We start from the raw sequence: 144,179 nt of genomic DNA on the forward strand, positions 1-144,179 counted from the left end.
TCAAACATTTCAATATTGACATCTCACTAATTTATAACCCTGCAGATTAAACATAAATTACGGATAACTGATGGTATTGGTACAATTATACCACAAACAATCTACCTATCATGGCTTCGCTTTGAGTACTTAAGAAATCGGCAAAAAATAGCATAATTATAACACTTAGTCACTTATAGACTCCAAAATGATGTACATAAAGTATAAAACAGAATTACAGGGGGTTAAATACTGAGTATAAATGTATTATGGATATTTTACATATTTATATCCATATTAATATTTAAATTTGAACCAAACCATATTTCACGAAATTCGGACAAAAATGGAGCAAATTTGACGGACTAAAGTTTCCGACATATTCTCCCGGGGGTTAGTACACAGTTTTTTTCTTAAATATTAAGTGTTGAGCAAGATTGAAATTGTATATATAACTCAACAATACTGGTTTGGATAACTTAAAATAGAACAAAGGACTTAAAAATACTTTATATTCCACTAGAATCAGTATTAAATGTTTATTGGGTATATATGATGAACTTGGTAGCTGCAGTGAAGAAGACGTCAACAGAGATCCGTATGAAGTTCATTAATATGTTCATGCAACGGAGGAATAAGGAGTCATTTCAAGCAGTTATTAGGATTGGTGTGAAGACCTAAAGTATTCCATGTAAATTTGATTGTATTTGGTAGAAGACTTGACAATAGTTTGTAATGATTATGGTACGAAGGCCTGCGAGCGGAACTAGTCGCCTGTGAATCAGACCATTACACTAAGCGTCAGTGATTCACGAAAAAAAACTAAGTAATATCATTAGGAAGATTGTTAAGTGAGAATTTGTATCTGAATATGCAGGTTATATGGTTTATACGAGGACTCGGAGAGAAGACTTGAAGACAGGATGACTTAAGGATTATAGTGATAGAAACTAAGTCAAAGTGATCACTACCTTGTAGTAGGAATCACCATGGCCACTCTAATACTTATTAGAAGCAAGAACCTTGAAGTATAGCTTAAATTCTAAGTACCATAGTTGGTCATGACCTTGTAGGAGCAACTAGGACTAAGTCAAAATTGCATGTTGTTACACCCTAGTCGCCAGTGAAGATTCAGGGACCCTACGAGGAGTAAATCGGGATTTATTGTAAGGCAACAACCTCCTCTAGTGCCTTGAGGTCGCAAGTGAAGCCCCTATAGCACTTGTAGTCGCCACTTAGCATAAAATCAGCATAAAATCTAAGTCAAAAAGGTCCCAGAATGCTTGTTGGAGCAAGTAAAGCTTCAGGAGCCTTTGTAGGCGTAACTTGTGAAGAAACTGAAAGGAATATGTCCTAAGTCCAATCATGTATTAGGATTTAGGAATAACTTTTATGTAATCTGTTTTGATTTCATTGATATTAATAAAAGACTTATTTTGTTTTTATTACGGGCTTTATCTATTTAAGTGTTTAAATAAGATATACCATAGTTTAGAGTAAAGCTTTTTATGGATTATGATGAGATCATAATAGTGAGACCTAAAAAGATGATAACTCTAAACTTAAATAGTTCCTGGTCATAGGATTACTAACTGGTAATTAATAATCCGCAAAGATCGGTACATACTATGCTTGCTTCATTATGAAGGATGTCTGTTCTCATAGACATTTGTGTGGTGACACTATAGCTAGTATGTAGGTGCTTATTATAGAATAAGTTCACTGAACATGACTCGCACAGCTGAACAACTGATGGAGTTCACTCACGTGTCAGCAGTTGTTCACATAGTGATAGTTGTACAAGTATCCTTAGACTTGAGGTCATCATAGTCATCTTGTGTACACTGAACTATGCTTTGGTTTAGTTCTTAGTCCTCCAGGGACAATTATTAGGGCTCTTCTGGGTATAGGAATTTGTACACGAAGATAGTGTATGATCAATAAAGGATCTACCCCTTCCAGTGAAGGAAGCGAATGTTCAAGGCTGATCCACTTATGCTAGTTCAGGAATCTCTGGCCAGAGTGAATGAATTAGAAAGGAGTTTCTAATTTGCATAGAACTACGCATAGTAAATGGTAAGCAAGTGATTAAATTAGATAGGCTTGACACGAGATCCATGCCTTGTATTTAATCGGGACATTGTAGGGTAGAAGGAGTTTATTGTACGGTAACTATTCACTGAATAGGTTTTTGATATTCTAAGCAGTGAATTCATATTATCCGGATAGTCGCGATATGCTGAGAAGTATCCCTCACGATGTAGAATAAATGTGATTAATTAATTAATCATATTTAATAAATTAGAGAATTTATATAAATAATGATAAAATAGTTTTATTATTATTTATTTCTACTACCGGCTTAATATTGAACCTACAGGGTCACACCATAAAAAGAGAATGATTTAATGGTGGAGGAATTAATTTATAATGGCTAATAATTATTTATTTATGAAATAAATAATTAATTGGAAAAATTAATAATTCATTAAATGAGATTTAATTGATTATAAATTAATTAAGAAAAGTTCTTAATATTATTAATTAAGGATTTAATTTTTGGAAATTAAATCAAGAGAGAATTATTTCTAAAGTGTTTAGAAAAAGGATTAATAATTAAAAGGTGTTTTAATTATTAATGAGAATAATAAATGGGATAATAATAATATTATTTATGGGAAAATTTCAGCTGAAAATTTTGCCTATAAATACACTATTATAGACCCTATTTTATTCTAACCCACATCGAACCCGAAAACCCAAAAAGTTTGGAAAACCCAATTCTCTCCACCTCCTTCCTCCTCCTTAACATCGTTTTCTTGGTGGATACCGATGGAGTGTTTCACACTTGAGGAGCAACTGCTAAGGATCTCTGATCGTTGTCTCCGAATTATTTTAAAAGGTTAGATTCGATCCCTCGAATTTTTATTCATGATCTGTATGCTTTTATTTGGATTTTGTATGTGTAAAAGTGTTTTGCCATGCCCCACTGCGTTAAAAATCCAACAATGATATCAGAGCATAGGTTGTATGCATATAGATCTGTGGTAAAAATTTCAGAATTTTATGTGCTTGTATGAATTAATTATGATTTTTACAAGTTATATCATGGATTAATTTTGCCTGATGAGAAATCGTTTCTCAGAATAATTTTGAATGTTGATCTGGGTTCTACAAGTGTTGTAGATCGTCTGGGTATTTTTCTTATAATTTTAGGATGTATAGATTTTTTATTATGAATTTTTGAAGTTCTTGTAATTAAAATTCGTAATTAAATAAATATATATATATATGAATTGTATGTATGTATATATCTGTATATGCTGTCATCTGCTGTGTTTGTACTGTCTGTTGAAGAAAGATAAGCAGCACAGAGAATGACAGATCAGGCGGCACAAAATCCGAGGAAAAGGTACGGCGGTTGCTGCAGAAAAAACAAAAAAAAAATAGGGGTGTAACGCATTCCGGGAATGCGTTACACACCTGTGGCGCATTCACGGAATGCGTTACACCCTTTAATGGCTTAAAAGGGGTGTAACGCATCACCGGAATGCGTTACATGGTTTGTAACGCGTTCCTGTAATGCGTTACAACCCGTCTGTTGATTTTAAAATTGATTTTCTGGGAGTTTCGTAACTCCGTTTTGGGCGTGCAATATACCGTTGGATTCGTTTTTCCGAGACGGATCTAATGGAGTGATCAATTTTCGTTTATATAAAATTTTTGAACTGTTTATATTCCATGAAGTGTTTTAAAGCAGTTTTTGATCGTTTGAATTGATTTTAAATGCTTCTTGTGTTACATAGAGATGTATATTGCTTGTTCTAATTTGCTAGATGATGTAACATGCCTACCTTGATGTTTATTCATATTGATATATGTGATATATGCTTAGTTTATCATGCGATGATAGATTTAGGTGAACTTAAATAAACATAAGGCGTTTGTTAGACAACCTAGTATAGTGAAATTGTTTCATAACCTTAAGAACAATATTATGAATACAATCATGAGATTCTTGTGTTTTTGAAACACGTAATTGAATATGAATTTTCGATATGAGAGAAAGGATGATTCTGTCAACAACAGATTTCTATCTATAAGAAAGGGTTATTAAGTGACGCCTCTTGACAATGCTCCACCCGATTTGGGAATCATCTGATTATTGATTATTGATTTGAAATATTTAATTTAAAAGGAAGAATCTCTTTATAATATGATTATGATTGTAACGTAATATAATCCCTCTAAAATTAAATAATATCAAGTAGTAATTGGCCAATGACACAACGGGCTTGTGTCGGTCATAGCCTTCCAACATGATAGAAAAGTAGTTCTTATTTTTGAATCATTGTCGGTTCGTGCTACAGCCGAGGGCTTTGATTTCGAAATAAGAAATACTTGTCTATTACATAGAGATGTGTACATTGAATAAGAATCTAAAGGTCGGTACGTGCTACAGCCGTGGGCCTTTGGGGACTGATTCAACTGTACGGAATGTTGGGTTAGACTTGACTTAGAATATTGAGTTTGTCGTGCTACAGCCGAGACTCAATTATTCAAGAGGCTAAAGTTTGATTAGGGAATAACATGAGATGTAATTGACAAGAGTTGTCTGCCTATTGAACATTACATGGCGGTTCGTGCTACAGCCAGGGTCGTGTAATGGAATGTAGGATCCCTATTCCCACTAGCATTATGAATGCTTAATTTTTCACGTAGGGGGTTGAATAAATTAGGAAAACTAGTGGGAGCCACTTATGAATAAAGACCCAATTCATATAGTGTTTTAAAATGAAATCGAATATTTGCTAAGTGTTGGTATGTGTTTATCATTTACAGATTTACTTTGTACGTTATGTCTTCTGCACTATCACTCAGGAGCATACTAGATGCTCACAAATTGACTGGTCCTAATTATGCTGACTGGCTTCGAAACTTGAGAATTGTTCTCAGGATTGAAAAGCTGGAATACGTGATTGACTCACCTAAGCCTACTGAACCTGCTAGTGATATACATAATGATGAACATGTTGTGTATCGTAAGTGGATAGATGATGCAAATGTTGCTCAATGTATCATGCTAGCTTCCATGAACATTGAGCTACAGAAGCAACATGAGCATATGGATGCTCACACTATCCTCATGCATCTATAAGAGTTGTATGATATGGCGGGGAGGACAGCTCGATATGAGATGTCGAAGGAGTTGTTCGGTTGTAGGATGTCTGAGGGATCATCTGTGAATGACCATGTACTTAAGATGATCAATTTGATTGAACGTCTTGGACAACTTGGTTTTGCCATGGATGGGGAGCTGAGCCAAGACTTGGTCTTGCAATCGCTTCCGAGTTCGTTCTCGCAGTTTGTTGTGAACTTTCACATGAATAAGTTGGATGTCAGCCTGCCTGAACTCCACAACATGTTCAAGACTACGGAATCGAATTTTTCCCCTAAGAAGAGTTCTGTTCTTCTAATTGGTGAAGGTTCCCATCCTAAGAATAGGAAGAGGAACTCTTCCAAGAAGAAGAAAGTAGGTGAGAAAATGCCGGTTCCACCAAAAGCTGAAGACCCCGAGAGCAAAATTGTTTGCTTTCACTGTAACAAGGTGGGGCACTGGAAGAGTAACTGCAAAGTTTACCTTGCAGAATTGAAGAAGAAGAAGAAGGGTAGTGAGACTACCGCTTCTGATTCAGGTATGTTCATGATAGAAGTGAATATGTCATCAAATCAAATTTCTACTTGGGTATTCGATACCGCCTGTGGTTCTCATATCTGCAATTATTGCAGGGACCAAGGAGAAGTAGGACTCTTGAGGAAGAGGAGGTGGTTTTACTGATGGGAAATGGAGCAAGAGTTGCTGCTGTAGATGTAGAATCATTTCATTTACATAGGCCTACGGGCAAGACTATTGTTTGAAATAATTATTATTTTGTTCCCTCGATTGTGAGGAATATTATTCCCATGTTAGACTTGGCAGGATTTTCATTTATTATTGAGAATAATGAATGTCCTATTCTTAGAGATAATATTCTTTATGGACGTGGTGCTTTAAATAATGGTCTGTATAAATGTGACATAATTTACTTCAGATTGAACAAACTAATAAAAGAAAAGGGATGATGAAAATCTCACTTTATAGTGGCACTGCAGTCTCCATTTAGTAGACATGGAGAGAGGGCTGCAAATTTGCTAGGAATGGTACACACAGATGTATGTGGACCAATGTCTACGCAAGCCATGGGTGGATTTTCATACTTCATTACTTTCATAGATGATAGATCTGGATTCGGATATGTGTTTGATGAAACACAAGTCTGAGGCCTTTGAAAAGTTCAAAGAATATAAGTATGAAGTGGATAAATAACCAAACATAGTATTATAACTCTTCGATTAGATTGAGGTGGTGAATACTTGAACGGAGAGTTTCTGGATTATCTCAAAGTAAATGGTATAGTCTCCCAGTGGACTCCTCCAGATTAGTATCTGAAAGAAGAAATCGAACTTTGTTAGATATAATTCGGTCCATGATGAGCTATGCAAATCTTCCAGTATTCCTATGGGGTTATGCATTGGAAACCTCAGCATATTTACTGAATAAGGTGCCTTCCAAATCTGTTCCTCAAACTTCATATGAGATATGGAAAGTAAGGAAACCGAGTCTTAAACACGTTAAGATTTGGGGATGTCCAGCTTATGTCAAGTAAGTTGACCCAGATAAGTTGGAATATCGATCCGTAAAATGTAGTTTTGTGGGATATCCTAAAGAGACTTTAGGGTATTACTTTTACACCGATCATCGGGTGTTTGTCTCCAGACATGCTACCTTCTTGAAAAAGGAGTTTATCCTTGAAGGAAACAGTGGGAGCAAAATTGAACTTGATGAAGTTCAAGAAGCACAAACTACTACAGATCGAGTGGAAACACCTGTTCTGACTGAACAACCTTTTGTGGAACGGCCCATTCATAGGTCAGGGAGAGTGTCTCGCCAACCTGAGAGGTATTATGGCCTTGTCATTGAGAATGACAATGAGTTATTGATCATTGATGATGACGACTCTGTGACCTATAATGAGGCTATGAGTAGTGTTGACTCAGAGAAATGGCATAGTGCCATGAAATCCAGAATAGAATCTATGTATACGGTATACAAAAGATAGATTATAGCAGATGGCCAGGTGGAGACCTTTAAGGCCAAGCTTGTGGCAAAAGGATTCAAACAAAGGCAATGGATTGACTTTGATGAAACCTTTTACCTGTAGCCCTGTTAAAATCAGTTCAGATTTTGCTTACGATTGTTGCTTACTACGACTATGAGATCTGGCAATTAGCCAGATGGTTTTCTTTCCAAGAGAAATGAAAACCTAGTGTGTAAGCTACTGCAAACCATATGTGGTTTAAAGCAAGCTTCTCGAAAGATGGAACATTCGTTTTGATGAGACAATCAAAGAGTTTGATTTTATCAAAAACGCAGATGAACCATGTGTCTACAAAAGGGTTAGTGGGAGCGCGGTAACATTTCTTGTATTGTATTGAATTAGAGTTGACACACATAACAACATAGCAGACCCACTCACAAAGCTACTTTATGAAAGTCACTTTGATCGTCATGAAGACAAGATGGGTATTAGATACCAGAGTGATTGGCTTTAGTACAAGTGGGAGATTGAAAGAAATATGTCCTAAGTCCAATCATGTATTAGGATTTAGGAATAACTTTTATGTAATATGTTTTGATTTCATTGATATTAATAAAAGACTTGTTTTGTTTTTATTACGGGCTTTATCTATTTAAGTGTTTAAATAAGATATACCATAGTTTAGAGTAAAGCTTTTTATGGATTATGATGAGATCATAATAGTGAGACCTAAAAAGATGATAACTCTAAACTTAAATAGTTCCTGGTCATAGGATTACTAACTGGTAATTAATAATCCGCAAAGATCGGTACATACTATGTTTGCTTCATTATGAAGGATGTCTGTTCTCATAGACATTTGTGTGGTGACACTATAGCTAGTATGTAGGTGCTTATTATAGAATAAGTTCACTGAACATGACTCGCACAGCTGAACAACTGATGGAGTTCACTCACGTGTCAGCAGTTGTTCACATAGTGATAGTTGTACAAGTATCCTTAGACTTGAGGTCATCATAGTCATCTTGTGTACACTGAACTATGCTTTGGTTTAGTTCTTAGTCTCCAGGGACAATTATTAGGGCTCTTCTGGGTATAGGAATTTGTACACGAAGATAGTGTATGATCAATAAAGAATCTACCCTTCCAGTGAAGGAAGCGAATGTTCAAGGCTGATCCACTTATGCTAGTTCAGGAATCTCTGGCCAGAGTGAATGAAATTAGAAAGGAGTTTCTAATTTGCATAGAACTACGCATAGTAAATGGTAAGCAAGTGATTAAATTAGATAGGCTTGATACGAGATTCATGCCTTGTATTTAATCGGGACATTGTAGGGTAGAAGGAGTTTATTGTACGGTAACTATTCACTGAATAGGTTTTTGGTATTCTAAGCAGTGAATTCATATTATCCGGATAGTCGCGATATGCTGAGAAGTATCCCTCACGATGTAGAATAAATGTGATTAATTAATTAATCATATTTAATAAATTAGAGAATTTATATAAATAATGATAAAATAGTTTTATTATTATTTATTTCTACTACCGGCTTAATATTGAACCTACAGGGTCACACCATAAAAAGAGAATGATTTAATGGTGGAGGAATTAATTAATAATGGCTAATAATTATTTATTTATGAAATAAATAATTAATTGGCAAATTTAATAATTGATTAAATGAGATTTAATTGATTATAAATTAATTAAGAAAAGTTCTTAATATTATTAATTAAGGATTTAATTTTTGGAAATTAAATCAAGAGAGAGAATTATTTCTAAAGTATTTAGAAAAAGGATTAATAATTAAAAGGTGTTTTAATTATTAATGAGAATAATAAATGGGATAATAATAATATTATTTATGGGAAAATTTCAGCTGAAAATTTTGCTTATAAATACACTATTATAGACCCTATTTTATTCTAACCCACATCGAACCCGAAAACCCAAAAAGTTTGGAAAACCCAATTCTCTCCACCTCCTTCCTCCTCCTTAACATCGTTTTCTTGGTGGATACCGGTGGAGTGCTTCACACTTGAGGAGCAACTGCTAAGGATCTCTGATCGTTGTCTCCGAATTATTTTAAAAGGTTAGATTCGATCCCTCGAATTTTTATTCATGATCTGTATGCTTTTATTTGGATTTTGTATGTGTAAAAGTGTTTTGTCATGCCCCGCTGCGTTAAAAATCCAACAGAAACTATGTAAAAACTTGTGAAGAAACTAAGTAAAAACTACTTCTTTTGATACTAGTATGCGCAAGTGAGAAGATAATTGTAGCATCACACATCGATAAGAATAAGAGTGTTTGGGTCCTTTATAGATACAAGTCAACAACTAATGTGTACCAAATCGCTAGCTTTTTCAGACTGACCTGTGGTGGGTTGTTGGGTCCCAGTACGCATTTGGTTGTGGGCTTGGATATTATAAATGGTATTAGAGCTCTACCCGATCAGAAGTGTAGAGACCATGCCCGGGTTCCGTATTTATGTTTGTGAGATCGACGAGGACGTAGATCCTATAAGAGGGGGTATTTGTAACATCCCACATCGATATGAATAAGAGTGTTTGGGACCTTTATGGATACAAATCAATAACTAATGTGTACCAAATCGTTAGCTTTTTCGGACTGACTTGTGGTGGGTTGTTAGGTCCCGGTACGCATTTGGTTGTGGGCTTGGATGTTATAAATTTATTATTTTATTATAAATTGTAAAATATTCATTTTTGATTTTCTGTTTTATAAATTATATGTGACAACCCGGGTCAAATCCCGAATCTTTTTCGAAAATCGGGTCAAGTTTCGATTCTGAGTTCGAAAAAAGTCGAAGCATATTATCCCAAATGCAGCCAAATTGGGTGAACAACAACAAGCCCACCACAGGCCCCCAAAAGATCATGATTTGTTGGTGCAAGTAGTAGTAGTGGTACTTTGCCTTATAAACTGAACAGAAGTCCCAAATCTCCTTGATGTGGGACTGGGGTGTTACAAACTCCCCGCTTAAACTCCTGACGTCCTCGTCAGGCCCGAACAGACAGCCCATAAGACCAAGATCATACCTCTCTAGCCATTATGGGATAATATCGGATGGCTTCGTGTCCCCACCTCCGGACCTCTTGCCATTGTGGGATAATACCACCAGCCTTCGTGTCCCCACATCCGGCAACTTTACGCATCAAGCTTTCGAGAGTCGGCTCTGATTCCATATGTGACAACTCGGGTCAAATCTCGAGTCTTTTCCTTATAAACTCAACAGAAGTCCCAAATCTCCTTGATGTGGGACTGGGGTGTTATAATAATCAAAGGAAAAACTCCATTAGAACCATCCTTGGCGCATGTGACGTACTCAAAATATTCTTGGAGGCGCAAGTCACTTAGTTCATGATGTTTCTAAGTACTTTAATACACTATAGGTGCAACTTGGCATGAAGGAAGATACAAGGACGCAAGTGGGTGTTTTGCAAGCTGTCAAGGTTGATTTACATGGTAATTATTATGCCACGTGTCCATTTTCTCTCTCACCTACCTACCAGTCTATATAATCAATCAGATGTAGATTGGAATTGTATATCGCTCTTTCATTGAATATTACGAAGCTCTTGAAAAATATTCTCAGCACCTAAAAAGCTTGATTTGACAAGCAGAGGTCATGCCCAATTGTTTACTCACCATTTAAAGACTTAGACATTAAATACACTCATCATTTATAGTTTCTTTGATTATATTGTTAATCATTTGTATTGGCTTATAGCTTATAATTTGTATTGGCTTTATCCTTTTATAATTTTGAATATTTGTTCAAAGATGTAGGCAACCCATTGCGGTTTAATTTCTTAATATAAAAATTATTTCGTGAAATCTCTTGTGTTTGTTTATTTTATTTTAAAGTTTCAATATTCGCTCCATTTTAGAGTAAAAATGAAGAACATACATTCACCCCATCTGTATATACCTTTTCAACCTAACATTAATTATGAATGTACTATGGATATTTTCATATATTTACATCCATGTTGATATTTAAATTTGAATTGAACCAAATTTCTTGAAATTCGGATACGAAATGGAGCAAATTTTACAGAAAATGAGTTTTCGATGAATGTACACAGATTTCTCTCAAATATTGAGTACAGATATATTATGGATTTTTTTTACATATCTGAAATTGAACCGAACCATAATTCGCGAAATTTGGACAGAAACGGAGCAAATTTGACTAGAAAAAAAATCCCGACATATTCTCACAGGGGTTAGTACACAGTTTTTTTCTCAAATATTGAGTATGGATGCATTATGGATAGTTTCATATATTTGCATTCATGTTGATATTTAAATTTGAATTGAACCAATTTGACGAAATTTGGAGAAAAAATAGAGCAAATTTAACGGAATAGAAGTTTTCGACGAATTCTTCTAGGGAATAGTACACAGATTTTTCTCAAATATTGAGTAGAGATGTATCATGAATATTTTCACATATTTGTATTCATATTGATATTTGAATTTGAATCGAACCATATTTTACGAAATTCGGACAAAAAACGGAGCAAATTTGAGGGAAAGGGAGTTTTCGACAAATTCTCCTAGGGGTTATACAGATCTTTCTCAAATATTGAGTACGTATGTATTATGGCTATTTTCACATATTTGTATCCATATTAATATTTGAATTTGAACTGAACCATATTTCACGAAATTCGGACAAAACACAAAGCAAATTTGACGGAAGAGAAGTTTTCGACAAATTCTCCTACGGGTTACTACACAGATTTTTCTCAAATATTGAGTACGAATGTATTATGGATATTTTCACATTTTTATATTCATATTAATATTTGAATTTGAACCAAACCATTTTTTGAGAAAATCGGACAGAAAACGGAACAAATTTTACGAAAAAAGAGTTTTCGACAAATTCTCTTAGGGGTTTGTACACATATTTTTCTAAAATATTAGGTACGGATGTATTATGGATATTTTTATCATATTTTTATTCATATTGATATTTAAATTTGAACCGAACCATATTTCACGAAATTTGGACGAAAAAGTAACAAATTTAAGGGGAAAAAAGTTTTCGACAAATTCTTCTAGGGGGTTAGTACACAAATTTTTCTCAAATATTGAGTACATGTATATTATGGATATTTTCACATATTTGTATCCATATAGATATTTGAATTTTTACTGAACCATATCTCGCGAAATTCGATCAAAAAAGAAGTAAATTTGACGGAAAAGGAGTTTTCGACAAATTCTCCTAGTGGTCAATTAGTACACAGATTTTTATCATATATTGAGTACAGATGTATTATGGATATTTTACATATTTGTATCCTTATTGATATTTTAATTTGAACTGAACCATATTTCGCGAAAATTCAGACAAAAAATAAAGCAAATTTGACGAAAAATGTGTTTCCGACAAATTCTCCTAAGGGTTAGTACACATTTTTTTCTCAAATATTGAGTACGGATGTATTATACATATTTTCATATATTTTATCCATATTGATATTTGAATTTGAACTGAACCATATTTCACGAAATTAGGAAAGGAACTGAGCAAATTTTATTGTAAATGAGTTCTCGATGAAATCTCTTCGGGGTTAGTTCACAAATTTTCTCAAATATTGAGTACGGATATTTTCACATATTTGTATCCCTTTTGATATTTTAATTATAACCGAACCATATTTCGCGAAATTTAAACAAGACACGGAGCAAATTTGACGTAAAAGGAGTTTTCGACTGGATCTCCTATGGGTACACAGTTTTTTCTCAAATATTGAGTATGGATGTATTATGGATATTTTCACATATTGGTATCCATATTAATATTTGAATTTGAGCTGAATCATATTTCGTGAAATTTAGACACGAAACGGAGCTAGTTTTACGAAAACTGAGTTTTCGACAAATTCTCGTAAAGGGTCAGTACATAGTTTATGTCAAATATTTTGTAGGGATGTATTGTGGATATTTTTTGTTAATACTTGTATCCTTATTGATATTTGAATTTGAACCGAACTTTATTTCGCGAAATTTGGACAAAAACCAGAGCAGATTTGACGGAAATAGAGTTTTTGACAATTTTTCCTCGAGATTAGTAAAAGATTTTTCTCAAATATTGAGTAGGGATGTCTTATGGATATTTTCACATATTTATATCCATGTTGATATTTTAATTTGAATCAAAACATATTTCGCGAAATTCGTACATGAAACAGAACAAATTTGACGGAAATGGAGTTGTCGACTAATTCTCCTATAGGATGGTGCACAGTTTTTTTTCAAATATTGAGAGATGTATTATGGATATTTTTATATATTTGTATTGATATTGATATTTTAATTTGAACCGAATCATATTTCTTGAAATTCGGACAAGAAACGGAACACTTTTGACAGAAACGGAGCTTTCGACTAATTCTCCTCATTAGTACACAGTTTTTTCTCAAATATTGAGTACGGATATTTTCACATATCTGTATCCATTTTGATATTTGAATCCAACCATATTTCACAAAATTCGGACAGAAAACTAAACAAATTTGACATAAAAGGAGTTTTCGACTGATTCTACTAGAGGTTAGTACACGGTTTTTTTTTGAATATGAGTACAGATGTGTTATCAATTCTTAGTAAAAAATATTTGCTTCATTTGAAATTTTAAATATGAGTACACATTTTTTAAAATTCAGGGTTTAGGTTTATGGGTGTTTAAGATTTCTACTAATTAAAAAATATTTTTTTTCTAATTAGAAAAGGTAACCCAATAGTTACCATCATTTCTAATTTTTATTATTTTCTAATTAAAATAATGCATCGAAACTAAAACTAATACTTTTAATATTTCGGCTTTATAGAATTATATAAAATAATTCGATCAGAGTAATTAAAGCTTATAGGTTCTCGAGGAAGAAGAAAATATAAAGCAGGCCCCAATGTTTTGGGGAAAAATCTAGTTTTTAATTTTTGCTCAGTTGTTTCATTATCATATCTCAACTATATGATTTTTTATATTAAACGTCTGAAAATTTAAAATATAATACTAAAACTTTTTTTCATTGCAGTATTAAACAATAACTCCAAATGGAAGCATAATATACTTTAGCGGTTGAAGTAACAGACTCACAACAATCCTAACGGACTTACCAGAAGCATACACTAACTGGAATTAAAGTTTAATATATAGAAACAAATATTTTTCTATAAACACATATATTTACTCTTTACCCTGGTCACTTCTGCTGTGCTAACAAAAGTTTACAACATAAAAGAACATTCTAGAATAAGAACAGGTACCTTTATCAAATTACAGGTAAAAAATACTTTAAAATAGGAAAAATAAAATGAAATCCCTATTCAGAATGACTACTCCCTTATAACTAGAAAAGTAATAGGCCAAAGCTCACAGACTAGAACGGATATGTTTGTTTTGTGTGTGGGTTACTTTTGTTGGCTCTATTTCTCCTTTTTGCTCTTTGGTTGAAAGGTAAAAAGTAAAATGAGGATCAGAAGATAGTATCAACCCTAAGTTTCCTTCTTTGCGGAGTTCTTTCTGTCATCTGTTTCTCCAGGTCCATAAAAGTGGCACCACTATTGGCAAATAATCGCCTGAGATTGATCACTGAAAGCTCATTAAAGCTAGAAACTGCAAGGTCCGCCTGCACCAGATCATACCTGCATGTTTCAACTCAAACACACTTAGAGACCCAGCAGAGATTCTATTGTTTCTTACACTTTCGATTTCTAAGCAACACATCCTTACATACTATGAAGGGAAAGTTAGATTTTGAATTATTTGTACAATTTCATGAAGTGAAACCTAAGACATACGCTGGATGAACACCAATTAATGCTGTGGCCTTCATCGTGCAGTTGTGAGCAGCAGCAATGCCTCTAGGATCATCTTCAAACACGACACACATGGAGGGCTTTCGATCCAACTGCCAAAGTTCAAGTTTTAATATTTTATATATGTATATAATTATATATAATTTACAATTTACTATGCTAACTTTATATTGTGTAATATATTTATGCAAATTTAATATAACTAGAAAAATATTAGACATATATAATATATCATTCGAGTTTAATATTTTAAAGAAAAAATTATATTGAAAATATAAATAAAAATTAATTTTTGATAAAATTAAAATTGACACATATCACTTTAACTCTTAACTAAATTTTTAAAAATTAGTTTTATTTTTACAATTTTTTGAATTTTTAATATAAAAAAATCTGATTGACATCAGATCAGGATATTATCTGTATCCGAACAATATCCGTCGGATTCGGATAACAAACCGACCCGTATCTGAATCTTCAGTTTGACGGCCATAATTATGGGAATCTAGGGATGACAAATTAATCCGATCATCCGTTTGATACCCGGTCCAAAACCAAAATATTTGCTTAAGCATTACCTGATTTTTTGGATTTGGATTATGATATGGATTTAATTTTTAGACCCAAAATTTTTGGATTTTATGAAACCCGTGTATTTCAAAATTTATTTCGTGTAGTGGTGGTTATGGTGGCAAAGGTAGATACGGTAACAGTAGGGGTGGAAGATGTATAGTGATGATGGTTAGGCCTGATATAGAAATTTGCTCAAAAAGAATAAATGATTTGTATAGAAATTCAGTGATTTATGTTGAAATTTGGTGATCTGGGAATGAATTTGATGATGTGTGATACTAATAAAGGCAGTGTGGCAATTTTTATATGTGGTTTCCCCGAACATTAGTCTAGCATTCTCATACTCACATGTATATCAATTACTAGTCTAGCATTCTCATACTTACACGTATATCAATTACAAACAAATATTTTCAATACGAACATATCATTTTTCCCTTTTCCATATAGACACATGTATACAGTGACTATACATATATATTCACAGTTGTATATTCAATTTTAATCAATTTATACATACATAAATACAAACACCAGAAGATATATAAGATGAGATTAGCATGTTGAATGTTTCTATGTTGAATAGGTTTCGAGTATTTTTATTTTTTTCACATTAAATTTGGACTGGATTTTGCACTAATCGACCAAGTCGAATGACTAGGTCGACCTCTCTAGTCGACTCTCTCAAACTGACTAGTCGTTGATAGTCGAGCGCCATGACAGCCATGACAAAAATGATAAACATGTATTGTTAATAAATCATGCATTAATAGCTCGCATAAATATTAGATTATTAGTTGTACATAGGGAGGCATTTCTTGTGTTTTTCCCTAACAATCTAGCATGTATTCATGGCAAAGACAAGAGAACATTACTAAGGCAACCTACTACATATTAATATATAGACTAAATTAGCAGCAATAGAATAATAAATTAGCAACAATAGAATAATTCTGTGACTACCGCACTACACAAGTACACATAACTCAACAATTTCTTCCATCTAATATTTATAACCGGAATGTAATAAGAGGGGGGAATTTATAAATTTTAATTTACTAACTATATTTTGTTACTTGAAGATTAATTATAGTTATCAGCTACTTCAAGTAAGTATATTGTATGGTAGACTTAATCCCTCCCACCTAATACCTTTTGGCACTACTCAATTTCTTTCTACACTTTACTCGTTAAGTGCCATAAAAATTGTGAACATCAGTGGGGATTTTTCCTAGAAAACTAATTCCTCTGTCTGTCCCCACTTTGTGTGAATCTTGTATTGTGACAAGCAGATTGAGTCATGCCTATAAGACTTTGCACAACAGCAAATCGCTTGTCAGCAAATTGCATCTTATGTTAGAAAACACAACACATAGATCTGCAAGTATTTTACTCGGTGTTTGACTCGGGAATTATTAAGTATCTTATCATTCAATAGTATTTAAATATTTTTAGTAAAGGTCAATCATAGAAATTTTATAAACACATGAACCCAGTCCGACACTTCCGTTTGAACCCTCGACCACTTATTACCGAGAGGGGAGAATTATCTACTAGGCTAAGCGCTGCAAATAATCAAGATGCTTAATTGAGATTGTTAATCGATATTCAGATATTCTCCTTTTATAGTATCGAGATAATTAGCAAATAGATATTTAAGAAATCTTCAAATTTTGACTTGTATTTTTTAAGCCAGAGAATATATAAGTAGTATAACCATTTATTGTGGTAAATCTCAATTACGTGTCTTTGCATTCGGAAAGATCAAGTTGGTCACCGCAAAAACAAGGTCTTGAGATGCTCACAGACTTGCTAAAAATGTACATGACGTTCTAGTAAACTCATTTGTTGGTCAAACAACATGCATTCCCTATACAACTCCGTTACCATCTGCTCTAGCAAAGACATGGTGGCGAGTGGATGTTGACTGGTCGGATCAGCTGACAAGGTTGACTAAGATAAAAAAAAAACAAATCACAAAAAGAATTCATTTCATTTCATCAACTTCAGACATTCAGAGACAAAGGGAAAAAAAACTAATTTATCTCCAACCCCATTTTTTTGATAGTGGTAATTGATTTCTGAATTATTGGAGAAAACAAAGTGAAGTAGGGAGAAAAAATAGACTCTCTGAGCCTTACAAAGGAGAAGCAAGGCCAAAGGAGGTTGAGGAGAAGAGAAGAATGGGAGGGAGGGAGGGAATCGAAGTAGGATTCAAGCACATACCAGGAATAAAATGTCTTAACTACAGTGATTTAATAGCGGGAAGAAGATGCATTGTAGAATTCGTAAGGTGGCCAAACACAAGAGGCCGGATCATAATTTGGGTCCCAGAAATTCATGGTGAATCCATGCAATCATCCAGTAACCCGTGATCTAAGAACAGGTTTGAAGCCATCATCTAGCAAGAGTATGACAACATGGAAGAGTATCTTTATTCTGACCACTTGAATAATTCAATAGTTATAAAAAGATAGTTAAAATTTATCATAAAAAGAGATACCTTCGAGCTTATATAGGTTGCTTCATTCACAGTGTCGCTCTTAACTGCTCTTCTATGGGGGCATTGAACTTCGTACAAATATTGTGCGCGTGGCCGGGTTGAAGTTTTTTTCAATGTAGTTAAGAGCATCTCCAATAGGCATTGCCAAGAGGTTGCCAAAGTTGATGTGGCAAAGCACTATTGGTTGCCTACCTACTGAAGTTGGTTGGGTTGCCAGGGAGTCGTCAACCAATGTTGCCAACTTTTGGCAACTTCTCGAAATGGTTAAAATAAATATACAAGTGCATAAAGTATATATCACCAATAATTTTTTTAGTTTAAGAGTCATTGCAATATTATTTATGGGACCACATAGGCAACTTTCAAAGGTTGCTAACTATTGGAGTAGATTGTTGCTCAGTTAACATGGAATTGAGTTTATATATATATAAATATTAGAGATGCTCAAATAAGAAATGCTCTCGGGCACACCAAAGTTTTGACAAGTCTAAAGCATAAGTTGTAAAGGCGAACCGAGGGGATAACGAATCTCGTATTAGGCACTCACCTATATATAGGCAAATATATAATAAATTATGCAAAATATTTTTTTGATTGGTTTTAATAATATTTTACATTAACATAAATATTAGTTTATACAATCGTATCAAACATAATTATTATGTTTGTTTTTTGGAGACTGTTATGAATATAATGGTTCAAAGGTACAAGTTTATACAATTTACCCGTCGAAGACCAAAAAGAAAAATAAAAGCAAAAACAAATCATAACTAGAATAATATTTCATGCACGTATATAAGTTGAACACGTAATTCACCTAATGTAGGTTTAGGAATCACCAAACTTGAGGTAACACCAAATTCCCCTAATATGAAGGCAGTTTGAACGCCTATTTATTTTTAGCACCTTTCCGCATAGGCGATAACTAGGCTACGCCTCTACAACGGTGGCGTGAAGTATAGATTACAAGTACCCAAAGTGAGAATTTACTCTTTTATGCCCAAAGGTTATTAACTGGATTTTAGACTAAAGTTCTGCAAATGATTTAGTTTCGAGTATTTCAACATCTTTCACGTGTAAATAGGTTTTAATCAATCAATTTGCTAGTCTTTTTTAGTTACTGTACCTTCACTGCAGCAGAAAGGAATCTGTGGGCCATGGACTCCATGCCATCTTCCTCGGTCACAATAGCCTGCAACACCAACAAGAGTTCAACTTGGTGCATAATCCTCTGTATGTAGACAGCCAAGAGGCTGAGCCAATACCCAAATTTGGGAATTCTAGCTAACCTATTACTTTATAAATTACATCCAATTAATTGTATTCCAACCGTGTATATAATGTAAAAATGATGTAGCCAAATACAATCTAAGCATATGGAATATGTATAATGAGATATATAATTGCAAGCAACTTAAAAAGCACCGTCTGATGTATTTCAAAGCAAGCATGAATGAATGCACCAAAATGGGTTGAGCAATTCCAAGATACTGGGTATATATTTAGTACAAATTGTGTTCCAACAATCTCCTAGTGGTTCATTTATAGGTTAGGAGCCTAATTTCACTACTTATTTTAAGCAACTTAAAGAGACTCCAAAAATTTATTTATTTTCACTCTATATATAAAAAAAATTCACTCTTTAACTATTTAAGAGCTAAACCTACATTGTTTCTCCAACAATCTTCCTTAATATCACTCTCTATCTATTATTTATTACTTAATTACATACATGCATGTTAAACAAGGTGAAGGCCCTATATACCCACATTCAAAATGCATTGCCCAGAATACCCACCGGCGGCAAGTGTGGTCCTTTTTTACCACTTTACCAATAAGTACAGAATACGTGTGTGATGTCATTACTTGACACGCATATTTAGCATGTGTACTTGCTTCTTTCCCAGTACACTTGAAGAGAATGGTGGACACCTGCTGGAAGAGAAATACATGTGTGTATCCTATACGCTGTGGTTCTTTTATTCATTCTACCTTTTATTTCTTCTTTAAATATTTTTAAAATTCAAATGGGGAATGTTAAACTCTTAAAAATGTTAAATTAACGATCCTCATTTGTTTAAGCTCTAGCCCCGAACCTTCAACCGTACCCTAATGTAAAATTACATCCAATTAATTGTATTTCAACCGTGTATATAATGTAAAAATGATGTAGCCAAATACAATCTAAGCATATGGAATATGTATAATGAGATATATAATTGCAAGCAACTTAAAAAGCACCGTCTGATGTATTTCAAAGCAAGCATGAATGAATGCACCAAAATGGGTTGAGCAATTCCAAGATACTGGGTATATATTTAGTACAAATTGTGTTCCAACAATCTCCTAGTGGTTCATTTATAGGTTAGGAGCCTAATTTCACTACTTATTTTAAGCAACTTAAAGAGACTCCAAAAATTTATTTATTTTCACTCTATATATAATAAAAATTCACTCTTTAACTATTTAAGAGCTAAACCTACATTGTTTCTCCAACAATCTTCCTTAATATCACTCTCTATCTATTATTTATTACTTAATTACATACATGCATGTTAAACAAGGTGAAGGCCCTATATACCCACATTCAAAATGCATTGCCCAGAATACCCACTGGCGGCAAGTGTGGTCCTTTTTTACCACTTTACAGATAAGTACAGAATACGTGTATGATGTCATTACTTGACACGCATATTTAGCATGTGTACTTGCTTCTTTCCCAGTACACTTGAAGAGAATGGTGGACACCTGCTGGAAGAGAAATACATGCGTGTATCCTATACGCTATGGTTCTTTTATTCATTCTACCTTTAATTTCTTCTTTAAATATTTTTAAAATTCAAATGGGGAATGTTAAACCCTTAAAAATGTTAAATTAACGATCCTCATTTGTTTAAGCTCTAGCCCCGAACCTTCAACCGTGTGTCTTTTGTTCATTTTTTTCTATTTACTTCTAAAACCTAATGAGTAATGGATGAACCAAATATTAAAGTCTTGAATTATGGTCCACTCTTAAATTAGGGTTCAGGCTCTAGGGTTTAGAGCCACATCCTAGACCCTAAATTGTTGTAACTTTTATTCATTTAAAGAAACATTAACCCAAATGCAGAATTATTGAATACTAACATATTAAAAACTATTGAATTAGTGTTCATGCTTAATTTAGGGATTAGGATTTAACATATATAAAAATAATTAAATATTAAACATGCATGTACACGCATTCATGCAATACAAGGGGTGCTACACGCATGCTACAAGTACATGTATGAACAATACACGCATATGGGAGAGACTCAATCAAATACCAACCACACTTGCATAAAACACAATAAATGATTATATGATATGTGTGTTCGCTAGGTAAGAAAGGCCAATCACATCGTCACATCAGTAGTTGGGGCCTTGACAGCTTAGCGGTAGGTATTTCGAACATTTTCTCTATAAAGCAAACATCATAAATCTTGACTATATCATGTATGATGAGTACATCACGTATGGTGAGTACATGGAAAAGATGGAAAATAATAATAAAAAGTGTTAAGATAAAATATCTATTACCTATTACTTAAGGTCAGTTTAGGGTTTCTTAGAGCATCTCCAACGGGAGTAGCTATATGAGTAAAATATAGATATTATCTAAAATTTATTGAACCTGTAAGCAATTGTGCTTCAGCAGTATTAGCTATAATGATTAGCTAAATTTAAAAAACTGTTATTTTTAAATCTCAACGGCTATTTTTAGTGAAAAAAGTTACTAAAGACATAGTAAAGTTAATTACTTTTTTATTTAATTTAAGTAAAAATAAAAAATATATTTAATTAAAACATATTTGATGATATTATTGTAATATTTTAAACATGATAAAAATTGGTTAACAAACATTAATTTTATATTTTATAAAACATTTAACTAAATTTAATTTATCATATTATTTTATTAGTATTTTATAAAATGTTATATTAAAATATTTATATAAGTAATTAATAAATTTGATTAACAATGAATTTTTTTTTGTTGATAAATATTTTTACAGTCAATATTACGTAAAATTAAATAAAAAATTAATATATATTAATTATTAAAAAATAATAAATACATATACACATACACATGTTATAGTTCAATTCATTTTCAGGTATAAAACAACACAAGAATGGCGGGAGTCGACGTGGAATTGATATAGCTAATGGGGAGATGATCAACAAATTTGGAAAACCAAACCCTGATAGCAATAATTTTAGCTAATAGAAAGAGCCCGTTGGAGTGATTAAAATTTTAGATAATAAGTATATTGGTTGACACCCGACAATTTTAGCTAACAGGTGACTAGGGTTGGAGTTGCTCTTAAAAAATTAACTTATAACTTAAAGTTAAAAAGTATCATATAAGTTAAAAGTAAATTATTACTTATAAGTAATTTAGGCGTTTGGATAGTTTTACATATAAGTTGTCATAAGTTGTCATAAGTTGGTGAGGTGTTTGGTAAATTATAACTTATAAGTTAAGAAAAAATTAAAAAATTAGAACACTGTATATAATAAAATATTATAAAAAAAATTAATATTTAAAAAAAAATATTACTTGTTATTACTTATAAGTTATTATAAAAAATAGAATACTATAAAATAAAATAAAATAAATAGTTGAAACATGTTTTTGATCGTATCTGAATCTTTATGCAAATTATATAAATAAAATAATGGATACTAAAATAAACTTTTAAATATATAAGAATTATAATCAAAATGTTATTATATATCCTTTTAATTAATGTTGCATTGTGAACTAAAGGTTGCACTACGAACTAAATTATTTACATGTTATTATATTTATTTTGTAGTAAATTAATCGAACTAAAATTAGCTAAGACGCTGTCTGAATAAGTAAAAATGAAAGAGAAAAGTACAGTTCGACTATTTTCTACTTTTCATCATTTAAGTAACAATTTTATCCATTAAGCAGAACATCTGGATGGTCCATGAACTTATCACTCCGTAATGGTTCAAAATGAATTGCCAAACAGACACATAATCAGCGTCATTTATAATCTTTACATTAGAGAGAGAAAATTAAAAATAAAAAAGAATTAATTGGAAAATATTTAGGAAACAAACAGAGCCCCTAAATTTATGAAGAGTGGCTTGGAGCTTGTTGGAGGCCATTGTAGTTTCAAACTCTTTAAAACTTAGTTTTAGGAGCCTATTTAAGAGTTTGATTGTGATGCTCTTAGAGCCACTCCTAATTTCAATTTTATTAATTTATTAATTAAAAGTTTATTTTCCTTCTTTTCTCAACTAGAGCCTCCTGGTTGAAGTTCGAATACATTATTACAACAATAATGAGCAAATATACGGAGTGTAGTTGGAGACTTGGAGTTGATATACAACATAAAATTCTAATTAACACTAAGAGGCTCTTGAGTTTTTTAGTTCTAATGTTGGTAACAATCAGGACAGTAGCCCAGTAGTTACTATAGAGGCTATTAGTAGTAGAATGCTTGTGATATTGATGCGGAACGAAAGATTAGAATATTGATTTGTGTTTATTTTATATTATTAGTTAAAAATAAATTTAATTGTAATTTAATATATAATATGATATATATAAGTAGTAGTAGGAGGAATAGTTTATATTATGGTAGAGAATAAGAAAAGGATTTGTTTCCTTTATTAGAAGATTGTTACTTGATCACTAAGTTTAGGGATTTACTATGTGCCTATATAAGTTGATGTAATCTTTTATTATAAGAATAGAATTGATTGATTATTATTGAATTGAGATTGTTCTCTCTCTTGTTATGGGTTGCGATCCTAACAAACTTCTCTTCTACGGTTGAGAAATCCTAAGGGTATTGATTCTTCTTCGGTTGGATCACCTTAGGTGTGGGTTTTCTGCGCAAATATCTATCCCTTTACTTGTTTTTAATACATGTCCATATACCTATTGGCTATTACTATAATGCATTAGTAGCTTTACTAAGGGTAAACTGGTACTTTAACAAGTACTTGGAGGTCAAGTAGCCTATAAATACTAAATAGACTGCGGTTAATCCACAAATATCTATCTCTTTACTTGTTTTTAATACATGTCCATATGCCTATTAGTATAATGCATTAGTAGTTTTACTAAGGGTAAACTGGTACTTTAACAAGTACTTAGAGGTCAAGTAGCCTATAAATAGACTTAACAGTTTTAATATTCAGTTTATGCATTTTATGAAAAAGGAATACTATTCCACCAAACTGCTTTTCTCTCTAGTTCTTCTCTCTATTACTGAATTCTCCTTCTCACTCTACAATTCTCTCAAACTATCCTAATTCTATTGTTAGTCTGCAATTCTTAGTTGTAAATCTATGTTTCTTTCATTAGATTACTTTTCTCAAATATCAGAAAACAACAAAAAACATACAAACATTCAGAAAACCACACCGAAAAAACCGAAACCAATGAAAACCAAAAAAATTGTAAATGGAACGGTTTGGTAATGGCTACGGTTTTATCCCCTATACCCGAACCATTTATATAATATTATACATCTACATATTATATAATAATATAATATGCTTATATAAAATACATTATTTATTATATAGAACCTAGTACAGTTAGTAAAACATAATGAACAGAAGCTGTGATGCTCCTTTAGCCTTCTGTGATGGCCGTGTCTACACTACTCAATCCATAAACTCGTATACACCACTACACCAGTTACTGCTACTATTATACTCTTTAATTTCACTTGTAATTTTTGGATATCAGAAACTGTGTCATTGTAAATTTTAAGTTTAGAAGTATCTTTTTTATGTTATAATATTTTAAAATTTATTATTAGTATATTTGTATAATATTTTTTAATTAGGTAAAAAAACCGAAACCGACAACGGTTAACCGAACCGAAAAAACCGTTCTGGGCGGTTCGGTTACGTTAATAGGTAGATATGTTAATAGGTAGAAACCGAACCGGCATATACGGTATTGTAACAGTTTCCAATAAGAACTGAGCCAAACCGACCCGTTATGATGCTTAAAGAACTGCATATGGATACACTGATGTGCATACTATATTTGCATATGCTTCTGAGTCAACTGCATTGACAAGTAATGGGTTTGAAGGAGAAACTGAAATTCAAAGACCTGGAAATACTTGTATAGTCCCATTCGTATGAGTACTTCAACCAAATCAGTCCGATCAAGACTTGAAACCACAGCACAAGGGATTCGAGCTGTTGATACGGCAGTCAGCCATTCCTTGAGCCCTTCCATGGGTTCTGAAAGCTGAAGAAAAGAACAATGTAAAGTTACGACATTTGTGTCACATACATAGCAGCCAAATAATTCCTGATCAAGAGCTGACATTAAGAATATTGCCAAGATACAACTGCGAAAGTCTAAGCTTCAGTCTATCCAACTCAATTCCTGGTTTCTCCCATAGCAATACCTACAAATTATTTGAGATATTTAGGAAACTCAGGCATCACAAAATAGGTTAAAACCATAAAAGAACGAATTAAGAGGCCTCAAACTTCTATTCCACTGAGATTTTTGGAGATATTATATGCTAATTGAATCTTATATATACTGAATATGTAACTCAAAGTAAATCAACAATCTCCGACGACATTGCCTATCAAACTACATGGTAACTTGGGACTTGGAAACACAAAAATGCATCCAGTACTGACTACTTTTGAAAATCATTAGTCACCTAATACTGGATCATAAGTAATCTAATAAATAGTTGCAACCTTGTGCAGTACATGATCAGCACTTCCGTAGAGCAAGTTTCTTTGCAAAGTTCGATCCTTAGGAATATCCCTTCCTGCATTATAGAAAATGTGTGACTTCTAAATGATAGATAAACTGTACGGATAGCCCTCTATCAAAATATGTACTTCAAAAAAGATCTGCAACAAAACTTATGATATATACGTTATTTTTCTAGACAGATGTGCTGCATCAGGTTATTTAGATTGTTCAGTAGAGATACTGAATACTAAGTCAGAAAAGCTCCATCTCAAACCTTTTTAATTAGCCAGAAACATCACTAATTTAGAACGGCCACCAATAGCTTAACATTGTGCTAGCTTCCTTGATATAGATCTATGCTACCTCACGCTTGAGTCCTTGATATAGATTGTGACTATTTAAATACAAAAAGATTAAAATTACAGATGGAGCTGTGGCCATTTAAATAAGGCACAGGGAGATACAAGGTACATTACATTCTACAAACAACATGATAAGTGACGGATGTTATTCTATCAGAGTCATCAAACATTTCAATGTTGACATCTGACCACTTTATCACTCTGCAGATTAAACATAAAATTACGGATAACTGATGGTATTGGTACAATTATACCACAAACAATCTACCTATCATGGCTCGGCTTTGAGTACTTAAGCAATCAGCAAAAACTGGCACAATTATAACACTTAGTCACTTGCAGACTCCAAAATTGTGTACATCTAGTACAAAACGTAATTACAGGGATTAAAGATACAGACCCTCTTCTGATGCCAGTTGTTTCCATGCTTTCAACTTCATAGAACTTGTGTCCGCCTGTGGAATAGTAAACACACACACAAATGACAAGTTCAAGGAGACAACATCCCAAGTAACAACAAAAAGGTAAACATAAGGCATAAATCCTATGAAAATTATGTAGTACAGCCTAGCTGATAAGCCTATAACTTATTGATTAGAGGTGTATTTCTAAGTTCACATAAACCTAGGAGGAACCAATGATTATTCATAGCCAAAATAGCTAGCAGCAAGGCACATGGACTATATTTACTAGAAAATTAAACAATCATGAGAAGGGACTAACTATGTTGTCAAGATAATGCATTTGGAAAGCTTAATTAACATATCACAGAGACTGAAGCTCATTTAAGAGTCATTCTACCTTAGCCTAAATCAGTACGGAAAAAATAATGCAAATTCTTCCGTGGACAGATATTTCAAACAAGAGTTAAACTGCAGAACACTTAATTCTGTAATGCTTGATACTGGTATGCTGTAACATATATAGACGCACATAGCTTTGAGATCGTGTGACAAATACAATGCATGTGCTTATAGAATTACATGATTCAAGATAACCAAGAAAACCTCTATACTCCAGACGTGCAAACATGAATCCAGTAACATTTCAAAAGGCTTATGAAGCCAGCGTCTCATTAGTAAATTTTAGAACATCTCTCTCTTTTTTCGTGTAGAAATAATGTATTTAATAGTGCAATATTATATATCATTTGTCACGAATGTTTGTTGTGAAATCATAATTATATTACAAAAGTAGTATAGGTTCCTTCCGATAATTGGTGGTAGCACATTATTTTGAATAAATAGATTATGTATGATATAAGGGGAAAAGAGGGACGAAAAGAAAAGGGTTACCAGTACATTCTCCCAAGAGAAAATAAGACCGTAAGCTTCATCAGGCTTCATAGCATATCTGATTCGTTGAAGAAGGCTAGTTTGTAGTCTATCATTGAGAAAATCCTTGATGATCAAAAAAACAAACAGGAGAATTAGATGCAATTAATAGTTGAAAAAATAAAGCCCAAAAAAAAGAGAAGGAGGTTACCACATCAACTTTGAGGGGGCCATCTGGTCTGAAAGTCTCGAAACCTTCACCATATTCAGCTCCAATCACCTAAAATATCCAAAAATGAACCCCTAAAAATCCATAAATTAAAAAAAACAGTAGCAGTAGCACGTACCTCTTCTTGAAACAACTTGTCAGGTGTGACCGGATGATATCCCTTATTATTACTGTTTTCCTCTGATATAAAACCCTTCCGTATAAATGGATTCGGATTTTGGGACTCAAAACAACGCTTAACTCTCTGAAATTTGGAAATTTATTCAAACTAATTAATTATATAAATTATATATACATACATACATACATAATAAACGACACGAACCAACAATTTGAAGTTAGCTGGAAAAGCAGGAGAAGAAGGCGACGTCAGCCGGAGTAACGATGATGAATAACTACAAGCGCATTCCATTATCGTTTCAGAAAAGGTATGGGCACAAAACAAACAAAGAGGCCGTTCTAAAATTACCCATCAAATCGTGTCGCGATTTTTTTTAGTGTCGCCATTTTTTTTAGCCCGCCTAATCGAGTCGAGTCGAATCGAAAAATAATAGGGCTCAATTTAAAATTTTAAAAACTTGAGTTTGGCTCAAAATATTTTACAACACGGGTTCGATTAGCTTACGAACAATTTGAGTAGTTTTTATAGTCCACGCAGTTAGAGACTTTTTACTCATTTAAATTTGTAAGTACTTATTTTTATTGGGTAAACCCCTATAAATTCGGTTGAATTATATCATCTCAAAGTATCCCATCTAAATAATTTATCATAACGGACTAAGTCTTGTTTGTCAAAAAAAAAATAAATTAATATAATTAGGGATCACATAATTGTAAAATTTTATTAATTTATAGAGATATCAATTAATCGATAAATTAATAATTATTAATTTATATAGAAATTTCAGTAATTAAAAAAATTAAATTTTAATTATATAAATATAAAAGAAATAAACTATCCTCATTTTATGTATGTATCTAATTCGATGTATACTAGTTTTTCTCTTCTCTTTTGATTAAGTCTAAGGATTTACCAAATTCCGATTGTTCAGAAAATTAATTTTTTTAGTATTTATTATAAATATTCTACCTATATAATAATTCATGATCCCCAAAAAAATAAGCTATTTTACACCCCATCACACTTCCAACTAAATTACTGAATATGCCATCTACCGAACATTTTGCCTTCCAAACACACGTGCGTCCAGTACCACAAAAATCATACTTTGTTAACTCGGACAATCAACCATGCACAGCTTCTCACATTCTCCTTTTTTATTCTTAGCATGCCTACTTCTGATGAATCTACCTATTCTTCTTTACATTCTTTCTACTTCAGGATATAGCCATTTCAAATTTAAAAGGAGATCTAAGATCCAGCACTTTCACCTTTAACATTTCTTATCTTCTATTTCTTTCGTTTACTTCAATACAAATTCAACATGAAACAGGTACATGTTCTTAACCTGTCTTATTAGGTTTTGTATTCTTTAAAACTAATTATTTATTTTGTATTTGTTTTTTGTATTTGTTGTGTTCAATTATATGATCTTCATTAGTTGTGTGTTTCGTGTATAATTTGAATTTTGTTGTTTCAATAATGTTGTGTTGTACAGGGCAGGGCAGTTATGAGCATTTGAAATTGGATAATTTCACCTCCTTACGTAAAGATAAATGTATCATTTCATACTTTGTAAATTGCATTTTTACTTAAATTATGAACTGTGTATTTAAGCATTGATTTCTAATTGTTAACTTTCTTTTAGGTTTCCAACCTAGGAAATTTAGGAGAGTTGATATTTTTTGTCAGGCAAACTGTGAGAACGTTAACAATCATGATGATACTGATAAGAGTAATGGAGGTTTGTGTTTCGTTACACTTCCAAGACTGTTGAGTACAACCACTTAATTTTTAAAGATATATTATTTTTCACGCAGTTTTAGAAGTTTAGCTTTTTAATTTCATGTGTGCGGTTGTTTTAGAACGCACTCCTGTTGGCCGAACAACCAGCCCAGTTAAGAATTGTCAGAGTATATGTTCTCCTCATACAGGAGTTACTCATTCATCTACTGTGAACTACAGTGTTTCATATCCTAAAACCCCTATTACACCTGTTGCATTTAGAGTTCCATTTGCTGATATCACAAACCAAGACAGAGGTTTTACCGAAATACTGTTTCATAATTTTTTAGATTCAAATACCACTCTTTATTATTGATACTTTGTTTTATCACTTAGAATCCAATCAGTTTGCTAACAAGATAGGAGGAAGGCAGAAATCCAAAATTCAAGGATTAGTTAATATCAGAAATCAGGACAGTTGTGATACATAAATACAAGGTAGCGTTTAACATCACAAATCAGAGAAGTTGTGATACAGAAATCATTTCACGCTCACTTAATTCTCTATTGCATGTACTATGAAAATTAGTATACTGACACAGGAATGCATTTTTTCTAGATTCAAATCAGATTTCTACATTCAAACCCCAAAAAGTTGCAGGAGTTAACCTTTCAGAAATAACTCATAGGGTTGACTGTACAAAGTCTTCTTAGAGCACGAGGCGTTTGTTTGACAAAAATGTAGGTGACACTGACTGTGATTTAGCAGGTTGTGTAACTTCTCTTCACTCTTTTTTCATTTTGGTGCTATTAATTTATGCTTCATTATCTGACACTAGAAGTTATTATCTTTGTAGAGCATTCTACAATTGCAGAGCTACAAGCAGACGAGGGTGAATTATTTTGGGATTATGGTAATTGCCAACTATACAATGTCATGAATTTTCTGTACTCTTTTGATGGTAAATATTTTTTACAAATTGAAAACTTTAATTTTTGTAGACCACGACATCCACGAAGCAGAGGATATGAACATTGAAAATAATCATGAAACTTTTCATACATGTTCTTAGATTAATATAATTTACATTGACCTTATAAATATTTTTTTAAAGGCAATTATGAGTGAAAGTTTTAACTGGTTTGTTGCAGTACCAAAGGGTTATGCCAATCTAGGCCCCCCAACTGCTTCTTGTCAAAAATGTGGTGTTGTTATGTGGAAGGAAAAGAGGATAAATAAAAATGTTAAGAAGGGCATTCCGAAGTCCAGTTTATGTTGTGCACAAGGTCAGATTAAACTTCCCCCCACCCCACCAACACCTGCATATTTGATGGGGTTATATAATGATCCTGTAAAATGCAACTATTTTAAGAGAAATATTTGTTTGTATAATAATGTTTGCTTTTACTTCGACGGGGGGTAAAGTTGATCGCACCATTAATTGTGGTAGAGCTCCTTACGTGTATCGTCTAAATGGTCAGAACCAGCATACTCTGTTGGAGCTAACTACTGATAAGATTATATGGTATGTTCGTGTTAGAGCATGAGCTGTTTGGAAAGGTATCAATCAGAGAACCAATGAGTTTCGTGGATTCAATATAATATTTAATGATGCACAGGTATGACAACAATGTAGTCTTTATTTCAAACTTATATTTGCTCAACCACTTCTATAGCTTGATTAATATTTCTCTCACATAGGGTTGCAGGATCCATGTATTTATTAGTGAAAAGATTGTTAATGGGTTTGAGGCTGATCTTAAAGAAGGACAATTGTACCGATTATCGAATTTCAAAGTTTGTCGATATAATGGTGATGAGAAAAATAGATGCGTGCGAAATGACCAACATACATTCTTCGACAACCAAACTGAGATGAAGTTGTCTGCCATTGTAGTATTACATTTTCTGCAAGAATATAAAGTAAATAATCCATTTATTATCCATATAAAATTCAATGTCTCCAGACGTAGTTGGAATGTTAAACACCTCCTCCTTCAGGTCTTACTGTACTAAAAATGAATCTAGCAAATTACATGTGAAATTTAGTATGGCTGATGGGAGGTAACCACCAATTATCCTTTATAGTAGTTCCATGTTGATATATGTCTCAATAAGTATGAAGGTAAAATTTTAGTACTTAAACTTTAACAGTTTTGTCGATCATGAATATGACTTTAACATTTGTAATCTACCACATTTTGTAGCTACCAAAGAAGGATTATTTCTCTTATTTCAATGAAGGATTATTTGTAATCTCAATAAAGGATTATTTCTCTTATTGATTTCAAGTCCGATAAAATGAAGGTAAGAGTCTTATCGTGACATTCTTGCAAATAACTAACCTTACGCTACTTGAAATGACAAATTTAATTTAATTTTGTTGTCCAGCAATGGCACCTCAGTTGGGCGGAAGGCTCTTCCAATAGGTGATGGTGGATGCTTTCTCGGCAATAGAACAAACTAGAATTATGATGGTTTCGAACACATCAGTCTATTCTTGGAAACGAATTATATAGTCATATATGTGATCCTGTTAGTAGAGGTGATTCCGACACTTCTAATTTTGGCATAGGTGTAATTTTGCCTGCTAGATTTATTGGTTCAAAACGTTACTTGCAGCGGAATTTTCAAGACGCTCTAGCTGTCTGTTGTCATGTGGGTCATCTCGATATATTCCTCACCATGACCACCAACCCAGTTTGGGATGTAAGCCTGAAAATTGTCCTGATATTATTTCTAGAGTTTTAAAATTGAAACTTGAGCAACATATGACATATGTGAAGAAGAAATTCTATTTTGGAACCTGTATTGGAGGTAAATAATCTCTTATTTCAGAAAATGTCATAATAACCATTCAAACTGTACAGTCTAAATTTACAAACCTATTTTCATGCAGTGATGTATGTCATTGAGTTTCAAAAGCGTGGATTTCCTCGTGTCCATATGTTGATATGGCTTGACAGTAAATCAAAGATTCATCTAAACAAATATTGAGAAATATGTATCGGGAGAAATTCCTTACGCACTCAAAGATCCACTTGAATATGCTGTCGTGAAAGCCTTCATGATCCATGGTCCGTGTGGACTACAAAATCCCAAATCTCCGTGCATGAAATGTTTGAAGTGTATAAGACATTTTCCCAAAAAGTGTGATTCATGCATGATATTAAGTGGCAATTTGGAAAATCTTAAAATAAGTAATTTATGACTTAAAATGAATAAGGGACTTATAAGTGATAAATAGATGGATACTTATAAGTTAAATAAGTATTTGGTTAAATGTCAGAATTTTTTTACTTAATTGAGCTAAAATAAATAAATTTTAAATATAATTATCTTAATTCGTAAATTTTAAATTAGAAAGACATATAAAAATAAAAATTTTAAAACAAAAATTAATAAAAAAGCGAAAAATCAAAATAAGTTGAAAAAAAAATACTGCTAACATTCAACTTATCAGCTTATAAGTTGTAAATTCAACTTATAAGTTGGGTTAACAAACATTCGTCAATAAGTACTTACGGGCTTATACCAAACATGCCCTAAAACTAACTATATTTCCGTGCATGATCCATGATTTGGTTGTTTTTATAAGAACTATATAAAAATGACTATATGTTGTTATTGACTTTAAATACTAAAATAACACATAATACTCAAATTTTTAGTTTTGAATTCCGCAAATACCAAATATTTAAATTATTATTTATATATTACTCAAACTTCCAGGTTCGAACCCGCCAATAACAAATATTTTATATTATTATTTATGCACTACCAAAGTTCTTAGGTTCGAATTCCCTTCCAAGATTTACAAACATACTAATAAGATTAATGGTTCAAATCTTATCGATCATTTGCTATTTACTCTCAACTAAAATAAAATTTTATTATGATTATAAATAATACAAAATTTAGATTTATAAAATATTGATGAACACGCACTAGGGGTTGAGATTATGAGAAGAGTCTGGTGAAAAAGTTTCCACCGGACTTGGACTTGTCATCTAAGCAGGCTGTATGAACATATCTTCCAAAATTGTCCACCTGCCTTGATTCCCCCCTTGTATCTTTTTTGCATATTTTACAAGTTTTGTCCACCCAACCTTCCTCGACATATTCCCCGTCAACTGCAGATAAACAAGTACAGTATCATACATAACTAATAATAACTAAGGTGCCATTTAAATATTGAGATTACAATCTGGTTAAGCAACGTACCATCAACGTAGGATTTGAAAAAATCTTTGTATGTTCCTCCAATTTTCCTTCTGAGAGCACCATACTAATGGTAAAAGGGAGTGTTATTCTAGCTAACATAATAAACTAGGAAAAAGGAGCCAGCTAGCTAGCTGCAGCCAAGAAAGATTGAATGAAAAAATGGGTACCTGCTCCCGGGTCATTTTAGATCCTGATTTAGTAGCTTGTCGGGCATCGTCAAGTAGCTGGGCATCTTCTTCTGATCGAACTTGGGCAAAATCCAAAGCTTCTGTTACACTCTCGAATAGATTCTGTTTCCTCTTGGTCTCATTATTTGTTTCAGCTTCTTCCTCATTCTTCTTCTTGGCCGAGACAACAAATATTAGTGTTCCTGCTGATCTGCTGTGCATTGCTTGTTTTGGTGTTGCCAACCCACTCTGACGACGACTAACTTCTTGCAGGAAGAAGAAGTTGTTGCTGTTGTTGTTGTTGTTTCGTAAAGGCGTGGAGGGAGCCACCACGAGTACACCGCCACCTCTCACCATTACCGAGTCCCAATGTTCACCCAACAATCCCTTCACCTTGCTTTTTTGTATAGGAAAAATTTGGAAAGGAGGTAGCGTTTCAGCAGTACTGAACACAAAACATTAAGCAAATACCCCCCCCCCCCCTTGTTTCTAATGGAATTTAAATTGATACGATAACTGAATAAATCTTTCAACACAAAAATAAATATTGCAATTCTTAACTACATTTATTTGGCATGGGATTGGCTAAAACTGCAGTGGGATATTGCAATAGAATGAGAGCCACGCCTTGTGTGTGGTAAATATAAACCCAACGTGGACATTTAGCTGACGAAAATAAGAGTATCTTGGTGCTTTATCACCACAAAATAATTACATAAAAAGGGGGTTTAATTTAATAGATAAACCTAACTTTTCTTGCCTAGGAGCTACTATTTTTTTTGTAATATTTATAATGAGCAAGTTGAGAGTTTATCGAAGATGCCCTTTAAATATAAATACTTATTATATGCAAGGGTTAAAAAGAGCAGCAGATCATGGGTTCAAATAGTTGGATCATTACACTTCACTAAACTCTGCACAACTGCTCTTATATATCTATTTCTTCTTCTTGGATAAAAGGATAGAAGCTCTTTAGTTCCTTAGAAGCTAAACAACATACACCATCCCAACCTTGAGTAAAGAAGCTGGAGGAACCTTGAGAACTACATCTGGCCCTCGACAGTTCCTTCTCATAAAGTTGTACCCGTAATTAATTGCCAACTTCTTAAACAGAGATGACCCTTGTTTCGCTTTCACATGGGAGTGCCCTAGCATGAACGCGATCCCTGCTTGTTGAGCTGCAAACAAATCTTCTAATTCTTCACGCAACTGTGTATCAGATTCAAATTCATTCCCAACGGCAAACCTCACTCTCCTTTCAGCTGCACCAACTGCTTCCAGCTCAGTTATATCTGTCACACTCTCAATTGTTGGGAACCCAATAGATACACTTATTGGTTGCACATATTCATCAACTTCAAATGCTGAGCTACCAGAGAAAGCCACAGTCCCGATCACTGTTAGTCTAGATGATATATCTGAAGGAGATCCGCCATCTTCATAACATATATCATTTCTTCTATTAACACGACACAACTCGTATCGTATAAAATCAGCCAACTTCCTAACAAGTTCAGATTCAAAAGAATCAACATCCTGATGAACGTCTCGGTACCCGTAACGAATAATGCACCTGTAGGAACGATGAGCTGCAGGACCTACGCGACCTACAAGATAACGTTCTTCTGGAGGCACAAAAGGAACAGGAACCGATTTTATGCACACAAATACAAGGACACGGTGAAAGGCAGGGAGGTTGGTGACAAAGCGTGAGAAATTTGCAGGAATTCCAGAGGTTAAATCAGTAAAAACAAGGCCAATGCCAGGCACACGAGAAATACCTAGGCTTGGACCCAAAGCTAATAGCCATTCCAAGGAAACCTTATTGTGTAGATCATATTCGTATTTCTTGATAGTGGCATAATGCCAAACAAACATGATTGTCACAAGGAAGAGGGAGAGGAGGATTGGGAGCCAAGCACCTTCTAGGAACTTTATTAGGGAAGCAGAAAAGTAGAGCAATTCAATGGAGCCAAAAAAGAGTAAAAACAAAAGAGCTATCATGGGAGATTTCTGCCAACACAGTATAATGACCAAAGATGTTAGGCATGTGGTCACTAGCATTACTGCCATCACTGCTAATCCTGCAACCGAAAAATACAATGATTATGTATAACTACAATGGTTGCCTTAAATTATATCAACTAGTAGAAAAACATAGATTCTTAGCATCGATAATTTTACATTACAAGAAGTGAAGAACGAGTAAAACTTTTTTTGGTAGTTGTTTCAGAAGGCAATTACCAAAAATGCTCATTTTAAATAGGATGCTTTTACCATCCATGCAATAGTCCAAAAAAAAAATCGAAGGTTGTGATGCTATGCAACATTAGAGTAAAGACTTCTGCACGATCCAAACATTTGTTCACTAGATCATGATTAATCGTAAGTTGCATATTTGGATTATTAACCTGAAATATACCTGATGCATTCCCCATGTGTTTTGTGTCTCTAAAACCAATCGTTACAGCAATGCAGAGAATCATGAGTATCCAGTTAATCTCGGGGATATAGATCTGGCCGTGTATCTTGTCAGAGGTGTGTACAACCTTAACTCTTGGAAAACAACCAAGTGATTGACTCTGGTTGATGATAGAAAATGTTCCACTGATGATTGCTTGACTTCCGGCAACAGAAGCAAGGATGGCTAGTATCAGCACAGGCCACCTGACACTTTCTGTATGGATAATTGCAGTGCAAATAAAACATTATATTTAGTATTCTTATCAGTTGATTATAACCAAATTTATACACGAGTAATCATAGTTTTAAAAGATGTGCGTTCAAATTCAAACAGTTTAACGTGAGGATACAAAAGAAAAATTTACCAACATCTTTTATACATTAGTTATCAATTTTCACCTACTTAATATATGTTGAAGAGTATAAGATCATGTTGGGGCCTTCCTCTACCTTAAGATTTATGGCGATTGGTTTTGAGAGTGGTCTCAGGTTCGAGTCCTCCCACCCCGGGCATTCAAATATATTTACGATTGACGGGGAGTTTGATCCTGTTGGGGCCTTCCTCTACCACCTTAAGGTTTAAGGCTTTAAATTTTTTTATCTAAAAACCAACAAATTGATTCATCTTAGTGCATAAAAATCTATGGGCAGATCCAGGTTTGGTGTTATAGCCTTGGTCTGGTGGTTTTTCTGTTCACATTAACACCCATAATAATTGATTGTAAGCACCTTTAACAGATCCAAACTCGACAGATAAACATATTTACAATTGCCTAAACAAATGCGTGGACATTGGAAGCTGGGTATAAGAGGTGCACTTGAGAGAGCTTGTGTACACGGTTTGTAACTGAGACTCTGTGTGTATCTTTCAAACTAAAATTACCGTCTTTTGAAGTAAATATGAGTACCGATTGTCAAATCTGCTATCCAATTAGCTTTTGAACATTTCGAAAAAGTAACATGAAAAAGGAAGAGTCTGGTCAGCTGATTTTCTCATTGCAGCGCTATGTAACCACACAATAAATATGTTTACATTTAACATCATCCATCATGATAACTAATAGATGGTACCTGGAACAGAGACATAATAACTGATCTGGTAGCTACTGACGTGGTTCTTCGATAAGTAAGCTGCTTGTCCCATATACGCCAGTATTAATGCAGGATAAACCATCAAAGTAAAAGCAATCTGCAAGAGAATACATATTATGACCTAAACCTAAATTCACAAATCGCATAATTAAAAGGATAACAAAATCCTCTTTTGATGTAACAGTTCTATATTACTGGCAGTTAATATCACATAACCATTAATCTCTTTGATAATCATATCCAAACAAGCCCAAATACCAGACTCAAATAGTTTTTAAATAAATGATTAATAATAATTTATGCTTGCAGTACCTGAATTGCAGCATATGAGAAGTGGCCAAGATCAGCAAACATTGCTTCTGAACCTGCAGATAGAGGTCAGAACTTGTTTAGGCAACCCACACGTCCCCACAGAACTACATTCCAGGACAAACTTTTGGAATCAAACAAGATTAGACAGGTATCAGTATCGACGACTGGCAAGCAGAGAATATTAATTAGCCAACTCATTTTTAAAGGCTAGAAGTGCTTAGCCACGATAATATAGTTCTTTCTCAAGGGTTGATGATAAAAGATACCTATGCCTATCAATTTAATTATCCTATGTCTTGTACTACAAAATTTAAGTATGTATTTCTAATAAGTAATAAGGAAAAAGGGACTTCGGCGTCCCAAAAATAAATACTACTACTGGTTCATTCATCAAGACTTAGGCAACAGTCATAAAAAATTGTCTCTCATGACTTGACATGCCAACTGCAAGGCAGATGACTGTGCGAAGTATCCTAATAACATCTCTGGTTTCCAATTCCAACTATTAAGCTTCCATAGTAATAGCAATTTCCTATATGCCAGAGAGTTGTAGTGAAGTAAGACATGCATTGTCAATTTGTAACAAATCTTAAAGCACTCGAGCTTCCTTAAACCAGTAATGCAAAAGACAATCTCTTATACCAGGGTTAGTTTTTTAATGCTGAGACACGTTATCATCTGTGGTATATATAGATATGGCTTCATGTTATAAACTTATTATATAACTCTGGCTATTTGTTACCTATAAATAATTGTGAACAGTGATGGTGCGGCATACTCAAGTTGTAAGTGTAAATCAGAATTAGTAGACAGGGGTTTGATGTGGTGTCAGTTCTTAGTACTTATTTCTCGGAATTTGATACAGGTAAGCATGCCACTGGTATGTTGAGAGTTAGACTTGCTTAACACTTATTTCTGGAACTGATGAGTTGTTGAGTATAAGAACTTTTGGCAATAAATTCTTTTGGAGTATGGCCTGACTTTGCTGATGCAGCTGTAAGCTTATGTATTCATAGCGATAGTTGCCAAACTCTGAAATTTTTGAAAAATAGGTTTAGAATAATAGTCATATATTTTTCTAATTCTAATAATTAAGTGTATTGTTTTGTAAATATATAATTTGCACATATGTAATAAGATACTAGTTCCGTCATTGGATGGTTTTATTGTTGAGATACTATGAATTGAATATATCAAGTAATCTTGTTTATAATCATCTCTCTTCTAATTTTAATTCTTTTACTTAACGATCAGTATTACAAACATATATCTGGTGAGAATAAAGATGAATTAATTTCAGATTAACCAAATAGTCTGAGGGATTCCGAAAACCCTGAAGCAATTGACTTCGATACTACTAAAAGATGTCAAACTATAATGGATCTATTTTCATTACTGCATCTATCTAGTTATAATTATCTGACATTACATGAAAAGAGGCATATATACTATGATCTAAAATGATTATTAGTAGAAAAATTATTAGAGTTATCAAAACACATGGCTGCTAGATTTAAAATGCAGAAACATGTGAAGATAAGCACCAGGTCCGAGTTAAATTCATCAGCTATTGAAGACGTAAAAAATGTTTAACTGAACCACAAATGTAGCATGATGAGTTTGTTTGCGAACAAGAAATTTATGATAAAATGGAGGTGGTGGATCATATTGATTTTTCATATGGGGTTGCTAATTCTTTAAGCATGGTGACTAACAATAGCGTTGATATTCCTCCTCTCTCATGGTATTGGATCCTCTAACTTATTCAAAACTTGTAGATTAGTTTTTTTTCAATGGCAGAGGAAAATGATATGGTCTGTGGAGCATGAAATTTAGTTATTAATTGTTAATTATTATATAAAATTGTAGATAATTTAGGTGTTTAAATATTCTAAGATATGCTATATTTTACTTTTATATATTATGGTAGTAGATATCTACTAGTTCATAATTATCACTTAAAATTATATTTTGGAATTTACTTGTTTATTAAAGTTATAGAATATTTGTTTATATGATTGCAATCTCCATTATTATTCTGAGTTGAATTATATGAATTAAATATGAGGAATTATTATGTTTCCTGCTGATTTTATGGGTCTGTCGTGCATCAGTGCTTATTATGTTAAGTCACCTCAAATCTGTCGGGTCAAAAAAAATCTATGAGTGCTACCGGAAATATGTGTAAGGAAGGGAGGTTAACTGATTTGGGCATGAGAACTGAGAACATGGCGACAGGATGCCTTACCTTTTTCCAAAGGCAAGATGCCATGTCCCGTTGGCAATGCCAAGATGACGCCATTAACAAGTTAACCGAGACTCTGGCCTATATTTTTACTCTGGCATAAGCCTAAATCCTCGGTATGCCTATTTATCTTAAGCTTTTGTTTCTTGATTATATTTAAGTTATCTGATAAGCGTAAAGATATTATTGTTTGAGCTTCGGCTCTAAGAACGAGTTCACAACCTAATGTAAGTGGTCTAAGTTGAACCAAGCCTAACATGGATGCAACAAGGCCAATTTGTTTCTATGGAGAAAATAATTTCAATTGTTATGGTAATACAAAAAAAGATCCTTATATCGCCGCTCATGAAGGTTAATAACAAAATCTGCATCATTAAGTATAATAACCAAATTTTTTGCTTGAAAATATTACATATGTGAAGAGAGCGTGTTGAAAACGTATTCACACACATGACGCACTAAGTCTTCAAACTCTTCAATCCACTACATAATTCTCATAAAATTATCAACTTGGCAAAACAATTATCTAAAACAACTGACTTTATAACAAATATAAATAAAATGCAACGTAAATAACGTGCTTCTTGACCATTTGTACCTGTTATGCACAACAATATTCCACCAAGAGACATCCATCCTCCCCTTTTTGTCTTTTTCAAGAACTTGAGCATGTAGTAAGGAGAAAGTGCCTTGTAGATATGCCGGTTCCAGCGGAATATATTGTACAAGCCAAGACCACTAAGGCATAGTAGCCAGACCAAGATAATTGGTGCAAAAAAGAAACCTACACGATGTGTGCCATAGTGTTGTAGTGCAAAAAGGCAGACCAGTATAAAACAGGTAATTGGAATAACCGCATCTGCAAATAGGAAACAAACTGTCAAATACATATGGAAGAAATAAGAGAGAGGTCATAATCCATCTTATCAAAAGTAAATATATCTGTTAGGATTTTTAACAATGAATTGTTTCTTACAAACTTTACATAGTACTGAAATATACAGATTAAACTGCATAATTTAATAATTTATCCATGGCACCACAACCATTTAATAACACTTGATATTGAGAACTTGTCATTTATGTTAATATTCGAGAACATTTCAAGTCATAATGAGCAGACAGTAAAAACACTTAATTTTAAGAACTCATCATTTATGTAAAATACGAGAACATTCCCAAGGAAGGTTTCTACTTTCTCTCAATTATGTGGCAATAGTTAGAAGGCAATAGCAGAAACAAAAAAAGCCAAAAAATAATTTTTTTTCTAGCCAACAGTAGTATTGAGGACTCATAACCCGACTCTCAAGTAGCATTGGTGGATAGCCGATGCATAACTTATCTACCTACTGCTTATCCAATCAAAATGATGTTGCGAAATTAGTGGTGCTAGCAACGTTTTCAGAAGCTAAGCAGATGAAGAACCTGCTAACTAGAGCCACTGACAAATATATGCCACCAGAGTAATTGTGTCTTTGTACATTCTTAAAGCTAATCAATCTATCATGTACAATCAATTAAGATAGCATGTTTGGTACTGAAAATGCACGGGGTTAAGTGCTTTTGTGAAATCGCGTACCATTTCCTTGGGCGTACAGTGTTCACAATAGATTCGGATTGGCGAAAACTTTAGTTTCTATATGTAAACCTCTAATCCAGAGGCAAGACACAAATTACACTCCAGTTTGGTTGGCTTATTTCACTACCAAACAAGGGAGAGCTCTCAAATCACAAAAAAGAAAAAGAAAAAAAAAGGTTTCTAACCACTGAAAGCATGTGACATCTGTGTAACTGGAGCTGCGCCAAAATGTGGCCTAGTGGATACCCCTCTTCTTTTGTTACTAAGAGGTCTAGGGTTTAAGCCTCAATGAAGGCATGCATGTGTGCTTATTTTCAACTTTCTGATCAACAATAAGAAGAAAAGAAAACCTTCTGTTTTAGAATTTTACATAGTTTGCTGGTAGTCCTGGAGAATGGAGTACTTACATTCCTATTCAACAAGTTCACTGCAAACTGAAAAGGAATTACCATTTCACGCCACAATTTGATTAAAACAATATGATCTTCAGTCTTCACATCCCGGGCCAAAAAGATTAATGTTCATAACTTGATCAATTTGGGTAACTTGAATTACGGGCTATTTGAGAGGCAGTGTGCCCAAATACATATCACCAACCAATCTACTTAGGATGGTAAGAAAAGAGTACAGTAGATTATAACACATTACTTATTAGAGCGTGGTAATGGGTTTGGAACACATTGATTCGATGCAAATGTACAGTTTAAAGATTTTTTGGTTATAACATAATTTGAGACAGCTAGGCCATAAGATCAGAATGAGCAGCTTGAGGAACAAATGAAACACAATCAAGATTAGTATGTAACTTAATTCAGAAAAACTTACATTGGTGGTGTTCCATTGACAACTCAAGCCCAGAAACTGCAGAGAAAACTGAAGGCGAAATTGGTCGCATGTCAGCAAATGACAGAAAAGATAATGAGGCGCGGTTAAGGAAAACAAAGAACTTGCCTGATATGGTTGGAGTGAGAAGTCCATCCCCAATTACCATACAAGTACCAAGTAGAACCAAGATAAGCAAAGCAGTATGCAAGGACTTGTGGCTCTCAAGAAACACTCTTATTCTCAAGCTACTTTTCCTCTCGGTAGGTTGCTCCATAACATAGGTTGATAATGCTTCATCAGCAAGTTGGCGGTTTGGAAGAAGGCCAACGTTGGCGTGTCGGCAGATTAAGGAATATAGTGCAAAAGTGCCACCTGGAGTAAGTGGATGTTATGCAAAAACACGGAAACTTATTGTTTGATGAGAATGCATATGGTACTAGTAGTACTAGTGTGTGCTTACCCTCTCCATTGTCATCGGCTCTTAGAACAACAAAGACATACTTGAATAGGGGAACTAGCGTTAGAGTCCAAAAAACAAAGGAAAGAACACCAAAAATCTCTTCATTAGTGTCGGAGTGATGAATATCATCGGCAAAGGTGCTCTTGTAAACATAAAGAGGGGAAATGCTGAGATCCCCATAAACTACACCAAGACTTTGATAGGCTAATAGCAGGGTGGTCTTCCAAGAATCCTTCTGAATATATCACATTAATAGAAGTTTAAATAACAGTTGATGAGTTTATATATGTTGAGTTGATAGATAGCAAATTCCATCCTCAAAACTAAACTACATAACATAAATGTGTGTGAGAACAGCCCCGGCATATGTAATACAGATATATATGCTAAACTATCAGGTATGAAGCATACATATTATTTAGTGAAATATATAAAGGAGTTAGAAGAATAATGAACAGGAAAACAAACCCTTGATGACCTCCAAGATTTGGCATTTTCAAGATCCATAGTCCTTCCCACATATCAGATGAGTTTTGAGATATTTCAATCTTATTGCAGAACAAGATAAACTAAATAGACCCACCAAGTTTCAGTAGCATTTGCCTACCTTAGCTAGTTGGTAAGAAAAACAAACAGACACAAAATAAAAAACAGAGCGAGCATATTTACAGTCCAGACTCCAGAGGTTGAAATTTACTGTAATGTAAATACATAATAATTTAAATGATTGAATAACGGTTAGAATCAAAAGGTCTTTTCTTTTTTTTTTTTATGTATAAATTTAATTGTTAAGTAGTACAAGATTTTATAACACTAAATCTCGCTTTTTTGAAATATGTGTGAAAAAGCTTGTTTTTTTATTATCTAACTGTTTTCTCGGTTTGATTCATCATTTTAATATATATTATTAGAAGTTGTTATATGTCTCATTTAATGTAATACTTTTACATTTGTTAATTTGAAGTCCTCTCATATATCATATGTCAGTAATAATTAAAAACTAGCTTTATAAAACTAGTTTTTACGAGTTTGAAATTTAAGATTCGGTTGAATTCGAGTTTGTACTCGGACCCTATCATTTTTAATCGAGTTTGAACTTGATAGTTTTCGACTCGATTCGGATTGATTATACCCTTAGTTGTTACATGAATATAAAGTTAGTATCTCGATGTGAGTTAATTATCCGTGTTTCAATAATTAATAAATTATTATTATATAGTAAGATATTATCAACAAGTTAATATGATAATATATTATCAACAAGAAATTATTTATTTAATGTATGGATTAAAAAAAAATTCTAATCTCATTGTTGCACATGAGTATAAAGTTATTATATTGTAATCAGCTAATTATCCAAGTCTTAAAATAATTTTATTCTATATAAATATTAAATTATATAGGTTTAATCAACCAAAATAAAGTAAGAAGTATGTAACTCAATATTTGATTTTATCAAAATATAATCAAAGGAGCTCCTACCTCAAGTAGTTGAAGTTATGTGTTTGTTGTAAGTGTAAAGTTAACATATCGAAATGAGTTATTAAATCAATTCTCAAATTATTATGTTTTATATAAATATTAAAATAAATATAAAATTTAATATGAGGCGAGACACCTCGTGTAAATGTGTAAATAAATAAGTTCTAACTCAATACTTAATGTTATAAAAATTTAATCAAATGTGTCTCTAACTTAAGTGGTTGATGTGTTTAATTTACAAATAGGGGGCATAGGTTTAATTCTCATCAACAACTGTTTTTTATATTTATTAAAATACATGGGCAAAAGAGTAATTTCGAATAAAATGTTTCCCCAAAAATAAATAAATAAATTTTAACTCAATACTTAATGTTATAAAATTTTAAATAAATGTGTATCTAGTTCAAGTGATTGATGTGTTTAATTTGCAAATAGGTAGCATAAGTTTGATTCTCATTAACAACTGTTTTTGATATTTATTAAAATACATGGGTAAATTTCGAATAAAATATTTTCACAAAAACTTGATATTGCGATATTATAAAGATAATAGAGCCACAGACCACATAACAAGCTAATAAAAACAATTATGGCAGGTTTGAAACCTCAACTTGGAGAGTTAATATAAAACAATTTATTTGCATCCAAGTGCAGTGCAAAATTTTATACGAATCAGTGAAAACTCAAACACCCAGTCATGATGTTAAATTTTCCAAAAATGACATGTAAACAAAATGGTACAGTAATACAGCAATACGTAAGCAGCAGCGGGCAGCCTAATCCTGACGACAAAAGGGGAGGGAATAATACACCCCGTTTTCTAGTACGGTGAGAGTATATTCGATAGATTAATTGGCAAGTCAGAGATTAATCGGACGATTAATCGGAAAAATATAAATATTATTTTTAATTTTTGTAATTATATAATGATCAATATGTCAAATATTTGTTTGACAAAGGAAATTAGAATGATATTGAACAATGTCTACACATTTGACATTCGTTATGTAATAATTATTAAGTTTACGATATTAACTATATTTTAATTCACACTTCTAAATTAATTACAATATATCATATTTTTTTTATTTTAAATGAGAAAATAAATATATTAGATTACTTGTTATTTCTTACCAATACTTTATATTAGAAATTTGCACGATATTGGGTGAAATTATAAAATTAATGAATTAAAATCATAAAAATAAAAAAAGAAAAAAATAATTATTTTCTGCCTAGGACCGATTTTTTATCATCTAATTCCAATTTTGACCCGATTTTTTAAAAAACATCTAAATCACCATATAAATCCGAGTCGAGTCATTTTATCACCGCCTTGACCCATTTTCAGAATACTGAAAATACATGCTCATGCTTATTATGTCTGTCCCCCTGGCCTATTTTCCATTTTAATTTTTAGAAGTTGGGCAGGCAGAAGCACATGCTTTTGATTTATGGAGAACATGACATAGTCCCCCATTCTATTTCCTCTCCTCCGACATGGACCCCCCAACATTTTTGATAATTCGATACATCTCCAATTTCATGGAGCTTTGCTTCACGTCTCTAACAATATTCTACCTCAAACAAACGGAACCACGATATTCTCTTCTTTTTTTTTTCACTAGAGTAAACCCGAGTCATCATTTACGGCATCCAAATCATCAAAAACAAAAATGCGAGGTACAAACCTTACAGGCACTATGGGGAAAAAACTACTTAGGCCTGATTGATACTTCCTTTAGAATTTTTATAAATGAAATTTAGATAAACTTTAGGATGTACATACAAGAAACAAGAACTAGCAAAAATGACGCCCTCAACATCCTTTATTCACTATATATCTTCACAGAACAGCTACACTCCCTCCAACAGCTCCTCAAAGATGCTGTTTGTACTTTGTATCAAGTTGAAGGGCACTTTTTCTTATAAACTGCACCCGCATATTTCCAGTCCATGACTATCCATATATTCTTCAGGTAATCTGGTTTAACATTTTTGTACTGCAGTGTTTAACAAGAAATATATATCAATCACTGATGTAGCAGGGAAAAAAGGGTCAAAACTGAAAATCCAATTAAAAATATTTACTGATCACTCAAGCTAACATGCAAAGAAGTATTGACAAGTTTCAAGAGACCAATACTTTAAAGAAGTTTGATTCAATTCTAAGCACTACACTCTAGATAGATCAAAATCTGTACAAGTCAGCAATCAACTGAAAACTCCTGCATACCAGCACTCCTATTTGTATCACATTCATAATAGATATATATGGATTTAAGTTTAGATATTGGGTGATAAAAAATGTACAGAACTATAAAGCCAAACTCAAGAGTACTTCGGAACTCAAAGGGGTCACTTTAATAATTTTGAAGATCGTTTACTGATACTATTATGTGAGAAGAGCACAACAAGACCTGACTTCAGGCTTACAACAAGTGCCATAAAAACTAGTCATCCAATAAATAAACCATATACACTACATTGGATCCACACGAGAAAGATATCAGCACTGCTTGATCTCTTCAATATAAGTATATCATACTACGTTAAACCATTTACCAAGTAGGAGCAGCAGCAAGTCAAACAACAAAAAGGGCAACTGCACAACACCTCTTACAGAAGACAATAAAATTAGACCAGAAAAATAAAATGTTGCTATAAATTCCCTTTGTATTAATTACCTACATGATATCATATTCATTCATATATAAAGGAATTTGCAGATTAACCATGGCGGACACATCAATGAGAATAAAACACCTCAATGCCCTTTATAGGCAGCTTCATAGAGACATAGACTCGTATAAAAATTGCAGAAAAATCAAGAGCTTCTGAAGATCTAATACCTACAAGTAATATGCATGTTCCCATACATCAATACCAAGCAGCGGGGTCAAATTAGCTCCAATGCTAACCAGCGGGTCCTGTATTACAATATCACAAGTTCAATTCTAAAACTTAACCAACCAAAAGTAACATCATATGCAACATTTTAAAAAACTGTCACTTTTCAGTATAGTATAGGGTGTGACTCGTTGAACCGAGTCGTGTCCCTAGACTATTAGGATCCATGAGACCTTATATGTCTTGTAACCACTGTTCTAAAACTCGGAACTCGGTTCGGCTCGGCAAAGGGATGGAGTACGGAGTACTCGGAAAGAGTACTCGGTTGAAAAATCGGAGTAAAAAATATATATTAAATTTTAATAATATTATTTATTAAGTTTTTAACTTTTCATAAAAATTATATAATTAAATTTTTATGCAGTTTACCAATTTTAGAGCTATCTCAATGCACCCAAATATACTAATACAGTAGATTTGCAGAGCTAGCATAAAAAACCAACAAGTGATAGCCTAATAGAATTATGTCACAAGGAGTTGTTTTGGCAGCAGCCTAATAGCAAATCAGATAAATAATCCTGCTATGGTGATAAGCTTAATAAACACGATTCCAATGTTTAACCTCCAAAAAAAGCAAAACAAAATACTGCTTCCAGTCCAAAAACTTCTGCAAAATAGTTATATGTACATTCATCTGAAATTTTACCATCTCTCTTGATCAAATTCATCAAATATGATATCATCATCCACTTCAACTTCGGACTCGAAATCATCTTCGTCAAGCTCTCTAACAGCTCTTCTAGGAACGACAAAGGGTAATCCAATAAATTCGCCTTCGTTGTAATCCACACCAGTGGTAGAATCTGGTGGAACTTCTTCATCATTGTCACCGCCTTCAACAATCCAACCTTGTGCCATAATTGCGTCATTAGCCAGCAATACATCACGATTACAATTATCCTTCTTCTTATTCTTTTTATTTAATAGCTTTGCATTAAATTGCACATAAATAAGATTGTGCAGCCTCTCCACATCTAATCTATTTCTCTTCTTGGTATGAATCTACAAAATATATACTATAGTTAGTAAATAAATAAACAAGTTACAGAGGGAACATATGAAGAAAACATCCAAGTAAATTACCCCCTCAAAAGTGCTCCAATTCCTTTCACATCCAGAAGAACTAGAAGTTAAACTAACTATTTTCAATGCCATTTTCTGCAAATTTGGAAGTCAACCCGAGTTTGACCCGATTTCAACACAAAATCGGAGGAAAACTTTTCAAAATAAAATTTTTAACATAAAACTAAATAGATAAGATAAGTCTGGGTGGATGAACGGCAGAACACCCACTACCCCAAGGGTACATAGATTGCACCCATGAAATAGACCCAACTCAATATCAATAATATTCCAACAATCAAGTCCGCGGTAATATGCGAAGGTTACATGACTTAAACACGGAATAGAAACCCTAAAACATAAAATAATGGGCTAAGGCCCGTAATTAATTAGGCATATAATAATAAAAAAAACTCTTTTAATAATCTACTAGTCTCACATATTACTAGTCCCACATAAACATATAGGTAAATGTATAATTTGAGTTGCCTAGTTGGAGACCTTTAAGACCTCTCTAAAACCACTGGATTATATAAGAAATGAACTTCGTTGATACTTCCACCTTGTAAAGCTATTTCAATGCTATTGTGTAACAAATATTTGTTAAAGAGACATGCAATAAAAGAAAACACATACATTAAATACACATTTCCAAATTACGTCACATTAGTGTCACATCAATAAGTTAGTTACAGGCTTAGTGCCTGTTTTGGATTCCAATATTCTCACCATAAATGGGCTAAAGCCCATTCCAACAGAACTTGGATCATTTGGCAAATATTGGAAATGATCATATATTGGGCTAAAATGACATAAAATACAAAGTTAATAATTATGTACCATCTCGATACCATTCTTCAGTTTAGCTGTAGTTAGGTAATTCAGGGGTGATTAGATTTGTTTAGTACTCTTTAGACAATAATATAGAGTGTTTGACTAAATGTTTTTTGCGCACAACTTGATGTGATTTGAATGTATAGCTAAAAAATAAAAATTCCAATTTAAAATACATATGTTATATTTCATATTCATGTATTAAAAATATTAATTAATGATTTTAGGCCGGATCAAAAGTATAATTTTATTATCGTCGAGATAACTAGTGTATATTATTAAATTTTATCCCGAAGTCATTATTCTTATTTATTAATTTTCTCTTTTTTATTTATATTCTTTAAAGATATTTAACACATTATCAACTTATAACATATACGTAAATTTATCCCAACACCTAAATAACTTATAAGTTACGATGTTTATATCACTTATATAACACCTTTCAACTTTAAGTCATAAGTTACATTTTTAAGAAAACCCAGATGGGTCCTTATACTTCTCATTTTCAAAATAACAAATATCTATCCTTATTTAATTCAATTCGTCCTAACAACCCTGAAAAAAATTCCAGAATAGTACTCTGAACATTCACATAATTTTTTTTACATTGTCCTATCTTAGAAACATATTGTTTAGCTTGCAAAACACAGTATCGAACAAGTATATATAGTGCAGGAACAATCTACAAAATACAAAACTATCTATGAACATGTTCACAAACATTTTGTTCAACTTGCTGAACATAGTGCATACAGTGTTTATCCTTATAGAACATAGTGCAAAACCGTGTTATACTTGCAAATATAGTGTTGAACAAGTGTATATAGTGCAGAATAAGCATACACAGCGTGAATAAAATATTTATAAATTGTGCTACATAATTGTGAATAAGTTTGTAAACTACAAAATAAATTAACATAACGTCTCGCAAAAGAATTGTACATTCAATTCCACTTAAATGTCCTAAACATTACGTCATTATTTGACCAACTTTTGTAATTTTTGATACATATATAGTACTACTAAACTATAATTAATCAAAATATAATAAAATAATAAATATCAAGTGTTCGTAAATTGTAATTGTTCATGCTAGATCATGTTCCCTATACTTAATTTTCGATGTTGTATTTACATCTTGTATTTTCAATAAATATTAAATGCTATCTTACTCGGACTCTTCATGTTACCTTAAAATACCTGTGTGAGACACTTGACCCTCGAACGTGAACACTCGGTCCAAACTTGCACGTACCATATTGGACACTTCTGATTGAGTCCGGGTAACATATACTAAGAGTATCATCATCGTTTCATTTATTTTGAAAGACAAAACAAAATGGACATTATATCCTATTGTATATATTGTATTGAATTTTCTACCGTTCCGTTCAGTATGGGAAGTATACTTAAGGTGGTATAGGAAGGCCCGAACAGGATCTTATACTCTTTAACACTCCCCCTCAATCGTACGATACTTTTCGTTACGATTGCCAACAACAAATACGACCAATATCAATATCAATACCAACAACAAATATTTAAATTAAATAAATGGGGGTGGGGGACTCGAACCCGAGTCCTTCCCTAAACTGAGCTCTAATACCATGTTAAGTACGGGGAGTCGGCACGCATTTTAATGCTCCTTTATAACATACTTGCATAAATGAATTATGGAAGTATATTTTTTATTCATCTTAAAATGCGTGTCGAACATTAAAAAAAATTATACAATTGGATGGGACAGAGGGAGTACGTACTACGTATTAATTTTGCTCAAAAATTTGTGTTTTTCTTCAACTCAAGTAAACATTATAGTATAAAATTCGAAACATTGAAAGTTAGGTTTAATGGTTTTCGGTCATTTATTTAATGATAATATTATTGTTACTAATAACTAACCACTTACTTTTTTTCAACTTAAACATGTTACCTTTTCTATTTTTTCCAACTAAAACAATTCTTTATGAAAGTATCACGCTATTGAAAATGCAAATAACTTTTTTCAACTTCAACATGTTACCTTTTCTATTTTTTCCAACTAAAACACCTCTTTTTCCAAACATATCACAGGCGGGTGTATCTAATAAAATAGAATAATAATACTATAATTATTAATAACTAACCAATATTTTTTTCAATTAACACATATACATTTTTCAGTTAATTAACTCAAATGTAACACTATCTTTTTAATTTTTGGATAGTTTTAGTTGGATAATGCTTTGAAAACCATCATTTAATTAAAGATTCTGACGTGCGTTTCGCACAATCCAACTTCTAGAAATTTAGATAGAGCCTTTATAATAAATGGAACACTTGAAACCGAGTAAATTTATTTTCTTATTTAGTTAAACTCCAATATGATTCTTTTTTCTTAAATCTTTCAAATTAACGAATTATTTCTTATATAATAATAAAAATTAAAAAATTAAAATCTATGTAATACAAATCCAATTCAATATAAAATAGAATTAATCTTCGAACCCAAAAAATTCTTTTTCTTAGTTCTTTTAACTCCAATTAGGTTTTGTTTCATTTAACTCTTTTAAATTTATAAACTCTTTATTTCCTATAATAAAATTTTAAAATCTATCTAATACAAATCTTCTTAAAAACATAATATAATTAATTTGAAAATATAATCGTGTAAAATATATAAATGTATAGACTTTTAAATATTAATGGAAAATGATCAATAAATTATTATTATCCTAAATAATAACATAATTATCAACACACTAATATTTTGATTCTTTGTTCCACATCAGGAAGCCTTTATAATCTTGTTATCCTGACTAATATATTGTGCATAAAATATAACTAGAATTATTCAGTACCCTCTGCCATATGCTTATAAAAAAAAACTGAAAAACAGGCCAGAATTCCAAAAAAAACAGTTAATGCCTTTAACCCTGAACTTTAATGTTTTACAGGACAAACCATACTTCCTATTTTCTGCAAGGATAAAATGTATCAAAAAAACCAATGATATACTTGATTTTGAGAATGGATATATCTCGTGCAACAAAACGTCAATTTCGGTAAATTTACTTTTATTGATGCAACCACATAACTCTAGGTGGGATATTATAAAAAGGTCACAATATTTGCCCGTTTTTGAGTACATGAGCATAAAAGGTCATTCATGGAGAAACTTTTAAAGTTTACGTAGGGATGTGAATGGTAGATTGGGGAATAAAGCTGTGAATCTACTGCGACAAAGGCATTACCGCAAACACAACTTTAGAGTTAGATTCAAAACATTTAGAAGTTTCTTTGATTAGAATTAAACAATACTTTCCTTGATTGTTATGGTAGTGGATAAGTATATTTGATAATGGTTATGAATTGAAATTAAGGTTATTGCATATGATACCTGATTTGCAGTGGTTTGTACCACAAGCCTTTTCAGTTCTTTGTCCAAACCAAGCCACTGTTGTGGCAAAAAAGAACAAGAAGACGCACATACATTTTAGTATCAGATAACAAGCAAATGGCATGTAAAATACCAAATTACAGATTATTAAACATACAACCCATCCAGAATCATCTTTTGAACTAATGCCTCTAAAGAACCAAATCGGATTGTATTACTTGTCCGATAATTAGTCCCAAGTATGGAAAGGGAAAAACATACCTTACCCGGAGCCAAATTATTTCAAAAAATTGAGTGATTGATATGACCTGCTTCAGAAAGAATGATTTAAAATGAACAGACATGTATACTACTATTAGTACATAATTGTGTATGTGTGTGGGATAGAGAGAGAGAGAGAGAGACCAAGTTTGGCAAATAGTATTTTAGAATCAGATTTGGAGATGGCAGCATGGAGCTGATCTAGGGCTTTGTTGTAGTTGGTGATATAGGTGTGGTGATGCAGCTTCATTATCTCACCGGTTCAAGATCACCATAGTCGTATGCTAGCTCCGGCAGACTAAACGTCGTCTGCAATCCCGGCTGAAAAGTACAGCTACCTACGCTTCTCTTTTTCGTAACAGCTAGGGCTCGTAAAACACCCATTTCTAAGCCTCATGATTTTGTGCACGGCACGAGTTATACAGAAGAGGCGGGTCGGGTTGGCGTTTTAGCGGTTTTACAACCCGGCCCAATAGAATGGTTAGTTTGGGTCGGGTTGGGTACGGGTTTAAAAAGAATTTGTTTGTTGGTCAAACAAAAGCAACTGGGGGTATGCTGAAACTGATCTGAAATCTTGTATTGTTAAAGATCGAAATCAGGTGTTTGGGGGAGGTTCTGTTGTATGAGATAATGAAATTAATATCATGTATGTATGTATGTATGTATGTGTGTTTCTCATACTAATATATCTCTATCATGTTGTGTAGGGTTGAAGTGGAATTGATGGATAACGGCGGGCAACAGGCAGCGGCAGCGGCAGATGGAGAAGAAAGGTGTGATGCTGGTGGACTACAGCCTGCTTCCTCTTCTTCAACATACCCCCGATTATTCGGTCGCCAATCCACTATTCACCACATGATGGGTGGAGGTACAGGTATATTTCTACTCCCCCATTCCTCTTTTTTTTTTAATGCAGTTTCTTAATTACAAATTACAGCCTACACGTTTTGTATTCACATTTTAATAGCTGCTGATGTTATGTTGTGGAAACGTCGATATGTCTCATCTGCTATTCTACTGCTTGCCACTGTTGCTTGGCTACTCTTTGAGCGCACTGGTTTATCCTTCCTAACTATTTCTTCAGATGTCTTGCTCATCCTAATTGTGCTGCTCTTTCTTCGTGCTAACTATGCCGACTTCAGAAATTTGTGCGTGCCTTCAATCATCCTTTTCCATTATTATGTTCTCCGCCTTATGTTTACTTATGTTGCACTTTCTATTTGCAGACACCTTCAATCATTACCCGAATTAGTTTTGTCTGAGGAAATGGTCAATAATGTAGCAGCTTCTTTTCGTGTCAAAATCAATTATGTCCTGCTAATGGCACATGATATCACCCTTGGCAAAGACTTCCGCCTTTTTTTTAAGGTTAGTCTAATTATTTACACGGTGATTTTTTACTTCAAGCTTCTTATAATAGTTTATCACCGAGTTAAATGACTAAATGAGAGTAGATTGGGGTATTCAAAATAATTACAGACACGTGAAACTTACAGACCCATGAACAAGACGAGTGATATATGTAGCTTGGGGTGTGATTTGACATACGAGTCGAACAATACAATCCACCAACCTAGTTGCTTATTACCCCTTAAAACGTCTTTGTTTATCAAAGCATAATCCATCTTACTACCTTTTCCGGTGATTTTCTCTACCAGCCATACTTATTTTTGAAATAAACTTCTTTTAAGCTTGCATAAGCTATTCATTTAATAACACAGCTTGTTCTATTACACACCTTTCTAAATTTGATTACCCGCATGGGATAGATCATAAACAGTATATATTGCTTCTTTATCGTGTTCATCCTTACCTTCCCCATCCAATGTTGTTGGGAACATCATGCACTGAGTACAGTACTAATATTCTTACAGCAACAGGACTACCTTCATATATTTTCACACTTGAACTGGATTAATATTCTTATAAGCTATATGGATAGGATCTGCACTCACATGTGGTTGATCTCTCTACTGTTTTGGGTCCAACATTGCAGGTGGTGGTGGTACTTTGGCTCATGTCCGTAACTGGTAGCTATATTTCTTTCTTCACCCTTGCATATATGGGTAAACTCTACTGAAGTAACCATGTCTCTTCAAATGCTTTTTATATAAATTTCTTAGTTTTTAGGCTCTTCCATTTTTAAAAATCAGAGCCAAAACTTGGGTGATTTTAACTGCGGAAAAATCACTACTCCAAGGTTTTTCCAAACTCGGAAGGGAGAAAAATTATGGATCTTAACCCATAAACCCAATTCCATATAAAATAATAGATAAATGATCAAGTCTAAGATTAAATGTGGGGGATTCATCAGTGATATAGAAATTAAACAATAGAACTAATTTAATAGACAAAGGGTCATTAATAGTTTAGTTTATAAACTTTGACCCCACAAAAAACATATATGTAAAATACACTAATTTTTCTATTAAATATAGTTAAACTTTTTACTAATAAAAATAAAAGTTCATTATATTTTCGTTCCCGATCATTTTTCCCTTGTTGGAGTAAACTCAATCACGAGTGTAAGACTGAGATGGAACCAACATGAACTTCTAGTCTTTTTGAAAAATTTCTTTGAAAATTGAATACAATTCGAAGGAGGTGGAGACAAGTACTCCGAAATAATGAAGTTGATATGCTTAACCTCAATAATATTATTTTCAACAAACAAAACTTGCTCCACATGAGATTCTTGATCAGAAACATCTCCATTCTCATGTTCCATGGAACTCAAAGACTTTGACACGATCACATTATCCTCGTCAACTAATTTTCCTATTTGTTTCTTCAATATGCTCGACTTCCGTTGCCATTTTGACCTTTTTCTCGTTCTCTAAATGTATTAGACGTTACAGTTGAGATGTAGGAGTCTAAATAGTCCTCTCTAGTGTCTCATGTGCACGTTTGTACATTTGTTTCGTAACTCAATTTATACTTCTTTTCCAACCTTATAAGTGTGTAAATTTGTCAAATTGAAAAAGTCAATCGACGAATGTAAGCTGGATTTGTTTATATATTAAGGCCATCTGGGTTGGTCATGTCTGGAATATTATTCAGTAGAATAAATGTAAGCCTGATTTGTGTGGATAGGCCATCTGGGCTGGTGATGTCCAGAATATGCTACTTCATGACCTGCAGAATATTATGCTTTAAGTTGTCTTCCAAGAAACCAAGTCTCTAGTGTTTTAGATTGTACTTCAGTTCTCTTTTTATTGCATGCACAAGTTGACTTGCTGAACCTGTTTTAATTAAATGCCCTGTTGGTAAATTGAGTTTATGGCATGCAAGTATATGTTTCATCCACCTCATAGATCTTGCCTTAACCTTAGCTAGATCATCTAACTCACCTTTCTGCGAACTTGAAATTGTGACAGGAACAATTATAGCAATTACAGTTCCTGCCCTGTACAACAGATATGAACAAAAAGTTGACAAATACGCTGGTTTCATCCAACAAAAACTTTCCAGGCACTATAAAATTGTCGACGATAGTATGATCAGCCGAATTCCACAGAGTTTGTCCAAGGTTAAAGATTCTTAGATTCGGAATTGAGCAGAAGGCTTGAAGCTTAATTGTTTATTATTTCTAAACTAGTAATTGTTAATATCGATATTTTTTTGTAAGCAGTAGTCTTATATGCAATGTCAGCTTTTCTTTCTTTTCTGCTACACTCCTTCACTCTATCCATCATGTACTTTTCCTTGGTTATTTACTATGTTTATGTCTTACAGAGAAAAGAAAACTGTAGAGGAAGATTGGTAGTAATCTAGGTAAGAAAACAATCAGTTGAAATAATAATAATATGGTGTCATATTTGAAATTAGTTTTACAAATAAGATACTGGTGTTGCAGGACTGGCTCAACTTTTATACTCCATTGCATCTGTACCGGGTTGTTTTGCACCAACTTCAATTTGATTTGAAAACACAATTTTGCAAAAACAAAAAGTTGTAAACAACTTCAATATCAATTTAGGGCCTGGCCAAGAGCTTATAAGTCACTTATTAGCTTATAAGTCACTTATTGACTTATAAACCCGTACTTATTGAGGAGTGTTTGTCTACCTAATTTATAAATCGAACTTTCAACTTATAAGGTAATAAGTTGAATGTTAGTAATGACGTATTTTTTCTCAATTTATTTTGATTTTTTGTCTTTTTATTAACTTTAGTTTTAAAAAATATATTTTTAAATATTAATCTAATCTAAATTTCATGAAATAATATGATTATATTTAAAAATTATTTATTTTGATTTATATAAATAAAAAAATTCTGACTTATAAATGAAATTATTCAAACACTTAAATAACTTATAAATATTTATATACTTTCACTTATAAGTCACTTATTCATTTTAAGTCATAAGTTACTTAATTTAAGATTTCTCAAATGGGTAGAAAGTCCCACTTATTCCTAAAAAAGTATTATGTGTCCGTTTGGAAAATCTTAAAATAAGTAATATATGATTTAAAATTAATAAGTGACTTAAAAGTGATAAGCAGATGAATACTTATAAGTTATGTAAGTATTTGGTTAATTTTACTTATAAGTCAAAAAAAAAATTAACTTAAATGAACTAAAATAAATAATTTGTAAATATGATTATCTTAATTCATGATTTTTAAAATAACTTAACATTTAAAAACATATATTTTAAAACTAAAATTAATAAAAAAGTGAAAAATCAAAATAAGTTGAGAAAAAATACGTCGTTACTAACATCCAACTTATCAACTTATACGTTATAAATTCAACTTATAAGTTGGGTCGATAAACAATGAGATAAGTTTTTACGGACTTGCCCTATATGTGACGCCCTCAATCTCGGGGTTAGGAAATGAGGACTCACACACCTCTAATCTAATAATTAAATATGCATAAGCCCCGACTAACTCCTAACAGGATCAACATGATAAAATATGAGACAAGATTACAACTACCAATCATAAAATATAACTTACAAACCCAAAATATCATTAAATAAACAATATCGATTCCGGCTGGTAACCGACAGATAACCCATTGTATCTTTAAATATTTCCTTCTAGGCGTGAGCTCACTCTTAATTACCACTACATGCTCTGGCAACCGGAAGCCCTCAACACGGTAGGGACCCCAGGTACGCTCTTACGAGCAGTGCGCCTAAACCTGACCATCTTCTTGCTTAACTGACATGGTTTGATTAAGACAAAATAAATGAGTATAAAACTCAGCAAGTAACTATATAGCAGTTCTACAATATCAATTCACAATATGCTTTACCAAACTCAGGGCATTCTACTTTATTTGATCTAGGTGGCAGATTTCCAGCTTTTGGGTTAAGGAGAGGTTTTTGAAGCAATAATATGGAGCTTTTAGAGAACAAGGCTCAACGTGGTTCGAAAGCCAACATTCATCACAAATCAATAAAGGATCAGAATAGATCTTTCAATAGAGGAAAGCAACAGTATTTCAATATATGGACTCAATCATATGATCAACAGATTTAAGAATCAGGGTTCTCGAGCTTTAAGCTTCACATCATAATCAACTCTTTTCAAAGCAATATAAACCATTTTCATTTTCAAAAAAATCAATTTACTGAACAGAAAGTTTCAGTTCCCTTTTTAAATAATCATTTAGAACCCTTGATTGAATCACTTTATCTTTCCATTTCATTATATACGGGTGACCAGCCCGTATCGACCTCCATCCGGTCTTTAAGGTACCAATCAGCATAATTTCAGGCTTAAGTTGGACTAGTCCCGCTAGCCTCTTACCATGACTGGACTAGTCCCACTAGCCTCTTACGTCCCAATCCAATCCATCAGGAATTCATTTGGAAAACCTTGAGTTGGAAAAATAAATAGGTTTTCTAAAATTCATTTTATCATTACCAAGCATTTGAAATCATTTGGACTAATTCAAGTCGAAACTCATTCTTAATTCAGATTTTAAGGAAACAAAGTTCAGGGAGTGATTCAAAGATAAACAAGGAACAATTCATAAGGATTCTGTATCAAGGATAACAAGGCACTAAATTGGAAGGATCAACATCTGTTTAGGGATCAATAGGGTGATCAGGAGGAACAGGGTATCATTAAACAAGGTTAACAAGGATAATCAGAGGGTTTAATATATATATTTCATGGCTCAATACATAATTTGAACAGAAAGGACAGATTATCAAAGGGTTGAATCATTAAGTTTATCAATAACAGTTTATCAAGAACAAAGGCAGGGTATCTCAAATCAATATCAGGGTTTCATAATTAAACAGTTCAATACTCTACATGGTATGAACAACATTCTCTTTATAACCATTTACACAAGTAATCAGAGTTACTTGCCTGAATTTGCTTTCCTGAAGGTTGAACTACTGCCACCTAGTAAATCCTTTCCTTTCCTAGCCTGAATGCCCTCACGCTCCGAATCTACAATAAAACCAAAACCTTAATTAGATTCTCAACTCTCGTTCCCGGAACGATTACTATTTACGCTAATCCTATCAAACGATTGACCTTAACTATACGAGTATAGTTACACAAATACACATATTATATAATATAGTTCATTCTTACCCTTTCCAAGTATTCAACGAACCATTTATATCTTAAAACACACACTTTTAATTCGACTTTAAACAAAATCAAGCAACCACAACTCACATGAGTACACATTTCATTCAAAACTCAATTCCATAATCATAACACTACTTATAACCGTTTAGAATCAAGGCGACTAATTCTTCCTTTTTAAAAAAAAAATCTATAATTCGAACCAAAAATAGCAAATAAGCAAACATTTTCTAAAAATTTTCACATTCAATCACCTAGTTATCTTCTATAATTAAATCCATCACTTAAACTTGAATTTGACTTCTTAAAAATCATGGTCCATTCGGCCCTACTATAAATACCAATCAAAATCAATCAATTTTTCATACCAAATCCACAAAAACTCATAAACAATCATTTAGTCATGTAATCCAACTTAATATTCTTATAAAACAACTATACCATTCGAATTTCTCAAGAAATACAACATACATCTTTAATTTGATCTTACGAATGACATGCAAGAGTATTTTCATGGTTTAAACCTAAATCCTAGTTGATTCAAGCAAGGATAACACACCAAGTTGCTATCTTTTTCTTTATTAAGCAAGAATTCAGACCAAACATAACACAATCCCGCATGCATACTCGATTTTAACCTTTAATTCAATTTAGGCCCTTAGTTGATCCATCAATTTCAAAAACAACTATCAAACAATCATTTTTACCAAAAAATTAATTTATTCTTTGATAACCCAAAACCCTATTCGGCTTTTTACACTAATCAACACATGCATGGACAATTTCGACCCTTTACACTACCAATCTCTCTAATCAAACAATAATTTCTAAGATTAAACATTAACAACTCATTTTCATCAACTAACATCAACTTAATTCTCTTAAAAATCAAAACCCATTCGGGTGTTTTCAAGATTAAAACATGCAACAATCAAAAGAACAAGTTTTGGTGTAGTAGAGCTCAGTGTTTACATCATCACTCACCACCGGTTCACCGGAGTTCATCACCGGTAGCGGTGGCTTCACGATGTTGCCCTCATTCGAGGGTGTCCAACCACGAAACCCTCGTTTTCCATCAATTACTCAAAATAACTAACATGCACATCTTCTATATCATTCATTTACAAGGAATCATGCTTAAACAAGATGATATCAACAAGAACAACAAGAACCAAGTGGTTCTCGGGTGAACACACACACATCGAGCACACACAACACACACATCTACATGCAAGTGGATATACACACATGCACACTCTTTTACCTACATATAGGTATTTATCAAGAAGATTTAGGGATGATTGGTGAGATTAAGCAAGGAAAAGAGAGGTAACCGAGAGAGATAGAAGAGAGCCGAGAGAGAGAGAGAGAGAGAGAGAGAGAGAGAGAGAGAGAGAGAGAGAGAGAGAGAGAGAGAGAGAGAGAGAGAGAGAGAGAGAGTGTTCGAGAGAGAAAGAGAGAAAAGAGAGAAGAGAAAGTGAGTGCACGGGAGGAAGAGAAAGAAAAAGAAAAGGGAAGTGGGTTTATATACCACTTAGAAAACAAGGGCAAATTTGTAATCTACTAATTCCCTATCTAGCTCTTTTGCTCCTTTTCTTTTTACTCAAAATGAAGCAAGGATTAAATATAAAATATATCTCTCTCGGGAAGTCGAGAATTATTGAAAAAGACAATTTTAATATGTAGGCCTCGAAATTAGCTTTTTAACCATTACTCATAATAAGATTTTGAGCGGACGGTTGATTTTATATGAATTTCGCAATCTTGCCTTAATAATATCATTTTCCACATAAAATCAATTTAAAAATGCAAAGACCAACAAATAAATCCACTCATCATTTTTAAAAAGTCTCTAGGACCACTATGAAGATATCAGAACAAATCCCATGTTTTTATCTTACTCGAATGATTTTATAAAAATGCGCGAAGGTTAATTAAACCTTTATTTCAGTCACATAACCCCTTTAAAATTCATAAAATTGTCATAAAACACATAGTCATGCACACAGGCAACAATCTCACATATATAATCACATAACAACTCAAGTCCGGTCATAGAATTTATCCCTCTTTAATCTTTATCCTCTTTTACGCGTACCGGGTCACGTTCAGCCTGACGGCCCGACGCTCAGCGTTTCGATTACGCTTCTCATTATCTTTACCAATCAACATGTCACTTAGGATGAAATACTTTATTTATATATTCATTTCATTTAATCACGCAAAATTCACATTTTGTACTCTTTAACTCCTTATTAGGACGGGTTCCGTTCTACCTGACGGCTCGACACCACAGCTTAACTTCTAAGCTGACTCTTTAAATTGGAACGTTTTTATCTACGCTCCTAAATTCTAATATACAAAAAAGACAATTAATCAGCACTTAGTCACATAATTATAATCACATCTCATAACACATACTTTAATGACTTAATTACGTCGCAAAATCCTCAGTCGTCACAATCTACCCTCCTTAAAAAGATTCTGTCCCCAGAATCTAATCTAAGAAAATAGATGGGGATACTTTTCTTTCATTTCGCTTTCTAATTCCCAAGTCGATTCTTCGACTAATGGATTTCTCCACAACACTCTAACTAGAGGTACAACTTTATTTCTAAGCGTCCTTTATTTTCGATCCAAATTTCGCACTGGTTGTTCCACGTAGGACAAATCTGGTTGAATTTCCACTGGTTCCAACTCGATCACATGGCTCGCATCAGCATTATACTTCTTCAGAAGAAATACATGAAACACATTGTGCAGATGTTGCATTTGCGGAGGTAGCGCCAATTCATACGCCACTTTCCCAACTCGTCGCAATACTTCAAATGGTCCAATGTACCTAGGACTCAGCTTCCCTTTCTTTCCGAAGCGGGTTAAACCTTTCCAAGGAGATATCTTTAACAAGACTTTGTCTCCAGTTTCGAATTGCACATCTTTCCGTTCTTGATTTGCGTACTTTGTCTGTCGATCTTGAGCTGCGATTAATCTCTTTTGAATCGTTTTAACATTTTCCTTCGTTTGCTGAACTAGCTCTGGGCCAATTAATTTGCGCTCACCAACTTCGTCCCAATAAGTAGGGGATCTACATTTCCTTCCATACAACGCTTCATAAGGCGACATGCCAATACTCGCGTGATAATTGTTGTTGTAGGAAAACTCAATTAAGGGCAAATGATCGTCCCAATTTCCTTTGAAATCTATTGCACAGGTTCGCAACATATCTTCGATCGTCTGAATTGTCCTTTCACTTTGTCCGTCTGTCTGCGGATGATATGTCGTACTCATTTTCAATTTCGTCCCCAAATGATCATGGAATTGTCGCCAAAATCTCGAATTAAACCTTGGATCTCTATCGGACACGATAGATACAGGAACTCCATGACGCATCACGATCTCATCCAGATACAATTTGACCAACTTTTCCAATGAAAACCTTTCGTTTATCGGCAATAAATGTGCTGACTTTTTCAACCGATCGATTACCACCCAAATCGCATCGTGATTTGACTTGGTTTTAGGTAATCCTACCACGAAATACATCGCTATATGTTCCCATTTCCATTCGGGTATGTCCAGTGGCTGAAGCAATCCGCTTCGCCTTTGATGTTCCGCTTTGACTCTTTGGCATGTGTAACATTTACTTATCCATTCCGCAATTTCCTTTTTCATATTTGGCCACAAATAACTTTCTTTTAAATCCTGGTACATCTTCGTACTCCCAGGGTGAATTGAAAATCTCGAGTTATGCGCTTCTTGAAAAATCTCGTGCTTTAGTTCCACGACATTAGGTATCCAAATACGTGAGTTAACACGGTATATCCCTTTTCCATCCTTTTGAGCTTTAATTTCTTCTCCCGTCAACTTATCCTTTTCGCGATTCATCACTTGTTCTTGACAGCATCGAATCTTTTCCAAAATTTCAGGTTGAAATGACATTGCATATATAGCTTCACCTCCACATTCTGGAGTCTGCACCTCTATTTCCATATTTTCAAAGTCCTTCATTAATTCTTCCGATGACATTAACAGATTCAATCTTTCTTTTCGACTTAAAGCATCGGCTACCACATTCGCCTTTCCAGGATGATAGTTTATCGCACAATCATAATCTTTGATCAATTCCAACCACCTTCTTTGTCGCATATTCAATTCTTTCTGAGTAAAGATATACTTTAAACTTTTATGATCCGTATAAATCTCGCACTTTTCCCCGTACAAATAATGCCTCCAAATCTTAAGGGCAAACACAATTGCTGCCAATTCCAAATCATGCGTTGGATACTTTTGCTCGTGCGGCTTGAGTTGCCTTGACGCGTATGCTATTACCTTCCCGTGTTGCATTAACACGCATCCAAGTCCTTTATACGAAGCATCACTGAATGTCACAAATTCCCCTTTATCATCTGGTAATACCAACACTGGGGCGGTTACCAATCTCTTCTTTAACTCTTGAAAACTTTCCTCGCACTTTTCTGTCTAAACAAAATTTTCGTTCTTTCTTGTCAATTTTGTCAACAGAACGACAATCTTAGAGAAATCTTGCACAAATTTTCTATAATATCCGGCTAATCCCAGAAAACTTCTTACCTCCGTTGGATTCTTGGGTTTTTCCTAATTCATTACAGCTTCTATCTTGGCTGGGTCCACTTTAATTCCTTCTTTATTAACTACATGACCAAGAAATTACACTTCCTTTAGCCAAAATTCGCACTTTGAAAACTTAGCATACAGCTTCTCTTTTCGCAGAATTTCCAAGGAAATCCTCAAATGCTCCTTATGATCTTCTTTCGTTTTGGAGTAAATCAGTATATCGTCGATAAACACAATCACGAACTTATCCAAATACTGCTTGAATACTCTGTTCATAAGATCCATAAATGCAGCTGGCGCATTCGTCAAGCCAAATGCCATTACCAAAAACTCATAATGTCCGTATCTCGTTCGAAACGCTGTCTTGGGTATATCTTCCGCTTTGATCTTTAATTGATGATACCCAGACCTTAAATCAATCTTTGAGAAACACGAAGCTCCTTTTAACTGGTCAAACAAGTCATCGATCCGCGGTAGAGGGTACTTATTTTTTATCGTCAACTTATTCAGTTCGCGGTAATCTATGCACAACCTCATACTTCCATCCTTTTTCTTTACAAATAACACCGGTGCGCCCCATGGGGATACACTCGGTCGGATTACTCCTTTGTCCAATAATTCTTGCAATTGAGCTGCCAATTCCTTCATCTCGATCGGCGCCATGCGATAGGGAGCTTTTGACACTGGTTCCGTACCAGGAGCCAAATCAATCAAAAACTCGATCTCTCTGTCTGGAGGTAGTCCACGCAATTCATCAGGAAACACATCCGGGAAATCTCTTACTACCGGAATATCCTCGATCTTCACAGATTCTTTCTCCACGTCCACAACATGAGCCAAATAAACTTCGCATCCTTGACGTATTAATATTCTTGCCTCAATAGCCGTTAAAAATTTCTTCTCTTGCCTCTTTCCTTTAAATATCACTTCTTTACCATCCTTGGTTCTTAACTTCACCTTTTTACTTTTACATTCTATTTGCGCTTCATGGTTTGATAACCAATCCATTCCTCAAATTCTCCTAACTTAAAAGAAATTAAGTCAGCAGAAAAATGTCGACCTTCTATAGACACATCACAATCAGGACAAATCTTACTAACAACAACTTTCTCTTGATTTGCTACCTCTATAATCATATTAGGCTCTAGAGGGTACGCAACACAATTTAACTTATCGAGAATACTTTCAGAGATAAAAGATCTAGTTGCTCCAGAATCCATCAAAACTTTTACTTCTACTGAGTTATAACAAGCATACCTGCTACCACGTCCACATCTTGCACCGCGTCTTTCATTGTCATGTTAAAGGTTCTAGCTCTGGGTTGAGCTGATGGTGCTGGAAGAGACGGAGGTCCAGCAATTCTGAGAATATTAGCCTTTTGAACAGGCTCCTTGCAATTCCTGGCCATATGGCCCACTTTGCCACACTTGAAACATGCCGAATCAGGCTTCCTTACTCCACTTGGGCATTCTGAAGAATAATGCCCCTTCTGGTTACACTTAAAACACGTTATATCCAGCTTATTACACCTCCTCGGGTGTCTCTTTCCACAATTCCTGCATTCTTGAATCTGGGGTCTGCTATCCTTCCCCGGTTGTCCAGCTTTCTGGAAACGGTTCTTCTGAGCTCATTACCGGGTCTAAACTTCTGGAACTTTTGGTTCTGACCTCCACCATTCTTTCCAAACCTTCCTCTAAACTTTGAGCTTCCTTGCTCTTGCTCAGAGCTTTCAAACTTCCTCTTTCTTCCTTTATTTTCTCTTCGGGCAGCTTCCCGCTCACCTTCCACTATCATTGCTTTTTGAACCAAAGCAGCATAATTCTTGATCTCCAACATTTCTATTTGACTCCTAATCCATGGCTTAAGTTCCTGCTGGAACCTCTTAGGCTTCTTCGCCTCTGTATTCACGTACTCAGGTACGAATCTAGACAATTTCGAAAACTTCACTTCATATTCCGCTACTGACATTTCCTCCTGTCTAAGATCCAGAAATTTCATCTCCAATTGATCTTGCATATAGCTAGGCAAATACTTCTCCAGAAACATCTCAGTGAACTTCTCCCATGTAAGGTATTTGCCTTTCAACAACGTCTTAGAAGACTCCCACCAGAAACTTGCTTCATCTTTCAGGTAATAACTTGCATACTGAGCTTTCTTATCGTCCTTAACTTCTGCTAACTCAAAAGCTTTTTCCATTTCTCTCAACCACGACTGCGCTTTAATCGGGTCTGGAAAACCTAAGAACTCTGGGGGATGAACAGATTGAAAGTGCTTAAAGTTTCCAACTTTAGGGGCCACAGGTTGTTGCAAAAGCTAAGCAAGTCTGCTCATCATGGTGGTTTCTGGGTTTATTTCTGGGTCTTGGGTGGGAATTTCTTCTTCTTGGTGATCTGGTGAGTTGGCCATTTCTTACAAACCTGATTGAGCAATTATTTAGCAATACGATGGCATGGCATATATATATATATAACAACAGTTTCTATGAAATCTCTTTTATGGGTTTTAAGTTTTACCCAATTTGCACCTGCAATCCTATTACTACATAATTCTCAAATCGGTGTTGTTTTATCATGGCACATAACAGGGTTTTATGATCCTTAAACATGGTTATACGAAAACATGGTTATATCAAAACATGGTATCGAGAACAGTTTATGAGATATTCAAGGTGCACAATGGAAAGCAAGATAATGGATTTATTTAAACAAAGGGTTCATAAGGATATCACAGATTCTGAAATAAGGTACAATAAATAGCAGGGTTAAACAGAGGAAAAACTGGAAAACATCCCCCTATATACCCCTAACTTCCAACTACTACTACTACAACACTGATCTGAAATACAACAAGATAAATGAAAAGGGATCCCGGCATCTAACCAAGTATCCCAAAGACTACCGGCGCTGAAAAATAACAATCTACGGGCTCAACCAACAGTCCCGTCTAATCATCTAGAATCTCTCTCAACACGACCAACATCCAGCGAATGATCTTATGCAGCCTCCGGGCCTCAGCATCAACATCACTAGTGGATGGTCCCTCATCCAATCTCCTCCTGGCAACCTGCTCCACCAACTGAATCCTAGCTCTCCACTCCTCCATCACCACTGAAGTCCTCTGCCTAGAATCTCGAATCAACCTATCTACCAAAGCTCCCAACTCAAGAATGCGAGAGTACACAAAGTCTCGATCCTGGGCTAACTTGCCACCAACACTGACAGGAACAGTCTTAGGCATCTCGGACTCTGGCTCAAGGGCAGGGGTCTCTGAATCTGGCCTCAAGGGTGAAATCTGCATGGGGATATCACTACTCTCAGAAGGGTCCTCCCCAGGGTCTGAACTAACATACACAGGCTCCTCTGGAGAGGGTGGAATGGGGTCCACAGGGGTACAAGTCAAACTAATCTCTGAGTCTAAGTCACTACCACTACTAGGATCCTGAGAGAAAACACAAAACAACAACCAAGAAACAATGTTAGGGTTAAATAAAACTTCCAGCTAACTCACACCCTAACTCTAGTTTCCACTTCACCAATAAACACTTTCCTTAGACTATACCTAATAGTCTAACTAACTCTATATGAGTCGAACTCTCTCACGATAAAGATATATTCCCAAAATACCCCTTTTTAAATCCTAACTTGTCTCAGGGACTAGATCTTGTAGCTCTGATACCAACTTGTGACGCCCTCAATCTCGGAGTTAGGAAATGAGGACTCACACACCTCTAATCTAATAATTAAATATGCATAAACCCCGATTAACTCCTAACAGGATCAACATGATAAAGTATGAGACAAGATTACAACTACCAATCATAAAATATAACTTACAAACCCAAAATATCATTAAATAAACAATATCGATTCCGACTGGGAACCGACAGATAACCCATTGTATCTTTAAACATTTCCTTCTAGGTGCGAGCTCACTCTTAATTACCACTACCTGCTCTGGCAATCGGAAGCCCTCAACACGGTAGGGACCACCAGGTAGCTTTTACGAGCAGTGCGCCTATGCCTGGCCATCTTCTTTCTTAACTGCCATGGTTAGATTAAGACAAAACAAATGAGTATAAAACTCAGCAAGTAACTATATAGCAGTTCTACAATATCAATTCATAATATGCTTTACCAAACTCAGGGCATTCTACTTTATTTGATCTAGGTGGCAGATTTCCAGCTTTTGGGTTAAGGAGAGGTTTTTGAAGCAATAATATGGAGCTTTTAGAGAACAAGGCTCAACGTGGTTCGAAAGCCAACATTCATCACAAATCAATAAAGGATCAGAATAGATCTTTCAATAGAGGAAAGCAACAGTATTTCAATATATGGACTCAATCATATGATCAACAGATTTAAGAATCGGGGTTCTCGAGCTTTAAGCTTCACATCATAATCAACTCTTTTCAAAGCAATATAAACCATTTTCATTTTCAAAAAAATCAATTTACTGAACAGAAAGTTTCAGTTCCCTTTTTAAATAATCATTTAGAACCCTTGATTGGATCACTTTATCTTTCCATTTCATTATATACGGGTGATCAACCCGTATCGACCTCCATCCGGTCTTTAAGGTACCAATCGGCATAATTTCAGCCTTAAGTTGGACTAGCCCCGCTAGCCTCTTACCATGACTGGACTAGTCCCACTAGCCTCTTACGTCCCAATCCAATCCATCAAGAATTCATTTGGAAAACCTTGAGTTGTAAAAACAAATAGGTTTTCTAAAATTCATTTTATCATTACCAAGCATTTGAAATCATTCGGACTCATTCAAGTCGAAACTCATTCTTAATTCAGATTTTAAGGAAACAAAGTTCAGGGAGTGATTCAAAGATAAACAAGGAACAATTCATAAGGATTCTGTATCAAGGATAACAAGGCACTAAATTGGAAGGATCAACATCTGTTTGGGGATCAATAGGGTGATCAGGGGAGGAACAGGGTATCATTAAACAGGGTTAACAAGGATAATCAGAGGGTTTAATATATATTTCATGGCTCAATACATAATTTGAACAGAAAGGACAGATTATCAAAGGGTTGAATCATTAAGTTTATCAATAACAGTTTATCAAGAACAAAGGCAGGGTATCTCAAATCAATATCAGGGTTTCATAATTAAATAGTTCAATACTCTACATGGTATGAACAACATTCTCTTTATAACCATTTACACAAGTAATCAGAGTTACTTGCCTGAATTTGCTTTCCTGAAGGTTGAACTACTGCCACCTAGTAAATCCTTTCCTTTCCTAGCCTGAATGCCCTCACGCTCCGAATCTACAATAAAACCAAATCCTTAATCAGATTCTCAACTCTCGTTCCCGGAACGATTACTATTTACGCTAATCTTATCAAACGATTGACCTTAACTATATGAGTATAGTTACACAAATACACATATCATATAATATACTTCATTCTTACCCTTTGCAAGTATTCAACGAACCACTTATATCTTAAAACACACTTTTAATTCCACTTTAAACCAAATCAAGCAACCACAACTCACATGAGTACACATTTCATTCAAAACTCAATTCCATAATCATAACACTACTTATAACCGTTTAGAATCAAGGTGACTAATTCTTCCTTTTTTTAAATTCTATAATTCGAACCAAAAATAGCAAATAAGCAAACATTTTCTAAAAAATTTCACATGCAATCACCTAGTTATCTTCTATAATCAAATCCATCACTTAAACTTGAATTTGACTTCTTAAAAATCATGGTCCATTCGGCCCTACTATAAATACCAATCAAAATCAATCAATTTTTCATATCAAATCCACATAAACTCATAAATAATTATTTAGTCATGTAATCCAACTTAATATTCTTATAAAACAACTATACCATTCGAATTTCTCAAGAAATACAACATACATCTTTAATTTGATCTTACGAATGACATGCAAGAGTATTTTCATGGTTTAAAGCTAAATCCTAGTTGATTCAAGCAAGGATAACACACCAAGTTGCTATCTTTTTCTTTATTAAGCAAGAATTCGGACCAAACATAACACAATCCCGCATGCATACTCGATTTTAACCTTTAATTCAATTTAGGCCCTTAGTTGATCCATCAATTTCAAAAACAACTATCAAACAATCATTTTTATCAACCAAAATTAATTTATTCTTTGATAACCCAAAACCCTATTCGGCTTTTTACACTAATCAACACATGCATGGACAATTTCGACCCTTTACACTACCAATCTCTCTAATCAAACAATAATTTCTAAGATTAAACATTAACACTCATTTTCATCAACTAACATTAACTTAATTCTCTTAAAAATCAAAACCCATTCGGGTGTTTTCAAGATTAACACATGCAACAATCAAAAGTACAAGTTTTGGTGTAGTAGAGATCAGTGTTTACATCATCACTCACCACCGGTTCACCGGAGTTCATCACCGGTGGCGGTGGCTTAACGGTGGTGCCCTCATTCGAGGGTGTCCAACCACGAAACCCCCGTTTTCCATCAATTACTCAAAATAACTGACATGCACATCTTCTATATCATTCATTTACAAGGAATCATGCTTAAACAAGATGATATCAACAAGAACAACAAGAACCAAGTGGTTCTCGGGTGAACACACACACATCGAGCACACACAACACACACATCTACATGCAAGTGGATATACACACATGCACACTCTTTTACCTACATATAGGTGTTTATCAAGAAGATTTAGGGATGATTGGTGAGATTAAGTAAGGAAAAGAGAGGTAACCGAGAGAGATAGAAGAAAGCCGAGAGAGAGAGTGTGTGTTCGAGAGAGAAAGAGAGAAGAGAAAGTGAGTGCACGGGAGGAAGAGAAAGAAAAAGAAAAGGGAAGTGGGTTTATATACCACTTAGAAAACAAGGGCAAATTTGTAATCTACTAATTCCCTATCTAGCTCTTTTGCTCCTTTTCTTTTTACTCAAAATGAAACAAGGATTAAATATAAAATATATCTCTCTTGGGAAGTCGAGAATTATTGAAAAAGACAATTTTAATATGTAGGTCTCGAAATTAGCTTTTTAACCATTACTCATAATAAGATTCTGAGCGGACGGTTGATTTTATATGAATTTCGCAATCTTGCCTTAATAATATCATTTTCCACATAAAATCAATTTAAAAATGCAAAGAACAACAAATAAATCCACTCATCATTTTTAAAAAGTCTCTAGGACCACTATGAAGATATCAGAACAAATCCCATGTTTTTATCTTACTCGAATGATTTTATAAAAATGCGCGAAGGTTAATTAAACCTTTATTTCAGTCACATAACCCCTTTAAAATTCATAAAATTGTCACAGAACACATAGTCATGCACACAGGCGACAATCTCACATATATAATCACATAACCACTCGAGTCCGATCATAGAATTTATCCCTCTTTAATCTTTATCCTCTTTTACGCGTACCGGGTCACGTTCAGTCTGACGGCCCGACGCTTAGCGTTTCGATTACGCTTCTCATTATCTTTACCAATCAACACGTCACTTAGGACGAAATACTTTATTTACATATTCATTTCATTTAATCACGCAAAATTCACATTTTATACTCTTTAACTCCTTATTAGGACGAGTTTCGTTCTACCTGACGGCCCGACACCACAGCTTAACTTCTAAGCTGACTCTTTAAATTGGAACGTTTTTATCTACGCTCCTAAATTCTAATATACAGAAAAGACAATTAATCAGCACTTAATCACATAATTATAATCACATCTCATAACACATACTTTAATGACTTAATTACGTCACAAAATCCTCGGTCGTCACACTATATGTGTGCTAATCTAAAAAAAAAGTAACTTGTTTTTTTTTTGAAAATAAGATTTGATCTAAATTTTCTATAATAAATAATTATATTTTAAGAAAAAATATTAATAAATATATATTACTTGAATTTTGGCAACAGTGCCTTTGATTGATTTGGAAACGGACTTATTTTGCACATCAATCATTTGCTCTTTTAAAACGCAAACTTCGCATCACTAACTACTGTTCTCCAAATATCAACTTATAAAATTTGATTCAAAGGCAACGTCTTGCTCATTAAAACATAGATATTTAATTCATTATATTTTCAGAAATCATAGTGCTTTTGTGCTTAAACCCATGTTTTGTAAAGATTAATAATCACACTTTTGAAGTTTGAATGTTAGAGTAGGAGTTGACCCAAAATATGACCCTACTATTCTAAATACTGACATCGAACTGTAATCTGTCCAATAAATTCTCAATAATGTTTCTATATGGTGGACAAGCAATTTCAAATAATTTATCACCACACACATTACACATACTCCCTTTTAACTTCTACACTGTAACACTTCTGTACTGATAGATAGTGGCGGATGGACCTTAAGCCCAAAACATACACCAAAACTTAATCACAAGTTTAGATATGGAGCTTCTGTCCGACGAAAATCTATATACAACAAAATGCGGTGTTACCACATATTCATTTAGAGAACCAGAACTACAGTAGCTTGAATGCATTACAAGTTGACATATTACCTCAAACCTAAACTCCATTTTCTGCATTCTTTGATCCAAAATACATAAGCAGATTAATGTCATTTTGAATGCAGATCATGAGTACTATGGTTGGAGCAATTCATTTGCCTTGCTTAACCAAACATTGTAAACAGATACCTCAAACAAGACGAAATGCACCTGCACGTCAAAATTTAGCAATAAATAAGCAATCATGATTAGTATATTTTATGTGCACGTATATCTGTATTCACACTCTAAAGGGGGATGATGATAGAAACAAGTTAAGTAGACTATAGAGATTACTAGCATATACGGGAAACTATTATTTTGTTACAAAAATTGTATAAATTTATTTTTCCACCATGTCGGTTTAAGAATACTTTCAGTCCTTCACATTTATTCCCGGCCTTGACTAATAAAATAGCAGTTTCCCGCAGCATACTATCCAAGTTCAAACTACTTAACATCATATTATGATGTTTAACAAACACTGGTAGTATCTAATGTTTGCACATAGTTCATATAATGCATACAGGGAAATGCAAAGGATAAGAAAACTTAAAAGAAAACCACAAAGATCTTCACAAGTAAGGTACCTCATTGAGGCCATTTGCGTACTCTTTAACTGTTGATATAGCCAGAGTTGCAGCTTCACCATAAGGATATCTGATACTCAAGAGAAAATTTTAGTACAAGTAAATGTGAATACAACTTACTGCATAAAAGGCCCGGATTGAACAACTTACCTTCGACTTTATTGTACCAAAAACTTTTAACTACTGTGGTGACATCTCTTGTACATATATAGGCCTCGTTTGGTACGGTGAAACCCAGTAACATGTAGTTCCTTGGAACATGTGTAAGTTACAGTGTGTTTGGTTGCACTTAAACAAAGTAACTCCAAGTTACATGGAATTTGTAGTTCCTGTAAAAGACGGTCACTCACTTACCTAGGTCAGACGTGGTCACTCTGAGTTACATAGATGTTAGATGCTTTTACCATTTATGAAATTATTATAATTTATTTTATGTTAACTTATAGTATCAATTAAAATTAATGATATATATATATATTAAAACTTAAATAAAAACTAAATTCAAGTTAAGTTTTATAATATTAAATTTAAATATTAACTGATACATAATTATTTTTATTTTATTAATAAATATTTTCTATTTTTACTTCTAATCAGTGTTATAAAAATCGCTAATCGGGTCTAATCGGTCGACGTACCGATTAGCGATTAATCGGTAAATCGGGGATTAATCGGAACGATTAATCGGACACATTTTTTAATATTATTTAAATATTTATTAAAATAATACATTTTCAATACAAATGTCATTACCCTGCACAATCTTTGGGTTGAGCTTGCATGAATATTAGATTCGGCCCCTAATCTTGCAACTGAACGGCCCATTACAATAGACAATACAGTACAATAGTATTCCACTTTTAAGATTAGGTATAGGTTTTTCCACCCCGCCTCTAAAGTCTAAACTAGTAGCTCATCTAGCCGCCTTCTTCTCATCTTCTTCTTCTATCACCTTCTTTCATTACATGTAAATCAAATCATATATAAACCCAAAAACTTTACAACGTTATTCAACCAAATCATCATAATCCACTACTCTGTTCATACACCCATTTCATTACATTGAATCGGATACTACAAATATGAACATATATGTGCACATATACATATATTGAGTGTTTAATTTGTGTTGATTAATTAATAAGTTGCGACGATTGGATTAGATTCGACCCGACTTTTATTATCTTGCTCGATTTTGGTCCGATATTGACTGGATTGACCCGATTTCCTCGGAAAAACGTTTTTTCTGGCTGATTTGGCTGAAATAAATCGGTGGCCTGCCATGGACGATTAATCGGCCGATTAATTGTCAAAATCGGCATTTTTTACAACCATACTTCGAATTAAATATTTTACACATACTATTTTCAATTACATAAAGTATTTATATAAATCTATATTTTTGATCAAATATTTTTCCATAATATAGTAGTACAATTTGTATTGAATCTAATTTAAAATCTATTCTTTAATTTTATTAGTAGTATATATGATTTAGAGTTTAGTAATAATATAATAATATACTAGCCCATCATAACAATCAATTTACTTAAAACAATCTCTAAATTTTCTTCTTTTCTTTGGATGTGGAAATCATCTTCTTTTATTTCATAATATTTAATTTTAGCTATTTATTTGTTTAAGTGATTCTATTTGTTTAATTATTATATAAAAGCATAATGTGTAGTTACATAGTTCTAAACCAAAAACCTACTTCTTAGGTAACCTAGTTCCATGTGATTTAGAGTTACCACGTAACTACAAGTCCTGGTTAGATCAATGGATCGGGTTTGGATCGGATCAACCTAAATCCATAGCCGTATCCATTTATTTTTTCGTATTTGGATTCGGATCGGCCCCGAATTTTTTATAGCCGATCCATATCCGGATCCGCTCGGATCACGGATTTCGGATCGAATATCCGCTCCATTTAGTGTATATTTATTTTTTAGCGTAACTTATTATAAATTGGAAACATACCAAAAATTAACCATACCATTGAATTGTAGAGTATTTGATTCTAACAATAGAAAAAAAACGATGTATTAAAGTGGAACTGTTATGTGAATTGAGATTGAGGGTAATATGTGGTTTCGAAAGTTTAATATAATATAGAAATGCACTAGACTCTCGAGACTAGATCAATGAAGTACAGACAATGGACCTTGAATGAGGATAAGAATTCTAAATTAGAAATAGTAAAAAATATTTTAATTATATATATATATATATATAATTATATGTAAATCAACATAATTATATATATAAATAAATAAATGAACCGGATCGGGTTATTAACGGATCGGATCGGCCTAAATCCATATTCGCTCCATTTATAATCGGATTTTTCTTATCGGATCGGATCCCAAATTGGATTTTTAATAGATCGATCCATATCCGCTAAAATGGTCTCGGATCGGGTCGGATCGGATTTTCGCCCCATTGACGGGCCTGGTAACCAAACGAGGCCATAATTATCTTATAACCCAGGTTTAAGTGTTTTTAGTCAACAAGTGAACCTTTAACTTCTTTACCTGACAAAAAACTTGGTCTATGTTTCTTCACGATGATTAAATAACATGGATTATTTACTATTTGCTCTAAATCCTTGACTTCTGAATACTGCATCTTTCGAAGTAATTCTGAGGACTAAATTTGAACATTGTTTAATTCATTTTGTGGCATTAATAAAATACTATATCCTTTAAAGTAATCCCAAGGACCAAATTTCCTTCATTTGATTCATTTCATGTAGCATTACTAATGCAACAGAGCACGATGCACATCGTTTTAATTGCAAGATAAAATCTTCATAACTGAAGACTAGTTAGTGTCAACTCACCCATAAACACCACAAGATATGGCAGGAAACGCGATATACTTAATATTGCTGTCTTTAGCAACACGCAAACTGTTTCTGTACAAAATATGAGGATATAATTAGTTGGTATAACAATAAATGTAAAATTTTTGTGTGAACTTGAAACCAAACCTGTATGACCCTCTTAAAGAGGCTGCAGGGTTGCTATCAACATCATAAATCGGCCCAACAGTGTGAATAACATGAGAGGCTGGCAACCTAAATCCTCTGCAAAGACCCAATAATTTTTGTAAGTTGGTGCAATAATGAACATATATAACATCTTCACCCCTTACACTTGCTTTGTCTATTACATGATTTTTTAATCTTAATAATGGCATAGCATCATCCTAGTTACAAGGTAATTGTATAAGTGATGACTGATGACTAATGATATTCCATGCGATAATACTGATAAAGTACATATAGAAATAGGAAATATTTTCTTAAACCCAGTACAACACTCTTTAAATCAAGTAGCAAGAGTTGGCTTCAATCATGAATACATACGGGGTGATCCTTGCTTCTCCGGTTGGGCAGCGGACTCCAGGTCGAACTTCAGGCACACTATAGCATGCTTCTCGGAGTTCTGGACCAGCAGCTCTATGAATAGCTGAGAAAAGGAAGGGCAGGTCTCATTACAGAAAATCGAAACTACATGTCACAACAGACAGCTCAATGAAGTCATTACCACCATCAGCACCACCACCACCAAGCATTCGCTCATTGGCCGGATTAACCTACACACAAAGACACGTCAATTTCCTTTACTTTTTCTGCATATATTGAAGTGCACTTTTGACCTTCAGGGCAAATCTAAATGTATACATGTAACTCAAGTTGCTAATTTGTGATTTTTTCCCCCAATGTCCATATCAACCAAGCTGCCAATTAGTGTGAAATCTGAACACCAATATAGGCAGCAAAAGTTGCTAATTATTAGTGATTCTTTTAACAGGGTCCATATCGAATAGAACCTAAAAATTATCAGAGGCCCACTGATCCTAATCTTTCATCAATACTATATCACTAGTCTCTTATCATATATGATATTTAAGATCTTAGGGATTACATATGATATATATTATCATATGATCCCTAATAGTCATGCTCCTTAGCTCCTACAAGAACCACAAATAATGTGAAAAATATGATATATCCTAACTACTCATTTTTAATTTTCATCCAAATCTTCCACCATCCATTGATCTCATCCAATTTATTCACCTTCCGTCTACACCATTTCCGGTCACCACCTCCGATCATTACCCGCAAATCACCAATATCATACGTAAAAATCATGTTTGAATAGAAATCACCACAATCAAATCACGAAAACTACCATACTACCACCACCTCCGACCATTACATTCGGCCACCAACTCCGGCCACACAATAACCAATATCAGTTCAAAATTACAATATTTAATCATGAATAACCTAGCAAGTAGCAAACAAAAATCACCACAATTACCATCCATTATCACATTCACCACCACTGACATCCACACACCACCAACACAAACCACCATTATTTGTAGACTATCATTATCTACATAATCATCAACTACAGGCCAAATAACCAAAAAATCAACACGATTCCGCAAAAAATAGTGAAAAAATATGACCAGGGATCCAATAAAATCACCAGAGACCGTATTTTCATATTACGTACATCACCTGATACAGATATGATGAATATTATCCGAAAACAAAACGAACATCGAAACTTGCCGAAATATGGTGGTGAAGTAACCGGAGATTGCATGTGGAGGTTGGTGGTGATGGCGTCGGTGGCTGGAGGTTAGTGGCGGTGGTCAGAGAGTGTGCTTGGAAGTGTAAGGAGAAAGGAGGGGGAGAACGGAGATTATATGTAAACAAGGTTTAAATGAGTGGTTTACATTAACATTATTTAAAAAAATGTGTGGTTAAGATTACATCTTATATCTCATCATAGTTGGGTTCTCATTTGAGCACTTCCATATTTCTCATAGTACATTAATATAGTATATTTATTAATATGTTTTATATGTGGAATTGGGACTAGTCATTAGTATATATAATCCTTAAGCCTGCATATGATGTCATAACTACTCAAAAAGGAACACCTACACTTAACGTAACGTAACAGACACTCAAAAAGGCACACTTTTCAGCCTAGTCCCTCTTTTATACTCCCTTCGTTCCTTATGTGAAGTTTTCTGCTTCCAAGATGTAAAGATGTAGTTAATGCATAATTTTCTATCAAAAGCCCCTAGTTCAGTTTCTCTCTCCGTCTACATACATTAGTCACGAGTCTAGTTTTGTAATTATCCAGCTACATTAACTCCTCCTTGGTATCAGTAAAATGGTCAAGAACGTCAGATACAAAGGAGTGGATGGAGTACAATTATAAGACATTTACTCTCTCGGTTTCAAAATAACTATCCACTTTTGATGACAAAAAATTGTTTCAAAATAGTTGTCCATTTACCATTTCAATGTCACTATTTAAATCATACTCCAAGGCTTGATTCACTAGATGAACTGATGAAGTATAAATACGAGGAAAGAGGTAGTTTACACCATATACAATTATTGTATCACTAGTTTACTAGTTTATATTTCCAAAGCTAAGGTCCATAAACAATTAGGTATTTAATGTAGTCAATGCGATAATTCTAATATTTATACTAGTATTTAGGATAAATTTAAGGAGTTATTTATGTGACATTACCAATTACTAATTCCCAGAGAACTCTGAGAATATATGCTTTATCCGCGATTCAAACTTTCATGTGAACAATTGAGGCTAATATGACAGTTCACACAGACACACAGGGAGGGAGAGAGAGAGAGAGAGAGAGAGAGAGAGAGAGGGAGAGAGAGAGAGAGAGAGAGAGAGAGAGAGAGAGAGAGAGAGAGAGAGAGAGTACTATAGCATCGGAAGAGGCATCAACAAACCATCGAGTGATGTCACCCATCTGAATCTTCAATATAGGAGCACTGTTAGTAGACCGACCCAGCTTGAATTCAATTGCGCCAGCGGCCGCCGCTCTGGAGGCCATCGCTCAGGGTAGTGCTAGTATTAGTGCAAACTGTTTTTGATCTTGTTTTTTTGTTTAAAAGACGAGCTATGTTACGGGGAAATGTTTGTATTTCTTACGGTAAATAATTGTAAGGTCTCGAGTCCGCAGCAGTGTTCCAGAAATTGCGAGACGTGACAGGGCGGTGAAGATACTTTCGAGGGATTAATCGGCAATTTTGAGATTAATCGGACCGATTGATCGGAACATTAATCGGAAGAATAAAATATTATTTTTAATTTTTATAATTATATAATGATAAATATGTCATATATTTGTTTGAAAAAAGAAATTATAATGGTATTAAACAATATCAACACATTTAAGATGCGTTATGTACTAATTATTGAGTTTACAATATTAACTATATTTTAATTCACACTTTTAAATTAATTATAATATGTTATTTATATATTTTAAGTTAAAAAATAAATATATTAGATTACTTGTTACTTCTTACCAATACTTTATATTAGAAATTGACATGATATTGTGTGAAATTATAAAATTAATGAATTAAATTTATAAAAATGTAAAAAAAATATTTTTTAATTATTTTCCGCCTAGACCAATTTTTTACCGTCTTGCCCGCCTAATCTCGATTTTGACCCGATTTTTTGAAAAAACGCCTAAATCGCCGTCTAGGTCCGAGTCGGAGCGTTTTATCACCGCCTAGCGCCTAGGCGGCCGCCTAGACCGATTTTTAGAACACTGGTCTATAGTCACTATTTTTTCTTGAAGAGCAAAATTCTATGGAGACCACGTATGTTCTGCCACTATTATTTTGTGAAGTGTGTTTTACGAGTATTAGTAATTCATTAAAAATTATTGAAGATCATTTAAGTTTAATAAATAGAATGTGTATGTTCTGCAAGCTGAACAAATGTTCTGCAAACTTAACATGTTTTGCAGAATAAAATATTTTTGTAATGTTTTACATGCGGTATATATATTATATTCAAGATTTAGAATAAAATAAGGATCTTTATAAAGCATGATTCACAAAATGATATGTTTTGCAATATTTAACTTGCAGAACATAAGTGGTTTTCAAGGTCTCCAAAAAAGTGGTCTGCATAGAATTTAACACTAAATTATAAATATAGATCTTTAAACTATAGATATAAATTTATAGATAATTTAATTTTTAAATTTTTATATCATAATTCTTCCGTTAAATTTGAGGTAATGTTGCGAAAACGATTTTAAGATTGATAACTGAGTTTAGAAGATTAGACATTTTTTAGCTAAAAAATTGTCTTAAAAATTAATATCAACTCACCGAAAACTGAGCTCGGATTTTTTGATAAATCCAAATAGACCCAAAAATTTAATAAACGTGATGCATAGTGATAAACATCATCAAAATATATTAAATTTATACTCCTAAATAACATCAAATTAATTCCTGAGAAACGAAGAACAACAGAGGTCCAAGAATTTTTTGACGAGACTAATTCGACACTAAAAATAACGAAAATTATATGAACATCCTCATAATCACATGATCTATTAATCTACATTATTAAAATCACTTAAATACTATTCGAATCAAAATTAATCTTCAAGTAAAAATTCGAAAATGACCCAAACTGAAATTTGATGGTATAGATGAATAGAGTATTGAAAATGAGCAATTTGTTAATATTGGAGTAACAATATGTAATAATAGGTAGGCTTAATATATCGAATCTAATACATATTTTCATCTAAAAATTAAAAATTAAATATAATGTAAAATCCAGTAGGAAATCTTCTATATGTTTTATAACAAAGAAATTATGTATAACAATGTCATATTTGATCGTAATTTTTTGTTAATTTCTATTTTTAATTATAACAAATTTTGATGTGAAAATAAGAATCTAACATGATTTCAGGTAAGATTTTATGATGTTCTTTACATAATAGTGTTCCTTATGAGTAATGATATATAGTTGAAATAATTTTTAATTAGAAATATTTTTAAAATTTAAATTTTATTCCTATTTTTATTGAGATCGAATATTTTTTATGTATTAAGTTTCATAAAAGTGGAACAAATTTTCGTCTATGTAAATTACATAATTATTTTTTATTGCTAAAATATTAATTTAAATTTGAATGGCATGAAATAAGTTTTATCAAGCCGGTTATTTGGATATAACAAAAGGAATAATAAGTTTTACATTATAATAAGCTTGTAAATTTGGGCGATTTAAATGTAAATTGGTACATTTATAAGGTATAAAACATGTATACGATGTATTTAAAAAAAATCAGGTCAAATGTCAAATGAATTCGGATATTATATTAAAATACTCGCTTTTGGATTTTAAATGCGAAACTCTACCAAAATGCATATTCAAAACTTCAAATTTAATTAACACCGTCATAATATTTTATTTAAAACAATAATAATTTATTACGATAGAAATAACAAATTTTAACAATAATTAGCCTCAACATAGAGAATTTGATGTGGAATCTCTTTTTAAAATTTAAAATAAAATGTACCGTCCAATCTTCTATATATTTTTTTTAACAATAAAATTATGTGTAATAATATTATACTTCATATTAATATCTTATTTGATACTCTCTTTCTGTTCCACCTGATTGTTTATATTAGGGGACGGAGGCTTGGTAAAACATATAGTTGCCTATTTTTTTATTTTTTTCTTCTAAATGAAGATAAAGTGTTCAATTTTTATATAAAAAAGGAAATTTTAAAAATAAATTGTGAAACAATACTTTATAGTAGCCTTAAAATATGTGTTAAGAATGAGAACAAAATTATAAAAATATAGGTCGGACAGAGGGAGTACTATTTTAAAAAAATGGTGTAAAAAATATAACATAAATGCGATTTTATGTAAAATTCTATGATATTTTTTATTAGATTCCATGGTGATCTTATTATTCTTTTATATAAGACTGTTATTAATATAACAATGACCTATATTAATGTTTGGTAATGAATACAACACATAGGGCTGAATATGTTTTGGATTATTTTTAAGCTTTTTGAACTGTTATGGATGGTAACTGTAGAGATAATATGTTTTAACACGAATAATAAAACATGCACATGAGCACACTATCTTTCAAAACTCACTTAATTTTATATTAAAATCAAGTCTGTCTTACTACAAATTTCTGGGGTTTTGTTGATAAAGAACTCGGCTTCTCTCCTGAGAGTTACAAGATTTTTTAGATTTATTTGTTACAACTAAGACAAAACATCCAGTGTTTACTTTATAGAACAATAAATACAGGTTTTACACAGTATGCAATAGCAAGTACTAAACCCTACTTTAAGTTAACTAAAACTTTCTATTTCTGGCTTAGTGTATCTTTGAAAATCGTGCATGTCTGTGACTTTACTTTGTCAGTTAATCTTGGCCTTTGATCTTGTACTCTTCAAGCTGTTTTTTGTAGACTTTTCAAATCAATGATTAATTTGTTTGTTGATTGATAATCTTGGATATTTAACTGATATGCATTTTGTACTTGAGTTTTACATCGAGATCTCCAGTTTGTTATATAAAGAACTCGACATCTCGATAAGTATAATGACTTATTGAGATCTCTTATTACTCTATAGTTGTTTTGACTTATCGAAGTCTCTGAGTTCTTTATAAGAGAATTAGGCTTGTCGAGGTCTCCAATCTTCATGTCTTCATTTTGACTTATCGATATCTCTGAGTTCTCTAGGCAGAAATGACTTGTCTATATCTCAGAGATCTCTAGTGATATTTTGATTTATTGATATCTCTGAGTTCTCTAATGATAATTTGACTTGTCGATATCTCCAATATTCTTGTCTTCAATTTGACTTGTCGATATCTCTAAGACTTCTTTATAAGCTTTTCTTGACTTCTCGATAAGTCATTCTGGAGTTCTCGAATGACTTCTCTATAAGACTTAATCTGTGACTTGTAGATTTCTTAACTTAGAATGTTTTCCCCAAAATAGATTTATTCAACTCCCAACTTTTTCACATTGTCTTTGAGGCATGATCTTCATGATTTTCTTCCAGAGTTTATTCTTAGGTTTGAGACTGTTTACAGAAAAATACTACAGTTTAATCTATTTACACTTTTACAGACTTAAGTGTTACAATACAAAATACAAATTTAGATCATCATACAACTTACTTAGGGTTGTCAATTTCACTTAGTCTTGTTATAGTATAGGCATGTCTTGCACAACAATCTCCCCTTATTGGTGAGAAGATTGCTAATCACAAATTCATGTCTGGTAACAAGACTAATCCCGAGCTACAATGAACAATACAATAAAAATTGACAGAAGTACAATATTTAACATTGAGTGGTTATAGAAGTTTTAACAAGTGCATTCATTACATGAAATCCTCATAGTGTGGCTCATTTCTAATGAGATCCTTAAGAGTTATTAACACTTCAAGCTCTTCTAAAATTTTAGTTCCTCTTAGAGCTTCCACAAGCTTGAGCCACTCATCCAACGGATAACCATTTAAGTAATCAGCTCTAAATCTGGAATATTTGCCAACCTTTATATTCAAAAAATGTATATCTTTGGAAAGTCTGCTCATCCCTTTTGCTTTAAACTCATTTGATCCTTTCTCAATTCTTGCAAGTTCTTCTACATACTTCCTATCTTTTTCTTACTTTTCAGCCTTTTGCTTTAAACACAAGAAACCGGCGGGCGAAAAACGCGGCGGCAGGGAGAAAAAGGAGGAGAAACGAAAAGAACATGAGGGCATGAGAGATAGAGATAAGAGGTGTGTGTGTGTGTGTGTGTGAGAGAGAGAGAGGGAGAGAAACGATCGAGAGAGAAACGATCGAGAGGAAAGAGAGAATAAATGAACAGATGAAGCCGAGGCCGAGAACAGGGGTGGGGGGTTTAGTTTATTATTATTTTTTCTACTTCCTTCTGTTGTTTCCACGTATCAAAACAGATAGTCCATAGGCATACACGTGTCCCTGCCTCGCTTCTTTTGAAAATTCATGTTTGATTTCTAAAAAACGAATTAACTGCACACCAAAACTTATCGAAAAATTACAAATTTAGTACCAAAATTCTCGAAATATTCCAGAGTTATTTAAATAAAATTTTCTAATTTTTTAAACCATTTTCGGAGCGCAACTTATACCCGCATGTAACGATTAAACGAAACAACGCGCGGGTGAATTTAAAAAAATTTCCAAAATAATTTTAAAATTCTCAGAATATTATAAACTTCATAAAATACGAGTTTCGTAATTTTTGAATAATCCTGGAATTAAATACGAATTTTACAAATACATGTAATCAGAAAATTATTTAAAGATAAATAATTAATGAAATATTGATTTCCCAATTTTATGAAATCCTAAAAATATTTATTGACATTATAAAATCATAAAAACAATTTTAGAGACAATCCAAATATTTATGTAAATAAAATTGCAATAAAAATCACTTTTAAAAGCGAAACAAAACAATACAACTCAATAATTAATTACTCAATCCTATGCACCAATAAATCACACATATATAATAGAGAACAACACACGGTTGTCAAAACCAATACACATATTTTATTTAATTAATTATTCAATAATTATACTTTTAAAATAATACAAAATATACGAGTCGTTATATCTTCCCCCTTAAAAAGATTTTGTCCCCATAATCTGACTCAACTAAATAATTGAGGATATCTATCAAACATATCTGACTCTAACTCCCAAGTAGACTCTTCTACTCGAGGATTTGTCCAAAGTACTTTCACTATGGGGATTGACTTATTTCTAAGGACTTGCTCTTTACGATCTAAAATCCGGATTGGTTGTTCCACATAGGACAAATTTGGCTGAAGTTCAATCGGTTCATATTCTATAACTTGATTCGAATCAGGAATATATGGCTTCAACATAGATATGTGGAACACATTATGGATATGCTGCAATTGCGGCGGCAAAACTATCTCGTAAGCGACTTTCCCTATTTTCTTCAAAACCTCAAATGGTCCTATATACCTTGGGCTGAGTTTACCTTTCTGACCAAATCGCGCTAATCCTTTCCAGGGAGAGACTTTTAGCAATACCAGTGACCCTACCTCGAAGTTCATATCTTTTCGATGCAATTCTACATTCTTTCTCTATCTATCCTGGGTTGCTTCTAACCTTTTCCGAATCAATGCCACTACATCTTTAGTCTGCTGAACCAACTCAGGACCTAACACTTTCTTCTCTCCTACTTTATCCCAATACAATGGTGATCTACACCTGCGTCCATACAAAGCTTCGTAAGACGGCATTCCAATGTTTGCATGATAGTTGTTGTTGTACGAGAACTCAATCAAAGGTAAAGTGTTCGTCCCAATTTCCCTTAAAATCCAAAGCACAAACTCTTAACATATCTTCTATGGTCTGGATTATTCTCTCACTTTGACCGTCCGTTTGAGGATGATAGGCAGTAGAATTGAACCTCGGGTCTCGATCTGATACAATGGACACAAGAACTTCATGCTTGGTCATTATTTCATCCAAATATAACTTAACTAGCTTTTCCAAAGAATACCTTTCGTTGATCGGGAGGAAATGTGCTAACTTTGTCAATCTGTCAATGATTACCCAGATAGCGTCGTGATTAGCTCTCGTCTTTGACAATCCCACTACAAAATCCATCGTAATCTCTTCCCACTTCCATTAGGGAATCTCCAAAAGTTGTAATAATCCACTTGGCCTTTGATGCTCCGCTTTCACAGTCTGGCACACGTGACATTTGCTAACCCAGTTCGCAATATCTTTCTTCATTCTTGGCCACCATAAGTTCTTCTTTAAATCTTGATACATCTTAGTGCTACCAGGGTGGATAGAAAACCGAGAGTTATGCGCTTCGTGCAAAACTTCATTCTTCAGTTCCGTCACATTGGGAATCCAAATTCTGGAAGAGAATCTAAACATACCTTGATTATCCTTTTGGGTACACAATTCTTCTCTTGTCAGGGTGTCCAATTCTTGTTTCATAACTCCCTCTTAACATCTTTTAATCTTATCCATCAATGCTGGTTGAAAAGTAATCCCGTACAGTTGCTCCTTACCTTCTCTGGGTACTCGAACTTCAATTTCCATCTTTTATAAGTCTTGTGCTAACTCTTCTGCAATTCGAACCATATTCAGTTCCTCTTTTCTGCTCAAGGCATCATCCACCACATTGGTTTTACCTGGGTGATAGTTAATGGAACAGTTTTAATCCTTGATTAACTTCAGCCATCTTCTTTGTCTCGTGTTCAAGTCCTTCTGGGTGAATATATACTTCAGGCTCTTGTGATCCGTGCAGATACCACACTTTTCTCCATACAGGTAATGTCTCCTCAATTTTAAAGCAAAAACTATAGCTGCCAACTCGAGATTATGGACCAGATACTTCTGCTCATGAGTTTTCAATTGTCTGGAGGCATAAACGATGACTTTATCGTGTTGCATTAGTACACAACCTAAACCTTTCAAAGAAGCGTCACTATAAATCACAAAGTTTCATGTCTCATCTGGCAAAGCTAGTACTGGAGCTGACACTAATCTCTTTTTCAGTTCCTGGAAGCTTTCTTCACACTTTTCCGTCCAAATGAATTTCTCATTCTTCCTGGTTAGCTTGGTTAACGGAGATGCAATCTTAGAGAAATCCTTTACAAATCTTCAGTAATATCCTGCTAGCCCAAGAAAATTTCTCACTTCCGTCGGAGTCTTTGGTTGCTCCCACTTGGATACGGCTTTAATCTTTACAGGGTCTACCTTGATACCTTCCTTGCTTACCACATGTCCCATAAAATGTACCTCTGTCAACCAAAACTCATACTTGGAAAACTTTGCATACAGTTGTTTTTCTCTTAACCTTTGAAGGGCAATCCTTAGATGCGTTGCGTGATCCTCTGGATTCTTTGAATATATGAGGATGTCATAAATAAATACAATAACAAACTTATCCAAGTACTCCTTATACACCCGGTTCATTAAATCCATAAAAGTCGTTGATGCATTGGTCAATCCAAACGACATCACTAAGAACTCATAATGGCCATACCTTGTTCTAAATGCAATCTTGGGTATATCTTCAGGTCTTATCTTCAGTTGGTGGTAGCCAGATCTTAAGTCAATCTTTGAAAACAACATGCTCCTTTAAGTTGATCAAACAAATCGTCAATCCTCGGCAAATGATACTTGTTCTTTATCGTCAATTTGTTTAGTTCCCAATAATCAATGCATAACCTCATACTTTCATCCCTTTTCTTTACAAATAACACTGAAGCACCCCACGGAGGAACACTTGGTCTGATAACTCCTTTATCCAGTAGTTCCTGAAGTTGCTTGGCCAATTTCTTCATTTCTACTGGAACCATTCGATATGGAGCTTTGGAAACTGGTTCGGCTCCTGGTATCAAATCAATGGAGAACTCTATTTCTCGATCAGGTGTTAGTCCTGGAAATTCTTCTGGAAAGACTACGAGATACTCTCTGACTATGGGAATCTCATCCAAAGTAGGGGACTGTTAGTCCCTTAACAATATAGCAAGAATTACAGAAGGGGGGTTGAATGGAATTTTTGAACTTTTTTCTTAAAATAAAAATGTTCAAACTCGAATACAAATATAAGTGTTTTGATTAGCACAATGCGTAATAAAAACTTTAAGTGAATCAAAACATAAGTGATTAAAAACAGGAGTCTTTAAAAACTTTCTGGTGGATTTAAATAATTCCACCAGAGATATATATTATATCGAGAGAACTCTGTGTGCAAGAATGCTCACAGCTGCTTACAAATTTGAACTACTGAGAATACAGAGAAATGCTAATAATTTTGCTTACAAATGTTTCTCACTTTTTTTTATCTCAGATCTTAGTTTCTATTTGCTACTTCTTGGTTTATATATTACCAAGATTACAAAGTCAGAAGATAGAATCATTATAAAAACTATCAGTTTTAATGTTTTGTTACTTTGTTCTCTATTACCCAGTTAATAGGCTTCCTCATTCCATTTGCATACATCCCGACGCATGTGACCAGTTGTCACTGTCAACTGATGTTTGAATTATTTATCCTTTAGGTTCATGATCATCCGTCGGATTGTTGATCATCCGTCGGGTTGTTGATCATCCGTCGGGTGCTTTGTAGTTTATCTGTTGGGTAGCAATCAGGCACTTGACTTCATTTTACTTATGCAGAATTACAAGACATCATCTATGTACAATTAATCAACCTATTATGTATATCTAGTTAAAGTCCACATGACTTATATGCTACTACAGACTCTATAAAGGTGTATGCAGAAATGTGCTATAGACTCATTATTACATAAGCTACTCACTCGATGGATAATAAATCATTATCCGTCGGGACTATAGATTTATCCGTCGGGACTAAAATTCTTATCCGTCGAGTGCTACATTATTTCTCTAAGTAAAATCTACTTAGGTGTTTTATTTATGAAATCATCAAGTACACAAAATATGCACAACAGGGTCTCTTTTTTAGTGTCCATCACATGAGCCAAATATGCTTCACATCCTTGCCACAACAATTTCTTTGCTTGTAGTGCTGAAAGAAACTTCTTATCCTGCTTTTGTCCTTGATAGCTTATCCTTACATTATCTATTGTATACATAACAACTCTCTTTTTCTTGCAGTCAATATTTACCTTATACAAAGACAATCAATCCATGCCTAAAATAACGTCGAATTCTCCTAACTCAGAATGTATTAGGTCGGCAGGAAAAGAATGTCCTGAAATTTTTATGGAGCACTTAGGACAGAATTGACTTACAAGCACTTTATCCTTATTAGCCACCTATATGGTTAAAGGTTCATCTAAGTCTTCCAACATTAATTATATTTTATTCACACTGTTCATGGATATAAAAGATTTGGACGCTCCCGAATCAAATAGAACGCTAACAGACATGAAATTAAGAGAAAGCGTACCTGCAACTACATCAGAATCCCGAGCCAGAGATTTCTTAGTCATCGTAAAGGTTCTAGCTCTGGCGGTGCTTGTTGCTGGTCCATAGGACACACTTCTTCCTATGCTGCCCTGGGTAACTGATCTGCAATTCCAGGAAATATGCCCCACTTTGCCGTAACTGAAACAGGTTACTCATTGGTTCTCAGATTTGCACTCAATGGAATAATGACCCTTCTGGCCATACTTGAAACAATTGACGTTCTATTTGCACTGACCACTATGTTTCTTTCCGCATGTCTTGCAGTCGATCACTGGCTTGTTAAACTTGGTCGGAGTAGAACTGACTGAGGTAGTACTTGAAGGGTTTTTAGCACATAAACGCAATGAAAACGTAAATTTAAATCTTAAAAAAAACCGAAACCCTCCGCAAGATCCATGCGAAAAATAATATTTAATTCGTAGTTCAGTATGTTTACCTTAAGAAACTCTACGTTAAGGAAAATATGGAGGTCTTTAATAGCGATCCAAGAACGATGAACGAAGATCCCTAGCAGCTGTTCCTCAAGTGTGAAGCACTCCACCGGTATCCACCAAGAGATCAATGTAATGGAGGAGGAAGAGGTTGAGAGAATTAGTTGTCTCCCTCTATTTATACTTTAGAATTAGGGTTTTTATTTGGGTTAAGGCAAATAGGGTTTATAAAAGTATATTTATAGGCAAAATTTTCAGCTGAAAATTTTCCATAAAATATTATTATTATTAACCCTTTAATTGATTATTCTTATTAACCAATTAACTAATAATTAACACATCTTTCAATCATTAATCCCTTTTCTAAACACTTTAGAAAAATAATTCTCTCACTTGATTTAATTTCCAAAATTAAATTCTTAATTAATAATATTAAGAACTTTTCTTAATTAATTTATAATTAATTAAATCTCATTTAATCAATTATTAAATTTGCTAATTAATTATTTATTTCACAAATAAATAATTATCAGCCATTATTAATTAATTCCTCCACCATTAAATCATTCTCTTTTATGGTGTGACCCTGTAGGTTCAATATTAAGCCAGTGGTAGAAATAAATAATAATAAAACTATTTTATCATTAATTATATAAATTCTCTAATTCATTAAATATGATTAATTAATTAATCACATTTATTCTACATCATGAGAGATACTTCTCAGCATATCGCAACTATCTGGATAATACGAATTCACTGCTTAGAATACCAAGAACCCATTCAGTGAATAGTTACCGTACAATCAATTTCTTCTACCCTGCAATGTCACGATTAAATACAAGGCATGAAACTTGTGTCAAGCCTATCTTATTTAATCATATGATTTCCCATTCACTATGCTTAGTTCTAATTAATGTAAATTAGAAACTCCTTTCTAATTTCATTCACGTTGGCCAGAGATTCCTGAACTAGCATAAGTGGGTCAGCTTTGAACATTCTCTTCCTTCACTGGAAGGGGTAGATCCTTTATTGATCATACACTATCTTCGTGTACAAATTCCTATACCCAGTAGAGCCCTTATAATTGTCCCTGGAGACTAAGAACTAAACCAAAACATAGTTCAGTGTACACAAGATGACTATGATGATCTCAAGTCTAAGGATACTTGTATAATTATCACTATGTGAACAACTGCTGACACGTGAGTGAACTCCATCAGTTGTTCAGCTGTGTGAGTCATGTTCAGTGAACTTATTCGATAATAAGCACCTACATACTAGCTACAGTGTCACCACACAAATGTCTATGAGAACAGACATCCTTCATAATATAGCAAGTTTAGTATGTACCGATCTTTACGGATTACTAATTACCAGTTAGTAATCCTACGACCAGAAAATATTTAAGTTTAGAGTTATCATCTTTTAGGTCTCATTATTATGATCTCATCATAATCCATAAAAAGCTTTACTCTAAACTATGGTATATCTTATTTAAACACTTAAATAGATAAAGCCCGCAATAAAACCAAAACAAGTCTTTTATTAATATCAATGAAATCAAAACATATTACATAAAAGTTATTCCTAAATCATCATACATGATTGGACTTAGGACACATCTCTTTCAATCTCCCACTAGTACTAAAGCCAATCACTCTGGTATCTAATACCCATCTTGTCTTTATGACGATCAAAGTGACTTTGAGAAAGTGGTTTTGTGAGTGGGTCTGCTACGTTGTTATGTGTGTCAACTCTCTTGATGTCTCCTCTTTCAATACAATACAAGAAATGTTACCGCGCTCCCACTAACCTTTTTATAGACACATGGTTCATCGATGTTTTTGATAAAACCAAACTCTTTGATTGTCTCATCAAAACGGATGTTCCATCTACGAGAAGCTTGCTTTAAACCATATATGGTTCACAGCAGCTTACACACTAGGTGTTCATTTTCCTTGGAAAGAAAACCCTATGGCTGTGTCATATACACTTCCTCTTCAAGTTTCCCATTGAGGAAGGCCGTTTTCACGTCCATTTGCCAGATCTCATAGTCGTAGTAAGCAACAATCGCAAGCAAAATTCGAATTTATTTTAACAGGGCTACAAGCAAAAATGTTTCATCAAAGTCAATCCCTTTCCTCTGTCTGAATCCTTTTGCCACGAGCCTGGCCTTATAGGTCTCCACCTGCCCATCTGCTCCAATCTTTCTTTTGTATACCCACTTGCACCCAATAGGTTTAACACCTTCAGGTGCCTCGACCAGAGTTCATACTTGGTTGGTATACATAGATTCCATTTCAGATTTCATGGCACTATACCATTTCTCTGAGTCAACACTACTCATAGCCTCATTATAGGTCACAGGGTCGTCATCATCAATGATTGACAACTCATTGTCATTCTCAATGACAAGGCCATAATACCTCTCAGGTTGGCGAGACATTCTCCCTGACCTACGAATGGGTTGTTCCACAGAAGGTTGTTCAGTCTGAACAGGTATTTCCACTTGATCCGTAGTAGTTTGTGCTTCTTTAACTTCATCAAGTTCAATTTTGCTCCCACTGTTTCCTTCAAGGATAAACTGCTTTTCCAAGAAGGTAGCATGTCTGGAGACAAACACCCGATGATCGGTGTAAAAGTAATACCGTAAAGTCTCTTTAGGATATCCCAAAAAATTACATTTTACAGATCGAGATTCCAGCTTATCTGGGTCAACTTTTTTGACATAAGTTGGACATCCCCAAATCTTAACGTGTTTAAGACTCAGCTTCCTTTCTTTCCATATCTCATATGGAGTTTGAGGAACAGATTTGGAAGGCACCTTATTCAATAAATATGTTAAGGTTTCCAATGCATAACCCCATAGGAATATTGGAAGATTCGCATAGCTCATCATGGACCGAACCATGTCTAACAAGGTTCGATTTCTCCTTTCAGATACCCCATTCAACTGTGGAGTATATGGAGGAGTCCACTGGGAGACTATACCATTTTCTTTGAGATAAGCTAGAAACTCTCCATTCAAGTATTCACCACCTCGATCTGATCGAAGAGTTATAATACTATGTTTGATTTGTTTCTCCACTTCATACTTATATTCTTTGAACTTTTCAAAGGCTTCAGACTTGTATTTCATCAAATACACATATCTGAATCTAGATCGATCATCTATGAAAGCAATGAAGTATGAAAATCCACCCATGGCTTGCGTAGACATTGGTCCACATACATCTGTGTGTACCAATCCTAGCATATCTGCAGTCCTCTCTCCATGTCCACTACCGCTGCCACCAATAGAGCCTAACTCGAACACCAACCAGTTAACCAGGTCTTGGTACTGAATGACCCTGAACTCGGAGCTAATAAAAGGGTCGATAGACCTAGCTCTCTCAACAGCAATCTGAGTCAAAGACCTCACTTGTGCCTAAATAACAGGTGAAGGGACATGAATGCCCTGAAAAGGTCCAACTGGAACTCGATCGAGGTGCGCGGCCAATTTCGGGCTCTGCTCTCTAATGAAAGACCTGTTCACCGCCCGGTGAACATGATAGGGAATCGGGAGGAAGCACCTGTAGGAGCAGATGGAGGGACTGGAGGTCTGGGGGAAGAAGAATTAGGACCACGGCCTGGTGGAAAATCCCTAACAAGGGATACTGATCTCTGTACCCAACGGGGACAGGCACTAGGTCCAGGGATATCCCTCGGTACAAACGGGGGCACTGGTGAGGGAGGCAGAGGAGTCTCCTCAGCTACAACGTCTAAGGTCCTCTCTGAATCTGAACTGTCTGAGTCTGATCTGTTCTCCCGGGATGGAGAACTGGAGATCACTATGGGCCACTGCCAACAAGATAAATATACAGGGACTTGAACCTGTAGCTCTAATACCAACTGTGACAGCCTCAACCCCGAGATCAGGAGTTGACTTCACTAAACATAACGAACCACAATATAAACTACAAGATTTTCATTAATATGATACTAACACAACCCCAAACCAAGATCCGATCCAGGTTCAAGTATGATTCGAGTTATCTATTATTACAAACCAATTATTCAAAAAGTTTGACACGCTAAACTTATACAGCAACTCATCAGACCGCAAATGATCTGATACTAACTACCTCTAAGGAGTCGGGTCCAGAAGGGGCTGAGACATGGTCCTGCCAATGTCTGACTTGTCTTCCAGGCATCCGCGATATATATATAACAGGTTGCAAGGATGAGCATATAATCGCTCAGCAGTATCAACATATGAATATCAAGATAAAAACAGTAAGGTAACAGTTATAGGAACAAAACTATAAATCAACAAGAAATCTGTAATCTGTAAATAATTTCGAACAATAGTAAGTAAAATAAGCTGGATACCACTGACTAGCATGCTCTTAATAAAACAAACATAGTTGTGTGTTGTGTAAGTACCAGAGTCCAATTTTAGTATGATATTCACATTTGTTATTCAACTGTATCAGTCACTTATTCCCTTACGGGAATCACAAAGATAAATTAGATACGTAACAGATATGTGAAGACAGCTGATCAGGCTATCAACACCAGACGGCTCCAACTGCCATCCCATATACCTGTTCCGAAACTCATAGACTATCTAGGTCTCTGACCTGCTGGACTAATCGGTTATGTAACGCGCGAAACCGAGTTAGCCTCTTACGCAACCTCACTAGGCCACTCTGGCCCCTATGTATCCCATATATGATTGTTTTATCCAATTTTCAAAACACTTGTACCTATCCCATTTTAAAAATCATTCATTTGACAACACACGTAAAATCTGATTCACAAATCGTTTCATCCGGGATAGGTACCTTTCGAAGTTAATTTTCCTCAAAACAGGTTTAAAACATCATTATAACGAGATAAGATAACATTCTTCACAACGTATCATCAATAAAATACATTTAATTTACTGAAAAGTTGGTAAAATTGGTGATAGTGACAGACTTGAAACTTCAAAATGGATCGGAGGAAACAACACTCCATGAAAAAGGTTTTAAAAAATATATATTTCATATGTATAGGTATGGCAGTGAACTCAATCATATTTAATTACAAATTAAAAATATTTAATTTAAAATATATTTATAATTATAATTTAAAATAAGACATGTTTGTAAACCATGTTTTTCAAGATTAAGAAAAATAAAATAGTGAAGAGACGGTAATCATTTAAATCTATTATTATATATAATACAACGACAGGGGGTTTGACGGACAATTTAATTAATATGACGATTATACCGTACATAAATATATGTAGGGTTTGGCTAGTATGTGCCCACAGGTAAATGCTAAGCACTAAAATTTATAATTTTTGATGCATTTTGATTGGTGTGGTTGTTGTGAATGCATGAGAGTCCATCATTATAAAGAAATGTAAGACAATCAAAATAAGTTAAATATGTAGAATTTTGTGTTTAGCATGTGCACATGGGCACACCACAGAAAACCCGATATATGTATAATATTTATTTCACCTCATCATTAATATATAAAAATTAATAATTGTTGTATTACTAATATGTGCATACATACATTAATATATACACTACATGCATGCATACATATAATAAATAAATAAATAAATGTATATATATATATATATTAATACATGCATACACACACTTGTATACATACATACATACATACATATATACGTACATATATCATATATACATACATATATACATAATATAATACAACAACATGGGGGTTTGATAAACAATTTAATTAATATGACGATTATACCCCTGCATAAATATATGTATAGTATTTATCTCACCTCGTCTTTAATTTATTAAAAATAATTAATTATTGCATAATTAATATGTGCATACATATACATACATATATGCATGCATGCATACATACATACATATATACATACATACAATAAATATATATAAATTAATACATGCATATATACACACACACATGCATATATGCATATATACACACACATGCATATATGCATATATGCACACAAATATATATATATATATATATACATACATACATACATACATACATACATACATATATTATATTATATAATATAGCAACAGGGGGTAATGAGTAATTTAATTAATATGACGATTATACTACTACATAAATATATGTATTTATTTCACCTCGTCGTTCATTTATTAAAAAATATTAATTGTTGTATAATTAGTATGTGCATACATACATTAATACATGCATGCATGCATACACATATACAATAAATATATATAAATATATATATATATATATATATATAAAATATAAATTAATACATGTATACATGCATGCATATTTACATACATATATACACATACATACATACACACACATACATAGATAATACTCATATATTCTTATTTATCATCAATTTAACATCGCTCTCATACATACATATATACGCAAATGCATACACACATAAATACACACACACACATACATACATAAATACATACTTGTTTATTCTTATTTGTCATGAATTTTACATCGTACTCTAACATAATTAAATGGATAAATATTAAATTAAATTATATGAAATAAATAAAATAAAATAAACTATTTATACATATATGTACGATTTTACACTTCACTATTAATAATTATATGACATATAACATATACTCTCACCGTCTCATAGGTTGTTAACATCGTTAGTGGGGTTTGTTGAGCAAATTAATTCATATGACAATTATACCCCTATAGTAATATCTATATAATATTTGATTCACCTCGTCATTCATTTATTAAAAATTATCAATTGTTGTAAAATTATTATGTGTATACAACATACATATATACAATAACTATATACATATATATAAATTAATAAATGGACACACATACATACTCGTACATTATTATTTGTCCACGATCTAACCTCGTCCTCCAAGGCTTCAACATAATGAAATGACAAAATATTATATTATATGAATTTACTGAAATAAAAAAAAACTATTTATATATATATATATACGATTTATATTTCACTATTAATCATTCTATGACATATATCATATACTCCCACCGTACAACAAGTTGTTAACATCGTTGTTAGACACATAGATTAAAAAAATAAATTATGTTGAAGAAAATGACATGTTATTTTAGGAAATGTTAACAATCTGCTCGAACATCAAAAAATAGAAAGTTATTCGGACGGAGAGTATCATATGTCATTCAGTGAGTAAACTTACAGTACTGACGTCAATTGTATATACAGTATGACTCATCAATCGCATTTCTAACACGCAAATACACTAAATATTTAATAACATATTAATTATTTATATTTAGAGTGATTGATACACATCAGACACACATATTACTACTATTTACTTTACTTTATAAGCATTGACATATTACAAAAATTATTTAATTATGAAGTAGCAAAAAATGTATACTAACATAATTTATTACTTTTTTGCAAATGCACCATTGCAAACATACCTCAATCACTCGTACAAACTTGTACTCATATGTATAAACAAATAAATTATTCATCCATTATATAACAACATAAATATATTGTCAACAATTACATCGGAAACAATTTCAATTAACACAATTCATGTGTATTGCACGAGCTGTACAACTAGTTAAATAAAATAAGGCATTGTGAGCATTTACGGTCGCTGAAAACAACAAAATAATACTCCATACGTTTCAAAATAACTGTCCATTTTCAAAAAAAAAATTGTTTCAAAATTATTGTCCAGTTACACTTTTAATGCCACCGTTCAAATTATAAATACTAGTTTTATATCCGTGCGATACACAAAATGCTTTGAAAATTTTTCATATGAGTTTATTTTTATTATAATTAATATTTTTAAATTTGAAAAAGTTATGAATTGATATTTAAAAAATAACGTTGATCTTCATTATTTAATTTAGTAACCCCTCATAACATTTTATGTTTTGTTTTAATTTTAAAATCAATAATATGTTTTTTTTCACTCAATAACTTTAATATAATATTTAAAACTAATTTTTTATTTTTAGAGTAAACTTGTAAAAAAAAATTACAAAACTTGTTCAATTCAGGTAAGGTGTAAAAATTAATAATGTTTAACAATTTTAGTTTAATATTACTTAAAAATATAATTACTTCAAATATTCATGAAATGACAATTTTGTAATGTGTTTTAATTTTATATTAAATTTTAACTTATTGTGACATTTTAATATACAAATTTGTAATATGTTTTAGTTTTATTTTAGATTTTAACTTCTTACGACATTTTAATATATTAGCTTTAATTTCTTATTTTGTAATTTTTTGATTTGAATTTATTTTTGGTTTATGTAAATTTTGGTTGTATTATTGAGTCGAAATGTTATTAGATTTAAATTTATCAATTGCTAACTATTATTAAAATTATTATAATATCTTACATTCTGAAAAATAATTTTGAATACACGAGTTTTGTATAATTATAGGTGTGTTTGTTGTTGTGTAAGCTAATGTCTTTTCTTCTGATGACAATGTTAATCAAAGCGTATCAGACTCCTATGTATAGGATATAATTAGTTTATATTTTTAATATGAATTTTACAACACATATAATTATCATATCATTAGTTTCTATTTTCAAGACTAACTATTTACCACAAATAATGGTGCAATTAATGTTATAATAAATATGATAACTAATATAACTTTTTTAATAATGTTAAAGTTTCTTAATACGGTTTTTCTAATGTGTGCCAAGAGCACACAATAAACACTAACTCCCATGAGTTTAGTGTATTTTAAATCATAAATATTGATGAACCCTGCATTTATAACAACTCAACCAATAAAAATATACCAAATTAAGGCCGTTTTTAATATACCTAATTTTTTAGAAAGTGGACAGTTATAACGAAAGTGAGGGATTATATGTTTGATGCCCTCAATCTTCGCTCCCTTTGTCTGCTCGGCTGGCGCCATTACATGTGTATGTATGTGTCTGTGAAATGAATGTATATAAATATCTGGCGAGAGTTAAATGAAAAAACCCTAAACCAAGAACTAACAACTACCCCCCAGTTTCAACATCTTGACCCTTTTCTTCCTCCTCCTCCTTTCTTCTTCTTCTTCTTCTTCTTCTTCAAAGTATTAATAATTTAAAAAATATATAATAATAATTATTATTAACAATAGCTTTGATTCGTATATAATGTAGGCTGCGCTTGTTTATTTGGTCCTTGCTCATTCTCAAGCTTGCTGCGATTCCTTTCTTGCAACCCAATTCCAATGTGAGTTATAAACTTGTCCCTTTTTACACTTACAAGTGTGTTATGTTTATGTTGCTTCTAACTTTACATCTTTTTCCTATTATTTATTTATTTATTTATTTATTTATTTATTTATTTATTTATATCCTTTGATTCTTTACTTCACCCTAGCTCACTTTACTTGCCTTTACTCTCTTTTTTATATAATAAAAAAGAGAGTATTTGTTTTCTTTATTATTGTATTTTCTTTATTATTGTATTTGTTTGTTTATATAGTACCCATTTGCTTGTGGTGGAGTGGAGCAAACTAAGCTACCTTACTTTATTAAGTCAAATGAGGATCCGATAACTGTCAGAATCAGATGTTCTGCACAACAACATATAATCAACATTGCACAACATTTGCTTCATGTGAATTTGCAGCTTGCAGCTAAATGGGGAAGATGCAGATTCATTTTGTGATTCTCTTTTTATTTTTTGCATTTCCAATTATCGCAAAGGCAGAGATATACATAGTAACTGTTGAAGGGGACCCTGTAATAAGTTACAGAGGTGGCATTGATGGTTTTTCAGCCACTGCCGTGGAATCGGATGAGGAGCTTGATGTCACCAGGTATATTACCTACATATGCTCACTCAGAAGCTAATAAATCTAAATGCTATTCAACATCTACTGTCCTATGTCCTGTTTACATACTGCCATTTTAAATAGACGGTTAAAAAGAATTGGGAAAAAGTAAAATGGGAGAATTTAGAGACATTGATCTGTAATGCTGAACTGAAATAGCTGATCCAGTGCTCTGCTCATATAATCAAGTTTCCGCATCCAACACATTTACATTTAACTTCATGTATGTATTTTGAATTGGACATTTTATTGGATAAGACACACAGTCATGCTTTTATGTGGATCGCCTATTGGATTTCTTGCTCTATCACATATACAAATCACTTAAAATTAACCTATAAGATACGTCACTTAGATTAAGTCTTGATAATTACTGCATAACATTGAGATTACTCTGTTTATTGCTAATTAGTTTCAAGTTGGTGGTTGTGAAATGCAACTGCACAAGTCTATAAGAAAAACCTAATATGTTTGTCGTGTTAACATTACATTGTCTGGCCAACAAGATAATCTGCCGGCTGTCTGTTTTACTTTTACTGTTAACAAATTTATTAGATGATTAGTCCTTATGTTACAGTAGTTCGTGATTTTTGAAACAAGTTTATAAAATACTTCGTAGGAAACGTCATGTCCACATCCAGTGAGAATGTCAGGAAGATGTAGACATGTCTTTATTCATCTTTACCCTTATTTTTGAATTTTTTACTTTCAGTGACTTAGTTACTTCCTATCGGCACTACCTTGAGCAGAAACATGACATGCTTTTAAAAACACTGTTTGACCATGGGACATACAAGAAGCTCTACAGTTATCAACATCTAATCAATGGGTTTTCGGTCCATACTTCTCCTGAACAGGTGACAGCCTGGTACTTCTTAATTATTATTTCTTAGAAGAATTACTAGTTTACTACCTCATTTCCTAAATAAGAATAGGTTTTGACTTTCTGCAGTCTGCGCATACATTAAGATGTAAAAGAAAATACTTAAACATAATTGTTTTTTAATGATTCCGTTTTTTTGAAAATGCAGATTGTATTTTTGTATGTAAAAAACTTTTAAGTTAATATGAAATTATAATTAAATAATTTTTATGCACCTTAATTTTGTAAACTATCTGCAAAAAGCCAAGCATGACTCTCTCTCTCTCTCTCTCTCTCTCTCTCTATACACACACACACACACATACACACACATATATACACACACATAAGAAAGGAGTAATAAATAGTTGCAAAAAATTGCCTAACGGATCATTTTCACTCCTGCATTAGTAGGCAGAAGCTCTTAAACAAGCCCCAGGTGTGAAGTCTGTTCACCGTGATTGGAAGGTCAGGAGACTAACCACACACACTCCTCAATTCTTGGGGCTCCCAACTGGAGTATGGCCTACTGGGGGTGGCTTTGATAGGGCAGGAGAGGACATTGTGATAGGATTTGTGGATTCTGGAATCTTCCCCCGCCATCCAAGCTTTGGTAGCCACAATACCTTTGGCCCCCTTCCAAAGTACAGAGGAAAATGTGAAGTTGATCCAGATACAAAGAGGGAGTTCTGTAATGGGAAGATTATTGGAGCCCAACATTTTGCTGAAGCTGCAATAGCAGCTGGTGTATTTAATCCTGCGATTGATTTTGCTTCTCCACTAGATGGAGACGGGCATGGAAGGTTAGTGATTATACCAGTAGATAGATTAAGTAATTATAAAGAATGCCCTCTATATATAGTCAATTCTCTTGACTGCTGTAAGCCTTTGGAGAAATATATTTGGTTTTGTCCACCGACCGTCTTTTAACATGCGACTTAATGCATACAAGTCACACTGCCGCTATTGCTGCTGGAAATAATGGGATTCCTGTGAATATGCATGGCTATGAAGTTGGTAAAGCAAGTGGGATGGCTCCTCGTGCAAGGTTAGCTTTAAACACCTTTCCTTATTAGTACATGCTATCTTTCTTAATGTTTAGCATGCGAACAATTAAGAGCAACGGATGGTGTTTTTGTATCTGCAGAATTGCTGTGTACAAGGCACTATACAGACTTTTCGGGGGGTTTGTCTCAGACATAGTAGCTGCCGTTGAGCAGGTATATGCTACCCTGCCGTTGGATATATATGTGATGCTTAAGTTTGAGTCTATGCAAGTTTAACTCGTAAATAGTAAATCACTTTTTTACGCCTTATTCATTTAACAAGTTGTGAAAATTGTTTCTATGGAAGTATTCTACCCGTCTTATTTTTTTCTTCAAGCTATCATCTTAAACCAGTCAACTGCGTAAGTCAGACTCTCTGTTCTTATTTTTCCTCTATTTATCAATTTGCTTGTGGTTATAGAGATAAGAACAACTTGCTATGATATTTCATCTGACGTTTCCTTTTCTTTTTGGTTCCAACAGCCAGTCAGTCAGTCGGTCACCATTATGGTGGTGTTGATAATTTTATGTCTTATTTTCTAACCACATGTACTTCTCTATATATGCTGAGATTTTGAAATTTTAAACTGTTCTGGTGTGAAATGCCAGATCTGTCATGATTTCGCTATGTTAATAAGCTGTATTAACCGCATTTGCACGCGACAAAAGTTAATTTTCTACATATATTCAAAGGATGCTTAAATTACTTCCGGTTCTTTTCTATTAGTTCTGCTAACGGTTATATTTTGTATTAAGTGCAGGATTTGCATATGTAGCACAAATATAAGTTAACTGGTTACCAAGTTATTGTTCTTCCACACATGGACATCTGCAAGTAAAATATCGCAGAAAAAATGTACTACAAGTTGTACTTGCGGGGGTTTAAAATTTGTCATTAAGCATAGAAGAGAGGTGCGAAAGAACTTTGCTGTTTAAAAAGAAGAAATTTATGAGTCCAAGTGATTCACCGTATATTCAAAAGTACCATTCAGTTCCCATACAGAACTTGTTAGACTTGCACTTATAGTGAAGACATTGGAAAAAGAGAGGATAAATTAGACTTTTCCTTCCATTTTTGTTAATTACACGATTCTATGATAGTGAATTGCATATCATAGTCGTTGCTTATTTACCTTATGACATTAATTTATTCCAGTGATTAATAGGTAGTTTACATAATTGCTGCTAATCAGTTTATCTTTTGATAGGCTGTTCATGATGGTGTAGACATTCTTAATCTCTCTGTGGGCCCAAATGGTCCTCCAGCTACCACAAAGACCACATTTATAAACCCTTTTGATGCTGTACTTCTTTCAGCTGTGAAAGCTGGAGTTTTTGTTGCACAGGCAGCTGGCAATGGGGGCCCTTTTCCTAAAACAGTTTTGTCTTACAGTCCATGGATAGCATCTGTAGCTGCTGCAGTGGATGATCGTACATATAAGAATCATTTGACCTTAGGAAATAAGAAAATACTTCCTGGAATAGGCTTGTCGCGTAAGTTCAATGCATATATATTAAACTTATCTAATTTGGTAAAGCATATATATATACTTGATGAGATCTGCAGAACAATGTGTTTTTAGTGCATACTGACATAGTTATAGTTATGGATTAATGACCCTTTGAGCCTCAAGGTTTGCACCAATATACCCATCTGCCCATGTGTTACAAAAGCGTTCCTTTTTGCCCCTGAAATACTGAAAACGTATCTTTTAAACCTTGGACTGCCCGGTTTACACCGGCTTTTTTCCTTGGTCCTTCGGTTTTTTTCCCGGTCCAAGTTTAAAAGGTACGTTTTCAGTACTTCAAGGGCAAAAAGAAACGCTTTTGTAACACATGGGCATATGGGTATATTGGTGCAAACCTTGAGGCTCAAAAGGTCATTAAGCCTATACTTATACATGATATTCAGGTGTAGATGTTTAGTTTACATTAAGAGGAGGAAATGTTACAAACATCAAAGAAATATCATTTAAGCATTTCAATCAGAAAGAGCATCAGTGTGACCATGTGATAGGAACTAAATGTTCTTGTATAAATTCCTTTCGCGTTTCTAAATTTTGAATTCCTCTGGATTGCTGTTCACAAATTTTGGTTATCTTTAAAAAGGAGCAGTATCTAACCACCATAACTATTATTCTCTAATCGACACAACACATTACCTTGTTTTTTAAAATATTTAAGGATAGTATCTACTTTAAATAATACATTTAAGGAAGAGAACAAGTTGTCAAATAATTAACTTCCTTACCTTTATTTGTTGAAATAGTATGTGGCAAAGGCATCAAGTTGGTAGTCCTGATTAATATACATTTGAAGATAGACACACTAGCGGTATACTCCTTTACCTCAACTCATTGTGGAAATATCTAGCTTGCAAGATGCTTCTGTTTTTTGTGTTTATATTGTGACAAATTTAATCGACAAGTTCTGGGCTAACTCATTCTGATATTTGTTTAAAGAGTGCTTCACATGTGACGGTGCTGTAACATGTGTTACTTTTTTCTGCTCTGTTTAATTTTTCACTTTTCCAAATCCTTACCAGATTCTGTTATGCAAGTTTTATCTAACAAGCTACCAACTTTTTTATGCTGAACATGTCTCGTGTCTTCATGCAGCTGCTACTCATGCTGATAGAACATTCACCTTGGTTGCTGCAAATGATGTCCTCTTGGATTCTTCAGCATTCAAGTACAGCCCTTCAGATTGCCAGAAGCCGGAGGTGTTAAATAAGAACTTGGTGGAGGGAAACATTCTTCTTTGTGGTTATTCCTTCAACTTTGTTGTTGGTACTGCATCAATTAAAAAAGTCTCGGAAACCGCCAAGAGTCTTGGTGCAATTGGATTTGTTCTTGCCGTGGAAAATTCTTCACCTGGAACGAAATATGATCCAGTTCCTGTTGGTCTTCCGGGAATACTCATCGCAGATGTTAGCAAGTCAATGGTAAATACTGTGATCCTTTTTCTTTCTTGGTTCTATCATACTTAAAGCTGTATTCTGTCAAGGGTGAGACCTGGTGGGTCATTTTGTGTGTGTGTGTGTGTGTCTGTTCAGGCAGGACTGGCTGTATGAGTATTAAACCTGATATAACGAAAAATTGTTTTGCTTTTCATGCTTCATTCCTGGCATATCCAGCTATTTTAATTTTACGTTTTATATTATAATTTATAAGTTGTGAAATGCCAACAATGCAATCGAATTAATTCTAATTTTATGAGTGGTCCTTGATACATGATTATATATCTGATACTATGTAATAATTTTCTACCCCATACACAGGTTTCCCCACACTTTATTTCTTTTTTTTTTGCTTTGGAATATTTAGGAGCTTATAAACTACTATAATATCTCTACATCGAGAGATTGGACTGGACGCGTACGGAGTTTTAAAGCAGTAGGAAGCATAGGAGATGGTATGAGGCCCATACTCCACAAATCAGCACCACAAGTAGCATTGTTCTCAGGTCGTGGACCCAATATTAAAGATTATAGCTTTGAGGAAGCAGATCTTCTCAAACCAGATATTCTAGCTCCTGGTTCTTTAATTTGGGCTGCTTGGTCACCCAATGGCACAGATGAAGCGAATTATATGGGTAAGTAATTATTCTTGATTAGTTCGTCTTTTTTCAGTTTGAAATTTATCTTTGTGATGGGTCTTTATTCTTAATCTTGCTTAAGCTGGAAAGTTAAAATATCGAAGTTTTAACCTTGGGGGGGGGGAGAAATTCTTCTCTAGCTAGTTCCACCCATTAGATGTGCATTTAGAACATATTACTCTACGTCTTTATAATCTATTTCTCCATGTCTTGGTTACAAATTGAGATGTGGAATTGAAGCTATACAAAGATACCACCATAAGATAAGATTGTATATGAATATTGGAGTTAAGCAGGTAACATCATGCATGATGAAGCCAACTCAAAGAACCGTTTTCCTTGGAGCAGGTGCAGGATTTGCCATGATATCTGGGACTAGCATGGCTGCACCACATATAGCAGGAATTGCTGCTCTGGTAAAGCAGAAACACTTTCACTGGAGTCCTGCTGCCATCAAATCAGCATTGATGACGACATCAACTACACTTGACAGGGCAGGGAGGCCTCTTCAAGCCCAACAATATTCTGGATCTGAGACTGTGTCGCTTGTCCCAGCTACACCTTTTGATTATGGAAGTGGCCATGTAAATCCTAGAGCTGCTTTAGATCCTGGGCTCATATTTGATGCTGGTAATTTTTGATTTTTTTAATTTCCTCTTTTTGCATCTATATGATTAGCCTACCTGCTTATCGTTAAATGCAAATCCTAAATGGGAGTTTGACTGCTGACTAACGTGGGTAAACCAATGATTATGGATCGATTTGATCACTTCATTTATTAATTCTGATCTAAGTGTAGTTTAGATTAGTTGGTTGCGGACATGATTGCTACACATTAATACTTCCGAGCTATATGAAAAAATAGTTTTACTTTTGTTCCAGGCTTAATTTTACATGATTATTCAAGCCTACCAGGATGTCCATGCTAAACAAATGGTGTTCTATGTTTTCTTAAGCAATTAACTCTCTTTAATCTCATGTTCTAGAAGGTAGCATATCCTGTGCATTAATACTTGCAATATGCTAGTCCATTTAAAATTTGGCTCAAGGTGGAAATATAATATATATATATATATATATATTTGTCACCTTATAATATATTTTTCTTATGCCCGTGTTTTATTACAAATATTGCATTGTAAAGCCTGGAGTGTTTAAGGAAAAAACCAGTTTGAAGCCAATTTTCATCACAAGGTAGCTTCAACTTAATACGTATTTGGGTGTTTGCTTAAGTATCTTGACGAATATGGTGTAAAGTTTGTGGGGGTATTTGATGTTAATGTACCGGAGGTTGAGAGAATTTTCTAGAAGGTTCCTCTTAAGGTGTGTACGTACGTTTAGCTAGTTTCATAAGGAATGTTACATTTTCCAAAGAGGAGTCTGATCAAGTCGGTACTCCTAATTTTTAAAGCAAGTCACTCAAGGTAACTTTCCCTGTCTCCCATAATTTAGTTATGATTTTTTATAGAATAAGTTGTGTTACGCAAGGCCTTTTGTCAGCACAAGTCTTCATATCAATGTTTTACACTCTTAGATCGGTTTCACCCAAGAATATCTGTTTTAGGCTTGATGACCAGCTGATGGGCCCATCGTTTATATAGGATTATGTTGATTCATATGTAGGGTGATCAACAGTCTGTTCAGTTCAAAACCGAATTAAACGAGGGATAAATGAATACTGAGATGTTAGATTTATGAATAAACCAAAATATGATTATAAACTAAACTGGCCGAAAAATTCAGTTAGTTCGGTTTTTGAAATGAACTGAAATATTGCACTAAATCAACAGAACATGTAATTATACTAATTACGTAAAATTTAGTCTGCACTCTAAGTTGTTATAGCAAACAAGCAGGTAAAGCTTTAAAGGAAGTACCGATAATAACGTTTCAGACAACACAAATGCATATAAACACAAATTAGGATACTATAAATATAACCTAAAAACTCAATAGAATTCGTAACATAACCAAATAGACAATGATATAATTTTAATAAAGCACAAATTACCAAAAAAAAGAAAAAAGACCTCCGATAATAAACCTCTCATTTTAAAGGAGAAGCGAAGATGGAATGATTAGAAGATGATAGAAGTTGAAAAAGGATAGATAAAAAACTTGCGAAGAAAAGGAACATATGGCAGCATCATACCACTGAAGGTAGGGGTGGCAATTATTGACCTGACCTTGAAATCTACCTCAAAAATCCAATTTCGGGTTAGAGTTTTTCAGGTTCTTGTCAATTTTATGTTGACTATATAGTGACCTGAAAAAATCGGGTTGAATATATGGCCTTGTTGAACCCGACCAAATACCTGAATTTTCCACCCTTATCTGAAGGAGAGACTGGAGGAGGACTCAAGTGCGGAGACTGTTGAGTGGGTGAATAAAAGTGAGAGTAATGTCCTGATCATTGGCTGGGTCAAGTCAAAAGAATAATTAATAATAAAAAAAACGTATCAAATATTTATATTGATGGTCCATATAACCCAAGTTATTAAAACCCAATACAGTCATGAGATGATTACTGAGAGTAAGGCACCCCAGTCATGAGATGACCGGTGGCACTAGTCATGAGCAATCATGACTAACATGCATAAAATGACAACACAAGACACCCATAAGGTGAACTGTCATTTTCTGCCAAAAAAGTGTCCTCGGCACCCGATCCGCCAAAATGGCCCTGACACATGTCTACCACGAAAGCCACCGGAACACATAAGGCATCCAGGATGTCCAGGCATCTAGGCCATGGATCAATATACTAGATTAGGTACCAAACCCGAAAACCTAACCATTAGCCTATAAATAACTCGAAGAAATTACCGACTTAGATTTTAAAAAACTGAACCAAAATGGTTTTTTTTTTCAGTTCAAACCTAACTGAATATATTTCAGCTCAAACCAAACTGATCTGATTCGGTCAGTTTAATTTTGCTCAACCCTATTCATATCCAGATAGTTACGAAGCGATTCCACTGGACATGGTATCATCGCCAAGGCCCATGCCTGGAAGTGACTGGGACCAATCAGCCCAATGGGCTTCATTCTATTTGGTTAGTCCCTACTCCTAAGTTAGCTAGGTTGAATATTTGTATCCATGTCTTTACTGAACCTCTCTCTTCTTACGAGTGGATGGATTTGGTGTGTCCGGCTTGGTTTGGTTAGTACGGAATCCAAGAGGGCAACAGATGTCAATATTTCGATGTCTCAAAGTGACCCAGTGTGTTAACAAGTCAAACATCATTTGAAGTTTGAACACTAGACTTCTCTTATGCCCTCAGTCGAAAGTAGATTTTACAGTTCAATCAACTTATGTAGAAATTGTGCATAAACATATGAGCCACTAGATTTTGTTTTGCATGTCTATGTCTCATAGAGAGCATATATGATGAGACATTGTTTGATATAACTGCCAGTGCATTGGTCTCAAAGGCTGACTCTGTTAAAATTTTCCAATATATTATTAAAAATATTTGAGTTATAACTTTGCAGTACTTGCATATCTTACGGCTTGATTATATATTGGGGGTTGCGGATTCTAAGGATCTGTGAAATTGTCAATGTTGGATAATTTTAATACTGTTTTGCAGGTTATCAAGATTATCTAGGCTTCTTATGCACTACACCTGGAATTGATTCTCATGAGATACAAAACTACACAAGCTCGCAATGCAATTACACGCTTGGCCATCCATCTAATCTTAATTCTCCCTCTATCACAATTTCCCATCTTGTTGGAACTCGTACTGTTACACGTACTGTAACAAATGTTGCGGAGGAAGAAACTTATGTAATAACAGCTAGAATGGAGCCAGCCGTGGCTATTGATACTAACCCTTCAGCTATGACTCTCAGACCTGGTGCGTCAAGGAAATTCTCGGTCACTCTCACAGTAAGATCGTTGACCGGCAGCTACAGCTTTGGAGAGGTGTTGTTAAAAGGAAGCAGGGGGCACAAGGTCAGGATCCCTGTAGTAGCTATGGGTTATGACCGGTAGTTTTGGGGGTGAGGATCTCACGTATTATGGATGGCTGTGATATTCTTTTCAATATGTGGCAATAAGGTATGTTATAATAAAATGTTAAATAATGGAAAAGATGATATATCAGTGTAAAAATTAGAAGGGGGGGGGACCTGTAGTTTAATCCTATTAATTAAATTTTGATAAGTGGTTTTGTTATATGGTAGTCTGCATTGTATTTTCCCCATTACAAAACTGGATTCCATTGTAGCTAGGTACTGGGTTATGTTATCTGTGAGCAGTAGTTGACTGCTGGTTTGGTTATATTGTATTTGTATGAGCAACAGCTGCTATTGTATTCTTCAAACTTGTTCGTCGTATAAATAATAACAATGATTTGTTATAGTATTTGTCTAGTATCCGTCGTCAATATGATATTAGTAAGCTTGCTTGTAGCTTTGTATGTGGCCCTTATACTGGGTAAAAGACATTTGAGTTTGCTGGGAGCCCTGAATATAATTTGTAGAAACCAAAAAGAAGTTTGAAAACAGAAGACGATACCTTTTATCTTTCCGCGGCAGCAGGAGAAGGTTATAATTTGTTTCTTGGTTGCGGAATACCAGTTGAGTTCACACCAATTAGTCCAATCTGTAATTATCAGTGTCTTTGTCTAAAGCAGAATAGCATAACCAGTTGCAAAGGGCTTTTAAAGAAAAGCTGGAAAGGAAAAGATGTGATAGAAAGAGAACTTACAAGAGAAGCTTGGAATTGGAATGGAATATATGTACTCCATAGTTTGTGGGAACTGACAATGTGAAGCCAAGGAGAAACATTGCTGCTTCTTTGCTCATAAAATAGAGAAATAAAGTAGGCAAAGATTATTATTTATCGTTTGTTAGATATTGTGTTCAAAACTTTAAAGTTAAAGCTTAGCATATTTGGGCGGCAATCCTCCCCCTCTTTTGTCCTTTGGTTCCGATCTGTCTTGAGAATCATTTAGGCTGACTATACTCCTGCTTCTTAAGGGAACTTTAGTAGTTGAAAATTTGTCATTCAATCAACCGTATCTAATATATACCGTGTACGGAGGGTATACGTACAAGTCTTACCCTCATTTTAAAGAATGAAGAGGTTGTTTTATCAAAATATCTTGGCTTATGCACATATATGTGTATTCTAGGTATAAAATGATATATAATGATATAAGTAAAAGTAAGCAAGATAATACCTTATTTCTTAAAATACGTAGGTAGCTATCTCTTATAGATTTGGCGTAGTTGCGGAGTCTTGAAGGTTTGTCCACCAGATCCTCTCCCCATTTTAGGGGGGGTAATTATATGAAAGATTGGAATTATTACAACAGATTAGGCTACCAATACATTTAACTTTATATAACAAAATAACTAAGTAAACTTACAAAATACGCGTATAAAATATGATGTATCTTTGATATTTTGACGCATATCAAATATTGATATTTTTTCTATTTACGAAAAAAAAGGGAAAACGAAGAGAAATATGCAGTTGGCCGCATTACACAAAATTATACATCTCTCTCTCTCCCTCGACTTGCACCTCTCTGTCTCTTTCACTCCACTCTTAAGTCTCGAAAATAGCACCAACATCATTTCTCTCTTCTTCACCGTGCTGCACTCCCACCAATCTCATCTAATGGTACATCTCTCTCTCTCTCTCTCTCTCTCTCTCTCTCTCTCTCTCTCTCTCAATTTATTAGTCAATGAAATCCCATAGACTGTGTTCATGTTATTAAGTTTTCTGGCTCACCAACACTTTCCAATACAAGTTTTATGGTTATATATTTTATATGATGATTGCCCATATACATGTATGCTATGTTGTGCTATTAACATATGATCACCGATATGCACGTGGGTGTCCATATGTATTGAATCATATTTTTATTTCTTGGGAACTTTCCATGAGTGACGAGTCTCTAACTGCACGCAAGGAATGGAAGAAAGTCAAAAGGTGAATATTATGGAACATTTGCAATTAATCTGGGAAAATGCTTTTGTACATGATGACATGTAGCGGATTTTAATTGGAATAAGGCCCCTGTATTCACATAAATAGACCCAATTTTAAAACATGGCACATCAATTATCACGTCATCATTTTGTACAAATTTTTTATACACAATTCTGTACATCTAGCACTAGTCATTAATCTCATTAATATCTGGTGCAGGAGTAAATTTTAGTTTTAGTTAAAATGCAGTCAAATTTATGGTTTTAATAAGATATCAAACACAATCGAGTTTAATTACTCCCTCCTGCCCATTGTTGTGATGTTTGATTTTTCAGGAAGTAAAATTGTCCAAATTTTGTCTCGACTCTATCTATATGTAATTTTGAAAAACTAAAACTATTTTTTGAAACAGATTAGATGTAATTTGAAATAATATAGTTAATTTTTTTTAAAAGAATTTCAATATAATGTAAATATATGAAAATTCCAGTCAAAACTGGAAGTAATTAGCCACGGAGTGAGTATATTTGGAGAAATTTGTGCACAACCGTACATGAGATTATAGTATTTGTTTTCTATCATTTATGGGTTAGCGGCAATTAAAGTAACAGGGTGCCTTACTTGGAGTAGTATTTAGTGACAAATGGGCAGTGAGTATGTATGGTAAGTGTTGTATTGACGTGCTCAGTTTTTATCCAACCTTCATCTGATATTGATACCCCCTTCCTCTGATATCATCGATGCAACAACCAACCAGCAGGCTTAATTAGCTACTTACTGTCGTTGCATGCATTTAAACAACATATACATAAAGTCAAGTTCCATCATATCATGCGATTTAATATTATGTTACTTAAACATAAAACATGACAGATATCTGTATTCATTAATTATGCATCTTCTGGTTCTGGATCATATCATTCAATTCATCCTACATTGCCACTAGCTACTACAGTACACACCAGAGTCTTATCAGCACCGTCCAGTCCTCTTAAATCCCCTGTCAAAATGCTAACTAGTAACCACTCCTATTGGAGTTAAAATTGATCTCATTTGCCCAACATTCTTTCCCTTTATATATTATTTCACTGTTATAAATATTTTTGGGTAATTTTTGGTTGGTAATACAATAAAACAGAAATTCAACTGCAGATACAAAGCTAGTTAAGTTAATTTCCAGCATTACATACTATATATACTTTGCAGGAAACGGAAGAGCCCAAGGAAGCTGTACTATCAGTGCCTTTATCGCTAGATGATGAAGATGTTTCAAATATTAAGGATTACAGAGCTCCAAATCTTGTTAAGCGCATTCTCAGTCTCTTCACCAATATCCGTCCGGGTTCTGATCTCACCCGTTTACAGGCCAGTCCCTAGCCTGCATACTACATACATGCATAGAATCATATTCAGTTAACTTTAATTTGTGATGAATGTTTAATTAAATCCAGCTTCCGCCACTCTTCAATATTCCAAAGTCACAGCTGCAGTGTTATGGAGAATTAGTGTACAGCAACAACAATGATTTGTTGAGAAAGTGTGCCACTGGCGTTGGCGAAATTAATAGTGCATCAGAAAGGTTTCTTTGTGTTGTAGCGTGGAGCATCTCTGCTGTCCGCCCTCTCGCTTTTGGTGTCACTCCCTTTAATCCCATCCTTGGTGAGACTCATCATGTCTCCAACGCCAATCTCAATGTCCTCTTAGAACAGGTCTGCTTTTTTTTTATCCTTCTTTCTAGTTACTGCATTGTGTGTCTACTTGCATGTTGATAGCTTATTGTCATTCTCGTAAATATATATTTAGGCTTGTTATATGTTTTAGCTGGTTGGTTTTATGTAATGCCACACAGTTAATGGAGATGATACTTGTTTGATTATTGGTTTGTAGGTTTCTCATCATCCGCCTGTGTCAGCTCTTCATGCAACGGACCAAACACAAAATATTGAAACTATATGGTGTCACTATGTCATTCCTACATTTCATGGTATGAATTTCATTTGGTGCTCCACTATAATTGTGATAATTACAGTATTAATATTATAAGCTACCGTTTATAGATCAAAATACAGATTTGATTATAATACAAAATGCCATTTATTAAGGTACTTACGTAGAAGGTAAGGTCCATGGAAGCAAAGTGCTAAAGCTCCTAAACAACAGCGAAACTTATGTAATGAACTCTCCCAATCTTGTGATGAGATTATTTCCTGTGCCGGGGGTTGAGTTCCTCGGCAATGTTACAATTCGGTGTCAAGAAACTGGTCTTGAAGCAGAGCTAAAGTACAAAGGCAGTGCATTTTTTGGTCGTCGATCAAGTACTCATAGGGCTATTGAAGGAAAAATCTATAGGTCATCATCAATGAAGACTCTATACGAAATTGCAGGCCACTGGGATAAGTAATTGTCATCAACTCCTTTTACATATTTGTATTTCTGTTTTAGCATCTGTAATGCTATTTCTATATATATAGGCATCTTCAAGATACAATATTGACTTGACCTTAAACTGAGAAAGCTTAAAGTAATCGAACAAATTTGAGTTACATTAATATATCAAGTCCATTTCTGAACTAAATATTATATATGCAGGACGGTCACAGCTAAAGATCCTATCAGTGGTAAGCTAAGAATTATATACAACGCAAAGGAAGCCATTGTTGGATTAAAGACACCTATAGTCAAGAATCCTAAGGTAAATTAATCATCTAATTCTCTCATTCTCTGATGCAGCATCGTTGAGTAAACCAGGGTTGCCAAAATTGTCAACTCAACAATAATATTAATATATTATTATCTCTTTCTTCAATTGTACTTTTGGCACGCTTCTTATCAAAATTCACTTCAACTTGCCAAACAAGGATAATTAAAAAATAGATATGAAGGAACATGTATTTAGTAGTTTAGTAGGATATATTGCATTGTTTCCGTTTATGGAGGGTGCCAAGAGGTGCCAAAAGTTGGCTGCTTTGATTGACACCCCTTAGCCCCCTTAGCCTCCAATGGATAGCCAATAAGAGTGTTATGTCATGTCATGTCACATGACATTTTTGTACTCCCTCCATCCCTAAAAACGTTTCCTCATTGTGTTGGACACGTTTGTCAATACACACTTTTGATTGTTAATATCTTTAATACCGTATTAGTATTAAATATAAAAAAATTATTATATTAAAGTACTCATAAATACGAATTCAACAAAATCACTCATGACTATGTTTGATCTTATAGATTAGACATAGATTAGTAGTTAATCGCTTACCACGAACAGTAGCGAAAGTCAAAATGGGAAAAACAATATGAGAAGGAAGATTTTTGGCACCCCTCTTATATGATAAAGGGCTAAAAACAATGTATCCGGCACAATTTAAATTGCACATCTAGACAAAAAAAAATTAATATATGTAAACAAGTTGTACATGCAGTAGATATGACTTTGATAAATTTCATGTGACCTAGATATTTCATGATAATAAAATGTGGTCCTATAAACTGATCAATCCACTAGCGATTCATGCATGTAGTGTAGTTGCATAGGAAAGAATGTAAGGTGAAAAAAGTATGTTGCAACATAAAATGCGATAGCGGTATGGTTGAACATAGAAACGGAGTTCAACTTATACCATACCGCAGTGCTCCAACATACGTCTGGTGTGAACCCCACTCAAACCACATGATATGTATATATTTTGTATAGGGACTGTGGGAAAGCGAATCAGCAGTGGTATGGGGTGAGGTAAACAAGGGAATAATGAGCAAGAACTGGGACAAGGCAAGAGAAGCAAAAAGTTTAGTAGAGGAAAATGAAAGAAAGCTTGTGAAACACAGAGACTCCTGTTGGGTGCCAAAGCATTTCACACTTTCCTACTCCAAGGAAGCTGGCTGGGACTGTTCGCCAATCCAGAGATGGGTCCCTCCCGCTCCAATTGTTGTACCTTCTTAATTTATTGTTGTACCTACCTACCTAAACTACACATTTGGTAATGGATATAGGTTCAATGTGTCAGTTTGTGCTATTACTACTCATTGTAGCTGCTACTTGAGCCAACAAGAAGAAGAAGAAGAAGAAAGCTAATGTCAGATCTTTAGTATCTACACATATTCAATGCATAGCAAACTTGAAGATGGTAGTAATCGACAACATACTCGTATTTACTACTATAGTGAGTGTCAATTATTAGACGATTAGGAGTTATCCATGATTTGCATATTATTGTATTCATATATTATTTTTGCGAACAAGATATATTTTAATACGTAATAATGGAAATGGCTTATCGAATCGAGTTCAAATCGAACACTCATAAAACTCGGATTGAATCAATAAATTTACGAACACGTCTTTTTGTTCGAACAAGAGCCCGATTTCTTACCAAGTCAGAATTTAACAATCAACTCAATTAGTTTACAAACATGGAACAATAACATCTCCTTTTTCTTAAAGAGAGTGAGCCTATCATAAATACAATTTGTTGGTCGATTTTTTCAAACACTCAACAGGATATCCTGTTTCACTGAAGTAGTCTTGACACTGTAACTTCAAATTATAGATCTATATAGAGTTGAAAATAATTGCTGGTGCGCCAAAAATTTTGTACCAGTAACTGAAGTATATATAGATCTCCCAAAATGGGTAGGGAAAGTCAGAAAAATACTGAAGACCAGCAGTATCCCATGCCTGCTGACAAAAAACACGACACCACATATACCTTCTCTTGCTTTAATCATTTCAAACAATTTACAACAATGTAAGCTAAACGAGTAATAGAGATGAATAGGCCAAAAACAATCCCTGGTCCTGATTAAAGAATCAGGGTTATGATTTACGAATATCATCCTAATGAATATGTTGTGTAGTTGGAGAAAACAAGCATCATTTTGTCTAGAGTTTCTGGTAAGAACTTTCTTGCAAACAAGTAACACGGCCGTCTCTCTCCGTTCCACAGGCAAGGCCGGATCTGAATTTCTTTCTGCAAAATCAGGAGGTTAATATTTTCATATTAGTTGATAAAATTGGGTTGAGCCATTGTGTAGAAGCATACCGATTTATCACTGGTCACGTGAACATTTTCCGTAAGTGACTGCACGAATCAACTAAAGTGTCAATCACAATTTCTTTTTTAAAAACACTTCTTCCACAGAATCCACAGTGCATGTGCATTTGGTTGTGTTCAGTGATGCAAAAACAAGACCCTTACAGTAATATTTTTTACGATTTCCATGCTGACATCTTCAGCTTTGTATGACTTTGGATGCCACTTTCCTTCAGACCAATCGACATGTGTGACTGACCAATTCGCTATGCCAACAGGATCAAGCATCTTAAAAAGAAAAGATAGATAACTCAGCCAACGAAAGATGGTGTACAGTGAATTGCAGAAGCTTCTAATGGGAAATCATAATTTATACTCACATGGAAAAATGTGGGCAGATAGTGTTCATCAGGATAGCAATTCTTGTTCCCTTCCATACCTGGCTGTAAAACAGAAAACATAACATCAGGCAACTCTGGCAGCAATTCAAGTCCAAAACATATGAAGATGTAACAATGAAGACTTATGAAGATGTAAGCACTGTTAACAAACTATAAACGGGGTCTTGATGAATATTTATTTTTGCGGTTAGATGCCTTGGAACAGATTATTATAAACCTACTTAAAGAAAGCTAAATTGACTTTATTGGTCAGTGTTTCACATCTATCATTTGGTATAAGCTGGGTTACTGAATGGACTACTGACAGCTATATGCTATATGACTTTCATTAATAGAATTCTTCTTATATTATTTTCATATCCTGACTTAGGAAAGTGTTATATTATTTAATTTCATTTTTGTAGGATATTTTTTCTGATGGAAATATGAAAGTAATGTGAAGGGCTGGTTTATAAAAATGAATCAGGAATACTGAATAGTTCTATTACCTGAATTATAAAGTATCTGAACAATTAAAATTAAAGTATAAAAATGACCAGGACCCGAACTAATTGCCACCCTTTGTATTTTGTACCATCGGACAATAGCTAACAATTAAAGATGTCACAGTTTTAATTTTTTAACACATGTATTTTGTCAGCTCATGAACAAGTATCCTGGGTCCGACCAAATAGGTGTCAGATCTTGGTTTGTCAGGTAGCTTATAATGTTGCCTTCACCTTAAAAGTGGTACTAAATCGAATGTAAATCTATTAAATTCATCTGTTCAACACTATTTCAAGGGAATTGCTAACTAATAAAGTAGTTCATCTTGTAAAGACTGGATCCAAAGGATAATTATGAAAAGCACAGATATAATATTTCCAACTGAAAAACAAAAAAGAACATGTATGAAGAATGCTTTTTTCCTTTTCTCTGAGTTTAATACATACACACATTCTTTCCCAGACGAAAAATAAAAAAGAGTGTCTGAAGAAAGTTTTTCACTTGCCCTCCGAGTTCAATTGTTATTGAGAACACACGACCAAAATGAACTTTGAGAAGGGAAAGGACAAGATTTGAGGCAAATAAATTAGCCTACAACTACCTTCACTGTACTTAAAGAATCATGCTAAAATTCAATATAAATTAACATCTAAACACCCAAAAAAGGTAAATACTAGGAAGAAAAATATAATGCAGTAGATTATGAGCCTAAACATTAAATCCCATAGAACCCTTCTCCTTACCGGGGCTTGGGACCAACAGCATAACTGAGATTGGCAGAGTTTTTCTAAACCGTTATCAGTAGAACCTAATGACAAACGCATTGTACAAGTTTTGATCTAAATTTCCTATTATTAACAAGAATTTATTACATTCTAAATTCCTAGTAACAGACGTAAGAGTTAAGACACTTGTCAGCAGAGTCCAAATAGTCATGCATAGTAATCTTATGACTCCCATTCTCCCAAGTCTATTTATGTGGCATTTTAGAGGACTGTTTTACCATTCACAAAGGGCCAGCGGCGCATGTTGGCATGTTGCTGATCGCTTTCCCTCCTTTTCAACATAAACTTTCGATATATATATGTACATACACACACACACATATATATATGTATATATATTACAAGTATGTAAAAAAACATTAGTGATAACTCATAAAAAGGTATACTGTTATGATAAATTTAATAAAGTTTTGATAGTTGTCATTCCTTCACAACTTTCAGGGAGGACAGAGCTAAAAGTATCGAAATCTTACGTTCCCTTCCTAATTCCAGATCCAGGACAAGGTATAACAGCTTTTAACAAAACTATCTATATTGCACAAGAAATTACAGAAAATTCAACTACCTAGGAAGAAAAGATGAAGATTTTGGGATATCAACGTGATGTTAATACATTATTGTACTTAAAAGGACAAACATATTGAGTAGATGCAATGATACTCGCAACTCCCCCCCCCCCTCAACAAACAAGTACCTAATATGTAGATGCATACACAGCTGATTACAAAATGATACACAGATAACTTAACAGATATAGAACTTCTATTCAATAAGAAGAAAACACAGAGATGCTGAGAATGAGAAGCACCTTACAAAAATCTCTGAACAACGTATAATATAGACTATCAGCAGTAATGATCAGAGCATGCTGGCGCTTCATTGTGAACCACTGTAGAATATAGTGGGAAAAAATATATAATTACTCAGAAGAGGTCAATTCAAGTAAAATGAGCACCTGCTATGCATTGACATAGAATCCACCCTATCACTGAACTTCCATTTTCAGATAATAACATAAGTAACAGGAGCAACACATCATTTTTCAAGTCAGCAAGTATTGCCTACATGAATGTCGATTCAAACAACGAAAAACTGAAAAACTTAAGCCTAATGATGAAAGCTTGGGTATAAGAAATCTCATTCCATTGCTATTGCAAAATGACAAATACACACTAACATTTGAACATTGATACAAATGGTCAGGACAGTGAAGGAATCGTATTATATACCTGGGCACCTTTGTGAAAGTCTTTCTTTTCAACTTCAGGTAACATACGATCTGAATACCTGCCACTCCCATGTGGACCAGGATCCCTAAACCTGGAAATAAAATGAAGGTGTGTTGCATGCATTATGATGCCAGAACAATAACTGATTTAAGTTACTGTTGCCTTCTGGTGGTACTATTAAAGATCAAACTACATAAAGTAATTCAAAGCAAACCAGTTGGCTATAATATCAGACAGAATAGACTGTGTGAATAGACTCATTTAAATAAGTCATAAAAAGAAAACAGATCCAAGATGACTTATCTTACTTGTCAATGTAGCTGACATTTGTGTACATCAAATAGTTGTATATATAGTCGAAATCATGCAATGGCACGCAGCTGCAAAATAAAAATATCCAACAGACTTAATAATTCTACCACGAATTGTCAAACTTCAGCAATTATATGAAAACATAAAAGTAAACTATCCCGACCTGTCAGAAAGTAATATAAAATGCTGATTATCTGGGTCTATAAGTGCATTCGCTAAAAGTCGTCGTTCTGCATCAATCATTGATATTCCACCCCAAACTACCTGCACATATTAGCATAAAATTAAATATATTTCTTAGAAATTATTTTAAAAAGCTTATTAACACCTTATGCCAACAGGACAAAACAATTAGCCGAAAGGACTATACCAAGATTGACAAGAAGCTTATGTATGATGTACATTGAACAAAAACAATCTTTCTCAGTATTCTAATGAACCCTATACCAATTAGTCGAGTAGGTAAATTAGTTTCATAACTTATTCTTAATTTTCTGTGTATAGAGTTTAAGACCCCGTTGAATACGAGATCAAAGAATTTTTATGAATATGTCAAGGAACCAGTCGTTCTAAAACCAAGCTGTTAGACGTGTTAACGAAGACCCTTTCCAGGATCTTATATTATTATTCTAACACTCCTTCTCACTCAAAAGCCCATTTATGGGTCGAAGAGTGGATCATGAGCACCCATTTTGGGGTATTAATTTGTCTTTCATGTCCAGGGCGGATACAACAGGGTCTAGTGGGGGCCAAGACCCCACTTGAATTTTAAGAAAAAAAGTTTACCTATTTATCTATGTCGTCTAAATGTATACAACAGCTAACTGTACGCATACTTGGTGCTACATGGGGCAATAACTAACAAGTGAGCCCAATATGTGTGAAGTAATATATCACAAGCTCATTAAGTCGGGCTAACATACATCATACTCTATAGTAATAAACATAAATTGTTTTTTTAAAGGATTGTATGAAGTAAAAGTGTTTATTAGAGGCCTTTAAAACTTATTTGATCATATATTTTATAATATGTTTGAAAAAATATATATATATATATATAACTAAAAACAAAATTTGATAAATAAAAAGTTCCAGTTACTCAAATTTGTTTAAAGTTGTTGAAAATGTTGAACTCGTTTAACACTTATTAAACAAAAATTTGACCCCCTCGACGGGACCCCTGATCCGCCACTGTTCGTGTCCACGATAAATTGTGAGAATATTGGAGTGGCAAAAGGTCGAACCTGAGTGCCGACCTCAGCTCTAATACCATGTCAAACCATGTCAAGGAACTAGAAGGCCATTTCCAAGATCATATATTATTATTCCGACAAAATAACTAAAAATTTTAGACATGTTAGTGTATTTTTATATCAAACTTTAAGTAAAATTGTAATTTTTACAACTCATACATTCTCGAGTTACAAGAAATTTCATAAAAAAACATAACGAATAAACGTATTACATAAATCTACCACATATTATCGGCCATAAGTTGTAATTTAATAAAAAAGTTCTTTTTATAATGCTAGGTTGTAATTAGAAGGCTTATGATTGTATCCAATCTTGGAATGCTAACATCTTTTAAACTAAACATAACCAACATTAAAATTAATAAATTTAGGTGCATTATTAATAAAATTATGATTTTTTTATTTTAATTAATCCACGTTCATATGCTTCAATGAATAATATTTTAAAAATTAAAACACCCCGCATGGCGGTCATATATACTAATACTCATTACCCCCCACCCAAAAAAAAAAAATTGGCCCGTAGGTATGCATCGTGAGTCGGGGTGTGCACCATGAATCAGTGGCATGTTATTTGAGGCTCTAGGCAATGATTTTAATTTTTTAATACGAAAAATGGTTGAATGTCTTTGTACAGGTTTGCGCTGGTCTTTGGACACATTTCAGCAAAAACTGTACATTAATAGGAGGATAAGATGTGAAAACATAAAAACAAAAACATAATTTTACGTTTCAAATGTTATATGTAGTAGAATGATGCAAATCAAGGATGACACACGCAACCCAGAAAACAGCATGCCTCTACAAGTAAAGATGATGAAGAGCCAAGAAGTGGATAACATGTCGACAAGTAAAGATGATGAAGAGCCAAGAAGTGGATAACATGCATGGTAACAAGTCGTTGGTTCATAAGACAGACAAGCTTTTAGGTTAAACTGTGAGAGTTTAGCACTCTGGAAAGACTAAAATTTACTAATTTGCTGGAAAACAATAAGCTGCCGTATAGAAAACGAAAAATGTTCTGTATCTTGGTTTTTAAATAAACTAACAAAATATAGGAGTACGGAGGGAAAACATAACATTTAGTCAGAATTATTATATATAAGTGATGGGGGGTCATAAATAACAGTCATCATATCTCAATTACCAAGCATCTTCAAACTTTGAAAAAGATGATTACTAATAAACAGTCAAGAGATCCCGTGGACACATGAGTATGAAAAAAATACTAATAAATATACAAATATATAGATTTAAAAGTAGTTCATAGGGATTACAAACCTTTTCACTGCGAATCTCTCGATCAACAAAGAAACGACTAATATGTACTGGTTTTTCCTTTGATGCATGAACATAGACAGAGAATCTATCTTCATGCCCCTGCCATATTTTAGGAGCACATTAATTGTCAGGATCAGCAAGAATACTAGTTGTTAGATTAGAGCCAGGATTACCTAACAAGTCAAAGTACCAGACAATGAGAATTAGTAATAAACAGTTGGCCAGATATCGTTCACCAAGCTTTAGTTATATCACTACCCAAAGACCAGAGTTATCTGTAACTTCACTACGCAGATAAATATAAAATGGAAGTCTTCATCCTCAGTTGTCTCTAAATAAGCGTGTGTGTGTGTGTGAATATTTATATACTTGCTTCATCTCTCTCTCTAGGATTCCTACTTTTAATTCCACATTTTTTCTCTGCAACTTCTGTATGTTTTCTCTTTTAGTCTTTAATTCAAACTAGTTAGGAAGCTCAATTTGTTTGGTTAGAGGAAATGGAATAAAATTTTGTATTATTTTGTGGTCAAACCTTAATTTTCATTTTCACCCTTCCTATTCCTAACAATTTAAACTAGAGCTCGTACCCGCCAATTAATGAATGAATGTTTCATCCTCTTTCCTAATTATCATCTTCGCAAACCTCATCATAGAAATTTTGCAAGCACGCTTATTTTTTCTACTCTTTCCCCTAACATCCTTTCTTATCCATTTAATTTTGTTCTGAAATAAAAATATTGAGGTAGATGTAAAATGATCAACTCAAGCTAGTTAAGACTTTCACAATTTACATATGCATTCCAGGCAAGTATTACTAAACTCGTGCCCTACAGAATAATAGAAAAAAAGAAAAATGTTGGATGCAAGGCCAGTATTAGTGTCTTGAAAGTTTAAATTTTTTACTCCCTCCAACTCAAACTACTGGTTATGTTTTGACTGGTATGTGGTCAAATTAACCAAACTTTAACCTCAAATTATACATATTACATTTTAAAGAAAAATTTAAAATTAAAATTGTTAAAATGTATTTTTCAGATTTTTTTTAATTATAATATTACAGTTTCGATTTTTAGTCAAAATTTAGTCAATTTAACCATAGAATAGTCAAAACATGACTATTCTTTTGAGATGGAAGGAGTAGTATTTGTAGGAACTTGTAGGAAAACACCAAAAGCAGTGTTAAAACTTATAATATGACATGCATATAATTCAAAAGCGAAAGCATGCTGACCCAAATCCCTTCGAGTAATATTTTAAGTGCATGTACAAGTAGATCATACTTTATGTGCATGAGAGTCTTTTGTTAAACTTTAAGAAGTTGAACTGCTAGGCTAGGCTAATTACGTAAGGTATATTATTGCACGTATATGAAAATTTATCTACTCTCTTAATACTATTTTCTATTACTTTAGATTCTCACTTCCTCTCTTAGTCGCTTAACATCTATTTCAAATGGATATTAAGAACATGATTGGATATTAGATGAATTCCTATTCGGCAACTTCACATCTTCATTTCTATAACCTTCTTTGAATTATCGCCCCTTCTTTCTTCTAGTTCTTCTAGTTTTTTACACGGAAGACTTTCCAACTTTCATTTTGTACTCTCTTTCAACATCACGTCTTTCTTTAATGGATTGACTTGGCTAAAAGAATCACCATATTTGGACCATGAGTTCTTAAGCAATAAAGCAGATGTATGAATGAGAAATGATAACATCCAAAACTCATTTATTGTAAACAAATTACCTGGAAGAACTTGTCCCACAACTTCTCAAAAGGCAATGAACCGGGAACTAAAAACATAAAAGCAATTTTAGGGGTTTTTGATAGAGCTGGCGGTGTATTGAGAATATCTTTAATCACAACACGAGAAGCAAACTCTTCATCTGTAAGTTCTCTCGCAGGAGCAGGTGGTAGCCAGTCTGTAAAGACCTTGCAACGGCTAGATGAGAATACATAACAGGCAGCAGTATTCCTGGGTGGGTAGACATAAGCACAAACTAAGAACACGCTGACTAGTAAAATAAAGAAAATAATCCAAGTTGGCTTCTTCAAATGAGCACGGTGGCGAGGCACGGACATCATTTGTAGGTCTTTCATGCCTCCTAGACGCCACGGCTGAGCTGTCTTCATCTAAAATATAAGCATAACCGTGTCAAAACAATTAACCCGTTCTCCAAGGCCAGTACTCAATCAGACCCCGATGCAAGAATTAAGCACTATATTTGCTTAGCAGCAGCTTCGAGGATTGGTTTAGAAGTTTGAATCTAGACACGGAGAGGAACTTGTAGTCAGACAACAGCAGCAAGGCAGTGCACTAAATATATAATTCCGAAACATACTGGGTGTGAGAATATTAAATAACACATTCGAAGCTTAACTACATATTAACAGATTGGGCACATTCTACGGCAAATCAAGTGCTGGTCCATTTACCCAACAAGTTAAGTATCACAACATTAATAGAAGGTTAATGAACAAATCTCGAATGAACACAATGGAGTGAGGTACAATAGACAATAAACGTAATTCAAGAAAGGTCAAACCCTATCCATCTAACTCGAGAAATTAGGAAACATTATCAAAGTACACGAACATGAAATTGGTGCTCAGTTCCAAATCATAATTTGGAGCGAGAAAGTAGAAGTAATTGAAACTAAACTAATTTATTAAGGACAACAAACAAATTTGAAATTGAATATAAAAAAATGGACTGATAAACAACTGAAGTTTACATAAACGTGACATAACTTACAGTATATAAAGAGGTAAGGATGTCTCGCGGAAGCTAAAAGTATTAAGTTAGTTGGGATTGTCTGAGATGAGACTCGTAAGTCGCAACCAACCAATGTACATACGAGGTCGGAGACTGAGACGGAGACACGGATGCGTTTATGTTTGTATGTCTTTTTACCCCCTTCTATATATACATGCGGTCTTAGGCCTGCAGACTTCAAATTCGGCCCTGGTCCAATCAATTTTTTTATGTACACGGCCCAACTAATGGATCCGTAGTTTTGGACAAGCCCCGTTCCTGTCCAACTTGATCCGTTTGAAGGCCCGGCTAAAGCAATTATTTCAATTATTTATTTCAAAAGTTAAGCAAAAGTTAAAACATTAAAAAAATCATGCATTGTAAAATATGGTCTTGGAGAAAAATTCGATGAGAACGTTTATATTGGTAAAAAAATAATTTGTTTTCGCAAGGTTTTTGCTTTTTTTCATTTCGCCGCGTATGGGTAATTCAAATTCAATAACCAACGTGACAAACAACGATCCGAACTTCAACTCTTATAAAAAATTTGAACAATTCTGACAACTAATTTAGGTATTACCAAAAACTCAATTAAATTTAAAATAAATCAATCCTTATTATCATATCAACATAATCCGCCAACTTAAACTTACAAACAATCAACAATACAATCAGATAAATCGAATAAAATCAACGAATACTCATTTTGAGCACAAAATCACAATCGAACACTAACAACAATCACATGTATAGACTCGTAATCAAATGATTTATCATTACCCATAAAAAATGAAAACTACGTGAAATTTAAAACTTAATTTGAACGAAATTTGAAAATTATCAATCGTAAATCGAAGGTTAAAAATAGGTAGGGATTGATTTGGACTTCAATTTTTTGGAGCTCATCTAACACTCTTAATCGCGCTTTTGCTTTTTGAACAATTCAAAAACTATAAAACACCATTTTCAGAGAATTTTTCAAATTTTAAACAAATTTTCTGTGTTTTTTGTTAAATGTTAATAATTACGAAAATTATTATATTTGCAAGATACAGGATAAATACGAGTTTTAATTATTATTATTTGACTAACTTTTAAAAAAAATATAAAATAAATGCAATCAACTAACGTTGATTGAACGTTTTGATGGACGAAATGAAAGTTTTAGTGAATCATATTCGGTATTACCACGTATAAGTCAAAGGTACGTGGTGATATCATTCATAAAAGTTAAAAATAGCGGGTACCACTAATACTTTTCCTTTTTACCTTTTTTTGAAGGAAAATTAAATTAATAATGAAAAATCGAACGAGATAAAAAAATACAATTAAGTCGAATAAATACAAAACAAATCATATCACTTGTTAATCCAGTATTCTTGAATATGCAATTAAATAATTTGTTGAAGTTGATATATTTATAAATATTTTCGTGCTTCGATACAACTACTTTGATCTATCGACCATAGATGTAATCCCAAAAAAAACTTTTATCACTTAATTAAAACTTTGAAAATCTCGTAAATCGAACATCATGAACGTTTAATCACACTAAAACATACAAAAAACACCTTATATTCTCAAGAAGAGGCTAAAAACCCCAAATAAATCGGGATGACTTATAACGACTCGTACATTTTTGTAATATTTAAAGGTGTGGTTACTAAATAATTAAATAAATAAATTATGTATATGGGTTCTATCAGTTGGATATTATTTTTGTTAATGTTTTATTAATTATGTGTGATTATTGGTGTTCGTGGAGCGTTTGTGTAACTAGCGGTGACGTTATGTTATTTGTTTCATGGTTAGAGGTGATTTTATTCAAAATATATTTTCATAAATATTTGGATTGACTCTAAAATTGTTCTTATCACTTTATAATTTTATTTATTATTTTTAGGACTTTATGAAATTTAGAAATCAATATTTTATTGATTATTAATCTTTAAATGATTTTCTGATTTCATTATATTGTAAATTCAGTATTAAATTCAGAAGTGTTTCAAAAATTATGAAATTTGCACTTTATAAAGTTTGGAATAATCCGGGAATTTTAAAATTATTTTGGAGATTTTTAGGATTTATTTGACCAGCGCGTTATTTCGTTTATTTGTAAAATAAGGATCAAGTGCATGTTTTAAAAATCTATAAAAAAAATTAGTTAATTATTAATTATTGTGCTAATTTTAAGATTATTTCGGTAAAATGTTAGAATTATTTTACTCGTAATTTGCCCGTTTAAATATACGTGTTTCTTGTTTTGCGGGTATTTCAGAGTTCGTGTTGCGGATAAAAAAAAACAATACACAAATAAAATCTCCCCTGTAACCGACCCCCCCCCCTCTCATCTCTCATCCCTATCGCAGCCTTCGCTCTCTAATCTCTCTGGTTATCTTCCTCACAATCTCTCTATCTCCCTCGACATCTATTTATCTCTCTCATGTGCTCTATTACTCTTCCTCCCCGTTGTTCCCATGTTCTTCCCCTCGCCTTCGCCGTGTTTCTGTGTTTTCTGACGACTATCGCCGCCGCCTTTTTGCCGTTGTGTGTGTTGGGTATGTGTGCGCGTTATGTATGTATGTATTTGTGTTGTGTGTGTCTTTCAATCGGCGTGTTACTGTGTCGCCTGTTCTCTTCCTTTCCGGTCGCCGCCGGTTTCCACTCCGGCGAGGTGCCCGGGCTCGGGTGTTATATACGTTTGTGTGTATACTGTGGTTGTATCAGTTGAGTTGGGTTGTGATTCTGGATTTCTGTTGTTCAAATTTTGGTTGAATTTTGTGAAGAAATTCTATAAGACTTTCGTGATTATCGAATTTATTTATTCGATTTTAGAGGAAAATCGGTGAAATTCGTAATGGACACTCGAAATAATCGGGCACCGACGAATTTTACCGCCGTCAACAGTGATTTTCGATGAGTTGACGGTGGACCGTGATGACGTTGTTCTGAGTCCTACGATTTACAAATACAAAATATGATTTAAATTATAAAATATAAATTAAAGCGTAAATAAGGATAATAAAGATTAATAATTTTATTTAATTGGTAATTGAGAATTTTGGACTGATATTGACTACTGAAATCGGTGGTTGGGTTTTAAATTGCGATTGATTGTGGTTGTGATTGTTTTGACGTCGGGATGTTCGACTGGTTAGCCGATAATCAAAGAAGGTGCTGCCCGATTTCCAGAAAATTAAATTACGGAAATACGAGGCAGTACCCAATGACTATCGGGACATCGATAGGTTATATGTACGTACCTTATACGAAATCTGATGATGTGTTGTAATGAAATACTTTACAAAAATCGATAACCCTAATTTCATAAATGGATAAATACACATATTTCTAAAAATGAACACTGAACAGACTTTCGAAGACGTGAACCCTAATTGATACGTGTATTATTATATGATGTATGTTACGAGTCGGATTTTGTTAACGTTCGGGTAGATTGTTAGCGAGGATATGTCAAGCATAATCGAAGGTCTAAGTTAGGGTGTTTCGACTTTGTAGGTGCTAGTCGGAAAGCCCAAGAGTTGGCATTGGATAGCCTAGTGGACAGTCGATGAGCTCAGTAAGGTTCCAATCGAAGGACCTGAGTGTTGAAGTCGAATCCAGGGTAATCTAGTGGTTAGGTGATAAAGCCTGAGCGTTCGTGTCGGCTCAAGGTCAATCGGTAATGTTTGTAAGGCTCTGCAAGGCAAGTACCCTGACCATTCTTTTATGGTTCAGTATATGTGAATAATTAAATGTTTTACTTTCCTAATGGAACATAAATGTTTTTAAGTTACGTATCCCCTGGATTCAAATTGTTTTGTTAACTTGTATTTTGGGGAAAAAGTAACTTCTGAAAATGCCTATCTCTAAATTTTGAATAATATGAAAATGTTTTGGAAAATGTGCTGTGTTATAATTATTTTGATAAGAGATAGGTAAGTGATTTGGAAAACTTGATAAAAATGATCAGATAATTGGATGAGTGTGCGCAGAAGGCCCGTAACGGCCTGGAAGTTAGCGTAAGAGGCGAAGTGGTTGCGCACCCTGTTATAACCATCAGCCCAGCGTGACAGAGACCTAGCTAGTCTCTGAGTTCCGGAACAAGTTTCATAGGATAGCCTGATCAGCTGTCTCACCAGGGATCATCCAATACTTTTATATCTGAGCAAGTTTTATAGGTCCTGTGATGGGACAAGTTTTATAGGTCATGTGATGGAACAAGTTTTATAGATCCTGTGATGGGATAAGTTTTATGGTTCCCGTAACGGAACAAATGATTTTGGGTCCCCGTTACGGGACAAATGGTTTTATGGGTCTTGCGATGGGACGGAAGATTTGAAAATGAAAGAAGCATTCTAAAACTAAAATTGATATTTATGCACAACACACAACTAATGATTTGGTTTACAGAGCATGCTAGTTCTGATATCCAGTTCATACATGTTTTACTTGTTTTCTAGCAAGATATGATTTCTGTTCCTATAATTGTTTATCATAAACTGTTATTGATTATTATTCATATAGTGGTGCTGCTGAGCAATCTATTGCTCACCCTTGCAAAATGTTTTATATATGTATTGCAGATGCCTAGGGGATTTTCCCGTGGTGGTCAGGGCAGAGTTCCAGTTCCTTCCGTGCCAGGCTCCTCTGAGGTAGTTGTGCTGGACCCAAACGGGTCTGTTGAGTTGTTGTACGAAGATAGTATTGTCAAAATTGTCTTTAGTAAGTTGGTTTGGTGAAGATTGTAACGTATGTCATACTTAAACCTGGAAAAGATCCTGAAAAAAGGGGGTTGTGTTTATATAATAATGTTGAGTTAGATTATATTATGTTGTTATTATTGTTATATTGATGACGTCAACTCCTGACCCCGGGGTTGAGGCCGTCACAGTTGGTATCAGAGCTACAGGTTTGAGTCCCTGATTTAGGTTAGGAATAAAGTCATAAGAGTGCAAGAAGGTTTATTATATATAGATTTGAGTCAGCAACTCAACCAGAGGAGCGAGTCTGTGAGCTTAGTCAAGGGTTCGAAGGCGTAACCCTGATATTTGTTGGGGATGGGCTGGAACTGCCCTAGGTTTTAGTAAGTCTTCCATATATATATGTATCATTGACAAGGTCTAGTTGAGGTTTCTAGTTTCTTTTTCTCAAGCAAGCGAATCTGATCGTGAAAGTTCAGGTGGAAGGGTAATGGTCAGCGGCTGCCATAACAGTCGAGTTTTATAGTGAATGTGGATCAGTACTGAGGTTTATACCTTGAACCCTTGTATTTCCTTCCTCGGAGGTTCTATCGGTTGATTGGGGCAAACAATACATATGAGGTGACTATTTGTCTATGTGACAAAGGGTCTGGTGGGACGCCACCGAAATATGTGTTGTAAACTGTATGGTACTAAGACTGGCCATCTTACGTACTTGTATGGTTGCTCCCCGTCATACCCGCATCTTTTTCACTTTTCTTTTAAAATGGATTTTCTTGATTTCAAAATTTCATTTGGCATTTTATGACAATGAATTTTCTTTGGTAACCACTTTGGTCAGACTGTCCTAGTTATGGAAAGTAAACGAAGAATTGACCGTCAAGAGAAATAAAAGTGCTGTATCCGGTTGCTATTTTGGAATGATGGCAACAGTAAGGATTTGTGATCCATTGGAAAAGGTTGTTGTCTTAGAAAAGTTAATTTAGTGATTGTCGAGTCTATGGAAGATGATAAGGAACCGCCTTTAGAAGAATGGTTGGCTGAAACTTGGACTAGTAGGCCTAAAATGTTGGATTTTAATCGCAGCGGAGGCATGGTAAAACACTTTTACACATATAAAATCCAAAATAAAAGCATATAAATCGTGGTAAAAATATAGGGATCGATTACTAACCTTTAATAGCAATCCAAAAGCAACGATCGGAGATCCTTAGCAGCTGCTCCTCAAACGTGAAGCACTCCACCGGTATCCACCAAGAAAACGACGTTAAGGATGAGGAGGAGGTGGAGAGAATTTGGTTTTCTAAAACTTTTGGGTTTTTGGGTTCGAATGAAAATAGGGTTTATAATAGTATATTTATAGGCAAAATTTTCAGCTGAAATTTTCCCATAAATATTATTATTATTATTATCCCATTCCTTATTCTCATTAATAATTAAAACACCTTTTAATTATTAATCCTTTTTCTAAACACTTTAGAAATAATCCTCTCTCTTGATTTAATTTCCAAAAATTAAATCATTTAATTAATAATATTAAGAACTTTTCTTAATTAATTTATAATCAATTAAATCTCATTTAATTAATTATTAAATTTTCCAATTAATTATTTATTTCATAAATAAATAATTATCAGCCATTATTAATTAATTCCTCCACCATTAAATCATTATCTTTTTATGGTGTGACTCTGTAGGTTCAATATTAAGCCGGTAGTAGAAATAAATAATAATAAAACTATTTTATCATTATTTATATAAATTCTCTAATTTATTAAATATGATTAATTAATTAATCACATTTATTCTACATCGTGAGGGATACTTCTCAGCATATTGCGACTATCCGGATAATATGAATTCACTGCTTAGAATACCAAGAACCTCTTCAGTGAATAGTTACCGTACAATAAACTCCTTTTTCCCTATAATATCCCGATTAAATACAAGGCATGGATCTCGTGTCAAGCCTATCTAATTCAATCACTTGCTTACCATTTACTATGCGTAGTTCTATGCAAATTAGAAACTCCTTTCTAATTTCATTCACTCTGGCCAGAGATTCCTGAACTAGCATAAGTGGATCAGCCTTGAACATTCGCTTCCTTCACTGGAAGGGGTAGATCCTATATTGATCATACACTATCTTCGTGTACAAATTCCTATACCCAGTAGAGCCCTAATAATTGTTCTTGGAGACTAAGAACTAAACCAAAGCATAGTTCAGTGTACACAAGATGACTATGATGACCTCAAGTCTAAGGATACTTGTACAACTATCACTATGTGAACAACTGCTGACACGTGAGTGAACTCCATCAGTTGTTCAGCTGTGCGAGTCATGTTCAGTGAACTTATTCTATAATAAGCACCTATATACTAGCTATAGTGTCACCACACAAATGTCTATGAGAACAGACATCATTCATAATGAAGCAAACATAGTATGTACCGATCTTTACGGATTATTAATTACCAGTTAGTAATCCTACGACCAGGAACTATTTAAGTTTAGAGTTATCATCTTTTAGGTCTCACTATTATGATCTCATCATAATCCATAAAAAGCTTTACTCTAAACTATGGTATATCTTATTTAAACACTTAAATAGATAGAGCCCGTAATAAAAACAAAACAAGTCTTTTATTAATATCAATGAAATCAAAACAGATTACATAAAAAGTTATTCCTAAATCCTAATACATGATTGGACTTAGGACATATTCATTTCAATCTCCCACTTGTACTAAAGCCAATCAATCTGGTATCTAATACTCATCTAGTATTTATGACGACCTAAGTGACTTTTATAAAGTAGCTTTGTGAGTGGGTCTGCTATATTGTTATGTGTGTCATCTCTATTTCAATACAATATAAGAAATGTTACCGCGCTCCCACTAACCCTTTTGTAGACGCATGGTTCATCTACGTGTTTTTTGATAAAATCAAACTCTTTGATTGTCTCATCAAAACGAATGTTCCATCTTTCGAGAAGCTTACTTTAAACCACATATGGTTCGCAGCAGCTTACACACTAGGTTTTCTTTTCTCTTGGAAAGAAAACCATCTGGCTATTTGCCAGATCTCTTAGTCGTAGTAAGCGGCAATCGCAAGCAAAATCGGAACTGATTTTAACAGGGCTACAGGTAAAAGGTTTCATTAAAGTAAATCCATTACCTTTGTTTGAATCCTTTTGCCACAAGCCTGGCCTTATAGGTCTCCACCTGGCCATCTGCTATAATCTATCTTTTGTATACCGTATACATAGATTCCTTTTCGGATTTCATGGCACTATGCCATTTCTCTGAGTCAACACTACTCATAGCCTCATTATAGGTCACAGGGTCGTCATCATCAATGATCCACAACTCATTGTCATTCTTAATGACAAGGCCATATTACCTCTCAGGTTGGCGAGACACTCTCCCTGTTCTATGAATGGGCTGTTCCACAAAAGGTTGTTCAGTCAGAACAGGTGTTTCCACTTGATCCGTAGTAGTCTGTGCTTCTTGAACTTCATCAAGTTCAATTTTGCTCCCTCTGTTTCCTTCAAGGATAAACTCCTTTTCCAAGAAGGTAGCATGTCTGGAGACAAACACCCGATGATCGGTGTAAAAGTAATACCCTAAAGTCTCTTTAGGATATCCCACAAAACTATATTTTACGGATCGATATTCCAGCTTATTTGGGTCAACTTACTTGACATAAGCTGGACATCCCCAAATCTTAACGTGTTTAAGACTCGGTTTCCTTTCTTTCCATATCTCATACGGAGTTTGAGGAACAGATTTGGAAGGCACCTTATTCAGTAAATATGTTGAGGTTTCCAATGCATAACCCCATAGGAATACTGGAAGATTCTCATAGCTCATCATGGACCGAACTATGTCTAACAAAGTTCGATTTCTCCTTTCAGATACCAATCTGGAGGAGTCCCTTGGGAGACTATACCATTTACTTTGAGATAATCTATAAACACTCCATTAAAGTATTCACCACCTCGATCTAATCAAAGAATTATAATACTATGTTTGGTTTGTTTCTCCACTTCATACTTATACTCTTTGAACTTTTCAAAGGCTTCAGACTTGTGTTTCATCAAACACATATCCGAATCTAGATCTATCATCTATGAAAGTAATGAAGTATGAAAATCCACCCATGGCTTGCTTAGACATTGGTCCACATACATCTGTGTGTACCATTCCTAGCAAATTTGCAGTCCTCTCTCCATGTCTACTAAATGGAGACTGCAGTGCCACTATAAAGTGAGATTTTCATCATCCATTTTCTTTTATTAGTTTGTTCAATCTGAAGTAAATTATGTCACATATATACAGACCATTATTTAAAGTACCACGTCCATAAAGAATATTATCTCTAAGAATAGAACATTCATTATTCTCAATAATAAATGAAAATCCATCCAAGTCTAACATGGGAATAATATTCCTCACAATCGAGGGAAAAAAATAACAATTATTTAAAACAATAGTCTTGCCCGTAGGCATATGTAAATGAAATGATTCTACATCTACAGCAGCAACTCTTGCTCCATTTCCCATCAGTAGAATCACCTCCTCTTCTTCAAGAGTCCTACTTCTCCTTAGTCCCTGCAACAAATTGCAGATTTGAGAACCACAGGAGGTATCTAATACCCAAGTAGAAATTTGATTTAATGACATATTCACTTCTATCATGAACATACCTGAATCAGAAGCGGTAATCTCACTACCCTTCTTCTTCTTCAATTCTGCAAGGTAAACCTTACAGTTCATCTTCCAGTGCCCCACCTTGTTACAGTGAAAGCAAATAACTTTGCTTTTGGGGTCTGTAGCTTTTGGTGGAACCGGCATTTTCTTCACCTACTTTCTTCTTCTTGGGAGAGTTCCTCTTCCTTTTCTTAGGATTGGAACCTTCACCAATTAGAAGAACAGAACTCTTCTTAGGGGGAAAATTCGATTCCGCGGTCTTCAACATGTTGTGGAGTTCAGGCAGGCTGACATCCAACTTATTCATGTGAAAGTTCACAACAAAATGCGAGAACGAACTCGGAAGCGATTGCAAGACCAAGTCTTGGCTCAACTCCCCATCCATGGCAAAACCAAGTTGTCCAAGACGTTCAATCAAATTGATCATCTTAAGTACATGGTCATTCACAGATGATCCCTCAGACATCCTACAACCGAACAGCTCCTTCGATATCTCATATCGAGCTGTCCTCCCCGCCACATCATACAACTCTTGTAGATGCATGAGGATAGTGTGAGCATCCATATGCTCATGTTACTTCTGTAGCTCAATGTTCATGGAAGCTAGCATGATGCATTGAGCAACATTTGCATCATCTATCCACTTACGACACACAACATGCTCATCATTATGCGCATCGCTAGCAGGTTCAGTAGGTTTAGGTGAGTCAATCACGTATTCCAGCTTCTCAATCCTGAGAACAATTCTCAAGTTTCAAAGCCAGTCAGCATAATTAGGACCAGTCAATTTGTGAGCATCCAGTATGCTCCTTAGTGATAGTGCAGAAGACATAATGTATATTGTAAATTTGTAAATGATAAACACATAACAACACTTAGCAAATATTCGATTTCATTTTAAAAACACTATATGAATTGGGTCTTTATTCATAAGTGGCTCCCACTAGTTTACCTAATTTATTCAACCCCCTACGTGAAAAATTAAGCATTTATAATGCTAGTGGGAATAGGGATCCTACATTCCATTACACAACCCCGGCTGTGTCACGAACCGCCATGTAATGTTCAATAGGCAGACAACTCTTGTCAATTACATCTTATGTTATTCCCTAATCAAACTTTAGCCTCTTGAATAATTGAGTCTCGGCTGTGGCACGACAAACTCAATATTCTAAGTCAAGTCTAACCCAACATTCCGTACAGTTGAATCAGTCCCCAAAGGCCCACGGCTGTGACACGTACCGACCTTTAGATTCTTATTCAATGTACACATCTCTATGTAATAGACAAGTATTTCTTATTTCGAAATCAAAGCCCTCGGCTGTAGCACGAACCGACAATGACTCAAAAATAAGAACTACTTTCTATCATGTTGGAAGGCTATGACCGACACAAGCCCGTTGTATCATTGGTCAATTACTACTTGATATTATTTAATTTTAGAGGGATTATATTACGTTACAATCATAATCATATTATAAAGAGATTCTTGCTTTTAAATTAAATATTTCAAATCAATAATCAATAATCAGATGATTCCCAGATCAGGTGGAGCATTGTCAAGAGGCGTCACTTAATAACCCTTTCTTACAGATAGAAATCAGTTATTGACAGAATCATCCTTTCTCTCATATCAAAAATTCATATTCAATTACGTGTTTCACAAACACAAGAATCTCATGATTGTATTCATAATATTGTTATTAAGGTTATGAAACAATTTCACTATACTAGGTTGTCTAACAAACGCCTTATGTTCATTTAAGTTCACCTAAATCTATCATCGCATGATAAACTAAGCATATATCAAATATATAAACATGAATAAACATCAAGGTAGGCATGTTACATCATCTAGCATATTAGTCTAAGCATTATACATCTCTATGTATCACATGAAGCATTTAAAAGCAATTAAAACGGTTAAAAACAGCTTTAAAACACTTTCGGAAATATAAACAGTTCAAAAATTTTATATAAACTAAAATTGATCACTCCATTAGATCCGTCTCGGAAAAATGAATCCAACGGTATATTGCACGCCCAAAACGAAGTTACGAAACTCCCAGAAAATCAAATTTAATGTGGACAGTCGGGCTGTAACGCATTACAGGAACGCGTTACACGCCCTGTAACGCATTCCGGTGATGCGTTACAACCATTTTAACCAATTAACAAGTGTAACGCATTCTGTGAATGCGCCATAGGGTGTAACGCATTCCCGGAATGCGCGACACCCCCTTTTTTTTTCGATCGCCGCGCAGCCGCCTATGGAATTCCGTGCCTGACAGTTCTGTACCGTGTCTGTCTTCTTTCTGTGCATACAGACAGATTATGCATACAGGCAACAGATGTACATATATATACTTACAAATAATATATATATATATGATTTATTTAATTACGAATTTAATTGCAAGATTTTCAAAAATTCATAATAAAAAATCTATACATCATAAAATTATGAAAAAAATACCCAGACGATCTACCACACTTGTAGAACCCAGATCAACATTCAAAATTATTCTGAGAAACGATTTCTCATCAGATAAAAATAATCCATGATATAACTTGTAAAAATCATAATTAATTCATACAAGCACATAAAATTTTGAAATTTTTACCACAGATCTATACGCATGCAACCTATGCTCTGATACCAATGTTGGATTTTAATCGCAGCGGAGGCATGGTAAAACACTTTTACACATATAAAATCCAAAATAAAAGCATATAAATCTTGGTAAAAACATAGGGATCGATTACTAACCTTTAATAGCGATCCAAAAGCAACGATCGGAGATCCTTAGTAGCTGCTCCTCAAACGTGAAGCACTCCACCGGTATCCACCAAGAAAACGACGTTAAGGAGGAGGAGGAGGAGGTGGAGAGAATTTGGTTTTCCAAAACTTTTGGGTTTTTGGGTTCGAATGAAAATAGGGTTTATAATAGTATATTTATAGGCAAAATTTGCAGCTGAAAGTTTCCCATAAATATTATTATTATTATCCCATTTCTTATTCTCATTAATAATTAAAACACCTTTTAATTATTAATCCTTTTTCTAAACACTTTAGAAATAATTCTCTCTCTTGATTTAATTTTCAAAAATTAAATCCTTTAATTAATAATATTAAGAACTTTTCTTAATTAATTTATAATCAATTAAATCTCATTTAATTAATTATTAAATTTGCCAATTAATTATTTATTTCATAAATAAATAATTATCAGCCATTATTAATTAAATCCTCCACCATTAAATCATTCTCTTTTTATGGTGTGACCCTGTAGGTTCAATATTAAGACGGTAGTAGAAATAAATAATAATAAAACTATTTTATCATTATTTATATAAATTCTCTAATTTACTAAATATGATTAATTAATTAATCACATTTATTCTACATCGTGAGAGATACTTCTCAGCATATCGCGACTATCCGGATAATATGAATTCACTACTTAGAATACCAAGAACCTATTCAGTGAATAGTTACCGTACAATAAACTCCTTCTTCCCTACAATGTCCCGATTAAATAGATGGCATGGATCTCGTGTCAAGCATATCTAATTCAATCACTTGCTTACCATTTACTATGCGTAGTTCTATGCAAATTAGAAACTCCTTTCTAATTTCATTCACTCTGGCCAGAGATTCCTGAACTAGCATAAGTGGATCAGCCTTGAACATTCGCTTCCTTTACTGGAAGGGGTAGATCCTATATTGATCATACACTATCTTCGTGTACAAATTCCTATACCCAGTAGAGCCCTAATAATTGTCCCTGGAGACTAAGAACTAAACCAAAGCATAGTTCAGTGTACACAAGATGACTATGATGACCTCAAGTCTAAGGATACTTGTACAACTGCTGACACGTGAGTGAACTCCATCAGTTGTTCAGCTGTGCGAGTAATGTTCAGTGAACTTATTCTATAATAAGCACCTACATATTAGCTATAGTGTCACCACACAAATGTCTAAGAGAACAGACATCCTTCATAATGAAGCAAGCATAGTATGTACCGATCTTTACGGATTATTAATTACCAGTTAGTAATTCTACGACCAGGAACTATTTAAGTTTAAAGTTATCATCTTTTAGGTCTCACTATTATGATCTCATCATAATCCATAAAAAGCTTTACTCTAAACTATGGTATATCTTATTTAAACACTTAAATAGATAGAGCCCGTAATAAAAACAAAACAAGTCTTTTATTAATATCAATGAAATCAAAACATATTACATAAAAAGTTATTCTTAAATCCTAATACATGATTGGACTTAGGACATATTCCTTTCATAGAAGAGGTCCTTAAGTTGACCTAGTTTGCGAGGTTGCTTGTTGGTAATTATGGCTGAAATAGCCAACCCCGTTTTATTAGTTGGTTAGTGATACATATGGTTATTAATATGTTATGTGTCACATTACTGTGAACCGTGGAGTTGGGTGGTGAAAGATGGTTAGTATATTTGTTGGTAGTTTGGTTGATGTTGATGGATTGATATGATTGTTGGTTGATTGTTGGTGTCGGCTTGAGTCCGACTGGTAGTCAGTAATGTAGAGGAAATGCTGCCCAAATTTTTGGAAAATACCTTACTTTTAAAGATACAACGTATACTATAATATGTTAGAGGTGTTTCAGATGATACTCCAATTGATTAATTAAAAGAGAGAGTTGGTTAATTATACCAACTAATGGTCAGTTAGATAGAAGTCGGTTCCTATTAGAGTAAGTTAGATTCTGATGTGATTTTTAGGTCTGAAAATAAAGAATGTTCAATGTTTCAAATGTGGTCACAAGGGTCATGCTGCGTTGGAGGGTAATCTAGAAAATCCAGGAGTTATTCGCTACCATTGTAGGAAGGTTGGACATATTGCGAGGAATTGTGGAGCGGTTACTCAAGGTACTATATCCCCAAGGCCAATATCCAGCACGGCTAGAGGCAGAAGTTCCAGATTGACCAAAAGATCAAGTGTTCAGAAATTCAGACGTAGTGCACCTGATATGACACCCTTTGAGCTAGAGGAGTTTAACATGATTTTAGTAACGAATTGGTTGTCCTTTCAAAAGGCAAATATTAATTCAGGAGAAGCGAATATTAAAGTGTATGGAAGCCAGTAGCAGGGTAAGTTGCGAAAGCAAAAAGCAAGATAAGAAGCTCTTCCAATTGTGCGAAGAAAGAAGTTAATAAGCCAAAAGATAAAGTAGATCCACCTTGTGTAAAGATACGAGGAAGAAAATACTTAAGTCGAAGAAAGTTGAGTAATATATAATTGCCTTGGAATTTCTTTGAAGACGAGTGGGGTGAAGTAATTAGTTCGATAATTGTAAAGATATTAGTAAGGAAAATGAGCATACCAGATATAGTTCATTGGGTTGCACCAGAGATGTTGTTAAAAAGAAGAATGAAATTATGAGAGTATGTAATGATTACCGGGAGTTTAACAAAATGACGAATAGGAATAAGCAACCCTATTATTATTTAGGTGACTTAATTCAAGGAGTATATTATTTCTCAGGGATTGACTTAAGATCCAGCCTGAGAACATATCGAAAACTGCAGTTAAAACGAAATATGGGCATCACAATTTTTGGTAATGTCATTTAGAATGACAAATAAATCAGTCAGGGAACATGGTGTATAAGGAGTGCTTGGATAAGCATGATTGTATTTATTGATAACATCCTCAACTATCTAAGGACCAAGGATGTCCATGTGAAACGCCCAAGGATTTCCCTCCGAAGATTATAAGGAAAGCAACTATATATTAAGTTTTAATTATAAATTTTTGTTGAGAGTAATAAATGATTCTGATTATTCCGTTAACGAACATTTAAGCAAGGCCGATGCAGTAACATATGCCCTGTATAAAAGGAAAAGATTGAATGTGATTAAAATCGTTAAGGAGTTAATAAAGGAATAGGGAAGTGGAATGTGAAGTTCAAATATCTGAAGGTGAGAAGAAGTGGCGATATGAGATTACTTTCCAGTCTTAACTGATGAAGAGAAGCAAGATGTGTTCGAATGTTTGGAAACTAAATTGAAAATGAGCACCGCCTATCATCCGTAGACGAATGGTCAAAGTGGAAGGACGATTCAGGCAATATAAGATATGTTGAGAGTATATAGTTTGAATCTAAAGGAAACTGTAGTAATCACCTACCATTGATTGAGTTTTCTATGTTAATAATTAATCATGTTATTAGGGAATGCTATCTTGAGAAGCCATGTGTAAGCATAAGTGTGAGTTTCCCTTTATTGAGAGAAAGTGGGAGTAGAAATGTTGTTAGATCCTGAGTAAATTCAGCGCACCACCGACGTAGTGGTGTTGATTCGAAAAAGAGTTGACGCAACTTGGGATTGACAAAGAAAGGAGACGAATTTGCATCGAAAGAATATGGATATAAAAGTAGGATCTTTGGCATTGATAAAATTTCACCTTGAAAGAAATTGGTTAGGTTTAGTTAGAAAAGGCAAGTTGAGCCCTAAATATATGTACCCGTTGCAGTATCGAGGAAGATAGATAAAGTGCTCATGAGTTAGCATTGTCATTATAATTGCAGACATTTATAATGTGTTCTGCACGTCATAGTTAAAGTGATATTTTCTTGATTTGAACCAAGCCGTTGAGTAGGAGCCAATGGGCTCTCATCCAAATTGTTCTGCGTGGAATGATTGACCCAAACCTAGATCGTTATAAGTGAGTCCTTAGGAATGAGTCTATATCCTTAGTGAGTGTGCTTTGAATGAATCCTCGAGTAGAAGAATCTACTTGGGAGTTAAAGTCAGATATACTTGACAAATATCCTCATTTGTTAAAGTCATATATGCTTGACAAATATCCTCATTTATTTAATTAGATCAGATTCCGAGGACAGAATCTTTTTAAGGGGGTAAAGATATAACGACTCGTACATTTTTGTAATATTTAAAGGTGTGATTACTAAATAATTAAATAAATAAATTATGAATATGGGTTCTATCAGTTGGATATTATTTTTGTTAATATTTTATTAATTATGTGTGGTTATTGGTGTTCGTGGAGCGTTTGTGTAATTAGCGGTGACGTTATGTTATTTGTTTCATGGTTAGAGGTGATTTTATTCAAAATATATTTTCATAAATATTTGGATTGACTCTAAAATTATTCTTATCACTTTATAATGTTATTTATTATTTTTAGGACTTTATGAAATTTAGAAATCAATATTTTATTGATTATTAATCTTTAAATGATTTTCTGATTTCATTATATTGTAAATTCAGTATTAAATTCAGAAGTGTTTCAAAAATTATGAAATATGCACTTTATTAAGTTTGGAATATTCCGGAAATTTTAAAATTATTTTGGAGATTTTTAGGATTTATTTGACCCGCGCGTTATTTCGTTTATTTGTAAAATACGGATCCAGTGCATGTTTTAAAAATCTATAAAAAAAATAATTTTTTTTTCAGTTAATTATAATTATTGTGCTAATTTTAAAATTATTTTGGTAAAATGTTAGAATTATTTTACTCGTAATTTGCCCGTTTAAATATACGTGTTTCTTATTTTGCGGGTATTTCAGAATTCGTGTTGCGGATAAAAAAAACAATACACAAATAAAACCTCCCCTGTAACCGACCCCCCCCCCTCTCGTCTCTCATCCCTATCGCAGCCTTCTCTATCTAATCTCTCTGGTTATCTTCCTCACAATCTCTCTATCTCCCTCGACATCTATTTCTCTCTCTCTCTCCTGTGCTCTATTACTCTTCCTCCCCATTGTTCCCCTGTTCTTCCCCTCGCCTTCGCCGTGTTTCTGTGTTTCCCGGCGACTATCGCCGCCGCCTTTTTGCCGTTGTGTGTGTTGGGTATGTGTGCGTGTTCTGTATGTATGTATTTGTGTTGTATGTGTCTTTCAATCGGCGAGTTACTGTGTCGCATGTTCTCTTCCTTTCCGGTCGCCGCCGGTTTCGACTCCGGCGAGGTCACCGGGCTCGGGTGTTATATACGTTTGTGTGTATACTGTGGCTGTATCAGTTGAGTTGGGTTGTGATTCTGGATTTCTGTTCAAATTTTGGTTGAATTTTGTGAATAAATTCGATAAGACTTTCGTGATTATCGAATTTATTTATTCGATTTTAGAGGAAAATCGGTGAAATTCGTAATGGACACCCGAAATAATCGGACACCGACGAATTTTACCGCCGTCAACAGTGATTTTCGATGAGTTGACGGTGGACCGTGATGATGCTGTTCTGAGTCCTACGATTTACAAATACAAAATATGATTTAAATTATAAAATATAAATTAAAGCGTAAATAAGGATAATAAAGATTAATAATTATATTTAATTGGTAATTGAGAATTTTGGACTGATATTGACTACTGAAATCGGTGGTTGGGTTTTAAATTGCGATTGACTGTGGTTGTGATTGTTTTGACGTCGGGATGTTGGACGGGTTAACCGATAATCAAAGAAGGTGCTGCTCGATTTCCGGAAAATTAAATTACGGAAATAGGAGGCCGTACCCAATGACTATCGGGACGTCGATCGGTTATATGTACGTACCTTATATGAAATCTGATGATGTGTTGTGATGAAATACTTTACAAAAATCGATAACCCTAATTTCATAAATGGATAAATACACCTATTTCTAAAAATGAACACCGAACCGACTTTCGAAGACGTGAACCCTAATTGATACGTGTATTATTATATGATGTATGTTACGAGTCGGATTTTGTTAACGTTCGGGTAGATTGTTAGCGAGGATATGTCAAGCATAATCGAAGGTCTAAGTTAGGGTGTTTCGACTTTGTAGGTGCTAGTCGGAAAGCCCAAGAGTTGGCATTGGATAGCCTAGTGGACAGTCGATGAGCTCAGTAAGGTTTCAATCGAAGGACCTGAGTGTTGAAGTCGAATCCAGGGTAATCTAGTGGTTAGGTGATAAAGCCTGAGCGTTCGTGTCGGCACAAGGTCAATCGGTAATGTTTGTAAGGCTCTGCAAGGCAAGTACTCTGACCATTCTTTTATGGTTCAGTATATGTGAATAACTAAATGTTTTACTTTCGTAATGGAACAGAAATGTTTTAAGTTACGTATCCCCTGGATTCAAATTATTTTGTTAACTTGTGTTTTGGGGAAAAAGTAACTTCTGAAAATGCCTATCTCTAAGTTCTGAATAAAATGAAAATATTTTGGAAAATGTGCTGTGTTATAATTGTTTTGATAAGAGATAGGTAAGTAATTTGGAAAACTGGATAAAAATGATCAAATAATTGGATGAGTGTGCGCAGAAGGCCCGTAACGGCCTGGAAGTTAGCGTAAGAGGCGAAGTGGTTGCGCACCCTGTTATAACCACCAGCCCAGCGTGACAGAGACCTAGCTAGTCTCTGAGTTCCGGAACAAGTTTCATAGGATAGCCTGATCAGCTTTCTCACCAGGGATCATCCAATACTTTTATATCTGAGCAAGTTTTATAGGTCCTGTGATGGGACAAGTTTTATAGGTCCTGTGATGGGACAAGTTTTATAGATCCTGTGATAGGATAAGTTTTATGGTTCCCGTAACGGAACAAATGATTTTGGGTCCCCGTAACGGGACAAATGGTTTTATTGGTCCTGCGATGGGACGGAAGATTTGAAAATGAAAGAAGCATGCTGAAACTAAAATTGATATTTATGCACATCACACTACTAATGATTTGGTTTACAGAGCATGCTAGTTTTGATATCCAGTTCATACATGTTTTACTTGTTTTCTAGCAAGATATGATTTCTGTTCCTATAATTGTTTATCATAAACTGTTTTTGATTATTATTCATATAGTGGTGCTGCTGAGCAATCTATTGCTCACCCTTGCAAAATGTTTTATATATGTATTGCAGATGCCTAGGGGATTTTCCCGTGGTGGTCAGGGCAGAGTTCCAGTTCCTTCCGTGTCAGGCTCCTCTGAGGTAGTTGTACTTGACCCAAACAGGTCTGTTGAGTTGCTGTACGAAGATAGTATTGTCAGAATTGTCTTTAGTAAGTTGGTTTGGTGAGGATTGTAACCTATGTCATACTTAAACCTGGAAAAGATCCTGGAAAAAGGGGGTTGTGTTTATATAATAATGTTGAGTTGGATTATATTATGTTGTTATTATTGTTATATTGATGACGTCAACTCCTGACCCCGGGGTTGAGGCCGTCACATGACTGATACCAAAAAGAGATCAAATAAAAAAATAACATAAAAAGGCAAACAAATCATTCTGTATCATGAAGATTATTGAAAAAGATATCATATATTTTTGTTATTGTGTTTATCCGGCTAACACACCTTAGTTATGCTATATATTATGTATGAAATCTATAATTTCTACTAAACCATGATAACCGAACTGTTAGGAATATATGTGCATTAGTTTGATGATATGTTTAACAAAACACTTAAGTAGAAATTCAGTGTCTGTAGCCTCAACGGATAAGACCACTTTGGCTATCCGTTGATG

The 144,179-nt window shown here is 33.9% G+C and overlaps 9 protein-coding genes and 2 long non-coding RNA genes across 27 annotated transcripts; 4 read left to right on the forward strand and 7 right to left on the reverse strand.

The window, feature by feature from the left end:
- Positions 1-14,297: 14,297 nt before the first annotated feature.
- On the reverse strand, positions 14,298-28,166 carry LOC141670937 (5-amino-6-(5-phospho-D-ribitylamino)uracil phosphatase, chloroplastic). Of its 3 annotated transcripts, none has more exons than XM_074476993.1 (11): positions 27,999-28,157; positions 27,792-27,917; positions 27,656-27,724; positions 27,466-27,570; positions 26,571-26,625; positions 25,808-25,881; positions 25,417-25,500; positions 25,197-25,337; positions 19,185-19,250; positions 14,965-15,074; positions 14,298-14,808 (listed from the first exon to the last, which is right to left on the reverse strand). In XM_074476993.1, the coding sequence occupies exons 1-11, from the start codon at positions 28,083-28,085 to the stop codon at positions 14,640-14,642; spliced, it is 1,086 nt and encodes a 361-aa protein (XP_074333094.1). In that variant the 5' UTR covers positions 28,086-28,157; the 3' UTR covers positions 14,298-14,639. The 3 variants fall into 3 exon arrangements, with proteins under 3 accessions (XP_074333094.1, XP_074333093.1, XP_074333095.1); XM_074476992.1 differs by having other exon boundaries at positions 25,805-25,881; XM_074476994.1 differs by lacking the exon at positions 14,965-15,074 and having other exon boundaries at positions 14,693-14,808; positions 25,805-25,881; positions 27,999-28,166.
- LOC141670938 (uncharacterized) lies at positions 17,741-19,177 on the reverse strand. Its single transcript, XR_012554831.1, has 2 exons — positions 18,059-19,177; positions 17,741-17,956 (listed from the first exon to the last, which is right to left on the reverse strand). It is a non-coding gene; the product is annotated as an uncharacterized LOC141670938 (long non-coding RNA).
- Positions 28,167-28,898: 732 nt separating the features above from the next.
- Positions 28,899-32,327, forward strand: LOC141671955 (uncharacterized). Of its 5 annotated transcripts, none has more exons than XR_012555309.1 (9): positions 28,899-29,127; positions 29,293-29,352; positions 29,443-30,017; positions 30,139-30,288; positions 30,377-30,433; positions 30,672-31,139; positions 31,222-31,827; positions 31,912-32,065; positions 32,143-32,327. It is a non-coding gene; the product is annotated as an uncharacterized LOC141671955 (long non-coding RNA). The 5 variants fall into 5 exon arrangements; XR_012555311.1 differs by having other exon boundaries at positions 29,443-29,836; positions 29,916-30,017; positions 30,672-31,827; XR_012555308.1 differs by having other exon boundaries at positions 29,443-29,538; positions 29,660-30,017; positions 30,672-31,827.
- A 1,066-nt stretch (positions 32,328-33,393) lies between these two features.
- Positions 33,394-34,465, reverse strand: LOC141671953 (uncharacterized). Its single transcript, XM_074478412.1, has 3 exons — positions 33,912-34,465; positions 33,745-33,808; positions 33,394-33,653 (listed from the first exon to the last, which is right to left on the reverse strand). The coding sequence occupies exons 1-3, from the start codon at positions 34,266-34,268 to the stop codon at positions 33,481-33,483; spliced, it is 594 nt and encodes a 197-aa protein (XP_074334513.1). The 5' UTR covers positions 34,269-34,465; the 3' UTR covers positions 33,394-33,480.
- Positions 34,466-34,679: 214 nt separating this feature from the next.
- On the reverse strand, positions 34,680-43,520 carry LOC141671951 (potassium transporter 2). Its single transcript, XM_074478409.1, has 9 exons — positions 43,356-43,520; positions 42,888-43,122; positions 42,554-42,799; positions 42,428-42,475; positions 40,622-40,882; positions 37,779-37,831; positions 37,446-37,563; positions 36,334-36,588; positions 34,680-35,995 (listed from the first exon to the last, which is right to left on the reverse strand). The coding sequence occupies exons 1-9, from the start codon at positions 43,392-43,394 to the stop codon at positions 34,899-34,901; spliced, it is 2,352 nt and encodes a 783-aa protein (XP_074334510.1). The 5' UTR covers positions 43,395-43,520; the 3' UTR covers positions 34,680-34,898.
- A 2,461-nt stretch (positions 43,521-45,981) lies between these two features.
- Positions 45,982-53,099, reverse strand: LOC141671954 (uncharacterized). Of its 7 annotated transcripts, XM_074478414.1 has the most exons (7): positions 52,963-53,099; positions 52,819-52,865; positions 52,558-52,614; positions 48,363-48,437; positions 47,926-48,281; positions 47,222-47,299; positions 45,986-46,372 (listed from the first exon to the last, which is right to left on the reverse strand). In XM_074478414.1, the coding sequence occupies exons 4-6, from the start codon at positions 48,432-48,434 to the stop codon at positions 47,269-47,271; spliced, it is 459 nt and encodes a 152-aa protein (XP_074334515.1). In that variant the 5' UTR covers positions 48,435-48,437; positions 52,558-52,614; positions 52,819-52,865; positions 52,963-53,099; the 3' UTR covers positions 45,986-46,372; positions 47,222-47,268. The 7 variants fall into 7 exon arrangements, with proteins under 7 accessions (XP_074334520.1, XP_074334517.1, XP_074334515.1 ...); XM_074478415.1 differs by lacking the exon at positions 52,558-52,614; XM_074478420.1 differs by lacking the exon at positions 48,363-48,437 and having other exon boundaries at positions 45,987-46,372.
- Positions 53,100-53,416: 317 nt separating this feature from the next.
- On the forward strand, positions 53,417-56,492 carry LOC141671952 (reticulon-like protein B16). 2 transcript variants are annotated; one of them, XM_074478410.1, is made up of 6 exons: positions 53,417-53,438; positions 53,526-53,692; positions 53,786-53,966; positions 54,045-54,186; positions 54,815-54,884; positions 56,196-56,492. In XM_074478410.1, exons 2-6 carry the CDS (start codon positions 53,542-53,544, stop codon positions 56,360-56,362), a joined length of 711 nt encoding a protein of 236 aa, XP_074334511.1. In that variant the 5' UTR covers positions 53,417-53,438; positions 53,526-53,541; the 3' UTR covers positions 56,363-56,492. The 2 variants fall into 2 exon arrangements, with proteins under 2 accessions (XP_074334511.1, XP_074334512.1); XM_074478411.1 differs by lacking the exon at positions 53,417-53,438 and having other exon boundaries at positions 53,542-53,692; positions 53,903-53,966.
- A 15,887-nt stretch (positions 56,493-72,379) lies between these two features.
- LOC141671343 (uncharacterized) lies at positions 72,380-79,084 on the reverse strand. Its single transcript, XM_074477549.1, has 7 exons — positions 78,875-79,084; positions 76,651-76,699; positions 76,470-76,572; positions 76,092-76,187; positions 75,942-76,016; positions 73,100-73,169; positions 72,380-72,680 (listed from the first exon to the last, which is right to left on the reverse strand). The coding sequence occupies exons 1-7, from the start codon at positions 79,004-79,006 to the stop codon at positions 72,606-72,608; spliced, it is 600 nt and encodes a 199-aa protein (XP_074333650.1). The 5' UTR covers positions 79,007-79,084; the 3' UTR covers positions 72,380-72,605.
- Positions 79,085-98,349: 19,265 nt separating this feature from the next.
- On the forward strand, positions 98,350-109,153 carry LOC141671118 (subtilisin-like protease SBT2.5). Of its 3 annotated transcripts, XM_074477246.1 has the most exons (12): positions 98,350-98,368; positions 98,597-98,669; positions 99,072-99,261; positions 99,989-100,133; positions 100,553-100,941; positions 101,091-101,186; positions 101,286-101,358; positions 102,393-102,678; positions 103,803-104,128; positions 104,511-104,778; positions 105,130-105,411; positions 108,375-109,153. In XM_074477246.1, exons 3-12 carry the CDS (start codon positions 99,083-99,085, stop codon positions 108,779-108,781), a joined length of 2,451 nt encoding a protein of 816 aa, XP_074333347.1. In that variant the 5' UTR covers positions 98,350-98,368; positions 98,597-98,669; positions 99,072-99,082; the 3' UTR covers positions 108,782-109,153. The 3 variants fall into 3 exon arrangements, with proteins under 3 accessions (XP_074333347.1, XP_074333346.1, XP_074333345.1); XM_074477245.1 differs by lacking the exon at positions 98,350-98,368 and having other exon boundaries at positions 98,418-98,669; positions 98,925-99,261; XM_074477244.1 differs by lacking the exon at positions 98,350-98,368 and having other exon boundaries at positions 98,418-98,669.
- A 1,076-nt stretch (positions 109,154-110,229) lies between these two features.
- LOC141671251 (oxysterol-binding protein-related protein 4C-like) lies at positions 110,230-115,008 on the forward strand. Its single transcript, XM_074477418.1, has 7 exons — positions 110,230-110,419; positions 111,941-112,099; positions 112,186-112,443; positions 112,622-112,718; positions 112,837-113,131; positions 113,324-113,426; positions 114,429-115,008. The coding sequence occupies exons 1-7, from the start codon at positions 110,264-110,266 to the stop codon at positions 114,672-114,674; spliced, it is 1,314 nt and encodes a 437-aa protein (XP_074333519.1). The 5' UTR covers positions 110,230-110,263; the 3' UTR covers positions 114,675-115,008.
- Positions 115,009-115,369: 361 nt separating this feature from the next.
- LOC141671253 (glycosyltransferase BC10-like) lies at positions 115,370-124,399 on the reverse strand. 2 transcript variants are annotated; one of them, XM_074477419.1, is made up of 11 exons: positions 124,269-124,399; positions 123,260-123,780; positions 121,512-121,610; positions 119,141-119,241; positions 118,974-119,045; positions 118,666-118,756; positions 118,245-118,325; positions 116,145-116,207; positions 115,930-116,052; positions 115,774-115,812; positions 115,370-115,701 (listed from the first exon to the last, which is right to left on the reverse strand). In XM_074477419.1, the coding sequence occupies exons 2-11, from the start codon at positions 123,644-123,646 to the stop codon at positions 115,564-115,566; spliced, it is 1,194 nt and encodes a 397-aa protein (XP_074333520.1). In that variant the 5' UTR covers positions 123,647-123,780; positions 124,269-124,399; the 3' UTR covers positions 115,370-115,563. The 2 variants fall into 2 exon arrangements, with proteins under 2 accessions (XP_074333520.1, XP_074333521.1); XM_074477420.1 differs by having other exon boundaries at positions 123,260-123,830.
- Positions 124,400-144,179: the final 19,780 nt, after the last annotated feature.

This window comes from Apium graveolens, chromosome 7 (genome assembly GCF_009905375.1).
Source record: "Apium graveolens cultivar Ventura chromosome 7, ASM990537v1, whole genome shotgun sequence".
Classification (NCBI taxonomy): Eukaryota; Viridiplantae; Streptophyta; class Magnoliopsida; order Apiales; family Apiaceae; genus Apium; species Apium graveolens.

Bases quoted from the DNA above. Each gene is read 5' to 3' on its own strand.
- LOC141670937 (XM_074476992.1), bottom strand. From the start codon at position 28,085: ATGGAATGCGCTTGTAGTTATTCATCATCGTTACTCCGGCTGACGTCG. The intron at 25,882-26,570 runs GTCTGTATCTTT...TCTATAATGCAG, and splicing joins ACAACTGGCATCAGAAGAGG to GAAGGGATATTCCTAAGGAT. The intron at 14,809-14,964 runs GTATGTCTTAGG...TGAAACATGCAG, and splicing joins TTAATTGGTGTTCATCCAGC to GTATGATCTGGTGCAGGCGG.
- LOC141671953 (XM_074478412.1), bottom strand. From the start codon at position 34,268: ATGGTGAGAGGTGGCGGTGTACTCGTGGTGGCTCCCTCCACGCCTTTA. The intron at 33,809-33,911 runs GTACCCATTTTT...TTTTACCATTAG, and splicing joins CTAAAATGACCCGGGAGCAG to TATGGTGCTCTCAGAAGGAA. The intron at 33,654-33,744 runs GTACGTTGCTTA...GTTTATCTGCAG, and splicing joins TTTCAAATCCTACGTTGATG to TTGACGGGGAATATGTCGAG.
- LOC141671951 (XM_074478409.1), bottom strand. From the start codon at position 43,394: ATGGATCTTGAAAATGCCAAATCTTGGAGGTCATCAAGG. The intron at 43,123-43,355 runs GTTTGTTTTCCT...TGATATATTCAG, and splicing joins AATCTTGGAGGTCATCAAGG to AAGGATTCTTGGAAGACCAC. The intron at 42,476-42,553 runs GCAAGTTCTTTG...TTTCGCCTTCAG, and splicing joins TCTCACTCCAACCATATCAG to TTTTCTCTGCAGTTTCTGGG.
- LOC141671954 (XM_074478416.1), bottom strand. From the start codon at position 48,434: ATGGCATTGAAAATAGTTAGTTTAACTTCTAGTTCTTCTGGATGTGAA. The intron at 48,282-48,362 runs GTAATTTACTTG...TATATTTTGTAG, and splicing joins ATTGGAGCACTTTTGAGGGG to ATTCATACCAAGAAGAGAAA. The intron at 47,300-47,925 runs GTAAAATTTCAG...ATTGTAATACAG, and splicing joins GAATTTGATCAAGAGAGATG to GACCCGCTGGTTAGCATTGG.
- LOC141671952 (XM_074478410.1), top strand. From the start codon at position 53,542: ATGGATAACGGCGGGCAACAGGCAGCGGCAGCGGCAGATGGAGAAGAA. The intron at 53,693-53,785 runs GTATATTTCTAC...ACATTTTAATAG, and splicing joins CATGATGGGTGGAGGTACAG to CTGCTGATGTTATGTTGTGG. The intron at 54,885-56,195 runs GTAAACTCTACT...AAATTGTGACAG, and splicing joins CTTCACCCTTGCATATATGG to GAACAATTATAGCAATTACA.
- LOC141671343 (XM_074477549.1), bottom strand. From the start codon at position 79,006: ATGGCCTCCAGAGCGGCGGCCGCTGGCGCAATTGAATTCAAGCTGGGT. The intron at 76,573-76,650 runs GTAATGACTTCA...TCCTTTTCTCAG, and splicing joins TGGTGGTGGTGCTGATGGTG to CTATTCATAGAGCTGCTGGT. The intron at 73,170-75,941 runs GTGAGTTGACAC...CTTGAGTATCAG, and splicing joins ATATCTTGTGGTGTTTATGG to ATATCCTTATGGTGAAGCTG.
- LOC141671118 (XM_074477246.1), top strand. From the start codon at position 99,083: ATGGGGAAGATGCAGATTCATTTTGTGATTCTCTTTTTATTTTTTGCA. The intron at 99,262-99,988 runs GTATATTACCTA...TTTTACTTTCAG, and splicing joins GAGGAGCTTGATGTCACCAG to TGACTTAGTTACTTCCTATC. The intron at 104,779-105,129 runs GTAAGTAATTAT...TCCTTGGAGCAG, and splicing joins AGATGAAGCGAATTATATGG to GTGCAGGATTTGCCATGATA.
- LOC141671251 (XM_074477418.1), top strand. From the start codon at position 110,264: ATGCAGTTGGCCGCATTACACAAAATTATACATCTCTCTCTCTCCCTC. The intron at 110,420-111,940 runs GTACATCTCTCT...TATACTTTGCAG, and splicing joins CCCACCAATCTCATCTAATG to GAAACGGAAGAGCCCAAGGA. The intron at 112,444-112,621 runs GTCTGCTTTTTT...ATTGGTTTGTAG, and splicing joins TCAATGTCCTCTTAGAACAG to GTTTCTCATCATCCGCCTGT.
- LOC141671253 (XM_074477419.1), bottom strand. From the start codon at position 123,646: ATGAAGACAGCTCAGCCGTGGCGTCTAGGAGGCATGAAAGACCTACAA. The intron at 118,757-118,973 runs GTAAGATAAGTC...TTTTATTTCCAG, and splicing joins AATGTCAGCTACATTGACAA to GTTTAGGGATCCTGGTCCAC. The intron at 116,053-116,144 runs GTGAGTATAAAT...TTTCTTTTTAAG, and splicing joins ATCTGCCCACATTTTTCCAT to ATGCTTGATCCTGTTGGCAT.